The sequence below is a fragment of the Barbatula barbatula genome, assembly GCF_947034865.1.
Source record: "Barbatula barbatula genome assembly, chromosome: 1".
NCBI classification, from domain to species: domain Eukaryota; kingdom Metazoa; phylum Chordata; class Actinopteri; order Cypriniformes; family Nemacheilidae; genus Barbatula; species Barbatula barbatula.
In genome coordinates, this window is record NC_136766.1 from 32,772,701 (window position 1) to 32,892,650 (window position 119,950).

General features: G+C 38.2%; 5 protein-coding genes across 8 annotated transcripts in view; 3 read left to right on the forward strand and 2 right to left on the reverse strand.

Moving 5' to 3' along the window:
- Positions 1-1,692, forward strand: part of LOC306902282 (E3 ubiquitin-protein ligase TRIM39-like) — a 45,883-nt gene extending 44,191 nt beyond the window's left edge. For all 4 annotated transcript variants that reach the window (XM_079470715.1, XM_079470714.1, XM_079470717.1 and 1 more), the window contains 3 exons: positions 713-851; positions 958-984; positions 1,097-1,692. In XM_079470715.1, the coding sequence (XP_079326841.1) occupies positions 713-851; positions 958-984; positions 1,097-1,644 (714 nt within the window). In that variant the 3' untranslated portion in view covers positions 1,645-1,692. The remainder of the gene's footprint in view (positions 1-712; positions 852-957; positions 985-1,096) is intronic.
- Positions 1,693-7,759: 6,067 nt separating this feature from the next.
- Positions 7,760-10,999, forward strand: LOC306900389 (E3 ubiquitin-protein ligase TRIM39-like). The gene is made up of 8 exons (XM_079467314.1): positions 7,760-7,905; positions 8,284-8,406; positions 8,521-9,074; positions 9,162-9,257; positions 9,325-9,558; positions 9,722-9,860; positions 9,967-9,993; positions 10,107-10,999. The coding sequence occupies exons 2-8, from the start codon at positions 8,337-8,339 to the stop codon at positions 10,652-10,654; spliced, it is 1,668 nt and encodes a 555-aa protein (XP_079323440.1). The 5' UTR covers positions 7,760-7,905; positions 8,284-8,336; the 3' UTR covers positions 10,655-10,999.
- Positions 11,000-11,844: 845 nt separating this feature from the next.
- On the reverse strand, positions 11,845-75,575 carry igf1rb (insulin-like growth factor 1b receptor). Its single transcript, XM_079461854.1, has 21 exons — positions 74,497-75,575; positions 70,403-70,963; positions 29,790-30,093; positions 29,428-29,564; positions 29,192-29,336; positions 28,103-28,311; positions 27,893-28,019; positions 27,454-27,698; positions 26,188-26,355; positions 25,817-26,021; positions 22,614-22,894; positions 22,399-22,532; positions 22,142-22,307; positions 21,811-21,910; positions 21,591-21,661; positions 20,589-20,818; positions 20,398-20,505; positions 20,066-20,225; positions 19,637-19,766; positions 17,848-17,982; positions 11,845-14,337 (listed from the first exon to the last, which is right to left on the reverse strand). The coding sequence occupies exons 1-21, from the start codon at positions 74,618-74,620 to the stop codon at positions 13,893-13,895; spliced, it is 4,185 nt and encodes a 1,394-aa protein (XP_079317980.1). The 5' UTR covers positions 74,621-75,575; the 3' UTR covers positions 11,845-13,892.
- Positions 75,576-84,905: 9,330 nt separating this feature from the next.
- Positions 84,906-107,276, forward strand: anpepa (alanyl (membrane) aminopeptidase a). Its single transcript, XM_079469647.1, has 40 exons — positions 84,906-85,022; positions 87,620-88,346; positions 88,972-89,114; positions 89,688-89,827; positions 89,918-90,044; positions 90,158-90,312; positions 90,420-90,533; positions 91,638-91,781; positions 92,020-92,085; positions 92,182-92,247; positions 92,326-92,501; positions 92,581-92,657; positions 93,287-93,420; positions 93,504-93,559; positions 93,631-93,778; positions 93,862-93,953; positions 94,039-94,149; positions 95,103-95,270; positions 95,353-95,493; positions 95,573-95,654; positions 95,772-95,921; positions 97,481-98,094; positions 99,411-99,553; positions 99,891-100,030; positions 100,798-100,924; positions 101,753-101,907; positions 101,980-102,093; positions 102,370-102,513; positions 102,860-102,925; positions 103,024-103,089; positions 103,203-103,378; positions 103,459-103,666; positions 104,054-104,109; positions 104,206-104,353; positions 104,458-104,549; positions 104,629-104,739; positions 105,062-105,229; positions 105,345-105,485; positions 105,567-105,648; positions 106,533-107,276. The coding sequence occupies exons 2-40, from the start codon at positions 87,757-87,759 to the stop codon at positions 106,683-106,685; spliced, it is 5,784 nt and encodes a 1,927-aa protein (XP_079325773.1). The 5' UTR covers positions 84,906-85,022; positions 87,620-87,756; the 3' UTR covers positions 106,686-107,276.
- Positions 107,277-110,637: 3,361 nt separating this feature from the next.
- On the reverse strand, positions 110,638-111,610 carry mespaa (mesoderm posterior aa; the record flags this gene model as incomplete). The annotated part of the gene is made up of 2 exons (XM_079469659.1): positions 110,638-110,724; positions 111,026-111,610. The coding sequence occupies 2 exons, from the start codon at positions 111,608-111,610 to the stop codon at positions 110,638-110,640; spliced, it is 672 nt and encodes a 223-aa protein (XP_079325785.1).
- Positions 111,611-119,950: the final 8,340 nt, after the last annotated feature.

The window sequence follows — 119,950 nt, forward strand, 5'->3', positions numbered from 1 at the left end:
TGAACTGGGGGAAGAATGTTTCTCTGATGTCCGTATAGTTTGGACACGAGGTTAAGAAGTGCAGCTCTGTTTCCACTTGTCTCTGTGTGCAGTGTGGACACAGTCGCTCTTCTCTTGGAGTCCATGTCTGTCTGTGTCGGCCCGTCTCCACAGTGAGCTTGTGTTCACTGAGTCTGTACATGGTCAACACTTTTCTTAGTTTAGGGTCTGAGACGCTTTTGAGGTATTCTGGCGCTTTATATTCTCTGTTTAATGACCGATAGCATTCAAGTTTACTTTGCTGAGCTGTTGCTTCTGTCCAGTGTTTGAGATATTTTTCTTTTTGTGTTTTTATTATTTGGTTAATTCTGGCTGGAGTTTGGGGTTTAGAGTTAGTTCTGAGATCAGTTGGATGAGACAACTGTTCTCTGGGTTCAGCTCCTGATGGCGTAAGGCTTTATGATGGAGTGTTTCTGTATCGCTGTTCTTAAGGTGGTTATAGAATTTAATCGCTCTTTTTTTGTATTTTAATTATTAGAGGATATAGTCCTAATTCTGCTCTGCATGCGTTGTGCACTCTCTGTCTCTCTCTCTCTCTCTCTCTCTCTGTCTCTCTCTCTCTGTCTCTCTGTCTCTCTCTCTCTCTCTCTCTCTCTCTATCTCTCTCTCTCTCTGTCTCTCTCTCTGTCTCTCTCTCCTCGTGCTGAAGGATTTCTTCTCTCTCCTGCTGTAGATTGACTCATCCCTGTTCACACCTCCACACACCAAGAACTGGTCTGAGATCAGTATGAAGACTGATGTGAGTGTGGAGACTCTGAGGAGAGCTCTGACTCAACTGCAGGAGACTCTAGATGACAAACTCACTCACACTGGTGCGTCATCTGCTATAGAAACAGTTATAAATCCTTATTATCTGTCATTTGTTAAAGGTTTCTTAGTTAATTTATTCATGATGTTTATTGTTATTTGTGTTGACAGTGTTGAGGAGGATGCAGCAGTTTGCAGGTACAATCTGTGACTTCACTGTTCTCAATAATACTTTACACACACATACTCACCTCTACAATTATAAACACATCAACATCTTTATATTGATTCATATTCTCTGATCTCTCAGTGGATGTGACTCTGGATCCTGATACAGCTTATCCAAAACTCATCCTGTCAGAAGATGGAAAACAAGTGAGACTTGGAGACATTAGATATAAACTCCCAGATAATCCAGAGAGATTTAATCTGTGTGTCTGTGTTCTGGGTAAAGAGGGATTCTCTTCAGGGAGATTTTATTTTGAGGTTCAGGTGAAGGGAAAAACTAAATGGTATTTAGGAGTGGCCAGAGAATCTATTAACAGGAAAGGAGAGATCACAGCGAATCCTCAGAATGGATTCTGGACTGTGTTTCTGAGAGATGGGAAGAATTATAAAGCCTGTGCTGATCCCTCTGTCTCTCTGTCTCTGAGAGTGAGTACACAGAAGGTGGGGGTGTTTGTGGATTATGAGGAGGGTCTGGTCTGTTTTTATGATGTGGAGAACAGATCTCTTATCTACTCTTTCACTGGCCAAACTTTCACTGAGAAACTCTTTCCTTTCTTCAGTCCAGATCTTAATGATGAAGGTAAAAATTCAGCCCCAATGATCATCTCACCTGTTCATTACAACAAATGACTTTACTAGAATAAATATGAATTAAAAGTATTATTTCTCCAAATCTGATATACTGTGTGATTCATATTTTCACACTAATGTTCAGTGGTCATCAATATAAACAACTGAATATAATATCCATTTCTAGAATGGTCTCTAGTTGTCTTTCAGCTTGTAAACTCTTGTGCCAGATTTAAATTCTCTGTTTCACAGCTTTATTGTTATATATAGGCCCTGATCTTCCTATAGTTACTGTCTCTTCAGATTTGTACAAAAGAAAATATTAAAGGTTGAACAGACTTGAACCACCAAACGTTCTCAATCCTGATTCTCCATCCCATTCTGCATTATTTGTATATTAAACACATCAAACTCTTGAACTCGTCTCAACTGTTTTACTAAACATCCCAAAGTTTTTCTATCGGCATAAACAAGTGAAATAAAAACACGGAATAACACAAAACCTTCCTTAAATGTACATTGGCACCAGATGGAGATCATGAACACGTCCTGTGTTCTCCTCTCAGATCTTCTGTACTCATGGAGTAAACTGTAATGTCCTGATTTCACAAATGAATGTCATGAGATGATGTGGAGCAGAATGATCATCATCAGCAGCAGCAGGATGAGAGTGAACTGTGAGGACACATCACCTCCTGAACCCTTGATGTTCACTCTGAACCTTCAGTCCTGACAATATCTCGCTCAGACAATAGATCTGTCATCCAGAAATCAACCATCACTTGAATGATGTTAGAGATCTGAAATCAGAAATGATCAGAGAGGAGCATCATGTTGGTGTCTTGTGTGATCTTGGACGAACTTTGAAAAACAAAGGACATTTTGTACATTTCTGTTTTGATATCTGGATGACTGTAGAAAACGGTTGGCAGCGATATATAAAGTAAAATCTCACACAAAATCTGCTGATCTGAACCAATTCAAACATTCCTCATTTCCATCTTTATACGGCTTCATGTTATTTCAATGACATTCAAATACTTCTAATAATTGTCCTAATAATCCTATTAATAGTATTAATTGTTCATCATTTGTTTTGAAAAAGAAAGATGCCGATGATGGAATCTGGAAACATGAAGAGAGAGGAGATCAACAAACACTAAAAACACGAATCCAACTTTCATTTCACTTCTTCTGTAGTCAGAATATTGACGTTCCCTCCAGCCAACTAACTTACAAGATGAACAAAATAACAACAATCCAGCACATTTGGAGAACTGTACTTTTATATTTTAATCTCACAAATAAATAATAAACAAATCTCAGCGAGATCTGACAGGAAAGAAAGCAGCTATTTGTAAAAAGTGTGCAGAATTTGTTCACTCCAACATTGTGGTTTGTACGTTTGTGAGGTTTCCTCAGATACAGACGCCGCTAATATTGTCCTTCTCATGAAAAGATCAGATGTACTTTATATACATGTACATAAAAAAAGAGTGAGGTAGATAAAGTTAAGGAAAACAAAAAGTCCCCAAAGTTGTGAAAAAAGCACAAAATAAGTCAAATGTTGCATTTAATCGGGTGAGATTACAGTGATTCTAAACATATCACAAAAAATAAAATAAATAATGGAAATAAAGTCAGGATGAGGGAAAGAAAATGGTTTTCCTCAAAAGATTTCTTCCCAAAACTGGCGCTCGTAGTCAAATCTGTCTGTTAAATGTATGAAATAAGTGATCTATGTTACAAACACAAGTTCTGCACAGAGACACTGAATCATATCTGTGTATCAGACTCTGTTTGGAAGAAAATAAACACAGAGTTTGTAACATCTGAAAACAGTGACAGGATCAGTCAAATGAAACGCATGACATGAGTTTATATTTAAGAAATGAAAGCTTGTGTAAATATGACAGAGGAATGAACGGTGAGACTGGAAAACGCTGCGAGCTTTGAGGAGTTTGACCTGAGAATATCTGTTACTCATGAATGTGATGACAGACACAGTGTCGAGATGTTAAGAGACTCACGTTTGCCATCATTCTGGATGCTGGACATAGAAAAGCATCTCCATCAACAGATACCAACATCAATGACATAAAAACACAAACATGAGGACTCGCAGGTTTTCTGACAACAGTATGAACTGTAGAAAACTCTTATTATAAACAGAAGGCAATAAACATCTTTACACGGCAGAACTGAATTTCTGTACCTCACTCTCTTTTCTTCTTTAGCAGAACTATAAGCATCATGAAATGGACCGTAGTGGAAAGATGCAAAAGATTACACCTGAAGAACCTCCTTATATATTTATATAATATGTATAAACCACAAAAGAAAAATAAGAGTAAAATAGCAGCTTAGCAGATTTTTTCAGCACAGACATACAGATGATCATCTGAAGTTTAAAAAGGTACAAAAGTGACAGTGGATGTAGACGCTCTGAGGTCCAACATCCAGCTGAAATATCAGATGAGAGACGTCTGGTTTACACAAACACTCATCACCTCCACAATCCCACAAGTTACCACTAAAACACGTGAGAAACTTTGTTTTTAACCGAATCTCTTCTAAATATCTGTTGCAACATTTTGGGTACCATGTTGATTTTGCATTGTTTCATGACGCCTTTTGTTTGAATCCGAACCAAATAGTTTCTTCAAGAACGCTAAAAAGGTCTGAAAGATATTCAGCAGTGTTAAAAACATGGAGTGTCAGAGTCAGTTTAGAAGTTGATGCCTCTCAAAATCTCAAAAGTCGAGTGAGATTGTGTTGAAGAAACTATCTGTATAGAATTTGGCAACAAAGGAAAACACGCCGGTAGGTTTGAGAATTTGTGTGAGGTGACTTTGCAAACGTACATAACTTGTGTTGGCATCCCAAGGAAAAGGAACTCGCACAAGTTTCTCTCATCTGTTTTATAAACTGTATCATATCTACACACGTCTTTGGAAACTCAAAGACAAGACCGAGTGCTTTTGTGTCGATACAAAGATATGCAGATTGTGTAATGTCACTGTACCACTACTGACTTGATAGACCTTCAAACCGCTTTAGAAGAATAGAAAAATAACAAAACAATGAAAACAGTCAGTCTATCAGGTTTATGGTTTCAGTGATTCAGTCCATCTGCAGAAATAACAAACCAGTTTATGTCAATAAATTCAATAGAAATACACAAAAAAGCAAAGAAATCCAAACTTTGCATTTTGAGGTGATTGAAAAGGGATTGATCAGACTCTTGTATCGTTTTTTCTTTGTGTGTCTCTTTATTATTTATAAATATATTTCTCCTGAAACCACACAGTGGCTTGACAGTCAAAGAAACGTGTCCAAGTGTCAGTCCAACAAACGTGACCTAAAGGAAACGGACCGCCGATCAGCAGGCCGACGACTGGGGCAAGGCACGCTCGTTCTTACGGTCGGTTATACTGTAACCTACTGTCCACCACTTAATACAGATCTGACAACAAACAAAATCACAGAGATTTGCATTGTCCGAGAAGATATGACTGTTAATATTGAGCGTAAAAAATTACCAATAATAAACAAAACAGACGAAATGGAACAATGGACAAGTTAAAGATAAAACACAAAGAAACACGAGAATAACAAAAGCAACATCTTAAAAACAGGTCTGTGGAGTAAACGGTGCTTTAGATACACTTCAGCAAGCTTCAATTCCACTACAGCGCAGCTGGTCATGTTTGTCCTCCTCATGCATTTCATATATGACAGGGCTGTTGAATACGATGAGAACAAAAGATCTGTGTATGTCCTCTCTCTCTGATAACTTTTTACAGGCTCAAGTAAGGCTTGAGATGACATAAGAAATGAGAAAAAAAACCAACAAGAGCATTTCAGGACAAATACATGTCTTGAGATAAAACATGTGAACAATGTCTTGTGGTGTGGCAACTGCGGGATAGAAAGCCTAAGCGGAATAATTGACTCCGGTCAGTTAAATTCTTATAATGCACCCCGAGGTGTGTCGGCCATGACACGAAGCAGAGGCATTAAAGGTGCATTATATGCTAAGAATATAACGGGCCCGTCGTCAATTATTTCTCACTTGGCCCATCCATAGTAAATCAACCAATCACATAATTCATCTGTTGCATCCTTTGACAAATGAAATAAGTGATATTCTCTTCTTTTTCTTTATTATGAGCCACAAAAGAACTTCACTATGAATGCTGGTTTCTATCGATGTCTCACCTATTTGTGCTTTTTTATTCGTTGATTTCATTCTGATGATTTCATGTTTTTGTGTAATCATATTTTGCATGTTATTCACCATGTTATGTCAGCCTCTGTAGAGCTTTGAAGGTGGGCTGGAGGGAGTCACAACCTCAGCGCTAGACGCCTCTACTGTAGATGTTCCTGACTGCTCTTTTAATTGATACATTTTCAAAGATAATATGCTTATATTCCACTTTACATTCCTAGTGGAAAAAATCCCTTTCAGAGCTTTGGGTCTTTTATCTGATCAGAGAATACATACATTTGTAGAATAAATAGCTAAAAAACCTTCACAAAATTTGCACAAAGTTTCAAATGACGTTGAAAATGTCTGGACATTCAATCCTTTAGTCTTTGAAACAAAACACATTTACATGGTATGATTAAAATAATGTCCAAAATAAGAACATGATTCAGCAGCGCCATCTCGTGTTTAAGAGAGTAACTGCATGCTATCAAATTTAATGCAGACATGCTGAATTAAACCATTTCAAGAAGTCAAAGGTGTGTTACATTTCTATGAGCCCGTTCATGATGAAACACATTTTATGCATTTATTACAAATCTGATAATATATATAGATGAATAAATAAAACATTACTTTATAAAGTAATAAAATAGACGATGTTTAATAGTTCGTGTTTAATTCAGGCATGTTCCTTTCCAGTCATTACAACAAATCTTCCCTTTATATTTTCAGGGTCATAAAGAAGATAAAAGTTGTGTTTAACATGCTGAATACGAAAATCACAGACATTTTTTGACATAATTTGTACTTACAAAATAGTTTTATCACACATTTATACATTTCGGTTTTATTATAAGTATGCAGAAATAAACTGGCAAAACAAGAGTTAAACATAACAGTTATTAAATATCTGACGTCCAACACTTTAGAAGTGAATTTCTTTTTGTTTATTTGCAATATATATATATATATATCTTATCATAGATATAAACTCAAAATGTACTTATTAAGCTTAATAACACTAAAACATTGGTGCTACATGAAAATAAATATGACCAAAGAATTGTACAGGAACTATTAAAAGGTTGTGCGAAAGAAAAATGTGTTACACTGTGTAGTTAAGAAGATTAATAAATGATTTCTATGTTTTATTGGTGTTAAGGTCGACGGCGGCACAGGGGTCTTATAATATTTAATGTCCACTATATTATGATTATCTCATATACTGCACCGTAACTTTAATAACCGCATTAACTCATCCACTGCACTCTAACTTCAACAACTGCATTAACTCACCTATTGCATTGCAACTTTAATAGCTAATGTCAATCATTTATGCTTTACACTTAAGTCACTTGCACTATTGTTTAGTCTAAATGATTATCTGTTCATAGCCACCTGTACATTAATGTTCATAGTGTTAATGCTCGTACTCTATAGCCATCTGTATATATTGTTCATAAGAACATACCTACTGTAAAATATTTTCATAGTCCATACCAACTGTATAATATTTTCCCAATAATGTATTCTGTTATAGTTATTCTAGATCAACTGTCATAGAAAACAATATATGCGAGTTGTAGAAGTGTGACGCAGCACTGCATGTCTGGTTTGTGACTCTCTTTAGTCTTAGTGATATATCTTAGTGAACTATTGCTGGTTACAGTTTTTACCTTCAGTATATTTGTATTTGTGTTACACTGTGTCTTCAGTGTAGTGTCACTTTGCCCAGAACAAGTTTTCTCTTGCCTCTTATCAATAAGCTTCTTGAAGTAAAAGTTGATTTAGTTTTTCTATGAAGTTCTTTTGGCTATTTTTCATATGTCTCTGTTTTTGAAAACCAAAAGCTGTGAAATGTTGTGTCATCATGGAAGCTGAATATAAGATTAACACAAACTAAACACAAACAAAAAACAGGAACATTTACATTTACAACAGCTCCAATCAAGTGAAAATGTGGGAGGAGCTATGACATCACAGGTGAGCGAGATCTTCCAGTGAAAATGAAACTAAACTGATGAACAACAATCTGCTTTATTTCTTCAAAAACAAGATATCTGAGACTTTCAAAGACGCTCATGATCACATCTGATACTCACTCACAGGTAACACCATGAAGATATATGAGAGATTTCTCTGAACAAGTTTGTAATGTGTTTTGCTTCAGTGGGCTGTGTGTCTTACTAGAGCACATTAGACAAAACCAGATGAATACACACGTTTAATGAGTTAAATGACTTAAACTAGTTAGATATGAACTGAAATATTAACAGAATTTTATTAAACAAACTGATTCATTGTAAAGTTTAGTTTGTGTTGGTATTGTATCACACGACTGAAGACTTAAAGAAACAGGAAGTGTGTGAACTACAGACAGAATGAAAAACACAATAAACAAGAAGAGAAATACATGTGAACGTTAAATGTGTTTATGAATGAAACATACTGAACGTGTGTTTTATGTTCTGAAATATACAATATAGTTTAAGCTTTGAGAAGAGACAGAATCTTTAAATATTTAAAGAGAAGACGTGTGATGGCAGAAACTTCACCAACATCATCAAAACCAAGACAAACCAGGAGAGAGAGTATGGAGGAACCTCCATGTAAGTCAACAACACAAAATGAATAAATGTGTAAATTATTTAATGTGTAAAATCCTATCAATGTATTTACATAAATGTTTAATCTGTCAGTGATGAATGTTGATGATTTCTCAGCTCTGTCATCGTCCAGTGTTTCTCTGACGGAGGAGCTTCAGTGTTCTGTGTGTCTGGAGGTGTTCAGTGATCCAGTCAGCACTCCATGTGGACACAACTTCTGCAGGAGCTGTCTGAAACAGTGCTGGGACAACAGTCGCATCTACTCGTGTCCAATGTGTAAAGAAACATTCAGTAAAAGACCAGACCTCAAGATCAACACAACACTCAGACAGGTTGTGCTGCACTACAACGAAAAGTTCAGTGTGAGAAGATCTGAAGTTCTCTGTGACATCTGTGATGAGAGAAAGCTGAAAGCCCTGAAGTCCTGCCTGATGTGTCAGACATCTTACTGCGAAACTCATCTGGAGCCTCATCATAGAGTCCCAAACTTCAAGAAACACAAACTGATGGATCCTGTGGAGAATATAAAGGACTATATATGTCAGAAACATGAGAGACCTCTGGAGTTCTTCTGTAGAGATGATCAGACATGTGTGTGTGTGTTCTGTACTGATGGAGACCACAAGAATCACAACACTGTTCCTCTAGAAGAGATGAGTGAAGAGAAGATGGTTTGAGTCAATAACAACATTAAAACATGATTTAATAACCTGTTTACCTGTGATCAAATGTGTCTGTGTGTTGCTGTCTGCCTATAGACTCAACTGAAGAAGACACAGACAGACGTTCAGCAGATGATCCAGGAGAGAATCAAGAAGATTCAAGACATCAAACACTCAGCACAACTCAGAAAAGTAAGTTGAAGAGAAGAAGTGTTTGTCTTATAAATAAAGATGATGAATGAAAACATGATTGTTTCAGAGAAGCACAGATGAGGAGAAAGCAGCTAGTGTTGAGGTCTTCAGCGCTCTGATCAGATCCATTGAGAGATGTCAGACTGAGCTGCTGGAGATGATGGACGAGCAGCAGAAAGCAGCAGAGAAACAGGATGAAGATCTCATGAAAGATCTGGAGCAGGAGATCACTGAGCTGAAGAGGAGAGACAGTGAGCTGGAGCAGCTCTCACACACTGACCATCATCTCCACCTCCTACAGGTCAGTCTCTCTCTCTCTCTCTCTCTCTCTCTCTCTCTCTGTCTCTCTGTCTCTCTCTCTGTCTCTCTCTCTCTCTCTCTCTCTCTCTCTCACTCTCTCTCTCTCTCTCTCTCTCTCTCTCTCTCCTCGTGCTGAGTGATTTCTTCTCTCTCTCCTGCTGTAGATCGACTCATCCCTGTACAGACCTCCACACACCAAGAACTGGTCTGAGATCAGTATGAAGACTGATGTGAGTGAGGAGACTCTGAGGAGAGCTCTGACTCAACTGCAGGAGACTCTAGATGACAAACTCACTCAAACTGGTGCGTCATCTGCTATAGAAACAGTTATAAATCCTTATTATCTGTCATTGGTTAAAGGTTTCTTAGTTGATTTATTCATGATGTTTATTGTTATTTGTGTTGACAGTGTTGAGGAGGATGCAGCAGTTTGCAGGTACAATGTGTGATCTTCACTGTTCTCAATAATACTTTACACACACATACTCACCTCTACAATTATAAATACATCAACATCTTTATATTGATTCATATTCTCTGATCTCTCAGTGGATGTGACTCTGGATCCTGATACAGCTCATCCAAGACTCATCCTGTCAGAAGATGGAAAACAAGTGAGACATGGAGATATTAGACATAAACTCCCAGATCATCCAGAGAGATTTGATCAGTGTGTCAATGTTCTGGGTAAAGAGGGATTCTCTTCAGGGAGATTTTATTTTGAGGTTCAGGTGAAGGGAAACACTGACTGGGATTTAGGAGTGGCCGGAGAATCTATTGACAGGAAAGGAGGGATCACATTGACTCCTCAGAATGGATTCTGGACTGTGATTCTGAGAGATGGGAAGAATTATATAGCCTGTGCTGGTCCCTTTGTCTCTCTGTCTCTGAGAGTGAGTCCACAGAAGGTGGGGGTGTTTGTGGATTATGAGGAGGGTCTGGTCTGTTTTTATGATGTGGAGAACAGATCTATTATCTACTCTTTCACTGGCCAAACTTTCACTGAGAAACTCTTTCCTTTCTTCAGTCCAGGTCTTAATGATGAAGGTAAAAATTCAGCCCCACTGATCATCTCACCTGTTCATTACAACAAATGACTTTACTAGAATAAATATGAATTAAAACTATTATTCCTTAAAATCTGATTCATATTTTCACACTAATGTTCAGTGGTCATCAATATAAACAACTGAATATAATATCCATTTCTAGAATGGTCTCTAGTTGTCTTTCAGCTTGTAAACTCTTGTGCCAGATTTAAATTCTCTGTTTCACAGCTTTATTTTGATATATAAGCCCTGATCTTCCTATAGTTACTGTCTCTTCAGATTTGTACAAAAGAAAACATTAAAGGTTGAACAGACTTGAACCACCAAACGTTCTCAGTCCTGATTCTCCATCCCATTCTGCATTATTTGTATATTAAACACGTCAAACTCTTGAACTCGTCTCAACGTTTTTACTAAACATCCCAACGTTTTTCTATCGGCATAAACAGGTGAAATAAAAACACGGAATAACACAAAACCTTCCTTAAATGTGCATTGGCACAAGATGGAGATCATGAACACGTCCTGTGTTCTCCTCTCAGATCTTCTGTACTCATGGAGTAAACTGTAATGTCCTGATTTCACAAATGAATGTCATGAGATGATGTGGAGCAGAATGATCATCATCATCAGCAGCAGGATGAGAGTGAACTGTGAGGACACATCACCTCCTGAACCCTTGATGTTCACTCTGAACCTTCAGTCCTGACAATATCTCGCTCAGACAATAGATCTGTCATCCAGAAATCAACCATCACTTGAATAATGTTAGAAATCAGAAATGATCAGAGAGGAGCATCATGTTGTGTCTTGTGTGATCTTGGACGATCTTTGAAAAACAAAGGATATTTTGTACATTTCTGTTTTGATATCTGGATGACTGTAGAAAACGGTTGGCAGCGATATATAAAGTCAAATCTCACACAAAATCTGCTGATCTGAACCAATTCAAACATTCCTCATTTCCATCTTTATACGGCTTCATGTTATTTCAATGACATTCAAATAGTTCTAATAATTGTCTAATAATCCTATTAATTGTATTAATTGTTCATCATTTATATTGAAAAATAAAGATGGCAATGATGGAATCTGGAAACATGAAGAGAGAGGAGATCAACAAACACTAAAAACACGAATCCAACTTTCATTTCACTTCTTCTGTAGTCAGAATATTGACGTTCCCTCCAGCGGACCAACTTGCAAGATGAGCAAAATAACAACAATCCAGCACATTTGGAGAACTGTACTTTTATATTTTAATCTCACAAATAAATAAGAAACAAATCTAAGCGAGATCTGATAGGAAAGAAAGCAGCTATTTGTAAGAAGTGTGCAGAATTTGTTCACTCCAAGATTGTGGTTTGTACGTTTGTGAGGTTTCCTCAGATACAGACGCCGCTAATATTGTCCTTCTCATGAAAAGATCAGATGTACTTTATATACATGTACATAAAAAAAGAGTGAGGTAGATAAAGTTAATGAAAACAAAAAGTCCCCAAAGTTGTGAAAAAAGCACAAAATAAGTCAAATGTTGCATTTAATCGGGTGAGATTACAGTGATTCTAAACATATCACAAAAAATAAAATAAATAATGGAAATAAAGTCAGGATGAGGGAAAGAAAATGGTTTTCCTTAAAAGATTTCTTCCCAAAACTGGCGCTCGTAGTCAAATCTGTCTGTTAAATGTATTAAATAAGTGATCTATGTTACAAACACAAGTTCTGCATAGAGACACTGAATCATATCTGTGTATCAGACTCTGTTTGGAAGAAAATAAACACAGAGTTTGTAACATCTGAAAACAGTGACAGGATCAGTCAAATGAAACGCATGACATGAGTTTATATTTAAGAAATGAAAGCTTGTGTAAATATGACAGAGGAATGAACGGTGAGACTGGAAAACGCTGCGAGCTTTGAGGAGTTTGACCTGAGAATATCTGTTACTCATGAATGTGATGACAGACACAGTGTCGAGATGTTAAGAGACTCACGTTTGCCATCATTCTGGATGCTGGACATAGAAAAGCATCTCCATCAACAGATACCAACATCAATGACATAAAAACACAAACATGAGGACTCGCAGGTTTTCTGACAACAGTATGAACTGTAGAAAACTCTTATTATAAACAGAAGGCAATAAACATCTTTACACGGCAGAACTGAATTTCTGTACCTCACTCTCTTTTCTTCTTTAGCAGAACTATAAGCATCATGAAATGGACCGTAGTGGAAAGATGCAAAAGATTACACCTGAAGAACCTCCTTATATATTTATATAATATGTATAAACCACAAAAGAAAAATAAGAGTAAAATAGCAGCTTAGCAGATTTTTTCAGCACAGACATACAGATGATCATCTGAAGTGTAAAAAGGTACAAAAGTCTGATTTACACAAACACGCATCACCTCCACAATCCCACAAGTTACCACTAAAACACGTGAGAAACTTTGTTTTTAGCCGAATCTCTTCTAAATATCTGTTGCAACATTTTGGGTACCATGTTGATTTTGCATTGTTTCACGACGCCTTTTGTTTGAATCCGATCCAAATAGTTTCTTCAAGAACACTAAAAAGGTCTGAAAGATATTCAGCAGTGTTAAAAACATGGAGCGTCAGAGTCAGTTTAGAAGTTGATGCCTCTCAAAATCTCAAAAGTCGAGTGAGAATGTGTTGAAGAAACTATCTGTATAGAATTTGGCAACAAAGGAAAACACGCCGGTAGGTTTGAGAATTTGTGTGAGGTGACTTTGCAAACGTACATAACTTGTGTTGGCATCCCAAGGAAAAGGAACTCGCACAAGTTTCTCTCATCTGTTTTATAAACTGTATCATATCTACACACATCTTTGGAAACTCAAAGACAAGACCGAGTGCTTTTGTGTCGATACAAAGATATGCAGATTGTGTAATGTCACTGTACCACTACTGACTTGATAGACCTTCAAACCGCTTTAGAAGTATAGAAAAATAACAAAATGAAAACAGTCAGTCTATCAGGTTTATGGTTTCAGTGATTCAGTCCATCTGCAGAAATAACAAACCAGTTTATGTCAATCAATTCAATAGAAATACACAAAAAAGCAAAGAAATCCAAACTTTGCATGTTGAGGTGATTGAAAAGGGATTGATCAGACTCTTGTATCGTTTTTTCTTTGTGTCTCTCTTTATTATTTTTAAATATATTTCTCCCGAAACCACACAGTGGCTTGACAGTCAAAGAAACGTGTCCAAGTGTCAGTCCAACAAACGTGACCTAAAGGAAACGGACCGCCGATCAGCAGGCCGACGACTGGGGCAAGGCACGCTCGTTCTTACGGCCTCCGTTCATGTGAGTGTAAGACTCAGTCTCGTCACTCGGGCTCCCGAGAACCACAGAGGGTCCGTTCGCCACGGGCGGGTGTTTGTCCGTGGAGCAGGGGGAGGAATGGGGAGATGACGGGCCGGCCGAGCCCTGGGGTCCGGGGGTACACTGATGAGGAGAGGACAGGGAGGAGGAGAGGGGTTGGAGGCTGGAGGACGGCTCCAGAGGAACATTCTCCATGGCTTTCACATTCTCCAGGTCCAGCTCTTCGGTGTCGGGCGGTTTGTTCTCCTCGCTGTGGAAGAAGCTGGTCTCTTTGAAGGCCTGATCCAGGTCGTCCTTGATGCTGCTGATGATCTCCAGGAAGGATGGACGCATTTTGGGGTTGTACTGCCAACACATGCGCATTAACTCAAACCTGAGAATATACAAACATGAAAGACAGAGTGAGTAGAGTAGAGATAGAGACGGCTGTTCATTTTTTATTTGACAGAATTCACTTAAAATGTTTTTATATATCACTTTTTTACAATGTTGCTATGTTTTAAAGCAGCTTTACATGAAATGAAAACAGAATTCAGGAAAAATTATAACTCACTGTATAGAATAGAATACATACATAGAATATATTTGTTACCTTTATATAGAACACATAATATACACATATATATATATACACATATACATACACATGTATGTATATATACACATGTATGTATGTATGTATGAATTCAACATAAATAAATAAATAACATAATTAAACATTTGAAGTTGCGAAGTTTTCACTGTTATGAAAAACCAGCACGCTTGTCGACCCCATAGTGTTAAAAAGCTTAAAAATTATTTGAGTTGTTTTGACATTGTGTGTTCTCATAATAACATATTGTACAAGTGGATAAAGGCTTCTGTAAATGAAATACATACTATATATTATCACAGTCCTTCTAAAACCTTGAATGTCCAAATTCGCTGTTTTTCAGGATATGGATGAAATACTGTGTTGTTTATGTTGACAAGAACTTTTTAATTCGTTCTATTGGCTGTTCTAAAGGTTGACCAATAATAATGATGATGGAAGACATCCGTACGAAATATAGAGATACGAGGTTTCAGAAGGAAATAAGCCCCCATTTACTTTCCATAGTCATTTTTATTCACACTATTGAAAGTCAATGATGGCTTATTTTGAGATGAACTACTCCTTTAACTACAGTAAAATCAGAGAATCTCAGAGGGAAGCTAAACTAGACTAAACTAAACCGAAAGGAAGAATGTGAGCAAAACCAGAGAAATTCAACTTGATATTTAAAAAATAAAGAAAATCTAGGAATCCAAAGTAACAAATTCTAATAAGTTTAGATGAACATGTTTATTTAAAATTCAGTTTAAATAGATCAGATTGTCTGTTCAACTACAAAGAATTTAACACTTGATCTGGTTTTTGACGTTTTTTTTATTGTTTTCTGGAAGAGCAAAAATAAAGAACTTATTGTTTCCTTTGCGTGAACATTTCAATTGTTTAAGTAAAAATCAATGTAGGTCAATATTGCTCTTTATTATTGTGTATGGTACTGGTGCATAACATTTTTTAAATATTTATAGTGCTTTGGCAACAAAGTGTAGAAACTATTCCTGAACTAGCTTTTTATATAAAATTATAATAGACTTTATTTGATTATTTGATAAATATACATGGATGTTGTGTTGATATGGAAAAAACGATCTATCCATCCATCCATCCATCCATCCATCCATCCATCCATCCATCCATCCATATTTAATACATACAATGGGGCAAAAAAGTATTTAGTCAGCCACCAATTGTGCAAGTCCTTCCCCTTAAAAAGATGAGAGAGGCCTGTAATTTTTATCAAAGGTACACTTTGTCTGATTTTTAAAGAATTTATTTGCAAATTATGGTGGGAAATAAGCATTTGGTTAATAACAAATGTTCATCTCAATACTTTGTTAATCCCCTTTGTTGGCAATGACAGAGGTCAAAGGTTTTCTGTAAGTCTCCAAGGATTCAATACACAATTGCTGGTAGTTTGGCCCATTCCTCCATGCAGATCTCCTCTAGAGCAGTGATGTTTTGGGGGCTGTCGCTGGGCAACACGGATTTTCAACTCCCTCCAAAGATTTGCTATGGGGTTGAGATCTGGAGTCTGACTAGGCCACTCCTTCTTACGAAGCCACTCCTTCGTTGCCCGAGCGGTGTGTTTGGGATCGTTGTCATGCTGAAAGACCCAGCCACGTTTCATCTTCAATACCCTTGCTGATGGAAGGAGGTTTTTACTCAATCTCACGATACGTGGCCCCATTCATTCTTTCCTTTACACGGATCAGTCGTCCTGGTCCCTTTGCAGAAAAACAGCCCCAAAGCATGATGTTTCCACCCCCATACTTCACAGTAGGTATGGTGTTCATCTCAGCATTCTTTCGCCTCCAAACACGACAAGTTGAGTTTTTACCAAGAAGTTATTTTGGTTTCATCTGACCATATGACCTTCTCCCAATCCTCTTCTGGATCATCCAAAGGCTTTCTAGCAAACTTCAGACAGGCCCGGACAGGTTTTGGCTTAAGCAGGGGGACACGTCTGGCACTGCAGGATTTGAGTCTCCGGCGGCGTAAAGTGTTACTGATGGTAGCCTTGTTACTTTGGTCCCAGCTCTCTGCAGGTCATTCACTAGGTTTTTGCTCTTGTGATCATTTCGACCCCCACGAGGTGAGATCTTGTGTGGAGCCCCAGATCGAGGGAGATTATCAGTGATAATCATTTTCAAATAATTGCTCCCACAGTTGATATCTTCACACCAAGCTGAGTACCTATTGCAGATTCAGTCTTCCCAGCCTGGTGCAGGTCTACAATTTTGTTTCTGATGTCCTTTGACAGCTCTTTGGTCTTGGCCATAGTGTAATCTGACTGTTTGAGGTTGTGGACAGGTGTCTTTTATACAGATAACAAGTGGATGACAGAGGAGCCTCTTAGAGAAGAAGTTACAGGTCTGTGAGAGCCAGAAATCTTGCTTTTTTTGTAGGTGACTAAATACTTATTTTCCACCAAAATTTGCTGATAAATTCTTAAATAATCAGACAATGTGATTTTCTGGATTGTTTGATTTTATTTGGTCTGGGCAGAAAAGCCTCTTGTGAACGATCTAATAGTCGTTGGATATCCATTTTTTGTACCTAATCTTTTCTGATGCACAGCCCTGTACTTACATGATATAATATCACATGAACAGCATGTTTATAGCTCCTTAGACATACGACTGCCAGCTGCGAACATGCCAGCAAGTCCAAAAACAGACTCGTATCCAGATGCAACCTAACGCATTCCACGCCAAAGAAGACTCAACCCTGGAGGTTCCCACAGATCAATAAACTGCTTCATTTTAATTCAAGTTAGTCATCTAAGTTTCCATATCGAGAATTGTAATTGCTGTTATTATAATACATGGTGATACAATAGAAAATGTTGCCTTTAATCTATACTGATTATATTGTTTTAAGGATTATTTCAGGCCAAATAAAGATTCTCTTATAATTTACTACTCCTTTTGCCATCCCAGGTGTATGACTTTTTTTGCCGAACTCCGTTCTTTTTAAAACGTTGACCGTCTTATTGTCTTTATAATGAACTTGCATGGTCCCTTCTGCCAGAAGCTTTCAACCTGTGAGGTGCATCCTCATTTTGGGAGAAACAAGGGTGGTGCAAGCATACAGTCGAGTGAATCAGCTGGTAATGTGAACTTGAAAGTCTTCAGTCATCCACCAGAGGGGGCTATCATTCTTTCTAATGAATTGGATTACAGTGCTAGGAATCTAATGTGAATTATAAGAGAAGTTTACTTTTTTGATGTTTTTTAACAGATTTTGTGAGATTCACCCCACTGTGAACAAAAATACAGATAAAAAGAGACTTACAGCATATCAGGACAGTTGTCTGGTTTGTCCAGCAGTCCTCCCTCCATGACAAACCGCAGTACCTGCTCATTGGACATGCCTTGATAGGGCTGCTCCGCCAGGGTGGCTATTTCCCACAACACCACCCCAAAGGACCTGCCGGGAAACGATACAAAAAGATCGAAATAGATCCACAGCAACTGAAGTGTCAAACCACAGGCCGGCGATAAAAGTGACTTCATGTAACTCGTGTTGAGCTTGTTTTTCCAGTCACTGGTGATTTCTGAAAGGTACGTTTAATACGGTTTAAAGTTGACATGCTAAAAGTGGTTTCTTCAGAAATTGTACAAGAAAAGAGCTTCTTGTAATGCCTGTAATGTGTCGTTTTAAATACGTTTAAGTCATATGTTTCATCGGAAGCCTTGGAAGAAAGAGGGAAAGAAAGACAGATAGACAGGAAATGAAAGTAAAATGAAAAGAAATAAAGAAATAAAAATAAAAGTAAGTAAGAGTAAGCAAGTAAGAAAGAAAGAAAAAAAGGGAAGAGAGAGAAAAGGCTGAAAGAAAGAAAACGTCAAACAGAAAGACAGAAAGAAAGAAAGAAAGAAAGAAAGAAGAAAAAAAGACTAAACAAAAGAGCACTGACCAAAAAACAAAAGAAAGAAAAACAAAAGAAAGAAGGAAAGATAAAAACTGCATGAAAGAAAGAATAGTGAAGTTAGATGGATAGAAAGAAACAAACCGAGAAACAAAGACAGACAAACAGACAGAAAGAAGAAAGAAAGATAAACAACAAATTAACAAAAGAAAGAAAAACTAAAGAAAAAAGGAAAAAGAAAAACTGCATGGAAGAAAGAATAGTGAAGTTAGATAGACAGAAAGAAACAAACCGAGAAACAATGACAGAAAGAAACAAACCGAGAAACAATGACAAAAAGAAAGAAAGAAAGAAAGAAAGAAAGAAAGAAAAGAAAGAAAAGAAAGAAAAAAGATAAACAACAAATGAACAAAAGAAAGACAAAACATTTCCAATAGAAAGAAAAGCTTGAATGAATTAAAGAATAAAAAACAACTAGATGAAAGAAAGAAACAACAAATAAGAAAAGAAAACGTCTAGTAAAAGAATCACCAAGAGCCTTGTTTGAACTCTATTTTCCAGCCACAACATTCTGACATCAGACGGAAATCGTGACGGCACATTTGTCATTGTTGATGATACATTTCTCCCTCCATCCAATCTCTGTGTAAAGTTCACCCAACATTCCTTATTCTCAGGGCGTGTCCGTGACCCAGACACACAGCGGCACACATGAAAACCCTTCCCAACACCTGCAGGCAAACTCCAGGTCCTGAGGACATCGGATCTTTAACACAAGACTAACGGCCGAACCTCCCAGCAGACGCATGAAGACGCCGCAGCTGCTGCAGTTTCCCTACAAACACGCTCTAGACTCCCTGAGGCTTTCTTTGAACGTTTGTCAGCATTTGAGAGAAATGTTTCTAGCTCATATGAGGGCTGATGAGGCTTGATTCCCGGCTTCATTTAAAATATATGGAAAGACGTTGTGCCTCATTTCCCTCCGCATAAACGTGTGCACCATGTGATGGAAACTGCGTGTTGATGTGTGCAAGTGTGGTTTATATGTTTCTTTCAGCTGGACGTGACTCAGCGGTGGTCAATGGGCCGATCTTCGCTCTACTACAGACATCTAAGAGTGTCGTTCTACAGCTACGGAGACTTACAGTTTACTAGAAATGTGTCTCGGCGGATTTCAGATGTAAACACGCCGAAAAAAATATGAGTGCTTACCACACATCTGACATGGTGGTGAAGACTCCGTCTTTGAGGGACTCTGGAGACATCCATCGTACCGGCAGCAGTCCCTTTCCTCCTTTCCTGTAGTAATCGGTCTCATAAATGTCCCGTGTCATGCCAAAATCTACAAATTAAAGACAAATTTCTGTAGTTTGACTTGAGATTTAGCCAAGCAAAACTGTGCACATACACCATTGAATCATCAGCAATCCGTTAAACATTAAATAGTGTATATGCATCTATTAAATAATTTATTGACTTTTAAAAGGGATGTAGAAAACATATTTTCAAGGAGTTTTTGAAGCCAACTGTCCAACAAATACACAAAACACAATAACTCTGAAACACAATGTTGCGAATAAGATAAATAAATACGTTTGAATATGTAAACGCTTATACTGTTGTTTTCGTTTCATCACGTACCGCCAATTTTGACTGTAAAATCCTCGGCCACCATACAGTTCCTGGCTGCCAGGTCTCTGTGAACAAACTTATTGGAATTGAGGTACGACATGCCATCTGCGATCTCTCCTGCCATCTGAATCATCTTCGACAGCGGTGGTAGAGGCAGACTGGAGGGGCTCTGAGAGAAGAGAATGATAGAGTCAAACATATAATTTTATTTAATACTGTTAAGCGAATTTACAGCTTCAATTACAATGTGGTAGAAAAATACTCATTTTGTATGAAAACGATTTTCAAGAACAATCCATAACTATTCATTCAGGTTTCATGAGGCATTTGCCTGTATTCACCTCTGTGGAGCGTAGCGAACGTAGATAACTCTTCAGATCGCCACGTGGCATCAGCTCCATGATCACCAGGGTGGGCTGACCCTGCGAGACCACGCCCAGAAGACGAACCTACACCAATCGGAAGACACGGATGTAGCATAACCGACCAATTGACAACATATTTAAAGGACGTTGTGTGTTCTTGGACTAACCACATGGTGACAGTTGAACTCCTTCATGACGGACGCTTCATTGAGGAACTCGATCCGTTCGTTCATGCTTGCTGATTCGTTCACCGTTTTGATGGCCACCTTTGTTAACGGCTCGCCTTTGACGACGCCTTTGGCGATGCCCTCGTACACCATACCGAAAGAGCCTTGACCGAGCTCCCTGCACAGGGTGATTTTCTCTCGCTCAACTTCCCATTCATCGGGCACATACACTGCACACAAACATTGCAGAAAGTGGACAACTAAACACATATAAAGCAATTTAAACATGCTTATTACACGGCTCGTTGGAATGCTTGATTCTGATTGGCCAGTTCCGACATTTGCAAGTTCGTTATTCCCAGATAACAACCGCACAAAACTAATAACACACAGTAACCTGGATGCAGCAAGTCATTTTTACAGGTTTGTTTTGACACATTTAAATATAAAAGTGTCTTGTAATAACACACACACACACACATATATATATTACTACAATATGATGATATCGTAAATAATTCATAATAAATATACTAAACAATTCACCTTTTATAAATAATCATGATATACGCTGTTACAATACATTGCGATAACCATGAAAATTAAAACATTGGTTAGCGATGTTTTAATATCATGGTTATTGGTGTTTTATTACTATGATATGATGACATGGTAAACAAAAAAGTCACCTTATATATAAAGACACAAAATTCAAGAGATATCGCGATAATATTCACGGTTTAATAAAACCTTCTACATATACACAGAAAAAAATATAGGTATGTAACTGAAAGAGTTTGACACAGTATAACTTAAAAGTTAAAGAACACAACCCTCAAGAGACAACTTAACGTAATCGCACAATAAAATAAGATACATACAAATATCATACATGTTGACGCAGGTCAATTAGACCTTGAAAAGATTAATATCTTTGCAATACATTTAGAACTTTTGTATCACGATATATTGTAACACAGCTAGTATGGACTGAATACTCACTGTCTGCAGCACTGAAATATTCTGGATTAACCGAAGCATACAGGACCCCATTTCCAAGCCTGTCACTGTTTCTGTGGATTTCAAAACAATGATTTAACATTTCGCAAAAAACATTAACTTAGTTGTCTTCACTCTGGAGTACACAGTAACTAGCGAATAAATGATGAATTACGATAAATGATCAAACCAAACAGAGACAAGATGTGTTTGTAATCTGTACCGTTTCTTATTGAACAGGATAAAACCCACTCCAGCGAGGACAGCGAAAATCAAGACGATGGGAATGATCATGAAATAAAGAACTTGCTCATAACCCGATTCTTCAGTGCGCGAGAAGAGAAAAAACAAGTCAACATTAGCATTAGCATTAGCATAGTCGACAAATCTGTTTTTAAAGTCGCGTGTGCTGATATTGAAGTCAACATGAAATCTAAGATCTATTTTCATCACATCGGTCAGGTCACCGAAATCCGAAATGTGTTACTTCCTTTCATGTTGACATCAAGAACAACAGACGAGAACTGAAGTGAGATACAACGTGATAAACTTACGTTTAACCTGAAGCACAAAGAAAGCTATGGGTTCCGTCCAGGATCCGTTCCCGGCCAGTGAAGTGGCTCGCACCCTCGCCAAATAATTCCCAGCACCCAGGTTGGAGAGTTTAAATCCTTTGTGCACCCTATAGTGGTGGCGGGATACACACTCGTGCTTCTCCGGCTGCAAATCGACAAACGCACATTCATACGAAGCATTTTACATCTAGATACCACTACATAAAAATGATTGCCATTGCAAAGTCGCGGCTCACCTCCGTTCCCAAGCGGTACTGAATCTCGTAAAGCAAAATCAAGCCGTTGGGTTTGTGCGGCTCGGGCCATTTCAAGAACACAGAATCGTCCAGACCTTCCCAAGTCACGGAGCCAGGAATGTCGTCAGCTTTTTCTATAAATACAAAGATGATTTGTAATGGTACGTATGAAACGTAAAAAAGAATGAATTGTGAACTTTGCGTCCTGCTCGTACCTGCCGGTTGGGTGCGGGAGAAGACGAAGGTGCCGGCGCTGCAATGTCGAACCTCGTCGTTGCACGCGTGCAGGTCAATGCGGTAAATGGTAAAGGGCTGCAGGCCGACGATTTCTGTGTTCCTCTCCCTCACTTTCCTCTCGTGAAAGAGGAACTCACGTCTGGGTGGCGCGTCATCCGAGAAGTTTCCCAGCGTCAGGTTCCAGTTTCCCGAGGGCAAGGTGTGGGGAAGGGTTGAGTTGGCAACACCAAACAGATCTCGTCGTCGTCTGTCAGGAGGCCTGAAATATACAAGTTTTTATTTAAAAATATGACTGTTTGTAATTGTATATTAAACTAAATAATGTAAATTATTGTTAATAAAAGAGAATTAAATAAATATAGGCCCGCTCCAAAATTATATTTCTGAATTTACTATTTCTAGGTATGTGTTTAAGTAAAAATATTTCCCACATGAACTGAAACGGGACAAACGTGTTCAAAATATCAATGTAGGCAGATCTTGAATACAGCAAAGAAACGTTCATATTCATGTTTGAATAACACAGTACTTTTGTTTTTTATGTATTTGGGAACCGTTCAAAAACAAAGATGATGGAATACGCTTGATTTTCTTTCACAACTTTCATGCGTCTTTGCATTCTCTGTCTTTCACATTGCTTTTGGGTGATTTTATGTCATTCCTGACGTTTGTTTCTGTTGAAATTCAACAGCCGTTGGAATGGTAATGATGCAATTCACCCAGAAATGCTGATAAAAGTCAAAACTGGAGTGGTCGCAGCTATAATGTAAGACAACTATACAGATAATGTTTTAATTGCTCTGAAATGTAAAGGTTGAATTAAGATTAAAGTAGTAGAGAAACAATATCTCTAGGATCACTTTCAGGCTCTGCGACACACAAGCTTAGAATAAATGAAACATCATCCGATGCTGCGGATGCTAATAGTTATTGTTATCTTTATACTTATTGTTCTTGATGTGAGCAGGCCTTCACTCGGGTTCGTCCCAAAGTAATCAAAAATTCTGTCCTCAGATGATCTGACTGGGACTACATCACCCCCTGAATCCAAACAACGCGCACACACACACAGCTGGTGTCCATTTCTCTGCCTGCTAACACTCACACTCCGGAGCCGTTTGTCACTCAACTCCTTACAAGCTGCAAGTCCTTCCTCATCTCTTGCTGCAAACACACATCATACCAGCACAGATGGGTTGTGTTTGCTTGAAAGGACGTGGCCATAAACACTGCATACGCAACCCTCTTGTTATATACACACTAAATATGGCTTTCATTTTCTCATCTTTGGCAGATGCTTTTATCTAACGTAACTTACAGTCCAGTGCATGCACGCTATGTATAGAGCATCAAACCTGTGACATTTACTCACTGTCAACATGTGGGAATTTCTTTCTTCTTCAGAAAACTGAGAAGATATTGAGAAGAATTCCGGCAACCAGACAACATTGGTCTCCATTGACTTTCATTGTACGGACACGGAGACATTTCTCAAAATATCTTCTTGTAGAAAAGAATTATATACAGGTTTTGAACAACACGAGAGGGAATAAATTCATTTTTTTACGGTGAACTATCCCTCAGCGTTCCCCCTCTAAGCCAAATGTCAAATTCCTTGACTTTTCCCTGACTTTCACTGACTGAAAAGCTGACTTTCCATGACCTATAATGAATGAAACCCAGACTTTGAAGCGGTCGTAACCAAAGCTCTTGAAGTGTACATTTTCCTTAGTTAAGAGCTACAGGCGACTGCATTTGACTTAAGTGATTGCCAGGTGACAAGCGAGGAGGGAATAAAATGGCGCTGAAGCAATACGCAAAAGTGTGAAAAACCACGATAAAAAATACAGCATAGAAAAATTACATTTTGATAAATGGAAACATAAATATTAAGTGATAAACAAAATCACTTATATTCCATGACTTCAACAAAAAAATAGATAAAATTCCATGACGTTCCAATGTCTGGAATAGACTTATTAAAATTCCATGATATTCCAGAAATTCCATGACCAGTGGGAACCCTGATCCCTTTAAAGGAACACAAGGGATGCACTGCATCATGGGACATCAAGAGATTCTCACAGCTTGTGTACTGCACAATGTAGCGAGTACATCTGGACATCCCATTCACAAATAAAATGGTAGCACGCTAGCATGCTATTACGAATCTACCAGCTCTCCACACCGAAGACATTGTCTGTCTCTCTTCCCTCCGTGTTTTATTCACTCCCTCACCGTCCTCCAGCCCCCTCCGCGCATGAGCGGCGCTCATTGATCTCCGGCACTCTCCGGCTGGAGGGGAACTTCCCTTTATTCATTGGTATTCCAGATGGCATTACTGTGCGTTTCCTGGCAGCGGAGCAGTTGGAGCGAGAACATCCAGTGAATGGATATGATTTCCTCTTCCTCCTCTCCAAATCCTGAACTTCAAGGGAACGTGGGGCTCTTCCCTCAATATCTTGCTTTTCAATAAAAACAGGTTGTGCTGGCGCGGGTACAAAACATACTTTTCAGCCGCCTGACATATTTCTGGCACCACGGCTTTCTCAGAAAGCCGAGCAATGACAAAAATGCAGAGGGAACAACGCCAGACGGAGCTCATAACTCGCTGGATGGAGGATCGATGCCGTTTCACGATGTCCTCGAGCATTTGAATCCAGATGCATTCATGACCTGCGTCGAGTTCGCACAGGTATAATGCAACCCCCCCTGTGCTGTACTTGGCGCTCTCGGTGGGATGCATTTGATTCCTGCCCATTGATGGGGGATAATACGACACAGATGCTGGTCCTCATTTCAGCAGAGAACACTTAATGCGTTACACCTTTGAGATCAGAGAGAAACGAGGCTTAAGTAGTGGTTTACATTTGGTTTGCATGCTCTCCCTCGCTATTTGGATCCGGCCCCAAGAGCCAATACAACAAAATTACCAAGAGCAGCGGCCGAGGGAAACGATTACTGAAGAACGCCTTCCAAGACAACATCTCAGACACGAAACAAAGAGCCATTTAGACATTCATCTCAAGTGATTGCTAACGTGGATTTATTGACTGCATTGCATTGTGAAACCGAACAAGGGTGACACAATATTTACGGAGACCTTCCAAGCCTCAACTCTAAAAGGAATGAAATGGAAATGATGAAATGGGATTGTGTGATTATCAAAGTCTGTCGATACCTGGGAGTGAATATGGTATTATGTAGGTAGTTCTCAAAGATTTTGCGAAAGTAGATAAGTTCTTTGAGGATTCTCATTTCCTCCTCCGTTTTAGGGCACGGACAACAGGGTTCTTTGTCCCGGCCGTCTGTTTCGGAATTGGTGGGATTCATGTCCTCGGTATCTGTCAAACTTGCGGCTGAAATCCTCAGGGGTATCTTCAGTTCTGTTGAGAAATATAAACAAACCAGGCTTTTTTGACATAATTCCCCCATACAGTATAATGACAATATACTGCACACCGTGGAGCAATAATTGAATGTATTTCATCAATAAAGCAAATATATAAAGTATTACTGACAGAAAGACAGACAAATATATAAAGTCTAGACCTTTAGAGCAATAGTTGTGCAGGTAGAGCTCACGATCCTCCGCTTGCTGTTTCCAGCGCAGCAGGTAGTAAGTGTTGTTTCCATTGAAGGACGCAGGTGGAGACCACTGGACCACCAGCTTTGATGAGGAATTAGAGTAAGCTCGGACGTCTAAAGGCATCGAGGGGGCTGGAGGAGAAGATAGAAAGTGTGAATACTTCAATGTCAGATTCGTTCTTTGGCATTCAACACAAACGCTTGAGAGAAAGCTTTGGTCAGGGGCACAATGCTCATGGATCAACACAATTGAACCTGCAAACTTTGGATTACCTGTCCAGTCTTTAACCTCCAAGCACCCCACCCTTTATCTATTTTCTAATAAATATGTCAGAAAAATTAGTTTTTTAATTGAATAATGCTGGTAAACATATTGAGAAAGCAATGTAGCTGATATGACAAAAGTGCAATTACAGAAAATGACAATGAAATTGGTTAAACCACAGATAATATAAATTAACAAGATGGGCCACTGCCATTATAATGAATGGAGAGGAATGCAATGGCCACTCTAGCAAAGATAGCCCTGCCTTCCAGCGTAATGATCTAATCGTCGATCAATAAAGACAGACGATTCTCTGGGGCGGGGCTTATGTGAGGGCTTGCCAGCCTGTGCGCAGTAGCCCAAGCAGCCTCAAAATATGTAAGCGTAGCAAACCAAAGTTAGTTCAGTCTATATCTGGTCTAAATATGTTGTATATTTGTGATTTTTGCAGCGATTTTAGAAATATCTGCATTTCACCATTCCGGAAACTGTTGACTTGCTATGACGTAAAAACTGCCGAGTGGCAGCCGAGTGGCAAGACTTCCGTAAACGGACTTTGGTTAAACTTAAATGAACATTTATTGCGCATTACATGCTAAGTTAGCAGCATGTAGCTTTGCCTCAAAACAGACTTATGAAAGAAAAAAAAAGGTCTGAAGCATATAATAAAAAAGAATGCATATCATTGATGTAGGTGGATTCAAAAAGGTAAAAAATAACTTAATTAAGAATAAGTGCCCCTTAACTTTTGACAGGAAGTGTTCTTGACCAATTTTCAATTGTAAGACATCTTTATTCACCACCTAGCATAACATGCTTATGTTTATTCTTGTATTTATGACCATTAATAAAACTGTTGACTATTTTACCTTAAATGCTTAATATTGTAAAATGTAAGCCTTCTTTAAACTTAAAAAAAAAATTAGATGCTCATTAAGAATGGAGTAATTTGGCAAATCTATTACCTGATGCTTTAGTCCGGATGTACATCACATTGCTCTTCGCACTGAGATACTGTCTGTATTTATTTTCCACGCTTAATGTTATAGCTTTAACAAAGATGGCATACAGAGTCCAGGGCTTGAGTGAGGACAGTACGATTCCCGGATTCTGGGTTTCGTTCTCTGGTAAATCCACATCAATAATGTTCCAGCTGTCAGATCCGCCGCAGCCGTCCTGACCATCAAACTCTGTAATGTTTTGGAAAGGCCTGGTACACAAAAAAATCTCCTTCAACTTTAACGTCTGTGTAATTTTGAATGACAGGACAATAATTTACAACATTTAAATATGCAGGAACTGCTATGTATTAAGGGGAAAATAAGTGTGTGTTTTCAAAATATCTAACACAGCTAAATTTACCAAAGCATGCACTGCAAGACAGGAATAATCATTGAGACTCACTCTTCTTTGTAGTACACGACAAAACTGACGATGTCTTTGGAATCCGGCGCCCGATATCGCTCCCACGTTAACTTGATTTGATCACTTTTCATACTGTTAGACAAGAGCTTCAGAGTCTTACTTCCACCTATGAAAAACGTCACTTATAACATTAGGACTGCCAAAATGTGTGTATGAATGTTTAGATATGAGATCAAATGAAATATTCACAGCTTGCATGGTCTCCATTTTTGCTGAAGTCTTCTTCTGTAAACTTCTCCTTAATTCCTGTTTTGATCCACATTTTGCGGATCTCGGACACGCAGAGTTTGGGATTGAGGCGGAAGTGCAGTTTTCCGGCAGATATAGTGAGGTTGTGCTGGGACCAGTCCCACAGAGACTGAAGATGTTGATTATCCAACGCCACGAAGGCATACATGCTGTGGAACAGCAAAAAACATAATAGAAATCAAATAAAAATGCACATTCACATTGGGGGTGAACTTTTTTTGTAATTATTCTTTCATCTGTCAAATGTCAGGTCTAGATATTTTGTAAGCGAGTTAATATGCACGACTAGTAGTTTGCGTTACGACAGAAGACTACACATCTATACGGTTCACTTAAAGACGTAAGTTATCACTAAAATAAAAAACAAATTAAGAGAAAGCAATGACATGACAGCAAACCTGAATTTTTGGGTCTGATGTCAAAAGCATTTAGGGGTTTACGTTAAATATAACGCAAACGCTCTCTCACTGATTGGGAATTGAAGATTTGACATCTGTTTGGGACGCATGTTTAGTATGTTAACAGAACCGTTTCATAAATGTTAACTATGCTGATGGAGGGCTCGCTTGTTTAGATTTGTTTCTAAAAAGCATCTCAGTGCTGAATTTAGGGTTTCGTAGCAACATGAGATGTCGCAATCTGTCTTGAGAATGGGCTAACAATAAACAAACGGAGATGGAATAAAATTACGCAGTTTTTCTATGACGCATGTTCTGTTGATGTTGGTAGGATTTGTAAACACTTCTAACACGACTAACTCACACTTTTGATGAGTGTGTTCGACTTGCTTGCTTAACCTGACAATATGTCTTCAATTTTGAAAGGCATTTTGAAGAAAAACGCTCGACACATGCAGAATTTTGCTAACGTCACACCGCACATAAATGCATTTACGTGCGCTCTGGTTTCTTATTTAACCTGAATATGCGTGCACGTCTACATGTCCACTCATTTTTGTATAAGCCATCTATTTGTTCAAGTTTTAAAGCATACAGCCAAAAACAACCCAATGCCGAAGTCAAGTCTTACTCTTCCCAGAGTTCCTCTCCGTAGATGTTTCTCAGGCTCTTGAGGAAGTTCAGAGAGGTCAGGGCATGAGAGGAACGAATCTTTACATATCCCGTCACCGTCTTGATGAGGCCGAGGTACTTTTCCAACTCTGGGGCTATATTACCTGAAGAATAAAGAGAAGAGAGCGTCAGCAGGAAGAAGCGGAGGAAACCTATGGCTCCCGGGCTAATCGTGTCAGAAAAAAACAAACTCACGGCCACGCCTGATGTTGATATATAGGTTGCCTTTAATATAGGTGCAATCCTTCAAGAATTGAGCCGTGTCCACAGAGTCGATGACCTTTTCTTCACAGATCTTGTCGCACGGACCCTCACAGGCCTTGCAGTGCATGCTGTCAGACACACAGAAAGAATATTCAGATTGCGAGTTCAATACGCAAAGATGTGTCAAGTAACCTGCAATTTTATGTTTTAAAGAGAGATGTCGATAAAGAGGCAAAAGTAATGCCTTGCAGCTTTAAAATAAATGTAAAAACAGATCAAACCGCAGGCTAAAAGCATTCAAAACACAAACCTTATGTTTTTGTTTTTCCAACATAAAATGAACAGTTCAGTACCTCTGGTTCTCGTCACGCATGAAGCCGGGCGGGCAGTCAGCCATGCACTCTCCCCCATGGATTACGAATCCATCGTAATCGGGATGGTGGACCCCGGAGCACACTTCCATGGTGATGCAACGCCAGCCCTCGAACTTGAAGGTTTCGTGTGGGCAGTCTTCCACGCAGCGACCCTCGTGATAATAGTGCTGACAGGCGGCACACGCCCGGTCGTTGTCGACCTGGGTGCAGGTACCCAAACACTGGGGGTGACAGCACGCACCCGAGTCAGTGCAAGCCCGGTGACCGCAAACCTCTGGGCAAACTGGAGAAAAACACAGAAAGGAAACACTGATGTGTGAATTTTGTTGTTTTGTTTCCATTCAAATTTTTACAAAAAGCTTTTTAGCTCTTTGAGTGGATAAACGTGTTAAAAAAACTAGGGATGCATCGATATGTACATTTATTTCAGGTACATTTATAGTACATACACAAATGTGCTGTTCACACAAGCAATGGCATTCTGTTCATTTACTGGTAAGACAACGTTCACACAGCTGTCTCAACAGACTTTCAACAGAGTAAAATAGACCTATATGCTTGTTTTTCTTAAGAACACGCAAATCAAAATAAACAAGACAACGACTGTCAATATACGTTGCGTTTTGTCTATTTTATTTTTGTATTATACCGTTTTGCACAGGTTTGAATGCAGTTTTTATATATTTTTCTAATTTGTGTTTGTGAAATTAAATAAAAACTTTATTTTACAATTAAGTCAAATTACGTCATAATTAGCTTAACTTAAATGAACGAATATTCCAATATCCGAATACGAAATTATTGAAAAATGCACATCCCTAATTTAATCGACAGCATTTTAAAACGATTAATCGGTTTGTTTGAAATGTTCCCAGACCTACTCAAGACAGGAAGCATTCAGACAGCAATCTGATTCAAACAATATGCTTTTGTTCCTATAATTTACACATTCATAAATACTGTATCTATATACTGTACCTACAACAACAATGAAAACTAAACAATTATATGGGCATAAAAAAGGACTTTTAAGGAGAATTAAGATTATTTCTATACAAATAATTATTTCTTATTTTTATACAAAGTCATTAATAAATAAATAATTCTGATTTAATGCAACAAATCAATGCAACAAAGATTACAATTATATATACTTTATATATATATATATATATATATATATATATATATATATATATATATATATATAATAAAAACAATTATTACAGTAATAATAATGACATTCGTCCACATTACATTGTACAATGTTTATAGCTACAATAAATACAAAAAGAAAATACAAATAAAGCCTATATAAGCACATCATAAATATACCTATATCCTTTTTGCTTTTGTGACGAAAAATACACTTCTAGTTATTTATAAAGAGCTGAAAACCAAACACAAAGAAACATCACAGAAGAAAGTAAAACCTTTTCTCTCTCTTACTGTACATTTGTTTATGATGACCTGTGAGGTGTCTTTCAAGCTTGAGTGATGGAGAGTTTTGCTAAAAGCGATACAGACCAAAAAACAAACAGCGCTTACACTTCGCACAGTATTCATTTTGTGCCCATAAATATTACACAATCTCACACTAACAAAACAAATGACCTCATCAAGTAAAATGCATTCACTAGTTCAGAAAGACCACACAACATATTTTAAAGACCTCAGGGAAAACTGTCTTCAAAGCAGAGTTTTTATAGTTTTGTTTTATTTACATTTTCAATTAGCTTTTATTTATTTAGTTCAAGTTTTAGCAATTTTGGTTTGATTGTATCATTTTATAATTTATTTGTTTATTTTTATGTTACTATGTAAGATTAATAATTTTTGTATGTTAATGCTTATTATTATCAAACTTATTATTAAACTTATTTCAGTTTATTTTTGAGGCAACATTTCAAATGTTCTAGTTTAAATCTAGTAGTCAAAACTAGTTTAAAAGTTTAGGTTAATAATTTGCCAAAAATTACATTTTAGTAAACTAACTCATCTCAAAATAAAAAAAATGATACAGTAGATAGTTACAATGTTTTTAAAATATATTTTTTATAATATGTTAAAAATTTTAATTGTAGTGGACTGTAAACAGCTGTATAATCTATCATACAGTTGGGGATATGATAATCAATTTAAATGCATTTCTGTGCTGTTACAATATCAATAATAATATGAATACAAATTAGATTAAAATAAAATCAAACAATTATAAATGTAAATACTATTATATTACTATATTAAAAGTCAAAGTGATACAATAATTAAATTAAAATAGAATGATATATACAATTATTTTATCAATTGCAATACATAAAATGATTATATATTTAAAATAATATAAAATGCACTCTTCAAATGGTTAAAATAATCATGTTATATATTAATCTGAGGAGGATTTTTGAGATTTTTCCCCCTATGACCATCTCATATGGCACCACCAGGGCAGCCTTTGAGTCCAGTTCCGCTTTGCGAAATCCAGTCCGCACATTCCAACCAGCCGAGACTGTATAATTTGAGCAGAGTCCTCTGCTATCATTATAAATAAGAGCGCATTGTAACAGGGGAGAGGAAAAACTGATTCAGGTCAGAGCACCAGTAAGGAAAACACCAGCTTTAGCACAAGAATGCCCTAGATTAAGAACAGAGAAACCCGGCCTGCCCGATCTTTCCTTACGTGCTCATTATAAAGCCTGGAAAACAGCAAAACCACTGTGATGGATAGACTTCTCACATCTCAGTAAAGCCACTTGAAGAGTTTTTAATGTATCCGTTTCTACGACAGGTTTCGAGGGAGGGTCTTTGGGAATGCACGCGCTCGGATAATCTTACGCCGAGTTCAAGCAAAGCCAAAGAGAAAACGGGGATAAAAGCAGGAAGAACCACAACACCATCAAACAGTATCAAGTAAACAGCCGACGCTTGTAAAACGAGCAGTTGATAAGAGTTAACGGCTGATGTATGTGTTGGCTCAACCGTACAGGTTAAGAGAACGGGTTTAATCTGTATCTCAGAAAGTTATGCTCGGTCACAAACTTTGTTTAAAGAGCAACTTCTTAGCAAGTAAATTGGACACATGTTCTTTAAAAATGTTCCTTTAACTGCTAGGCTTCATTTATAGTTATCGCTTAGAATTTCAACTCCAAAAAATGTGTATCTAGTGAAGAGTTTACAACAATCCCCTTTTGTACACAGACAAATATTCTAGGGTCATCATGCTGGAATGTCAGTTAGTCTAAACACAGAAAGAGGAAACTCAACCCTCTTGACTTTGTCTTCGTTCAAAAGAAGAGGTAACAACTTACCTTCAATGACTACTTTGCATTAAATGTACATTAATAAAACAATGTATCAAATGTATTTATTTAAAATGAAAAGCCAACCTGATGTTAGGTGTCTGGGTGAAGTGCACAATATAATTACAGTACTTTTATGTCATTTTAAGATCGTTTTAGAATGTCAAAACTTTATTTCAGTGCTTTGGAGTTGTCTACATTGTTTACTTTGACGGTTGGGAAAGGAATTAATTTGGGAAATAAGCATTGTTTAACCAAATCAAAAAGACACCAACAAATCATGACTTGAGGCGTTTAGAGCTTATAGCTTTTCATAGTTTAGAGTAAGGCAGCCAAACGATTAATTGCGATTAATCGCATCCAAAATAAAAGTGTGTTTACATAATATATGTCCATTTATTGTGCATATTCATTTAGTATTTACATACATGTATATTTAAGACTAACTTAAGACTCACTGAAGACGCTCATAGAGACGGCGTCATGCTCTGGCGCAGACTCGCTGCTTATTTCACATCGTAGCCTTGTGCGATTTGCTAATCGCGATGTGATTCGATTTCGATTAATCGCACAGCTCGGACCTAAATGACCACATCCGCTTGAAGTAAATTTCTGATAGAGCTGCAAATGTATAAAGACTTTTCTAAATACAGACAAACGCAAAGTTCCCGTTTACAAGTAAAACAATATAAACCAATAAGAAAATCTGATCGTGTGACATCCTCCGATCAAATATCATTTAGAAGCAAGGCCAATAGCCTTTGTTTTTATAGTGAACTTCAAATCTATATGAAGCAGAGATGTTATGCGATGTGTTGATGTGCTGTCCACAGGCAGACGTTGAACCAGCCGGCTGCTCGATTTTCCATGCCAGCAACACATGGCTTCAACTACTCGCATGCTTTTGTAGCACACGTCGAAAACTTGAACATGCAACAAAATAAATCCAAGAAAAGTTAACGACGAATTCTGAAACGAACCAGAATGTGTGATAAAGGAACTGGAGTGAAAAACATAGCCCGATCGACTTCTTATTCAACCAGGAACTCATAAAACCTTTACATTTATTTAACAAGCAAAAGAGAAAAACAAACAAACTACACAGACAAGCTGCCATTAATGCCAGTGCATTCCATTCCAGACTCGATAAGACACGCTGGTACATGCACTGGACCGAAACCAGCCCCCTAAGAACTCCTAACCTGGTACTGACAATGTCATTTCATTTCCACAAGGACAATTGATAATGTTGACCGAACCGCTCAAAGATTTTGTTTTTATTACAAGCGCAATAATTAAAACTTTCATTTGGCAAGAGCCGCTCCACCCATAAGCGGCGTGTTCACCACAGAAATGCCGATGTGTGTCCAAGCAAAAACATCTTGCTATCCTGCCAAACCATATCCTTCATTGTTTCGTTGCATTTTGCTGACGACTCGCCAATCAGCACTGTTTTCAGAAATTCTTGGGGGTTTGTAACATTTGTTTTTAGTGTTTTGTACAGTTAACTCGTCTCTACCGGTACTATCTGAGCTCAGAGTTTTTGTGCAGAAGGTTCATGTAAGAACAACTCGAACATACTGTAATGGAGACGAAATAAAGGGACGTAAAGATATTTGATGACAACAAACTGTATAACAACAGGGGGTGTCCTCGAATAAGGATTTACATAGTCGAATCAGAATTGTCACGTCTTGCCTATAGGTGACCGATGGCCGTGTGTGTGCGCGCCCGTGTGTGCATGTGGGGACGACAGCAGGTGGTTAACCAGGGTACACCGCAACATTGATGCACCAAAAACAATCAAACATTAATATACAGAATTTGCTTAGAACAGAATATACCTTTAGAATAAAAATGAGCCAGATTCAAGTCACAATGTACAAAATAAATGTGTTTAGGCAAAAAATTGCAGGGGAACACAGGAGCTTGTATTCAAAACACAAGCCACAAATAGTCAAATGAATGAACATTTTCCTTAAACGTCACGTGATAAGGCTGTACAACTTACTAGACCAGATCTCTCCTCAAAACCTTTTTCAACACAACTCGATAATAATGTATCATTTTTTACGAACGGGAATACCATTGCCAATGAACTACAAATAAAGTTACTTTATTTACCACGTGTAAAGGAGGAATCCCACAAAGCATCTTACCATGTGAACAGTCAAAAAGACCCTTTCACCGTTTTTCCTGCACATTCTTTCTCCGTCCTCCTGACACACATGCTTGCTTTCAGTGCAGAGAATGACAAGTGCTGCGCCATCACCGTTCTTGCGATATGCTGTGATTTTGGTTATATAACATTTTGTACAATGTAGTGCAAAGTTCATTCTAAGTAACAAACCACGTGCATTTACTGACAAGTATATATATATATATATATATACTGTATATATATATGCCCAAACTTTCAGGAAGTGACAAATGTTTGGAAACGGTGTACACATTCATTTGCGAGCGGAATGTGTTGCTTCTCTTCACCGGTCTGACAGTACAGAAGATGGGGAGAGACGTGATTCTGTGCTGGATCATAGCCAGACCTCACGCTCATATGCGCGCCAGGGGTTTCGGTACCCAACCCTAAAAATGTCCCATTTCTTTACATCATAAATACGCCACTTTCCTACGCCACTGCCCATATAACCAAAATGGCATGATCCCCATTGCATACCACCTCTGCGAAAATTCGACTGAGATTGCTAGTCAATTCGGGGTCCTCCTATCAAAACATCGAATTTTAAACTATTAAGGGCAACCCCTTATAACAATACAAAAAAAAAGCTTGGATCTTGTCAATTCTTTAATCGTTCATGTTTTGGAAATGAATCTGTTATTTGAATTAAATGTTTTAATTGTTTAAAATAACATACTATAATCGCGAATCGCATCCAATTGTGAGCTCATCAAATCGTTACACCCCTTTTCTCTTTAATAAATGACTCCGTACCAACAGTGGGCAAAACACTTGAAATGATGTATTGCAGATGCCGAGCCCTGTTAGATTAGCCCAGCTCTCACAGAAGACCCCTCAGAGAGCTGCTCCGGCCCTTCCCTGCATTTACCATCACGGCGCCAACAGATCCAGGCACAGAACGGATGCCTCAGGCTTTTTTATTTTTAGTCAACATTGTCACCTCGGCCCTTCTTACTTATTAATTCAGGAAACACTCCAAGTTTATCTTGGGTCGTTTCATCACGGCTGATCTTGGCTGCCACAAAGCAGCACGTTTGAGAAAAACAGGTTGCATGCACTGGCACAGTGTGTTCCTTGACTCTCTATTAAAGTGGATGCGCATGATAGAGCAGCAAAACACAATGTTAAAAAAGAACAATGTGTAACATTCTCGCGGATTTATTATTTTCTATCCGGCGGGACATGGGGGAATGGGAACGTACGGCTCCCAAGTCTCGGGATTATTTCTCAATTATTAAATCTTAAAGAGATCTAATCTTATACCTCAAGGTCACATTTGGTGCTGAATGCAGCCGTGATGAAAATTTATGGAGGATTAAATGATTTTGCTCGTTCCTTAAGAAAATCGATTAAGGAGTTGTGTATGTGTGCGGTTATAAAGCATAAACCCCGGTGTTGGTGTGAACCAACTAAGAATACCAAAAGATGCGTCTCAGAGAAAGAAACATGCGTTATGTGAACATTTGGCTGCCACGCCACAAGTGTGTGATCTAATGCATATTACATGTACATTAATGCATTGGGCAGATGTTTTTACCCCAAGCTTCTTATAATGCACTCAATATCATATCTGCGTCATTTTAAATACATTCACAGGCAAATCTCTACAAAAACAGATCATCTGTCTCTTACATATGTGCAATGTAAGCGTAAAATATGATGTTTTTATGTAGTTTTAACTGTTTCTCCTAAGGCTATGAGGGTTCAGTCAGTGGAGGAAGGAGGATTGACATTGTGATATGATCACCACCTCTGCTAACATGTGCTCTTTACTAAAAGCTGCACCTGTTAAGAAAACAAAGCATAGTTTTTGTGCAATTACTGCATAGTTATTTGTTATTTACATTACATTCTTTTGTTCTGGATGTTTATAGAAAGAATATGGCATGCAGCTGTGTCACAGAAAGTTATCAGACATTTTAAATCTTCAAAGTAAAATCTATTAATCGACAGTAATAATCGCATTAAAATATCGAGGTGAATGATCTCCAATTTTTGTCATTATCTATTTAAATCCATCAGCTACAGTTGAATTTAGAAAGTGTAAGTTTCGACTAGATTTCGACCGCTCCTGTTCACGGAAAATAATAATTCTTCAGACATCAAACCCCACATGTGTTTTCAATTGCAGAAACAATCCATGATCATAACAACTTACACGACGTTGTAAATCACGTTGTGTTATTCGAAAAATCATGTGAAAGGAATCGTGATGTTCCTTTTATAAGCAGGATTAGCAAAACATAATTCCACTCATCACTCACAGGGACACATTCATCTCTACAAACACACAACAGCAGAAATAATGACATTAGGAAGGACCGGCGCTGCACGTCGCAACACAGCGGCCCAGGTTAACTTGATAGAGTTTCACCCGCAACAAGCTTGGACATGATCAAAACAAGATCTATCAGCATCTGCACAGCCAGTCTCACATTATAGAATCAACAGGACGCATTCAAAGAAGAACACATTCACTGTATTTTGGAGAAATGTTACGAAGAATGCAAAGGGTTCAGACTTCGGATTTACTTTTCCGTCTATTACATTCACAGCCCTTCAAGTTCCATGTTATGTACTACTAATGAACTAATCTGTCATAGCTGCTGGCAGTAGATTTATTGTGGAGACAATATGTACTCCTTTGTCAAAAACAGGAACATTTGAAACCACATCAATCTCAATAGACTCAAGCACACAAGCTATGACATAAAATAGTGATGTACCTTTAAGAGCTGAACCCGCTGACACTTTATTGTTGTTCTATATGATTTCATAGTGGTTAAATAAACCGTTCACCCAAAACGTAAAATTCTGTCATCATTTATTCACCCATGCCGTTCAATCTGCACATTGCGACAGAGACATTTTGAGAAATGTCTCGGAGGTTTTATCTTCATTCAAATGGAAGTCGTTGTTTGGTAACCGACCTTTTTCGAAATATCTTCTTTTGTACTGGAATATTTTGTAAACGAATAATCACTGCAATACACCATGCAAACAAAACCGTTAAAGAAATCATTAAAAAACATTTCACGTAAATAAAGTGCCTTTATCAACAAAACGAATAACCACTGCACACATCGTTCAACCATCAAACAAGAAACGAATATTTAAAAAACATTCACGACTCGTAAAATAAGGTGCCCGCCTTTATCAACAAGACGAATAATCACTGCACACATTGTGCAACAGACAAATAAAAAAACTAATATAAAACTCCACGTAAAGCTGTCTTTTTTTTAACAAAAGGGGGTATTGTTAAAAGGTCTAAAAGGTTTTATCCCCAATGTACATGCAATTGGTTTAGACTTTAACTCCCATTGTGGGGTAAAAACTTTGCACACGAACGCACACGCCTATACACACACACAAGAAAACCCATATCTCATATAACTCACCCGAAGAAGTCTCACCAGAGATTTTGGATGATCATCCTCATGTTTTGCCACATTTCCCAAAGGCACCATTTATCGATGGGTGTATTTGTGTGTCGATTTTTGGCGCGGGACCCATTTTGGCCGCCTAATTTTTGTGCTTGAAGGTGTGCGTGTAAATTTGAAGTGTTACCCCCAGGTGCTGCCACCTTCATCGGGCAAAGTTAACAGGTTACCTCAGTAACGTTTTCAGGTTCCCTGGTGGCATTGGGTTCTTTTGGAAGAACGTGGACGTTGGGTAAGTGATGTAAAAACACCGCGTTTTACCGGTAACACCGACGATCGCAACAAGCCTATTTGTCCTTCTCTGAGACTTGACAGGAATGCTTCATAAAGCTGAATATTAAGTGGAGAGCGGTGATCTGACGACATCATCAACAACAACAGCAATAAAGGGGTTGACCGAATCCGCCAGACGAAATGATGTGCAGGCAAAACAAATAAACAAACAGCTTTAAACATCAATCGATTAGGTTTCGGCTTCCAATGTTCTCGCCTGTCAAGTGTCGGTGACTAATACTGACATTTTCAATGTTCTTATTACGGCTCTCGGTCAAATCTGCCAAAACTAACTGCTGTTTTACCTGACAATATGAGCGTGTTTTAGACCTGTCTGGTCTCATATAAAAGGGCCCGTAAAACCATTTTATCCGGCTGGTGGATGGAGTGCTGAACAGTTATTACAAAGCAGACAGTTTGCTAGGTGACAGGCTACCATAACATTGCCCAACAATTTCCAGATTTGAGACCTAAATACATGAAGTGTTAAGGGGCCATTTTCCCCACGAGTCTTTCAAAAGAGTGGCTGTTTTTTGCTATGAGGGCCTTTTCATGAATTTAGTATCTAGCCTTTTTATATGGAGACTCACTGAGATCAATGTCTGTGTACAGTGCATTTTTATTTTGTATTTATAAACACATACAGACATATATGTATATAGTTAGGAAACATATTTATTTATACCAACCAATAACTTGAAATATATTTAAATGTTATTGAATGTTTATATTTTTCAGATATTCATGTATTTGTGTGTTTTTATAAATGGGGGGGGGGGAAATCGCATAAATTGTGATTCATATTGCGTTATATTGTGCTCATTTGCGATAATTTGATCAGCTCAATATATCTTGCGACTCTAGTACATTTTAAACAACACAAACTTGAGGTAAAGTTAAAAAAACCCAAACACATTAAACAGTCCAGGGCTGCAATCCATCTGCAATGTAGAAATAAATGAAAGGCAGCATCTGAATGACAGGAATAAGTAACTCTATTAAAAATGTATTCGTGTCGCAGGACTGCGGTTTAAATTTGGAAAGGTCGGTGCTTGTCTTTTTGCCTCAGATCGCTCGTGGGACTTTGAGGTCTTGCGATGTTGGGATGGCGTGACGCAGGACGCCCAGCTACAGCAGGCTGGCACGAAAAGCCCATCTTAGCTTGAACAGTACAGTACAGTACTTCACTGTCTGTTTCTATGCTTTACAAAGGCCAAAGGTACTGGCAGTATAGTCGATCCTGCGGTGGCAGGCCTTCAGTTACCCAGTCGAAACCTCTAGCGCTTTTATTTGCTAATATGTCTTCGCTGTCTCCCTCAGTTAGACTTCACAACTTGTTTTTAAGACGTTAAACATCTATTACACAAATGTCATTTAGTCCTAAGCATTATTGGGGTTGGCAGATATGAATTAACTTTTTCCTACAGGTATCTGAAAATCGGGGCTCCAATAATAACAAACAATCTTTTTGAACATCACAATTTGGTGGAAGACATAATGGAGGTCGGCATTGTTAGCGTTTTGCAATTATGCCAGCCACATAAACAGAAATATCAATGTGACAACTTCAACAGGAATGAGGCCAAATCTGACACTCGGCTGTAAGGCGATTTTTCTCACTAGTGCTTTAAGCCCACAGTCAGTTGACTCTGGGCCCCTCGGTAGGGCAAAACACAAAAACATGAAATCCCATCCAGTGATGCCATCAGTGAAAAATGAGAGCATAGGAACTGGGGGGTGTCAAGACCCTACAGCAATAAGCCATGAGGGGCTTCAGAGTCACAGCTGAGCCAAAATGCACAGTAACGTTGGGGGCGTCTAATAACGCAAAATACGCTTGATAGGACGGAAATCATTGATTCCAGGTTTATTTAAATGGTGAAATATAAATGGAGAGAAAAAACTAAACAATTATTAAAGTCCCTCTGAACCGGAAGTAGCAGTAATTTTTACTTCCGGATTTTAAAAGTGAAAAGGAATCTCAAAGGATAAAATTAGTGGCCGTGGCGCGCGTTTTTTACTGCAAGTTGATAGGATGAATAAAAACAGCTGTTGCATTTTAGCAGCAGACTGACAGTTGAAGGGGAGGAGTTAACGGATGCTCCACCCAAGCCGTCTGAATTACGCATGGATTGAGATGGATAGTCATTTCAGGATGGAAGTGCAATATCAGATTTAAATTGAAGATTATAAGGGTACGTGAATGAAAAAAGAAAACAACCCACATTGATAAGCTATTTACAATAAACGGTGCAATATTTCATGAAAAAATCTGAATTGTCATTTTTAATTTAACCTTTAAGGCACACAAAAAGTCAATGATCAAAACGTTCTTCTTGCTTATAATGATTCATAATTCAATGAAATGTCAGTGTGATGCCATCCCACAAACAGGTATGTGAAGTCACATGCAATTTCATGTTACAAACACAGATGGCGACAGAGGCAAAAGTTACTAACTGCACCGTTATTCAGCTAAAATTCTTAGAATACTGATATCTACGAAATTTTGAGGAAAAGTTGAATTCAATGATTTGAAACAAGGCTAGCGGGATTGCACCCTGTGGGGACTGATCTCTAAATAAACTATATCCATCTTTATACGTGCCGATTGCTACCTGAAACACTAGCTGATGTGGTCGTAACATTTGATAACTGTTGCACATAGCTAACACACTATTTCATGTCTATCAGTTCTTATTATAGCTTAAACCACGGGCACGTTTAACTATGACAACATTTGTAAACAGCCTATTGCTGCACTGGGTTCTTGTTTAAAATCATACATGCAAATTGCAATAAATGAGTGATTAATACCCAATATATATATATCACTAAATAAATGATGTACACGTACGGATGGATGTTTTGATTTATGCAAGACTGTCCACGAGCCACGGCGTACTCATAGCAAACTAATAGGAGTAACGGTAATTGTATTAACATTAACAAGAATTACTACTTGAAAAACTATATTGCTCATTGTTAGTTAATGCATTTAAATAAATACAATAATGTTGTAAAGTGTAACCGATACATCTCTACTGAGGAAAGGTAGTGACTAGCAGCCCCCGAGATCCAAAAACGATTCAGGGATCTGGTTTAAATCGACCGCTGTGTTTATAATTCTGGATGCTGATTCATGACCTAATGACCAACCCAAGGAACAATGCCAGTGGGCTAAACCGATCAAGCAAGTTTTTAGTCTTTCCACTTGGCCATACAAAGTACCATCGGAATCAGATGTACTAGATTAGCCTCTTATTCTCTATTTCCACTAGATCATGATTTCACAATCAGGTAGTGACCCACTTCACCAGCTTGCTTGCTCAGCATCAGCAATACGAGAGTACATATAAATGTGGGATAGCAGGTTTAAAACTTGTACCAGACAAGTGTCTTGATCCATGACAGCTTAGCCAGATAGAAAGACGGAACACAATCAAGTAGAACCTGGCACATTATTGGCTTGCTGATGGGTGTGTAATGGGACAAGCTGCCGAGGCTCAGAGGTGCCAGAATAACGGGGCATGGCAGATCTGTGAGGGGATTTCTATTCTAAACTATTTAGTTGTTTTGAAAATGGGCATACAAAAGGCTTAATGGAATTGGACATGCGAAGATCTCAGAATAATGAAATCAATTTAAATTAAATTTGCATGCCTTAGTTCAAATGTGCGTTAAGGCGATGGAAACAGTTTATTGTCATTATGATGATGTCGTGAATTTGAACATGTAAACGAATACAACACCGGTGTGTAGAATTCAGAAGTTAAACTTATATCCAACTGCAGCCACAGGCGAAATGTATTATGCCAAAAATGCCACGCGAATAAATATATGAAAAATATTTGACAATTTAGAGATTAACAAAACGAAAGAACAAAACTCAGCAGCATATTGTCACCGTTTTTCTAAGTTTGAGGTGCAGCGCTCCACAAATAAGTTAATGGAAAGAAGATGACAGAGCGCATCCTGTGAGTTTTCTTTATTTTGCAAATACAAAATGTTCTAGAGATGCACCGATATGTATATTTTGGCCGATAACGCTAACCGATAATTCTTTAACATATATAACCGATATATCGGCAGATATACAGTATCTAAATATGAATATAAAACTCCCTAAGACTGAAACAAGTGGAGAACTGCTTTTATTTGAAAACATTCACTGCAGAAAACGAGGTAACCATTAGTTCTCCTTTTTCCCCTGAAAATAATTGACCAAGCCTACATTACACCAGTTAACTGTACTTTCACATTCAAACTAGGGCTGGGCGATCTTCCCAAAAAAGCATATCACGATTCAAAACAAAGAATCTCGATCCCCGATCTGAATTGAAATACATGGTTGTGCATTCAGTTTTTTGCACAAAGCACTGGTGCTACAGAGGTTAGAACTTTTGTGGCGCAGGCCAAACAGTTGTACAGATAGCACAAGTATAAAACGTCTGTTATCATCTTTACACAACGCAAACTCACAGATCATCACATAAATAGACTGGTTAGCCACAAAGGACATTAATGTTTGTCCACATAAAAAAAATAGATACCTAGATAATAGGATATAGTGTGTTTGAACCTTACTGTAGTAAATATTAAAGTATACTCCTATTACTACAGTAGATCAATTTACAATAAGATTACCACAATTTGCTATATCAATAGAACACTACACTGCATTATTTTTTCATTCGAGCGTTTAGATTAACATGTTTTATTTTGACGGGTCATCGTGAAGACGCTCTAGACACAGCGGTCTAGATATAGAGTGGATTGAGGACACCTTCAAGATCGATCACGATTTAAGCCAAAACTAGTAACATTAAAAATGACCATTTATCGGATATGGCCGATAATTTATCGTGCATAGGGATGGGTACCGAAACCCGGTACTAAAAGAGCTCCGGGGCTAAATTATGAAACACCAGGGCATCGATAAGCTCTGCCCTTATTGGTTCTGCTTTTGGTACTGGAGAAACAAGCGGCATGTGTTTGAATGCTTTTGAAACTTGTGTCCGTCTCCGTTTCACGTTACCAAAACTAAATGTATGAGCCGTTTGAACATCACAAAAACACACGGCTTGTCTCTCTCAAGCAGAGTCATGCTCGTGCCTGGATTGCGGCTCCGCATTTCAAGTCTCCAAAACAGATGAGACATGCGCGCATCCTATATTTATTTGTGTGTGTCTATTTGATAACAATGAGAGCTTAATAATTCATCGCTATACTTACATAGATAGGACACATAAAAATCCGTCCATTAAAATACACATTTAAATCGTTGCGGGCGGATGATGAACCAACCCACTTCTTTTAATACTGCTGGTCGGCGATGAATACAATTTATTTTACATAGCAGAAAATAAAGCAGTGTTATTCTATTTATAAATTCTTTATTTATATATATCCAAAATAAAAACCGTTAAAAGTACCAGACCGACAAACAGTATCGATGAAAGAGAAGTAATACTGTTAAAATCTTAACGATACCCATCCCTGATCGTGCATCCCAACAATGTTCTGTTTTTAGTGCAAGTGTGTACACGAGTAAAAGTAGCTATTTGCAGTATCTAGTGACGTAGTCGTAGTCATATCCGTTTGACCATAATTCAGCACAGAGTTTTTTAAGTCGAGTCTGCCGTTATTACACGCATACACAATATTCCAGCATCTCAAACTTGACAGCCTGTTCATTAAACAAATGAAATGGGTATTTCCATTATAATTATTATACGTGGTTTTTAATTAAATATATGCAAGCAACAGGTCAGCACGAATGTTTTTTCATTACCGCGCTTGACAAGTCAACAGAAAGAACGGTATCTGAGGTTGGTGGTGGCGACGATAGCACAATGACGTTCTTGGATGTTGGCGTTTAGATGTTTTTGTTTGGCAAATGAACCCAACTGGCGTTTAAAGCCATAAATTATTCAAAGAAGATGGACGTTAAATGCAACCCATTTCAGTCAATGTGTGGTCAAATGAACCACAACGAATCAATCGTAGGTTTGGAAAATCATTTTGTATTACAAAAAGAAATAACGTTAAAAACTTCCTGTGAACAGTCACTTAACAGTGTGTCAGAATCTTAAAATGTTTATAATATAATCAGTTTATAACCAAAATATCCTCGATAGAAGAGTTATTTAGCTGGTAAAATGTAAAACGAGTGGAAAAACTTGCTTATACCACCACTAGTTGATGTGTATACATTTTCTGAGGCAGCCTATTTTTAGTTGTAAAACGGACTATGGCAGTCAATGGGGGGCAAAATCGGCATGTTTTTTAAAAATGTTAACATTTGCATGAATTAACCCCTAAACTAGGCTAAAGCACAGTCTCCTTAGATGTGTCAAAGAAATGCCCCCGGCAGGTGTAAACATGACACTTTAATTTCCCTCAGGACGGATTTGTTTTCGTCCACGCATGTCTCTGGGGTATTGGCTGTTTCGCGACAGACATCCCACAACTGCCGTCCATTCCTCATGACGTTCAAACTTTCCACTGTTGCTCTTACGTGCTAAAAGCATGCGGGCAAAACATTTTAAGCAAAAACAACTAACTTCCTAGAAAAGCTTTTCCCTTCTTACAGTCAGAAAAGCAAACTCTACAATCAGCGATTCCATATAAAGATAACATAAGCTATTTAACGTTGACTTCCAAGAAGTAATAAAAAACTCAGCAACTACTTGTTGAGACGTGACTCCAGAGGGTTTGCGGATGTCCTAGACAACAAATCCACTGTCGTTTCATTCATGTTTGATGCTAATACGTTCAGGAGCTCCTGAGGCCCTCAGGCTACACATTTAAAGGCACAGCTAGGCTTCATTACATCATCCCTTTGTTGATTTATTTCAAAGACGTGCTTGTGGGAAAAACAGAACACGTTACAATGCCAGAAAAGTAGGCGTACCGCTCTTAAATGACCAACCTTTCCCAGACAAAAGGCTCATAGAAGCAGCTCTCTATCAGTTTTGGATGATGTCCCAGTGAGGGGTGAACAGTATAGCACAAAGAAAATAGTTGCCGGGAGAAATCTAAGCTTGCTTCAGGAAAGGTCTGCTACTAAATTTCACCGACCCACATCGCGGACACAATGCTCTGCTATCTCTGTACTCATCTCACCTGTCTGTGGGAACTCACCTGTGCAAGCACATTTATTTAAGAAAGCTTGTTTTAAGTAAACGTGCCGGTGTTCTGAAATACGCTAGTGAAATTGCATGGTAGTGTTATTGCGTGTGTGTCAAATCACCTTGAAGAAAAATCTGCCTTATACTTCCCTTTGACTGGATAAAATAACACTCGGTTTATGCTGCATAAGCGTCATACATACGCACAATCGCGCGTTCTGATGTAAATAAGCCTCACATAGAGAAGAATGGTGGTAGGCGGAGTGATGCATAGGTGAAATATAAGTTATCTCACGCCATTACTCATATTTAAGTGTTTCTGAATACCACATAGATACAAACAGCCGAACTAAAGCGCCAAAATTGCATGGATTGTATTCCCATTTGCATTCCTGACAGTTGAAGAGTTAGCTTGGTCTGTTAGCTACGCTAAAGTTTGCGTGTCGTAATTTAACAAATAAAATACAGTAATGCGCCAATTCAGATTAAATGTTTTTTTAACAAAGCAGCTGATATTGCCATGGCAACAGAAAGTTGCTTTCACCCCGAAATGGTGGAAACCGCATGGCGCTGGTGTCGCAATTGAACGTTCTACTGAGTTTCGATTCTGTTGGTTTCTTATTATTGGTTAATATCTAGTTATTAAACTCGTTTTTGACAAAATAAGACTGATATTGACTTATGTTTTTGTAATGCATTTCATCATCTAGATACTGCCGTCTACCATAATAAAAGCATCATCAATTATCGCCACATAAAAATGCACTACCGGCACAGTCAGACTTTATACTACTGGTCCAGATACCGAACCAACTTTACGCCCTGCGGCAACCAAACATGTCTGTGTGAAAATTCTCTAATAATTTCTCACCCCTACAAAAAACATTGACTTCCTGTAACATTTTTATGTTGGAACTAGGGTTGTTCGGCGATTAATCGTGGTTAATGGCATCCAGAATAAAAGTTTGTGTTAAAAATAAAACAATTCTGCGCATTGTGAATATTTATAAACACATACATGTATATATTTGAGAAAAATATGTGGGAATATTTTTGTGCGAATTAATAAATGTTGATATTAGGGCTGCCAAATGAGTAATCATGATTTAACACATCCAGAATAAAAGTTTGTGTTTGCATAATATATATTTGTGTATTTATTCTGCACATTTATTTTGTATTTATTAACACAAAATATATATATATATATATACATAAGGAAATATTTAGATGCATTTTTTTATATTTACCAATCATTTAAATTGGATACAAAGTTTATTCAGTTTTGTATTTTAGAATATTTTAAATATATGGATAATTGCGTTTATAAATAAAAACGTATATGCACAGAACACAGACATATGTTATGTAAACACAAACTTTTATTGTGGATGCGATTAATCGTTTGACAGCTCTAGTTGATATATAATTAAATAATATATATTATATAATAAAAATGATATATATATATATATATATAATATATATGTATATGTTTACTAAATATATACATCATGTGTACGTGTATCTTTATAAATACAAAATAAATGTGCACAGTATATCTTATGTAAACACAAACCTTATATTCTGGATGCCATCAAACGTTGAACAGCCCTAGTAACTGGACTCTCACGTAAATGTATGACCACGAGTGAGGTCGATAAGCAATAAGAAGATTTTAATAAAAACATCAACGGATTTTGATGTAAGAGAAGATAGAGGTTTTTGCCCTGCGTACATTTTGTTGTGTGAGCTTTACGATACGCCTACCACATGCGTTAGGTCTGAGGTCACATGCTTGTACAACCGCCACCACAATCCAATGTCTAAAGTTTAAAATAAAAGTATACTATATTGTTTACTTCAGAGGACATTTATTAACCATTATGGATTCTTATGGATCACTTTTATGATGGATGCGCTGTTTAGATGATTGAAACCTTGGCGCACCCATTTAATAACACGACTGATACCGTATAATATTTACAATAAGTTTACAATTCATTGTGATTCAGACTTTGAAAATCCACATAGAGTCCTTTTTTGTCATTTACTGTGTTCTACATAAAACTATCCTAAATATTGTGAAGAAAATCCTGTGGAAATTGAACACTGATATCTTTAATATTGTCTAAGTAAGGCTTATCACAAATTCACCCCAGTACGAAACTCCGCCCCTTCTCTTGCTCTCTAACTCATCTAAGTCATTTCTCTGTTCTCAAAGTGTTCCGGCCATGTCTAAAAATCGCATAATGTGAAAGACAGACAAAGTTTAAAAACAGCGTCGTGTACAAAAGAACAGGTTTTAAGTTATTTAAGTCTGGCAGCGAGCTCAAGGCCTGAATGACTTCTGTGTCTGCCACTATCCCTGCTAACAAAAACTCTGCCAGACGTGACAGCGGGCGGCCGAACCAGGGCACTGCTGCGGCAATAATAAAGCAAGCACTAACAGAACCTGTCTCTTTCACACGGCTTAATACAGAGTGTGCTTCTCGTCTCTTTATCGCCAAAGGAAATTGGCAGAGCAGACATGACGCAGCAATGTGAGAGTGAGTTGTTAAGAAGAAAAAAAAAAGGTCAGCGCAACACACTGGACGTCTCTATTTCATTAACACGTTTAAATGACTCAACTCAGCCAAACGTTACACTTCTTCTGAGACTACAAGAAACTATTGAAATTTCATAAAAGTGCGTGTTGTGATGGTTTGCAATAATTGAATGATTTTAATAATTGAAGGTATTTAAAGTCAAAATGTTAAGTCGATGCAGATAGGTGGTATTTAAATGATTTAACTGATATTGAATATAGGAACAGTGCCGGTGCTGGTGTGAGTTTCGCAGTTGTTCAGGGCCTGATCTTTTCTGGGAACAGTGTTATAAAAGCCTTTTATAATTCTTTCTGGTCTCTCTACATCGGTCAACAATGACGCTCTGATAACAGCATGGGCCTTGTGTTACAACTCTCATTTCAGGCAGGACGAACGTGTAAAAAGGTACTAAAGAGGGCCGCTTGACAGTTTATAAGGCCCACAGGAACAGATGTGCCAGTGGGACACGAAAACAAGAAAGCCTGTTTAGATCTTAACTTCAGCTGAAAAAAAAGATGCTTTAAGGGAAGCGTAATTTCTGTACAAATTAAACGGAATAAAAAAACTGTAGGGCTATGAAATAATGTGATAAACTGCAAACCCGTTTAAATTGGGTTTACAAATAATTTCAACTAAGTATTTAACATAAATATTATGTTAAAACCAATTTTTGTAAAGTTTTAACTTATTTTTATTAGTCAGCCAAACTAAGCCAAAATGTGAAATGACTGTACTTATCACATTGCATAAAGCTTGTAATATCAAGCTAAATTCCAATATATTTGAAAATTGAAAAATATGTTATAACCATAACCGATAAACATGTTCAGCAATCTCACCAGTCTCTCTATCTGAACTGACCTAAAATTTAGACAATCCTTTACTTTATAAACCCCTAAAATGAAACCAAACCATTGCGATACGCACATTTCATATTTCTTGCAGCCCTGATTTCCTGTTCACATTGATGTTTTTCAGTGAGTTTTTATGCACAGCTATGCAGTCCCTACAGGATCTTGCAGAGGATTTGTGATTTATGCGGCCAAAAATGCTTGCATTTGCCTCGGCGTTATTCAACTCTTTTTCTTTTTAAAGTTAAAAATACTGCTTGAACTGGCAAGCGGTGTTCTTCTTTAAAACGAGCACCTGTAGAAACATTATTTTTTAATTTCCTACGATCAAAAGATATGCAGAAGATTCATACTGTCTGTCTGGAAACCTTGGAGCGGAGGCCATTTTGATTGACAGGTCGAGCAACCAAACACATTTCGTTTAATACCGCTTTAGGTTTATGGTTGTGGAAATGTCTCTGAGATAACAGACCGTTGTGCATATACAAACGTTTCAAAAGTTTACAACCACATTTATGAGTTTGTGCCTTCAGCGTTTAGTTGATCGTGATGAATGTTCATTGTCACCAGTATAAACGTGACAGCTTTCTTTACAGATCATCTGGCTTTGTGTTGTTTACTGGCGCATTGTTTAATATCATGACACACACGTCGGTGAGGCTGACTTGACTCAATGCCACTAGATGGAAAGCCTGCAACCTTTAGCCAAAGAAGCGTAACAGCTAATGCTAACCCCTTGACTTTCAACAGAACACGGGAATGAAGACCAGAGGTTAGTTTTTCTAATGGATGTCAACGGATGTTGTAACCCGTTATGCTTTCTTTATCTGTAAGTTTTACAGACCCTTGTATTTCACTTTAAAAAGAGAATCTCTGCTTGACTTTAAGAGGAGGTTTTGATGGACTGTGCGTTGTGATGCCGTCAATCGCAATTATGTGGAAAATCTGCGACATTTTCGATATTTTGCAAGTTGCCGCAGATTTTGCGTTGGTGCTTTAATTATGCATTAAATTCTGCGATCGCGAAATCCTGGAGGGACTGACTAAGGTGTTCAGGATGGAAGAGAGCCAACCAAAGATCCCTCACACCCGAGCTACAACATTGGCCCTTGCTTCAATGAAAGCCCTCAGGTTCTATTGCTTGGCAAAGTAACAGCACACCTTTCCTCAATGTTATGGCTGTAAACCAGCCGGGTCTATTGGTGGTATCTGAGCATGCTCAAACTTTTATGAGGGGTTCACTATGTGCATTGACACACAAACTCACATGCGGAAACTTTCATGCACTAGTATAAATATTTTAGCTGCTAATTATGGTGAGGGGGAAAAGACATCAGGCCACATTGAGTCTGTATGTGTTTTCACAAATCAAGGCTACCGGGAAGGCCGGGAGAACAGTACCAACACAAAAAGCTTTTTCAAAAGGTTGGAAAATGAGTCGAGCTCCAGGGTCTTTGTGGGAACTCTGTGCTGGAGCCGCACAGGTCATCCTGTGTGCTGAGAAACTAGGCCACGGTGTTTGTCACACCAGCAAGGTGAGGGGCCTCTGGGTAGACGAACGGAAGAGAAAAAGCAGAGCACCCGAATGACCCCGTCTTTCCACCCACTATCTGGCAAACGCACAGCTACACACTCCTAACAGATTCCACAGACCGACTTCGTACCTGCGAGAAGCCACGGAGAGAATGCAAGAGTCAACCGCAGAAAGAAGAGCTAGTATCAGGGGCATCCAGAGAACAGATTAGGGAGAGGAAGGTCGTAACGCATTAGAACGGGGTTTGCAATCTTTACAAGGACAGAAAGGCAGAGCAGATGCATGCTGGGAATGTCTGCCTGACTGACCTTAACTCTGAGAGAAGGCTGAGAACGCAGCTTTTGGGAAAAAACAAACTAACAGGGTTGGGATACTGTTGCATCCAGCAAATTTTGTTTTACACGTGACCCAGAATTAAATTTACTGTAAGGCACACCTGGCTTTCAAAGGTGGGTGCATCTTAGCAATGTGGGATGTATTGCGAAAATATAAAGATACAAAACAAAAATACAATATGTATTGCAGAGCTAGGGGTGTCACAATATTGGCAATAATGGTGATATAAAAACAAAGATATCATGTCATAATCGTATCATAATATCGTGGTTCAGCACCTTAAATTCCGCCTAAAAATTATAATGAGACCCCTAATCCTCTCTCTGCCTCCAAATAATTGTATAAACAATGTGATAAATTGACCGAATAAGAAATACATTTGATTTAAATAATTTATCAGAGTTTGATACAACGGTTCTAATCCCCCATTTACAACTATGAGAGTCAACGGGGGATGAAATCTGTTTGGTTTCACGCATTTTTCAAAATATCTTTCTTTGTGTTTAGTAGAACAAAGAAATTTGTACAGGTGTGTCTAATATTGGCATCAGATACTGAAAAACTATAATAAAAAGTTGTTTATAAAAGTCTATTAACAGTTTTAACTATCAGCGATATCAGTGGATTTTTAAAGTGGCTGTATCTCAGACAGTTTCTTAATATCTCATGTTAATAGCCAAAATGTGTCAAATTCGGTGACAATCCGTGTTATACAGTAAATTTCCGTTTTTTATGTCTGGATTTCGTGATTCCGTCCGTGTTTTCTGCATCGCGGAAATCATAGGGCCCTATTTATATGATGGGCATCAATTTTGATCATCTTTGGTTGCAATTTCTGAGTAAAACTGCTTTCGTAATGTAATGAAGCGCATACAAAAAACTTCAACAGGATTCGATTAGACTTGTTTTCCGGTTTCTTGATGCAACGCTCGGCCTAAACCCTATGCTTCCCTAAAGTCAAGCTAACACACAGTATGAACTGATGGTATCAAAACCTCAGCACACAGAGTACGAAACCGAGGCGTTAGCAGTAAGTCACAGATGTAAGTAGAAAGCAGAAATAAGCCCTGTTCTCCTAAAGTACTTCAAAGGGATCTTCACTTAAACCTAAGTGTTTCCCCGAGGCTTCCCGAGTGAGACCGAGACAGGGGTTTTAATAAAGAGCATGAGGGCTTCATGACGGTAATTACAGAATGGGCAAGAGCTATAAATCCCACTTAAAGGCCTGCGCAAGGTATAATCCAGGAGGGGAACAGGAAGAAACCGACGCCATGGGATATGAGGCAAGAAGCGTGGATCTTTACAGCCTTCCAAAGAGGGATTGACTGGAATGGCTTCGCTACACCAAACAATACATAACCAGTGTCTCTGATTTCAAGTGTAGATGTTCTTTAGTTCTATAAGGCAAAACAAAGATTTCCATTACAGATGGGACTGCACACCACAAGTGTTGGAACATGTGAAACAACTGCAGAAGAGGGAAATAAGAGGCGCTATAAATGAAGAGAACATGCCAGTCTTTAATGGCCAATATTCTAACGGGAAAAGCAGCCTTGCTCTCCGCAAGTGGTCAGGTGCTTTCTGCGAGAGTTACGTCTAGTGTCCGGCGAGGCACAGAAAGGGTTTCTGGGATTCTAATGAAGCACTTAAAGCCTGATAAAGTCATAAAAACCTTATAACCAATGGACATTTTGGCATCTAAAAGGGTCAACAAGTACAAACCTGAATCCTTGTTAATACCATCACTGCTCCTCAAACACCATTAAGTGATGCTGTATTCAGGAACATATATCTGAAATCATTGAATAAATATCAGTATCTTTTGGTTTACATGATAAATCCAGTTACACTAACACAAGCAAATTCTAGGAATTCCTCAACTGAGGTCCCGAAGGGGGGACACTTTATTCAGAACACAAAACAAAGCCTATTATACCACAGATCTAAATTGACTGAATTTGTGCCGTATCTCAGTAGCAAAAGGAACAACGTTCCAAAAAGTTTAGTCTTTATGACCATCGAGGACTTTCCAATCTGTAAGTAGATGAAGTCATTGCTAATGCTGTATCTTTTAATGGTCAGCTCAAACTAGAGGTTGTGGGCAAGAACATCAGTCAGGTTAATCTCAGTCTCCTCCATTCACCATGCATGCGGAGTTCCTGCAGTTCTGAGGTCACTGTGACCTCTCGCATTTACAGTGAATGACAGATGCAAGAGCAGCATTTTACTCACAAATATAAGGCTGAGGTCAGACTGAAGATATGGCCGGGCTGGGCGATGAGCATTCCTACCCTAACATCCAGGATTAATCCCCGTTTCGCCTTTGTGGAGGAGTCAATGAGGGTGTTATTATACAATGTTTGTCTACGAATCATAGAGGTCCTCAGATCAATACAGCCAAAGCTTTGGCAATCAACAGCAATTTCCACAACAAAGTAAACAGATGGTGCCAATAACACAACGTCTGGCTTTGTCATGAAGTCTAACCTTGAAGACCCACAGATAATTCTTAGTTTAGACCAAAAAAAAACATTGATTTTTGGACAAAGTGTATTCTGACCATTGAGTCGCCGCTGTTTATAGCTGCAGACATTAAGAGACCATTATAAATGTTCATTTAAACACCATTTCAAGATGTACCGTGGTCATTCTCGTCCAAATCAAACCTCAGGATTGAGGATTGAGTCATCTTTTGTTTGAGGTTTGAGGTGTGAAAAAAAGAGAACATCTTTTCTGTTACTTTCCCCCGATTCTCCGCTTTTCATTTTCTGCAAAATATTGGTAGAATATTGTTAGTAGTTCACAGAAATAAACCTTAACACAGGGAACTTCAACGTTTTTCAGAGCAAGGACCCCTTAGATTGAGAGATACGTGGAGCAGGGACCCCCCTTATACTAGATGTGTGAACAGAGTTATCTATATACTAACACACCCTATTGTCACAGCAATATTATGTAAAACGTTACAATGGTATTTGTATTGTAAACTTTTCTGTGTATTATTTTTAAGGTTAATTATAGATTTTTTAAGGGATTTGCAGCATCCTACATTATCATTTTAGTGTGAGATGGACAATTAAACATTTACTTGTCCCGAACCTTAGTTCTTATTAAGGCTTCACTGAGACGACTGACCCTGGTTAATGGCAAAAAGACCATTCTAGTGGAGGTAGAGGTTGTCTATGGATGCAGAAGATATCAGTGCAAATGTTATGCATTCTGTTGTAAAAGCAGGCCGTTTTATTAAGTGTAATTCTTTTTTACACAAATAATAGTAATTATTGTTCTAGGTATAACATCATGAAATCATGTTGGGTTGCCAAGTCTGCCATTTCCCCTTGAAATTTAGCTAATTTCAACTGTTGCCTCGGATTGTTTTTATACACAAGTTAAAGGTGGATAGACATTGCTTAAATGAAGTTATGTTGTGTGTTATGCATAACAGAGACTGTAAAAAATGTCTCTCCTATATAGGGATGGGCCGGTATGAGATTTTGACGGTATGATAACCTTGCACAAATCTATCACGGTTTCACGGTATTACTATAACATCTCTTAAATGTGTAATTTTTTTCAATAAAACAACTTTTCCACTGAACATAATACATTTTCTTTTGAAGAAACCTATACAACATTTTGGAACAGTAAACATGTCAGGTTAAATAATTTAAATGAATATTTGAGTTCTTCTAAATTAAATGTGTCATCACAATAATGCTCTGAAATCCGTTATTTCAGTGTTGATGCGCACACACACATATATAAACACACAGTAGGAGAGAAAGAGAGCGAGATTGCTAGTGTGTTGCATACATACAAACGGGGTCATTCTGTACATTACCTGCAGTTTGCGTTTTTAAATGTCGTTATTGTTAACAGATGTAACGTTACACAAATTACTTGAGCCTTAATAGTATAAACGTGAACGGGATATCAGCCAAATTGATTTATTAGACTCGTCCGCGCTCTGTGAAGTAACGTGAGGGAGGAAACTAGTTCATGTTTGGCTAGTTGATTAGCCATGTTATGTGTGTAACCGGTCCCACTCGCGCGGGCTTCTATGATGGCATTACAATGCCGAATGGGAGACGGCGCTCTAACAAGGAGGCTAAAGACCGCAGTCTCTAGCGTCTGTCGGTCGGGGAGTGAGGTTTAACACACTGCACAGCTCTTCACTAGCTGGCCTCCTTTACATTTGCTTGGGATAGAAAGCAGAATAGTATTATTTATTTTAATAGTGCTAGACACGCAAACTCTCTTTGATGGTTGCAAATGTTTATATAAAGACAGCATTGCCTTGAATTTAGCGAAGAGTGATGGGTGGTGGCCCGTAGATGGGCTATCATATTTGACATATTGCCTCCCCGAGCAGCCACTCTTTTTAAAAACATTTTTCAAGTTGGATGTCCTTCCTCCTCCAAGCCGCTGCCGTCTTGACCTTTTTCGGTACCCAAAAATTCCCACACGGCAGACTTAGTCTTTTTTGACGGGGGAAAAGATCCAAAGATTCACCTCCTTCGGCCATCCTCCATACACGTGACTCACTCCCTCTGACTGTGTGTACCAACCGGAGAGGGAGGGGTCATGTGACTCGTTACGTTCGCACACAACCTGAGGGATTCCTGCAACTTACTTTTCGTCTATGACGACGAGAAAAAGCTGCGCATACCGCAGAGACGGTATAGCGGACATTTTTAGTGGTTTTGAAACCGCAGGAATATTAAACCGCGGTAAACCGGTTATCGGCCCATGCCTACTCCTATACCTAGAATACGTACTGTATATAGACTTCTGATATTTGGTCTGGGTCATTGGGCTAGTTTAGGACTAGCTTTATTAGGGCATTAAGCTGATTCTGTTATGCATATCTGGCAACCCTAAATTGGTCGCTAAGTCACTATATTATTGGTAGTGGACGTTCACTCTGCATCACGAGTATCATGAGCTCCACTTTCTGGCTCTCGTGGGTAGTTTCAGCTAGAGGTCTTCTCGGGTCCAAAGATCTTTACCCGACCTGAAATGACCCGAATCACTTTTTACCCGAACCCGAGACAGACCCGATAACGTTTTTATTTTAAAGCCCCGAGACAGACCCGATAACGTTAGACCCGAGTCCGACCCATCGTATATATTTTTTAAACCCGACTAGACCTGAATGTAAACCGACGTGTATTAATGAAATTGATATGGCAATGAACACGTTGATCCTCTTGTTTTGCTCTGGCAAATTGCGCAAACTGAGGCTAAATGGGTTGTGCCAGTTTTAGCTGAATCAAATCTAAATAAGTGACGACATGGCAACCACTCGCGCGAACATTCTGTCTCAACAATGTGTTCCAAACCGCGTAGTTCTGAAATGTGCGCGTCTTTTAATATCTACTTCTGGTCGCCTGGTGGAAGTATGTTTTTCCTGAATACGATGGTAACTACATCGAGTGCAAATCCCTGCAGCGTTGGAAACTTCGGGATTTCAATTCTAAGGTGATTTCAGATCACCGCGACTTTCGGAAGATTTGCGTGGCTTTCAACCGATCGGCTGAGGGTTGGAGGAGAGTTGGTAACTACACGCACACACACAAGCGACGCGCTGTTATTGTACAGGATAGTTCGGGTCTTCTTCGGGTCAATTAAGCAAAACAATTTTTTACTTTATATTACCGAAGACACTAATAATATACCTGACCCGTGTCCGAAAGCTCCCGTGAATCTTTTAGACCCGAACCCGCTCGGGTCTCGGGCCGGACCTCGGGTTTTCGGATCTAAGTGGACCCGTAAAGACCTCTAGTTTCAGCATCATGTTGCTACTCGTTTGCATGGCGCTGAGCTCTGCGCAACTTTGTCACATTGCCAGCAGCCATTAACGATTTATTATTATTACTTAATTAAAATGTACGACTTCTGGTCACATTGACGTTGTAAACCACCCAGCATTAGCATCTCATAAAAATGCTTGTGTCAATGGGTCCTTGCATAAGGTTATAAAACATAGCCAAAGTGTAATAGAAGTAAATAGCAATCAGTTTTGAGGATTTTGTTTGTGTCATTAGTTGGACGCACTAGATACCACAGATACCACACCAAATCCTCTACAGATTTACAGGAAAATGCCTTCCCTAGTGCTTCAGACTGTGCAAAGAACTACCAATTGTTTACAGTTAAATTTTTATTTTCTTTCGAGGACAAATCTGAAAGATCCTCAGTGATGTTTGCTATACAGCCGCAGCTGGAAAAGAAATCTAGTTTACTGGAAGAGGGCATCTGTGCGCAAACTTCACCGCTCATCTGCTCGGTGTGGGAATGGCGTCACGATCCCCTAAAGGTCCTGGAGTTTGTTTACGTTTGCGGTAAGCAGTCCAGTAAAACACAGCATTTTTGTCACTCAATTGCCCGGTAGAAACCAGCCTTCCTGGCTTATTCACAAACCACCTCCACACCATCTGAGTGAGGGGACTTCCAGATACTCACACAAGGACATGTTCTTCACACATTCTTTACCTAAGACACTTTCACGTCAACATGAAACAGAATTCTACTTTTGTAACGTTATGATGTTTTTGAGCGAAACCTGATAGTCGACAGTCAAAACCGTCAAGACTGGACTTTTGTTGTTTCTGATACGCTATCGATTACGTCATAAAAAGACGAATTTTACGAAAGGTGGGAGGTGATGAAAAATAAGAGGGCTTTTTAACATCAGCACAAAGTCATCACTACATTTTGAGAAATATTCAAGAAGAATAAACGTCCCTGTAACCATATGTCTATGAAAAACACCAGGTGCCAAGTAATAAACAACAGGCGTGATTTGTTTGCCCGGACATGAAAAATCATACATTAGTTACGGTGTTCGATAACCAAATGTAAATGCAAACAGGCTTGCAAAAACGAAACTAGTCTCTCCAAGGTCAAGACAATGGAGAGAGCCCGAGACCTGATTTATGACGGTAAACAACATGCAGTGCTATGCCGAGCCCCGTGATATTCGGTCACGTCAGAGGGGGTTGGCAGCCCCTCGTGCCAGACCCCGGCATGAGATCTTTAGCACCTGCTCTGAAGCACCTGCGAGAGCTGTTGAGAGGGAGGGCGTTGTATGTCATGAGCTGTGTAAACTCAACTACAGCTGCACAGCCACTGTGTTCTTAAAGGAACAGTTCATCCAATATGAAAATTCTTTCATTATTACTTGTGCCAAACCGATACAAATGTCTTTTTCCTACTGAACACAATACAGATATTTTGAAGATTGTTTTCTAACCAAACAGTTCTGGGGCACCACCCTCTACTATAGAAGGAAAATAAACTACTTCGCCAGTAAATAGTGCCCCACACTGACAGGTTTCCCACATTCTTCCAAATATCTTTATCTGCGTTCAGCAGGATGAACAAATGAACACAAGCTCGGAACAACTTAAGGGAGTTTTTATTGCTCTAAAGGTAAAAACTTCAATGTGTTTACATTCTGTGTTTTATTGTTAATACAGGTCACTTCTAATCCAATGTTGACTTCAACAGTGGAATAAAAAATTAGCTGACTAGCCTTCATTGCTTGAATTGATTCCCCGAGGGCACAAGGTTAAAAGCGTCACGTTTCAAAGACGTAAAACGTACACAGAGATGAAAGGCGGGCTAGTGTGCAATCGTGAGCCCGGTAACTTTCCATCAACTGTGTCCACAACTCGAGTGAGTGAGCACATTAGGCAGGGTGAACAGAGAGGTGCTGAGCTATTAAACAAAGCCGCACATAAACACTCGAAACTGGTTTGGGTTGATGGTCAGGCTGGCATATATTCAAAGTATGCAAAACACACGTCACTGCATGCGAGCGACTACACAAGTGTTGCCAATGAATACAAATACGTACATAATCAGCCTAATAAATTACATTAACATAAACCTCTTGCATCTGTAGGTCGATAAACCAAACTTGCTCTCAGAATGGACAATCAATGAATGAATTGCTTTCAGTGACCGAAGGACTAGTAATACGGTGCGCGCCATGGCCAATTCATTTCTTAGGGAAGTGTTTTTAATAGGCATTAGGGTACACGGCGTGCTCAACTCCTCTATATATATCGTCATTATAGGATGATGAAACCGTAAAACAGCTAACACTTATCCTTAATTAATCTCTGACCTTATTGGAGCAAGATAGCAGGCACATCCGTCTTAAAGGCATGAGCGCAGGCTTTCACCTGTGGAATATCTCTGCTCAGACAGAGAACACCTCCTGCGCCCTCTCACCTACTTCACCAATTAATTACATAATTCCTTAATTGCCAGCTTGCACTTCTGTACACCTAACAGAGATTGTGGGCGGGCTGTCAACAAACAGATGCCCTACCAACCAATCGCAGTAAGTGCTTGAATTAAAACGGGCCAATATATATAAGATTGCACTAATCAAAAACAAATCAATCATTTTCTTCTGACCAAATAAAAAAAAATCAAGATTAACAATGTATTAGTTGATGTAATAATAAATTTAATAATTAACTAATTTCATACAAATCCCTATACATACTATATATACACAAATAATTTAACATATGCAAATGTTGCTTGAGCGTAAAAAAGAAAAATAGACACTTGTCATCAACATTTTGGTCATAAATATGAGTTACGTTTTGTGCTACCTTCATTGCATAAGATTACAGTCATTAAAAACAAGTTGATTTTCTTTTAAATTTTAATACTTTTTTTATAAATAATTCCATTATTTCCTTAATTATTAATTAATTTATTATTATTATTATTATTTACTTGTTCGTTATTTAATTCGATTTTTTTCTTATGGGACGTAAATATATCTAAGATAACAATAATTAAAAACAATATGATTTTATTTTCGTCCGATTTCGTGGATAAATTGTATTAATGTAATTAATAACATATTTAATAAATGTAAAAAAACTATCGCTTCCTGTCGCCATTTACATAAAGTAACGTTCTGTACTACTCGTGAGATGTAAAGGAAGTGAAAAATTGCTTATGGTTGCAGTTTTTGATATTCACAATATTCTGTAATCGTCAACAAAATTCTCTCAATATAAAGGAATATTCGATATAATGAGTGAACACAAAGCCCACCTTATATTTTGCTGCTTTATTTGTGTTCCGACTCTTAAATCTGATTGGATGAGCTGAAATGCCACGAAATAAAAAATACAGATTTGAAATACAGCTAAAGTAAGCACATTTCACTGCACAAAACTGGAATTCTGCGTTCCAGTTCGATTTTCTAACTGGATGAGCTGCATCTGAAGTTGTAAAATGCCACATAAACTAAAATGTAAATTCTATATCAATAAAAGTGTTTTAACTTAAGGCGGAAGTATAGTTTCCTTTTTAAGCGTATGTGAGGGACAGCGTACAGTGCGCTTGATGCAAATTTAATCATCAGAATAGTACACGCCGCTGGAATTTTGTTTCTCGGAGTAATAAGTTTAACCACAGGGTGGCTTCCGTGTCCTGGGAGCATCCATTCAAGGTATGAGAAGAAAACCGGAACCCTGTAGGCCCGGAAAGGTATTGCAACTCTCGCGTACACTTAAAAAAGAAGTATGCCACAGGCTCAACAAAATAAAAAACATGATTTTATTATTATTAATCTCCTTTTGAAAATTCTCTTCAAATGTTAAACAAGTTATTTATATTCTATGTTGCATGTATCAAAGTAAGCCAATACGCTACAGTCCTACACAGCATCCCAAAACCTGGGTATCGGTTTTAATGAATGGCCCGCTGTAAATCATCAATACATCAATGTCACAGCCAAACATGACCCCTTTTGGCACCACGCGGTACCAAGCTGACAGAAAACTAAAACTTGGACATACGTCAACCACAACATAGTACTCCAAGATTCAAGATGCCCGTATGACTAAAAAAAACTCTACCACCGAGCCACTGTGTTGAACAGGAAGCAGCATCACAGTGGTGTTTCATGAATGAGACGTGGGATGAATCAGCTTCTCTGTAAATCTACAGGAAACAACTAATTTCCCCTTCATGTGCTGCTGTCGCACGAGAGGAAGGAACAGACGGAGGCAATTGATATCCGTTCCTCCCTGTTCCTGCACTTGCTCACGTGGCGTGCCTCGCTAGATTGGCCTTATCAGCAATCCGGATAAAAGGTTGGAAAACAGACCACAAAAGATGCAGAGGATGTGAAAACCTCATTGTCAATTGGTTTAGTCTTGTGTTTTAAATTATTCGTACAAATTCCAGTGTTCAAAATCTCATGCGAGAGAGCGGCTTCTTTTATGAGTAACCGGTCTTTTAAAATGAAAACATGCCCATATTACTTTTTAAATGATTGTCAAAATATATCATTTGTGTTGAACAGAACTAATTATACGATCATTATTCTTACTGGTCAATGCTGTCCTAGAAATTGTCATTTTTTCCAAGTATCTTTATTTGTGTTCAACAGGACAATTTGGAACTTGAGGGTGAGTAAATGATGACAATTTTCATTTTTGGATGGAGTGTCTGCATTCACAGGGTTGTTTTTATTCACAGGGGCAGTGCAATTTAATAATCATAACTGTAAATTTGCCAGAATTAGCCAGAAAAAAGGCTATTTTTCATCCGTTGACCCTTGACAGAATGTTAAAGTGTCATCCTGAAAAAACTAAAGCAAAGCATATAGTAACATACTATGTACACACACAAAAATTATCTATGACAAATATTAAACCTGAAATGAAGAGAGATGGCGAGAGGATAAAAAAACACTAATGTTGACAATGCTGATTTGTAAATAACAATTCTTTACATAAATCTCAATTAAATCAAATATTTGACAGACTACATTTGACCTGATTACAGACCTGAGCCTTAAAAGACAGTCTAGAATCAATCAAAACACCAAGATACTTATACTCTGATACCCCTTGAAGTCATTCCCCGATACAAAAACCTCTAAAACTACACTTGAGATGTTTGTTTAAGAGAAAAACATACCCATTGTTTTAGAGACGTTTAACTGTAAACAGCATTGTTCTAACCAAGCTTTGATTTTAGCCAGGGATTTTGTAAGTTAATTTGCGACTTGTTACAGACTGTTACCATGTGTGTAAATAACTGTGTCGTCTGAATACTTTTGGTTGTGTTGGGACAAACAGAAGGAAGACCATTGATATACAACGTAAAGAGCCATGGACCCAAAATAGATCCTTGGGGAACACCAGTAGATATACTTAAGGGGTCTGATGTACAGTTCTGTACCCTAACTTGCTGTGTGCGACTGGAAAAATATGAATCGATCTGTCTTAAGAAGATTTAAGAATTCTATAATTTACAGCGTCAAAAGCCTTTCTGAGATCTAGAAACCCGCCCCAACAACCTCACCTTTATCTAACAGAGATTATCTTTGTCGGAGAAGAAACAGTTTGCCATCTTGGTTGAATAATTTGCTCTGAAACCAAATTGCATTGGATGTATAGTAACTTGAATTTAGTTTGAAGTTTCAAACTCATCATTTAATGGAAAATCAATAGAAATGATGGTCTGTCTGAAGAAATATGAAGTTAATGTGTGCCAGTGAATCAAAATTTTATTATTGCACATGTTATTATTTCAGTATCTCTGTTAAAAATGTATATTACAAATCAATCTGTTATTTTCAGTAATGATGCTGTGTATGTCTCAAGTTATTATGTTCCGAATGTAAATACTCCTGATTTACTCTCCTGACATAAATGAACAAAACCCAAATACCATGTTGCATCCGATCTGTAATACTCTTGATAACTCTTGGTTGATGATGGACATGGTATTTCAAGCCGTAACACTGGTATGGTTTAACGGTAATTAAAATATGACGTGCTGATACTAACCGTGGACGTTATGATCACGCTAAAACACTAAACCGGTAATCGTTACATCGCTAGTCAGATTTAAGCTTTAGCAGCCCCTACCCACAACAAAGGAACGATAACATCCTTCAGCCATTACCAATGCCCAAAGGTTAGATCATTCATTACATGTTTAGGCAACAGCCTGGAATCCTACTGGTTAAACAAACGGTGCCAAAATCACACAACCCCAGACTGCCCTTGCAATGCAACCCCTGTTGTCACCACAGCAACCCCACCCCTGCCCCTGTGATTTTCACACACATTCTTGTAGAATGATACAGCGAGGCAGTCGTCCCTGTGCCGACTGAGAGCAACGGTTTTCCCCTTTATCCTCAACGTACAGCGGTGACTAAGCCAGCTGGAATTCCTGCCTAATTATACGGCCACTTAAAGCGACAGATTCCTCTCTTCCTGCCTGTTCCGTCGATGCCACACACAGAGAGCCTGATAACGGATGTTTCAGCATGTCTTATAGGCTGCAGCACGTCTGCGCTAACTTTTTAACAAGGCCTTGACGGGTGAATCTCACAAAGGAACGCAGAGGCATATTTTACCCTTAAAGAACCTTATGAATGTATTATTAAGAGTAATAAATATTATTAACAATAAAAGCAACATAATGCATGTTAATATAGTTCATATAGTTAATAAACAATATTATATAATGTAATTTCATGATAAATTAATACTTGAATAAAACTACTAATTGTAATAACATTATTTATAATAATAATAACTATATTGCATTGTTACAATCATATCATATTGCATTATATTAACGCAATGCAGCAATTCAACTCAAAATCATCACATATTCCTACCTCTTATCATGAAATAATTTTCAACAAAAACTCGCAACCTCGATGATGGCCGGGACAAACGTCAAGATAGACTCACGGTCAGACGGTGTCTTCGACCTTAACTCACGGCATTGAGCAGCCCGTTGGAGACACAATACTACGGTGACAGAGTTCAACTCTTCTGTGAGGTTAATGAAGTATGTGGTAGAGCCAGTTCACAAAGAGGAATTCTCACTGTTGTGCTGCCTGGCCAGGCAGAAACCCGGTCTTTACATATGGGCAGATAAACGGTCGGTAATTAAAACAAGGCCCCCATTCTCCAGTGGATCCCCCAAGCGTTTCATTTGGAGGCTGGATGTTTCCGGCCGCGTCGAAGAGCGGATGAGATCACTCAAAGACAGCTCATTAAGCGATGAGTGCTTTGACTCCCGCGGCTCATTCTTCTTAGATAACACAGAACTGTCTCGTAACTTTTAAGCAAGCAATGTCAGTAGTATTATCATCAAACGCCCATGCTTTAAATCATAACAACTTATTGCTCCTTTACGGTGGTTATGAGACAAAATTGGGAAACATGGATCCAGACCAGCATTCCCTAGTCCAACCGTGCTAATGTCAGTATCTGTGATCAAATGACTAGTGGATAAATAGCGCTTATAGCGTCTTCACTTCTTCCTGACTTGTTTGGTGCGAGTGGAACGTGGCCTTATCTTCCACACGCATTCTCTCTTTCCCGATGAGCTCCATGTGTGTTCGTGAGCCCTCGGCCTCTCGTATTTGACTGTCACTTGCATTTTAAAAATCAAAGAAACGTTCGTAATACAGCAACACACTGTCGATTGACAAAACTTCAACATGCAAGCTTTGAATAAACATAACATCATTTACTATCTATACATTTTTTAAATAATGTCATATACAACGGCCAAGAGTAAGTGAAAGCGAGAATGGCGAAAAATACAAGAACGCTTCGAGCTCTCAGAGCTGACGTGACGTGAGAGCTTTTATTTTGACGGGTAGTCGGGAAGACGCTTGAGTTTTAGTGTAAGCTTGACGATAGCTTCACTCAAAAAGTAAAATGCTCAAAAAAGACACTTTCAGAGCAACTCTGGAGATGAAGTTCATGTGTGTATGTCCTCGTACAGTGCAGACGCAGCCAAATCCTCGACCATCAGTCGTGTAGTATGTCAATCTGTGCACCTCATTCACTTGCAGAACAGCCAGGATTCTGCGTCCGCATCTAGTTAAAGGGACTCAATGTGGTGTGCCATTGATTAATGTCACACACAAACAATCACAGAACCACGACAAACGCAATTCACACAAACACGCAGCTCTGTCTAACGCACCTATTCTCAGACATGGCACTGTTATTATTATTATTTTTTCAAGTAACTTGTCCGGGTCAAATTCTCTCACACTTGCCAATACAAACACTCACTTGTCCCAGACGAGCTGACAAGCGTTAATGTCGAGCCCTGCCGAGAACGAGTACATGAGCTTGGTATCGGGAGCATCGCTACTTTGTAGTTATCGTTCTTGGCGTGAACAGCCTTCATCTAAAAATAACCCAATCACTTAACATGCATAAAAAAGAGAAAGCACGACAACTTAGGAAATTAAAAACCGCCAAATACCTTGTGCTATTCAGAGCAAGGAAGATATCTCCCGTTTCTTTTAACTAACAAGACATTATAATCTGTTCGGCTAAAGCGCTTGACATTTCAGTGACATTTGCGTTTGGTCTCCACCCAACGGTGGTCAACAGAGAGATGAAAGAAAGCATTCACCTGTCACCTGTGAAATACTCCAAAATCTCACTACTTCACCAAGCAGTCCAACTCCTCTCTGCCGCCTCCCAAAATACTTCGCAACATACCAGACTGCCAAATTCCTTTTTCGTGCCTTCAAAGGATCAGCCTGTCTGGATAGTTTCTCACAATTAGCTAATACGTTTGCATCTACTGTACTTATAAATAAGCAAAACTACACAACAGAACGCTCTTGGCTCTACCAAAAACAACAAAACACGACAATGCGAGGTCCACACCGTAATAAACTAAACTCAGTATAGTATCAAATGCATTTTCATGGCATTCTTCTGCATGATACAATTACAAAATAGAAGACTTGTTTTGCTCCCAATGAAAACACCACCGTCAAACGGAGTCATGTTACCCTGACGCATCTGTTACAGCGATAAATAACCAGTCTGCTTGACATTTGCAGCTGAGGTCAGTGTTACAATCAAAATGCGCCTAACAGCGTATTGCAAAGGTTGTGTTTGGGTTTGCCAAGTGTTGTGATGTAACTCACAGATGAGCATCTTTTTCCAAAAAGGAACCGAGACAACAGATTAATGTAAATATGATTTTAGTTTTAAATTTAAACAGCATTTCCCCTTGCAGAATGCCAGGATGTTTTGGGTTATTGCCATGGCAGGCTGTGTGGTTGCTAAGATGTTTGGGGGGATTCATGCATTGCTATATGATTTCTAAGAAGTCCGCTCTCTATGACATCATGGTTACGAGATTACAAATCATTCCTAGTTGTTTTGTTTCATCGTTCGCAAGCTGAAAATTAAAAGTCGCGTCACTACAAAAGTAACACCAAGAGCCCCAATCTGATCATTCATATCCAAAAGTTCATTCACGTCTTAAAGGGGTAGTCCCCACAAAACAAACCTTCCGTCATCATTTACTCACCCTCTTGTCATTTTAAACCTGTATGACTTTAGTGTGACAAAAGAAGATATTTTGAAGAATGTTGGTACCCAAAACCATTGGTCCCCAATGACAAGAGGGTGAATAAATGATGACGGAAGTTTTGTTTTGGGGTGAACTATCCCCTAAATAAAAACTGGATAACAATTTACAATACGGTTTCATTTGTTAACGCTAGTTAACTTCATTAGTTAACATTACCGAAGATGAATGAACTCTATAGTAATGCAAGTTCCTGTTATTTTTAGGGATGCACCGATACCGATACCAGTACCAAGCTCATGTACTCGTACTCGTACTCGTAAAAAATCCCCGATACCAAAGACCGATACCTCACGTGCTGTAATTGACAGAACGTTCCAGTGCACACAGAGACACCTGCCGTAGCAGACACAATGTCATAGTGTGTTCACACCTGAATCTCGCTATTTGTGTGTAGTTGGACGCTTGAACATGTTGAGTTTACTCACTTCAATCGCGAGTGAAATTCACGTCATGGGAGGGGCTTCTGGCAGGCGGCTCCAGTCTTGTTGCGAAATGGCGGACATGGATTTTGTTGAGCAGGTCGCTGGGCATAATGTGCAATGGAAGGCTGAAGATAGACGTAGACTCGTTCGGCGCCGTGTCTGGGTCCAGAGGCGCAGTTCTGCAGAGGCGCAGTCCTTCATTGTTGTTTCAGATTTCTGCCTCCGCTCGCTATGTCATAATCACGTCACTACTACAGCAGGCGCCTGACTGATTAACGCGGCGCTAATTTTCGCCAAAGTTCAGATTTTTTAACTCGCACGAATAACGTGAACGCTCAATTCCCGCCGCCTCATTCGCGTGAATCGCACCGCAAGTAGGTCTATCGCGTCTTTGCATTGACTTAACATGTAAATCACGCTCGCTTAACGCTTCATTCGCACTTAGCAGTGTGGAAATATTTCAAAATCAATGATGACGACCCACGCACGGCAATCTGCATGTTTATGTCCTTGGTTTTTGCCCTTTGGAGGTTATTGGATGGACACTGTAAATTGTGGCTTTGAAAAGTTTTGATAAGAACATAAGATTGATTTATTTTTTCATAACATGAGTTGAAGTTGTTAAAAATAAAGATGCTGATATGTTCATTAGTCTCATTGTGTTGTTCTTAGAAAATTGCCACAAACAAAAAAATCTAGCATCGGTGTTGGTATCGGTATCGGCGAATACCAGGGAAAAAAGTATCAGTATCGTACTCGATCCTTAAAAAGTGGTATCGGTGCATCCCTAGTTATTTTCAATATTTGTTCAAACTTTTTAAAGATTAAAAGAAAGAAATAAGAAAACTCCATTGCTACTTGTTAGATCTTGTTGGCTAATATTAACTAATGTTAATGAATGGAACTCTATTGTAAAGCATATTGTAAATTATATTGTAAAGCAAACCTTGTATTACTCTGTTGAACACGAAATAAGATATTTTGCATCCTTAACATGAAAGCCAACAGGGGTCAATATTATTTGGTTACCAACATTCTTCAAAATATCTTCTTTTGTAGATAGAAACTCGTTCTGGTTCAGAAGGAGAGTGAATAAATGATATATATATATATATATATATATATATATATATACCAGGCTTAACCATACGAATGTTGTACATCTTTACCAGATATGTCAAGAAGTCTATTTGATGTGGGCTCTTTCCTGTTGTCGTGCACATGTCTGCAGTCAGCCCGATCTACTCTAAATGTAGCTGAAATGCAAAGTACAAGGCTGCTAAACAACAAATCCTGACTGGGTAATTAAAGAGTCGGGAAGAAAAAAAGCCCAGGCAGACTTGACTGGAAACCACCAGCAGCCCTTGAAGAAACATCTGTGTTAAAGGAAAACAAGGTAATTATATGGAAAGTGGGAGGAACTGCTGAAGTATTTTGCCGTCAGGCAGAGTAACTGTGTGCCACTGCAGCATCCTTCTGTCCAAAACGACCACAATAGTGGAAAACTACAACCAGATCTTCTCCTCATCTAGCGTTTGCACGCTCCACATCGAGCTATACTCGTTTTCACGTCACTGAAATAACTACAGGTCTTTAAAAAAAAATGTGCGTGCTTTTATTTCATCAACATTGTGTGGACACACCAGCCACCCGATTTTGAGACCAAGTAACATGAGGCTAAGCAAAAATTCCAAAAATACACAAACCCGCCCTGCCGCAAACTTGCGTTCTTCCCAATACTGAGGCTTTGGTTTGATATATTAGCAAGAATATGAAGGCTGTAGGGAAGGAATGGATAATGGATGACCCCTCTGCACTCAACTGATAACACCCAGACAACAGCTTCACATTGGCCGACTGCAGGATTAAGGTTATGACTGATAGACAAAACTGAAGCACTAGTTAGTAGTGGAAAGAATGTAAAATATTTTAGCTATGCGGGCTTGGGTTCAGTTTTCTCTATTAGATCAATTGTTGTGATAACAAAGCATTAGTTGGAAAATAATTAATTGTTTAATTCATATTTTAAGCTCAGAAACCGATAGGTTGTGTATCCACGGCAACAAACCTATCAGCATGCTAAGTAGTGATAGACCGATATATTGCCGTGGCCAATAAATCGGACAATACTTGGATGTTTTTAATGATCAACATTGGCAGATATATTTTTCTGTTTGGCTGCCAGCATTTTATTCATAAAAATGCCACTAAGATTTAAGGCAGGCATTTGCCCCTTAGTAATCTAATATGACCGCAGTAAAATGAGTCATGTAAGGTGGATGATATTCAAAAATTGTATGGTAAGTATCAATTATATGTTTAAATTGCTATATTTTATTCATATTAAGGCATGTTTAGCAGCCTTACAGTTAACATAACGTCATGTATGGACCTCTTCATGCGTTCAAGTCTGTTACTTACTAGACACAATAATTGTTCATTTAGTTTCACCAATTTTCTGTAGGTCTCTCATTTACTCATTTAATTGCAATTGTGTCATATCCACCTCTTATCGGCCAATTGGCCACAGTGCTTTCGTTACGGCCATTAAAAACCCATATCGGTTGACCACTAACGGCAAGTTCAAATATGGAGGAAAATATTGATAACATCATATTTCATTTGTTCTCACATGCCTCATGGTCGTATATGCGTTTCTTCACAAAACAAACAAGAACCAATGAGATTTAATGTTATCCACCTGCCACCATATTTGAAATGAGCACAATGAACGACGCAACGTTCCGTTCGCAAAATGAAAAAGGGCTCAAAATATTTGGCATCCTCCTTATATACCTTATCATACATATATCTTTCTCTTCAGGAGACATTTATTAACCCACTCATGTAATTTAGATGGCTTTTATATGGTGCTTCGCCATTTTAATCGCCATATGTGAAAATTAAAACGCCATTTTGAATATAAAATGATCCAAGTCATAAACATCTGGGATGGCATTAGAGTGAAGAAAAAATCTTATTCCGAGTACTGAGGTATCTTATGGAACCCAAAAAATTAGGAGTGGTTTCTAGTCAATCAATTTACGAGGTGGCAACTTTACAAATGTAGCGTTTCATTCTTACCTTTCTGACAATGGTTGGAGGTCCAGCATCTGTAATTAGAATTGTCGTTGAAGTTGGTCTTGATGCACTGAGGGTTGTCCTCCATGATTCCAGGGCAAACATCTCCACACTCCTTGGACGGTTTATTTTCAGTAATGAAATTGTTAAAATCAGCATCCATAATGAGAGACCAGTCGATAGAATCCAAATAGCAGAGCTCAGGGTTCTTCTCGATCTGTACGGAACCCCGCGTGATGTTTCGCAGGTTGTACAGGCCGATTTCCTTCAGGCTGGTCAACTCATATAGGACTAGAGCATTGTTGTAGAACAAGTCGCGGCCCTGGATGGCAACCAGGTTGGGGAAGAGAATGCTGAGAGTCTCCAGTCCAGCAACACGAAAGAGGAGAAGGTATTCCGTGATGACGGTCAGCTTGGGGAAACTGAGGGTGCGGAAGACCTCCTGGTTCTTATTGTTTTTATCAAGGATGAGAAGGATCTTCAGGTAGCCCTCAACCACCGTACAGTTCTCCAGCAGCTTAAAATTACTGATGTCATTTCCAATGTCGATGCCGGGACCACATACTGGATGGAGGAAAAACAGAAATAAACAGATGTCAGTCTTTGGAATAGGATTGTGACATCTAATGGTTAACAATCAGGAGTAAACATCCAGATGGATAATGAAATTAAATATTGACCCTGAACAGGTAAATGAATAGTTACATTGGTAACAAAGCTAAAATGAGCAAAGTGCAAGGGCTTCTCAATGAGGCTTTAATTGTTTATTCACCTTTAGGTCGTTCAAAACCTGTAAATGACTCTTTCTTCTGTGAAACACCCAAAAAGATATTTTGAGAAATGTCTCAGTGGTTTTGTGTTCAAACAACGGAAGTCAATGGGGTCCAATGGTGTTTGGTCTTCAATGGTCTTTAAAATGTCTTACCTTTAAGGTCGCAGATCGAAGAATGTATTAAATTATACTTAAACATTGCTCTACCCAATGCACATTATCAGAATTGTTTCAAATATTTAAGATCATAATGCCTTCAAATATTTTTCATGCAATGCGTTAGTTTTAAAACTTAAAATTGACTTAAAAAAATGATTTAAAATCACAAAACACAGAACTTTAACCAAATGGCGTAACAGAAAGACGTGTGAAAACTTTCGCCTCACTGCAGTTTTTCTTGTGCTAGTGACACATTAGCATGAGCGTCGACGAAGGTTTGTTTAACGACAGGCATGTCTAGGATGTCGTCTCTCTGTTCACTTCTTCTTATTAGGATGTTTGCTTTCCACAATGGGATTTGCCCACAGGCGAATTCCAACAATATATACATCAAGCTAAAAACATGGCAAAATGAATCTTGAAAAGGATAATGACAGGGCTGCTGAATTATACAGCCCAAATGAAACTTTCAAAGATAACATTTCCTAGAACTTCACAACCAAATCTTAAACAACACCCCCTCGGGAAGAAAAACGTCCTTGCTTGTGTTTATGATTAAGATCCATACTTCACACCTGGTAAATGATTTACATTGCAAAACAAAATTGAACTTATAAAAACCACAGCAGCATCCAGACTATTTGCAGACGTTTTCACACTGCCGAGTAAACAGCGCTATCTTTATTGCTTTGATGGCTCTCCAAATCTCGTGTTTACATTTGATAAACCAATTCCAGCCTGCCACCGCGCTCTAGTTCCGTAGGTAGCCGAGTCGAGGCATTCGTGAAATGAGGTCATAAACCGATGTCAATGATTAGAAATGAATTTCTAACGTAAGCGAGGTTAAACCACAACACTTCATATTCTATGAAGAGATGCTCTCAGATGGACATCGTTCCCATTGATCATTAGCACGTGTGTAACGAAACTAACCAGCATAAAGAGATGCTTTAGGAGGATCAACAAATAAACAAACAAACGGTTGGAGATAAGTAAAGCAGTTAACCCCAGGCGACATATGTAATCATTAACCGTCCTGTGCCAGGCGAGACAGGTTATACTTAGGATTTCCACTGCGCACCTCTATTGAAACCGCTGGGGTTAAGAGTCAAACCCGATGACACATACTTTCACAAACTCCTCACTCTTGCGATCAACAGACCGGCTCTGTGTTGCTCCCGTGGCTGTTTTTACATGTTCTATTTTAAAAACATGGACTTTTTTCTAGATGAATTGGATGAATCAGTGGGTCTTATTTGCAGTTTACTTGGAAACATGGAAATTTTGTGGTGGTCAAACATGAAGGGAGGCGATTTTTTGTGATTTTAAAGGGACGGAATAATGAATACGGAGTGTCTTGAATGTTTTCTTACGTATTAAAAATAATGATAATTCTACATACACACATACGGTAATGGCCAACAAAAATCACTTCAAATGCATTAAATTGTAGCCATTGTGTGCTTCAGTTTCTGAGAGCTTCTTGTTTTTTCATGCTTTCTTCGTTGTACACCATGTTGTGTTTTTTCCTAACGGTGAGCAGTAGTTAGAATCTCAAAGAAACTATGCAAACCATTTACAGGGATAATTCACCCAAAAATGAACATTTTGTCATATTTGACCCACCCTGAAGTTGTTCAAAAATGGTATAAAAATCTTTGTTCTGTTAAACACAAAAGAAGATATTTTAAAGACTGTGGAAAACTAAACCGAGTGGAGCACCGCAGAAGTTTATAGTGCCACAGATCTGTTTGGTTATCAGCATCCTTCAAAATCTCTTTCTACGTATTCAGCAGAACAACAAAATGTACGCTGGTTGGGAACAACGTGAGCAAATTATTCTCAAGTTTTGTTGAGTCACAAATAAGCATGTCAGTCATATTCCATAACTCGCAACAGTTTCCTTTACTGGAAACACAAACATGTTCAATAGACCTTACCGTAGCTCCATCCCTATACCCTTCCAGCAATCTTAATAACCATAACCACTCTAATCTACACTATACCATGATCGGAGATCATCTACGGCAATCTTCCGTGTCGCAGACAGATAAAGTTACTCAAACTGATGCGTACTAGGAAATGTTGGATCGATTCTTCGCGGACGATAAGCAAAGATCACGCGAAGCTCTAAAGAAACGCCTGTCTAAAGTACTTTTAAAGTTTGAAAACTATCTGTGTGAGCTAAATGTGATAGACGTGTTAAGGATAAGCCAACAGGATTGAGGATGTAGGTAAACAACTTACCTCACCGACTAGCACCCTGACGTCAACATGCCGTAGACTTTTTAAATACCCCGTTGGTCTATTAAACAATTCATTAAGACGCTGACGTCCAAATCTGATATGTCAACAACACGTGACGAAAGTTTGACCTAAATCTCATTCCTGCTCAAATGTAGACCTCCCCTATGGAGCAATCGCTGTTTGTTTGGTTTTATTTACAGTAAAACCACAGTAAGCCAACATTAAAGGGATACTTCACCCGGAAATGAAAATTCTGTCACGATTTACTCGCCTTCTGATTATTCCAAACCATCACAAATGTCGTCGTTTTGCTCAACACACAGGAAGATTTCCTTATAGAGTATAGACCTCGCCACCCGCTGACTCCCATAGTAGAGAAAATAAATACTACGGGAGTCAACGGGGACATTCTTCTAAATATCTTCCCGTGTGTTCAGCATAATAAAGAATTGTATTGGATGTAAAAATGACAGAGTTTTCATCTTTGGGTGAAGTATCACTTCAATCAGGGTGTAAATATACTTTAGGTAAGTATAGGTTCACCGTGATCTCTGTGGAAAACATGGTGTTTATCAATCTACCCCAAAAACATCCTTAAACCTCGTTTTCCTGTCAAGGTGGATTGTTGCAAACACACAAGCTGTGTGACTTCGTAAGCATTATTCATAGTATAATAGTGACCGAATGACCCAAGTTGACTTTGAAGTGTTCTTTGACTTTGCGTAGGTAACACACTCAGCCTCCAAAACCTGTGTGTGCGTGTTACTGTGCGTAAAAGCAGGAAAACATGCAATTAAATCGACAAAAACAGACCCGAAAACGGCCCTGGACCGGTTTCCCTGCGGCATACACGCATGATGCTTCCAGCATTGCGATACGAGAGCAAACACTCTTTCAATAATGTGATCGTTTTACTTACTTTCTCCATAGCACAGCGCCGAGAGGACCATCACCAGACCGCATAACAAGGTCCAGTGCGTCCGCTGTTTGCCGGACTTCATTCCTATACAAAAACAAGGCGAACGCTCCTTTAAAAAAGTCATTTAAGAAAGTGCGAGACGCCGTGAATGGTGCCCGAAGTCTCTCCGTTACAAAAACGTTTCATCGAAATCGGTTTATCCGGTTTGGGCTTTCTCGTGAACGACGAAAGGGGTGAAAAATAATCCTATAGGGGCCGGAAAGATCGAAACGTTAGCAAGTTATCTCATGTTCGCGTGTGTTGGGACACGTGAACGTCCAGACGCCGCGGCGGGCGATCCAGCAGCCTCGGTCCGCTCCGGCTTCACCATGAGGCGGATCCGTCCGCGCGGATTATCGTTCTATTTACCGTTATTATTGAGACCCTCCCCTCGGCTAAATACGCAGAGATAACCCGGGGAAACGCGTGGAGGCGTCCCAGTCCAAATTTCCATAATCCATCTCGTGCGGAGAAAAACGAAAAACACGTTGTAGGTCCCCTTGTTGTTGACTGGATTTGGCTTTAGCGGCGCTCCGGCGAAACGCGTCTAGATCTGCTGACTAAAACCCACAGGACGCGTGCGATCTTCGGGGATCCTTGTGGCTCTCATCCGGCGTGCGATAAGGGCCTAAAATCGGCGAAGAACCCCAGAAAGATGCCAAATAATATCATCCGTCCGTGCCTAAAAATGGTCTCTGTGTCTCCCTCCGCAGTCTGAGATTTTACAGCTTCGTTTCACCGCCAGAAGGCGGGATGGAGATCAGATGATGTATGAAGCGGCGCATCTGTGTTGATTTAGGAAATGTGAGGGATGTGGAGTAAATCCTGTAGTCTGAATCCGCGGAATTGACGTTGTAAACAAGACTCGAGCTCTCGCACACTCGCACACATAGTAGGTTAACGTTACGCTGGACGGGTGTACGCGGGAAAACGCGACCTGGATCACGCACACGGACGGGATTGGGAATCGGTGAAAACAACTTAAAGGGGTGGTTCACCCGAAACTCCCTCGCGATTCAGTCACCAGCATGCCATCCCGGAAGTATGGATGGGACATTTTCAGTCAAAATATACGTTCTCAGAAAATGTAGTTATCACCAATATACTGAACTTCATCCGTATTTGACTAAACCCCTGATGATAGAATCCAGACGTCTGTATGCAAGTTTAAATAATTCATGCACTGTACCGAAAATGCACAAAACATACTTTGCAGGATTTTTGTGAATTAATCATATATTTCCTACGGAGATTCCGACAAGCACCATTTAAAGTTATTAACACTCTTTCACAATCTTACGGGTGTGGTTTGGTTTCAATTTCACTAAAGGAGATCAAATGTTATTTATTTTCACTCGCAAATATATCGTTTCCCTTCAGAAGACATTTATGAACTCATTAGATAAATATTAACCCATTGGGACCGGTGGACATAACACGACGGCTATTTTGTATTGAAAGAAATCTTCGTTCGAATCCGGGCGAGTCAATTTTTAGAGGATTTTCTTTTATCAGGTGAACTATATCTTTAAGTGCTTCTGGCTGTCTCGGTACATTCAACTGCCTACCACAGGATTTCTGTAATAGCATAAACATGATATTTCTACAACAATTTCTTACACAATCTCATAGCTTAGGGTGATAGTTCACCCAAAATAAAAAAATCTGTTGTTCTCACCCTCATTGTCATTTCAACGCTTTATGACTTTTTTTCGTCCGCGGGACACAAAAGAAGATATTTTGAACAAAGTTGGTAAGCAAACAGCACCGGAACCCATTCAATTCTGTTGTAATGTATGGACACAATGCAATGAATGCGGTCCAGTTAACAACATTTTTCAGTCATTTATATCTTCTTTTGTGTTCTGCGGAAGGAAGAAAGTCATGCAGGTTTGAAATAACAAAAGGGTGAGTAAAGAGCTGCCTATCTAGACAGCATTTTTTAAGCAACATGCCCCAAGAAATGCAGTCGGGTTCACTAGGTCGGAGTCACAGTAATCACAGCTATTTTTACTTTATTGTCGTTGTGTATGTAAAAAAAACTGAGAGGTTCAGTTGAAGTCTCGCAGACTTCTGTTTCTGCAGAAAAGTCCTTGTGTTAACAGCATATGACATCATAGGTTTCTATTTAGAATGAACTCACATCATACCATTACCAAAATTATTTTCACTTTTCTAAATAGACTTTTTATATGTGTTTAGGTAAAACTATCTTTTTTTCATTCTGTGATCTGCTAACAATATTTTCCCAAAATACAAATATTGTTTGTATTTGCATTTACATTTACATTTAGTCATTTAGCAGATGCTTTTATCCAAAGCGACTTACAAAGAGCCCGGGGAGCAATAAGCGATATGTCAAACAAAGAGCAATTGCACAATAGGTGCTAATATTAGCATATTTTAGGAAAAAAATGTAACTGTAGACAGTTAAATACTAAAATACTGCAAACAAAACACGTTTATATTTACGTTTAAGCAATATAAAAGTAATTTACATGTATTTAGAAATCAAAATAAAGAATATTTTTATGTCATAACTCAGCTTGTATCACAGTTTCAATGTGTGCTGTCGGTCTTTCATATTGACGGCTTTATGTCACTCCTGAGGTTTAATGTTTTATTTTTTTATATTTTGACAGGACAATTCATGGTAAAAACAATACTAAACAACAGTAAAAAAGGGATTTGTTACTATACAGAAGTTATTGTCTAAATGTCTTGTTCTGTTTAAGTATATAACCCATGAGACATTTAAATAAACAAATTGTCTTTAAACTTCCAACGTGATTATTTTACTAATCATTTGACTTCCTTGCATTTGTTCCTTTGAAGGGATTTCTGTCTGTGGTTTACATCATCTGATGTCTTTCTGTTCCATGCTATTAAGTCATAGCTCAAACTACAACTGCTTCAGGTCTATTTAAATCTATATTAACTCTCTAACTGCTGTAAAAAACATTTAACACCGACACGTATGTGAACCCAGAGGAGTAAAGAGCACTAATAATACATCATAAATCCCATAAAGCTGTTTTCTTAGAGACACTTCAAATACGAAGTATGATCCCTGCTGAGCAAATGACACGTCATCTACTCGTACTGTACTGTAGGTTAGTCCAAATAACAGGCCATACCCTACATGTCTCGACATCACGGGGCATAGTTTTGTTCTAGCTGTTTTTAAATCAGTTTAATATTGTTTATGGCACATTGGGCATTTTTTTCGCACGTCCTGATTCATCAAGCACTCCTACATTAAAGGGGAGGTAACATGCTATTTCATGCATTCTGACTTCTTAACACCGCTAAACGGGCTAGCTTCTCAAGCTTAGCGCGGTCGACTTGTCAAAAAACTAGTTGATCGTATGACGTAGTATTTCTGAGCTCGATCCACTCCGCCGGGCTTTGTACAGGTTTCGGAAAAGTTCTTTTCAAACATGGATTCTTGTTTCGTAATGAGGGTTCTTAGTCCCTTATAGAGAATGTGAAGCTGACGTCATGCTCTATGTCGCAGTGGCGCCGTCATCTCTGGAGGATAATACTCCACTGCTATTATTGTTTTCATATATACCTTTACTTGTTTTGTTTGATAAATGGAGAAATTGAAAATGTGAAAGAACATTGGCTTTTCCTGATCGACTCTGCGTAACGCTATTGCAGTTGTTAACACAGAAAGACAGACCTACCATAGTGATATTTCCCAATCGAAACAAGTAAAACAAAACACTGCATTGAACGCACCAGGAGCCATCCTCCCAAGATGGCGGCAATCGCCGTGTACGTGCATGATTAAAGTGAATCAACATGCAGGGATAATGCGATGATGTATTGTGTGCTCGTGCTGTAGTTCCGCCCCCAGGAGCATGTCTTTTCCGTAAATAAACGCACAGCTGTATCTGTCTTTTATAAATCTGATCAAAGTAAATATTCTTCGAAGAAACAAAGTATGCAATACTACTGTATAGGTTCTCAAGATTAATATGAGATTGTCAGAAACTGCGTGTGTCATCTCATCTTTAAACACTTAACTTCAATTTCCTCAATCAAATCATGAAAATGTCTTCTCATGATTTTCCTGTCCAAACAAACTCATAAATCTTGACGTCACACGTTTCATAATGTCAAAGATTATAAACAATGCAAACCTGATACAGTGATGCAAATACAAATAATAACGTTCATGATTTATACTGTATATGTATTCTGTTACTTATAAAATGTATAAGAAATCGAATTATCTCTCACAAACACTCTCAGGGTCTTAAAGGGATAGTTCACCCAAAATAAACAATTCTGTTAGCATTTAATCCCCTCATCCAAACCTGTAAAAATGTATTATGTATGACACAAAGAAAGATATTTGTAAGAATGTCAGTAACCAATTCTCATCCCCCATTTACTGCCAAGGTAGGGAAAATAAATACTATTAGAGTCAATAGGGGAAGAGATCTGTTCGGTTACTGACATTCTTGCAGATATCTTCCCTTGTGTTGAGCAGAACAAAGACATGTATACAGATTTGGAACAATCTAAGGACGATTAAATGATGACAGAGAGTTTGGGTAAACTATCTCTTTAACCGCAGCAGTCACAGTATATATATATTTTGTGTTCTGCAGAAGAATGAGTCATACACACAGTTTGAATGACACGAGGGTAAATAAATGATGACAAATGTTTTGTTTTTCTGTAAACTATGCCTTTAAGAACTGGTGGAAGCCCCTATTCAGACCCAGCAGGACATGCGGGTAAATCCACAATACACTGGGCAATTCGAAACAAACAGGAGATACACTCAGATTGTTTGGACGTTGGTGGTCCTGTTCTCTAATGAAACAAGCGAAGCTTGTCTGCCGAAGTATAATCTGTGACAGTCTTGATCATTACCACAATTACAGAGCTCTTCTGGCCCAACGTGGACGGCACAAAAGAACCGCGCCAAGACGGCACAAATAGGGTAACCCGATTCTGGCGCAGACATCTGTGGCTCTCTCACATTCGCACAGTTATTATTAAACAATAAACCGTACAGCCATGACCACCCGGCCCTACAAGTGCAGTGAGTCAAGCCTACAAAAAGCACAAACTGTACCAACATGCCCTTCCGATATCCCCCGCCCCTTCCACCCACTGAATGTTTTGACTGTCCTCTCGGATTTGCCCACCTACCTCGAGCGCCTCTTGTTGGTTTCATTCTCTCACTGCACTCAAGTGGAAATAAACGTGTTTACCAGCAGCAGGTCACACATGCTGATGAATGGCTGGTTGTTTTTCAGGAGGAATGGCATTCGGGGTTAGATGGGAAAGGTGAAATCAAAATACATCCTTATCAAAGAGGAAGCGGGCTGAAAGGATGTCAGCTGACCTGTATAGAAGCGCATAATGAAATGCTTATGACAAATCTTTTTTATGTGTTTCCAAGAGATCAAATTGATAATCAGTAAACTGGTAAGATTTGTTTAGAACCACTGAAACATTTCTCAAAATATCTTCTTTTGTGTTCCACAGAAGAAAGGAGTCATATACGGGTTTTGAATGACATGAGGATAAATAAATGATGTTATTTTTGTCTTAGCTTCCCCTTTAAAGGTTAGGAGAGACCGGGATGGGTTGTCACATGGGGTTGTCTCAAGAGCTCTGTCTCAGTTACTGCGATGTTTGAGGTAAAAGTCCACAGGGATTCGCAATATGATGAAGGTATGTTTTAATAGCACGGTTAAATTCTGTTATCGGGACATTTGTTCATAAATGTCAGGCCGGGGCAAGTCACACGTGTTAATAGATATAATGTGTTGATAGTATGTCCGCTACATTTTAACTGCTTAATGTTTTGTGTGTGTTTGTTGCAAATGTTTTTAATTAAAAAAAATCATCATTTATACTCATTCTTTTGTTATTTTAAACCTGTATGAGTAACAGAAAAAAAAGATATTATGAAGAAAGTTGGTAACCAAACAATAGCGGTACCCATACATTTCAATTGTAAAACCAATGCAAGAGCAATGATTTCAGCCGGTGTTCTTCTGTTCTGCACAGAAAAGAAAGACATACGGTTTTGAAATAATGATAAGTAAAATAATATAAAAACTTTATGAAGAACATTGGAAACCGAACAGCACTGGCGCCATTCACTTCTATTGTATTGACCCAAAACCAATACAACAACATTTTTCAAACTATCTTCTTTTGTGTTCTGCGGAAGAAAGAAAGTCATACAGATTTGAAATGACAAGAAGGTGAGTAAATGATGAATGAATCTACATTTTTGGGGGAACTATCACTTCATGGCTTCCTTTTGTGTACCTCTACAAGTACAGAACATAGAACGGAGAACCTTTTGGGGTAAAGGTAAATGTTTTGTTCCCCTTATTTTTGGGTGAACTGACACTTTAAATAACACCATAAATGTTCAACTGCTTTATTTTCAATGTAAAACAGCTGTGCCAAATCTCAAAGAAACACTTTGTTCTCATTAACAGAGCCATGACTAAATCTTACGGTCCATTTAAAAGTCTGACCAGCAGATGGAGCCATCGCACCAAGCTAGGCTCTTCTGTTCCTCAATGTGAATATTAATAATCAGTTGACCTTTTCCCCACAGTCAGATGACAGGAGCCCTGTGGATTTGTTTGACTCATCGCTCTAAACTGAGATAATGTAGAAACGGGCTGGATTACAACAGACCCGGTACTGTAAAACTCACCCAGAGCTCAAGCGGAGGCTGGCCAAAGATCTATCATCCACCACTCACAGCACAGGCTGTGTGCAAGGAGCTAAATGAACTGGAAAGCACAGCGTGTACTGAAATTAAAGGGGTTGGAATTTTTAACTATAGAATACATTTCAATTTAGTTTTATGAGTTTTAAATCACCCTCAGTCTGGTATGGGAGCCGAAATATATTTGACGCATTTAACGCCACGTGTCTGCATCCTGAACTCTCAGTTCGCTATTTGTATATTTAAAATGTTCATTGAATATTCATGTTGATATAAGTTTGAATAAAACTTAAAATATATACGTAAAATGATCTTTCTCATTTTAAACTCATCATTTGTTTTGTTGTGTAGAACACCAAAGAATGTATTTTAAATTGATTTCTAAAACAAATGGATATAATATAGATAAAAGTAGTGGTGTCTTCCATCTTCTTAAACTTTTTATAATTGTATATGATAAAAAATCTTTTAAACAGATCTTATTTATCAAAAATCTCAGGAAGCTTGTACAGTTATTGGATGTTGCAAGCGGTCAGTGTCACAATTTAGTGCTCATATTAAACAACATTTGACCACCAGATACACAGCTGTACTGTCACTTCACACATTAAACAGCAACTATATCACATTTTTATATTCTTAACATGAAAGTAATATCGATGGGGTTATGAATCCGAGAAAATGCTTCCCCCGCAGTTCAACCAAATGTTATAGCTTTGGATAAAATATGACATTTCGCAGCACATATTAATGCATCCAGCATGTGCAAATACCGTGAATGGATACATTTACATTTGCAGGACTATAAGTCTTCATTTGAGCAATGACAGTAGAAGGAAAAGTTTGTTCGCAATGACAAAAACACACATCCTTTCGCACACTGTACTGCACCCTCGATGAACCCTGCGATCCTCATTCCACCACATTACATCCATGTTTTAAAGCAAAAAAGAGTAATGCTTATCAATTGTAGCCAATCTTATTTATTCGGCACACACAACCCAAAACCTCAAAAGAGAGAGAGCAAAACAATGTGAATTTGAATTAGGACCAGATGTTCACGCTCTGATTTAGACGGATCTGTAGGTTCACGGTTTTGACACGTAAGAACCCTCCTCTCGTGGGCCTCCAAAATCCCTCTCTGACCTACCACGACCTCTGCCAAAAAACACTTCTGGGATGCTTGAAGCCATATCTCACTAAAGTCATTTGGTAAGAGGTTACATAATAAAGATTACAGAACAAGTGCCAACTTTGTGTAACTGACTATTTAAACAGAGAACGGTTCGAAAGAGAAAACAAGAGTTGAGTAAGGTACACTGAGGTCCAAATGACCATCTTGCATTCATTTTCGCACAGGAAATGACATTCATGTGTTTTGAGGCAAAGGTATTTGAATTTAACCACCGTGAACCAGAGGCAAAAAATCTTCTACATTTCCTCACGGTGGTAAAATTCCTTTTGTGCCGAACAGGCTTAAGCAATACTGCCCACGTAGGTCAAATTCAGCACATGTCTTGTGTAATATTTTTCATTTTTAGACATAAAACATAAGACACCAACTAAGGGCAGTTTATATGGTGAGACGACCGATGTGTGAATCTGTGAATATTTAGAAATGTGAACAATTGTTAATGCCTTGTAATGCAATAAAGGTCCAATGTGTAATATTTTGGAGGGTCTATTGACAGAAATGCTATATAATATATAAAACTACGTCTTCAGAGGTGCATCAAGACCTTACATAATGAAGCGTTACATTTCTATTACCGTAGAATGAGCTATTTCTATCTGCATATACACCGCGGGTCCCCTTGCATGGAATTCACCATTTTGTTTCTACAGTAGCCCTAAACGGACAAACTGCTCAACAGAGCACATTTCGTAAATACGTTATCTCTTAAGGGCAAGAAGCAAAACGTGACGACATCTTTGTCAGCCATCGTAGTGCTTCGAAAGCGAAGGGTGGAGTAAGCCGTTCCAATTTGCAACCAATTTCATAAACTGGACCTTTAACTAAATCATTTAATAATTTAATAATTAATAATTTAACAACATTTGCAAGTACACACAACCTATAATTACAATTCCTTGAAAAGAATCAATAAATGTACCTCGGACAAACAGAATCGTCCCAGGAGAGTTTCACATCTCAATTCCATCAGCAGTTTAAAAACAAAGCTTTTATTGGGAGCTGCTTCTGTACTCACACAACCTCAACCAGCCTTTTTTGGTCCTGAAATGTTAACAAAACTGGTTCAAATCATCTTCCGAAATAGTGATGTAATTCATAGCTACTCATATGATGAGCTATTCACTAGTGTTTCTCATCGGAATAGAGAGAAATGGGGTCTTTTTTGTGCCCGTCTCTATTAACTCCTTTATTTATTGACCACACACTCAATACAAAAGGACACATTTAAATGTAAGCCTTACATAGAACGACATCAGACGGCGAAGAAAATGTCACATGGAACCATAGCAGCCTACAAGAAAGATTTCACGTCGGAATGTTAATTGAAACAAAACCTTTAAATGTGGCGAGGCGGTAGCGGGTATAAAAGTTAGCAATGGAATGAAAAGAAAGTCTGGAAATTCGGCACCAGCTGACAAAACCAAGACAGACAGTAGACCTAAAGTTTTTTCCCATTTTGTTGGATCGATTTTGTTGGATCGAAATAACATTTACTTCATTAATACATTTAATTAATATTATTTTAATAAAGAGTATATTATTATCTTTATTTATATTAGTTAATATGCTTCATTATATTGAATAACACAATTTTGTTTTGAAACTGACTCTTAAAAGCACTTGCTTCCAATCCATGGAATTGTTTTTATTCAATATATCGCAGTATATTTTCCTTTATATTCCATGTATTGTTTCCTAAGGGTGGTGTTTGGGCATTTTAGTGATCATGTTTTAAAATGTGGCCGTGCAACGGTGTTTCATGCGTTCTTGCTTATTTACAATGTTAAACGTGTTGTCTTCTCATGCATGGCCAACTTGGCCGTAGTATTTCTGTGCTCGACACACTCCCCAAGAGTTTGTACTGGTTTCGCAAAGTTGATTTTGAACATGAACAATTTCTTAGTCCCTTACTGGACAATTCTCCCGGAAAAGCACACGGCACGTCAACCAAGGAGAGCGGGAGAAGGAGCATGCGCACACGTCACTTTAATGTGTGCAGGAGAGAGAGAGAACTACGTTCGCAAAGTTCAGCTGCGTTGTCTGTCCGTTTACTGCATACTGCACTTACACGAGAGAAACTATCTGAGTTATGGCCGCTTTAAAAGAGAGAAGACTCTAAAACCATAGATAACTTATTGACAACACTTTAATGCTCAGAAGAAAAACACTGATAAGATCAGGTTGTTGTTTTTGGTCACAAATTCTTACCGTGTTTCTACAATACACAAATATGGCTCTATACCTATCAACAACTCTTTCGTTTGTGTCTTTTGCCTCTTTTAGGGAGACTTTATTGAGAGTTATCTTAGAAGTGAAACATGTGGGACAAAATTCCTTTTATTTTCTCTACACCTCCCTGACAAAGAGTTACAGAGATTTTGGCTCGTGCCTGGGTGGGCGTGTGTGAGAGAACCTGAGCAGCCTTTGAATCGCCCCTCCTCCCAATGGAAAGACAGACAGAAAGAGAGAGACACAGAGAGAGAGAGAGAGAGAGAGAGAGAGAGAGTTTCTCATCAGGTTAAGCATCTACACATCTACTCATCTGCTTCCGTGAGCTCCTATGGATACCTGGTAAATGCTGAGCATGTGTTACCTTTATTTGTTTAAAATGTGTTCAGATATTTAACAAGATAAAGAAATTGGTGCCAGATTTCTGCTTGGACTTTTGGAATGATTTAGCATACGGTCAACTGATGAGGTCCGTCAAAGCTTTCTATTTTAGAGGATTGGACAACATTGCGTCTGTTTCGTATTTTAGGGTAAGAGCGAATTTGTTCGTGTATGTTTTCGTACCTCGAATGACTTCCAGGTGGAGACTCCATCAGTTCCAGGTTATCTGCTAAAATATAATCAAAATGTAAAGCTCTCGGATCGTGTAAGACATCTGTAAAAGCACGAATAACATTTTGTAGTCATAGGTGAGAGTGCTTATGTAAGAACGGCACAGTACGGCAAGCCTGTTGGTCAAGCATGAATTTGCTTCTTCAGGGCGCTCGTATTGTATCTGGTGGACCGTCTTGGTCATGATGTTTCAAATTTAACTGGTAAATATGTTTCTGAGGATGAATTGCTGGGACTAAACAATACATGGTTATATCAGGTTTATCTATATTGGCATTTTAAAACTAGTGGCGCGTAATGAAATATTTTCTTTGTTTTTATAATGCTTGTAATGACTTGTTTTCACTGCTCCCTTACGAGTCCACTTCAGTTCTTTTTTTACAGCCAAAACGTCTGCTACCTGAACTTTCACACATCTACTTAAAGACACAAAGATCTTTCTTTTTTCAAAACACTGAATCATACTTCAGTTTACTTGAGAACCGGTCTTATGGTAAGATTAGAGAATTTCTCAAAGACTGGAACACAAGTAAATCCCAAACACCTTAAATGGCCAACTGTAAGCTTCTCTGACATTTCTCCTGCACCGTCGGGTTCCTAGCAGATTCTATCTTCTGTGCCTGTTGTTAAAGTGATAGTTCACCCAAAAATGTCAATCCTGTCATTATTGACACATATTATTTCAAACCCGTAGCGCTTTCTTTCTTCTGCTGAACACAAAAAAAAACATCGTTCCCCGTTGACTTGCATTGCTTTTGTGTCAATACAATTGAAGTCAATGGGGTTCAAAGTTTTTTGTTGACATTCTTCAAACTATCGTTTGTGTTTTGCAGAAGAAAAAAGTGACACAGGTTTAAAATGACAAAAAGAGCGAGTAAATTATAACAGAAGTTTTAGGTGAACTATTCCTTTATAGATACCATCCCAGTGGCGGCTATGAAGAGTATACACTGCAAAGTTTTATTCTACAGAATTTTCACATATTTTGAAATGCAATATTTTTTTTACAGAAATAGACTAAACATCTACGAGTTGAAAAACATTAAATTTTACTTTACTTTTTTTGCTCCCCAGCTGCTATCATATTACCGCATCTTTTTTTTACAGTGTTAGTTTAGTACTTTTTGTGAGAGTGCTACAATTATACATAGGCCTAACCATTGTAAACTATTTAGAAGAAACAAAATGATTTGTGTTTCTAAAATTCTCAATATGACACCCAGAGCCATACTGTATTATACGACACAGCCGACTTATCTTCAAAGGCCTAATAACAGATACATGTTACATGCATAGCAGTTTTTACAGTCAGCCCTATGTGTTCAATTGTGTGCATGTGTTTAGTTGTTTGCACTCCCATGATAACAGGAATGATGTAAGTGACACCAGCTGCACATGCAAACAAAGAGGAAGCATCTGCAAAAGAAAAGCAGTGTGCGGCACAAGTAATAGTTATAAAGCTCATTGTAAAAAAATGGTTTTGCACGTGTATTGTCAAAAGACGGACTTTTGAAATCTAGTCAATAACTTAAAATTACAAAAAGAGACAACTACAAAAAATTACGAATAAATTATTAATTTATTTCTGGCACCCTCGAAATTTAGATTTTTTAAACAAGATTATATTTTTTAGAGTTTATTTTTTTAAATACGGTCATAAACAGTACATTTACAGAATAAACAGCACATTTACAATAAAAAGGGGGAAACAATTTAATATGTATGTCCTTTATCCTGTAAGTTTACAAGAAAAACAAATGATGTTATGTTTTTTTACGTCATTATTATTGCCGTGCTTGATTTCCACTCAATAATCTGAACACAAATCCATACATCTGACATGTATGCAAAATGAGCCGAAAATGAGTTTCACTGCAAATAAAACCAAAATGTATTCAGTGTATATGGTTACTATTCACGGTTTTGCTACAGTCCCATAGTTTAACAATAGCGTTTGTAGTAAAACTGTGGTTATAAAATGTTTTATCAACTCAGAAAATATGCTTTCTATACTTTTACAGTGAAATGTAACTAATGGAATCATACAATAGAACTTTTAATCATGAAATGTTTAATTTAGGCATTTTTGGATGGCACATAGATCCCATTCACTTTCAACAACCATATTGTATAATGTTCAAATATCTTAAGTAAAGTCAACACATAATTTTTTACAGTGTTGGTTTATCTTAACACATGAAATCTTGAATGAATATTTTGCCTTTTATTTGCTTTATTATGGTTTTAGGAAGTAAGGAATTGTTAATGTTTGGAGGGACAAAATCCCGCATAAAAACAGTAATAAAATGATGCATTGCTTCTTCTAGGAATTGACCATGTCAGAGAAGATGGAAGCCGTATGTTTGTTTTTGTTAAAAGCAAAGTCATGCTAGCATCACATCAACAGCAAAGAGAAGACTGAACAATCCCACAAAACCCTTCACGTCCCAAATCACAGCCGGCCATGGCGAAAGGATATTTCATCAGCAAAAATCTGGCCACTGCAGCCATGGTATTGGCTGCAATAGCCTTGGTGACAATCATTGCATTATCCATCGTTTACAATCGAGAAAAGTCGAAAAACGCAGTAAAGTCAATGAATGTTACCACAACGATGGTACCTCCCACTCCGAAGACTTCAAATGAACTGTGGGATAAATACAGACTGCCTGATACATTGGCTCCACAGCAGTACAATGTGACACTTTGGCCCCGTTTGGTAATGGACGCCAACGGGATGTATGTTTTTACTGGGAACTCTAGTGTGATGTTTACATGTCTGGAAAAGACAGATTTGATATTAATTCACTCCAACAAACTGAACCTGTCTCTATTCAATGGGCACCATGCAAAGCTAATGGGACTGGATGGTGTATCAGCTCCAGCCATTAAGACAACATGGTTTCAGACAGAAATGGATTATTTGGTGATCCAGCTGCATGGTCATTTGAAGCCTGGGAAGTCATACTGGCTCTATACGGAGTTCAGAGGAGAGCTTGCCGATGACCTGGAAGGTTTCTACCGAAGTGAATATATGGAAGACGGCAGAAAAAAGTAAGAAGTTGACCTTGGAAGCAGGGTACTGCGTAGATAGCGGTCACAGAATATGCTAAACTTAAGTCACTCTGTGAATTTGACTGCACATACAGCTATATCAAGCCATATCTCAACAACTGAATCCAAACATTTAGCTGCAATCCGTAACGTGTGCTCTCTATCGCCATCTTTGTTAGAAATGCGGGTTACTTAACGTATTTATCTTTATATGTATTGATAGATAGTTTTGAAAACCATTGTACGTACTTCCTCAATGCTAAGGATTTTTGTTTATTTTTCAGAGCTTTTAATGAAAAAGTTACGGATTTCAGATGTCACCATCACTTTTCTTACCATAGTTACTAAAAAATCCAACTTATGTCCGTAATAGAAACTTCTCTTGTTTGAGTAATTACTTCTATTAAAAATTATTATTAATTATTATTTTGATATTGTTTTATTTATTTATTCATGTATGTATTTATTTATCAAATACAATATTTTGTATTATAATTCATTGATTCATTAATTTATTTATTTAGGTTAAGTGTTAAAAAATACAACCTCTTTGTAAAATGTTGTAAGGTATAGTATAGTATAGTATATAAATGACTTCATATTAAATTGCTCTCCTGTTTTTTAGAATCATTGCCATTACTCAGATGCAAGCCACCTACGCTAGAAAAGCTTTCCCGTGTTTCGACGAACCTGCCATGAAGGCTGTGTTTCATATTACTCTCATCCATGACCCTGGAACTACTGCACTGTCCAACGGCCAGGAAATCAGTAAGACAAACCTCATATCTATGATCACTGATTTATATAATCAGGCCCGAACATGCTACAGCAAAGTTTTCATATGAGGGCCATGGCTGAATTGAATTCTCAAAGACTTCTTTTTTAAAGAGTTTGCATTTTTCCGCAGAGCTTGCAGTTTTTCATGTAGCTTCTTAGTCATAGTTGTCTGTTGGTTAAATGTCATGTAGCAAATCCTATTTTTAAGGCCAAAGCATCTGTCTTCATGATGTAGACTTCACTTTAACTTAGCTTGTTCTGTCATCAACAAATTTGAATCATATGAACATGAACAAACCAGGCCAACTTTATGCAGTGTGTCATGTGTTGTGTTGCTTTTGCTTGGCCAAGTCGTCCAAAAGTATCCATTTTAAAAATCTTGTATCTTCTAAACATGTTGTATGTATGCCATTTTGGACATACTGTTTTATGGCTAATTCAAATGAATGTACTATATCATTTGTACATTTCAATACGCTGTGCTTTGTACCACGGAGTAGTTTGTACTGCGGTTTCGAATGTTGTTTAGTTTTCAATACTTTTCTCTTGTTTTTGGATCTGAAGAGACAGAAAATCTGAATATCGATGGAATTACAGTAACCAGGACGACATTTGAACCCACGAAAAAGATGTCAACGTATCTCGTTGCTTTCATCGTCAGTGATTTTGCATACATCAACATCAAAGACAAAAAGGGTGTTTTGGTAGTACCTCCGCACAAACATACTGGTAACATTTAAAATGCATACGAAAATGATTAGCCTTTCGTAACATTTTTGTTTGCGCTGTCAAAGGTTAGAATATGGGCGCGGAGAAAGGCTATTGAAGAGGGACAAGGAAATTACTCGCTTAGCATCACGCAGCCAATACTGGAGTTCTTTGAGAAGTATTACAACACCAGCTATCCACTTTCCAAATCGGGTATGGTTCTGTTCATTCATTTGGGTGATAAGTTGTGAACTTATCACATAAAAGTAGTGTAAAATGACAGTCGCATATAAGAACATACAAACATGTTTCCACTTCGCTACTAGACCAGATTGCTTTGCCTGACTTTAAATCTGGAGCCATGGAGAACTGGGGTCTTGTCACGTACAGAGAGACGGCCCTTCTCTATGATGCCCACACGTCTGCCAATGGAAACAAACAGAGGATTACGACTGTGGTTTCTCATGAACTGGCTCACATGGTACGTCACGGCCCAGTTGAGCCGACTTGAATGGCTGAAACATGTGTTATGCAAGATGCATCTCATCTCTGTTTTTTAAATGTTTGTCATGTGATGTATGTCTTCAGTGGTTTGGAAATCTTGTGACGCTGAAATGGTGGAACGACCTCTGGTTGAACGAAGGGTTCGCGTCTTACGTGGAGTATCTGGGCGCCGATCACGCAGAGCCCACCTGGAACATTGTGAGATTTGTGTCCATGTTCCATCTTTTGAAAGATTTTTATGCATGATGACATTTAATGTCCCATTCAAAGGATATTGCAACTTGTAAGCAACCGCTGATTTTAAAACACGATAAAGCTGTAAAAGTCACTAGCGGGTTATTACTGGCATGTTTTAAGTCAAAGAATAAATAGTTTTGTTAACCATAGAAGTTATTTTAGGTATTTACCCAAAAACCCATTCCAAAAACCCATTGACCTTGGTGCGATGGAACCGCTAAAATGCTAACTCACTTCAGGGTTTTCATACAAAAATATGCAAATCTCTGCTGTTATATCTGCAGTACGCTATTCAATTAAAACAATGTGACTTTGACACGCCTCCAAAACATTTCTGCTTGTTCAACGTTTGGGAGTGGGACTTCTTTTGTCCGTTTCATTTGTCTGAACTAAAGAAAATAGGCGTTATTTGGGAAATCTGATCAATATTTGGATATTTGGAAATTACATAAATTTACATCATTAAATACATTTTCAGTAATTTATGATAAGAGTTTTTTCTGCTCTACATTTGTCACTGTTATAAGGTAGGAGGCGCTGATATACAGTAAATGTCCTGAAAACGTACAACATTAATAGATCCAAAAACAAACAAATGCTCTGTCTGTGTTTTGATCATCGTTCTTAAATCCGATCAGGAGGAAGTCTTTGACGAAAACACATTTTTACAAACTTTTATGTTCAGAATGTTGTAGTATTGAAACCAACCCACATTCATGATGAATAAAAAAGAAAGGTTTCCATTGTTTGTTGGAAAACTGAGGCTAAATATTCTGTAGGGCGTATGAAAATTGTTGTTATAAATTATAAATAAATCTAGCGCTGATGGCAACTGTAGAAAAATCTGGCAAACAAAGCGATAAGATAACACACCACAGTATTGCATGTTTCAGTGTAACTTAATGTTTGTCCATGGAAAAAAATCAGGCTCCTTATACTTAAAAAAAGATTTTAACCATTGTGGCACTTTATGATAACAGTCAAATCCATCTTGTTCTTGGCCAGATTCAAACGACAGTTTTCTTCATCAACCAAGCCTGTAACTCATGATTTTCTCCTTCCTAGAAAGACCAGATCATTCTTTACGACCTGCAAGCAGCATTTGGTGTGGATAGCCTGACAACCTCCCATCCCCTCTCCCGGAAAGAGGAAGAGGTCAACACGCCCTCAGAAATCAGCGAAATGTTCAACACCATATCCTACAGCAAGGTACAATAGTCTTATTGTGCATGATGGTTGCCGCTGTAGACCAATTACAAGTCACATTTTTTGAAAACGTGTAGTGCTTGCCCATCAAAAAGCTCCTACCACAAAGCTTAGCAGGTTTTGCAGTTTCTGTGCTTGTTGCTATTTGGATTCTAGAGCAGTCCCAGAGAAGTCACGAAGCTGTCGAGTCCTTTCTGTCCAGTCAAAGATATATCATCTGTACATATGTTTCGCATTACAGGGAGCGGCGGTTCTACGAATGCTCTCCGAGTTCCTGACAGAAACTGTGTTTGCCAAGGGACTTAGTGTAAGTCTCCTTTTTATCGCAGGTCTCAACAAATCCAAGTGTTCACTCTTTATATTCTGATCCGATTAAACAGTTTGCATCGCTCCTTTCCTAAAGAATTACCTCAAGGAGTTTGCGTTTGGAAGCTCTGTGTATTCCGATCTTTGGGACCATCTTCAAAAGGTCTGTTGTTGCAATTTACAGTATGCATGGTTTATGCTAGAACTGTGCATTTATGCATGCATGTAATATTACAACCAGGCAGCTGACCAAACTTCAGGTGTGAAACTACCACGGAATGTTCATGACATCATGAATCGCTGGATACTACAGATGGGTTTCCCCGTCATCACCATTGATACCCGGAACGGCAACGTCAGCCAAAAACACTTCCTGCTGGACTCAAATGCAGTGGTGGAACGCAAATCTGAATTCAAGTATGTTCTGAAACATCAGTGTTTGGGACAAAAAAAACCAACTATGTTATTAGTCTAATTGCATATTGTCAAATCTCAGTTACGAATGGTTTGTGCCAATCAAATGGATGAAAAACGGCCAAGTGCAGGATCAGCTGTGGCTTCTACAGAAATCAGGTATATTAAACCCTCTAAGGTGTCTTCAAACTTCCTCCAGATGTTTTTACAGGTTTAAGATGCTCAAGGTCAACCAATAAAATCTTAGGTCTTTCACTTCCTTCAGTTATGGGCCCCGTGCTCCACCGCAAGGGCATCCGGCCAGTATGTAGTAGGAAAAAATATTAGTCTTTATACCACAGGGGGTTGTACTTGGGATTTTGGAAAAATACATTTGGGTTTTAGAACAACTGGGGAGTAAAGCTTGCAAAACTGTTTTAGCTTGAGAAAACCCTGTTCAACATGTTTTCTTGGTGGTAAATTAATCTTAAAAAAGTCACTTTTAAATCACAGTTTTTTTCACAATGTAATAAATTCATTATATTTATCAGTTAAAAGTTATGAGTTTTGTATACTTCTTCAGGACAAGGCGACAAACCCTCAACCTATCAATCCCATTTTGCAAAGTTTGTGCTACGAATTGTCTTGAATTGCTAAACACATTAGCAACTGAGATGCTAAACGCTGTGGCATCTGTGCAAGTCCTGACATAGCAAAGCTAATCTAAACCGCAGTACTGTAACTTATAAAAATCAGTTCTCTTTTGACAAAGAGGTTTGCTGTTATAAACATTCTTTATGCATCTAAAGCCATACACAAACCCATGAAAGCCAGCAAAGGGGAGTGGGTGCTGGCTAACCTTCATGCGTCCGGATACTTCAGAGTGAACTATGACCTTGAGAACTGGGAGCGCCTTCTTAGCCAGCTGGAGTCAAACCACCAGGTACTATCAGTAAACCATTTAATGAAGAGTCATGGAACTACAAAACACACATAAACAAATGTATCTCATTGGTTTTTACATAGATCATACCAGTGGTGAACAGAGCTCAACTTCTGGACGATGCATTTAATGTAGCAAGGTGAGATGTTTTGTTACTAAACACAGTAAGTGCTTGTTTGCGTCTGTGACATTTAGTGTTTTTTTTCTCAGAGCATCTATAATAAACATAACACTCGCCCTGAGGACAACAAAATATCTCTTGCACGAGCGGGAATACATTCCATGGGCGGCGGCTTTGAGGAATCTGAACTACATTTCCCAACTGTTTGACCGTAGTGAGGTTTATGGCGCCATGCAGGTCGGTCAAATCTCAACTTGATCTTAACATTGTAATGTAAAACAGTGATAATATACAGTGCTGTTGTATGCATGTATTTTTAGGCATATGTCAAGAAACAAGTCAAACCACTATTTAAGCATTTCGGGACTCTCACTTCGAACTGGACGACGGTGCCTTCCGGCCACACAGACCAGTAAAGTTGTTTTCTGAGTCACGTGCTTTATTGAATTGATGTTCCAAGTTGTGGTTGATAATAGATGGAATTGTTTCATCTTCAGGTTCATGCAGATCATTGCGTTGTCTCTAGCCTGCAGTACTGGTGTGGAGGGTTGTAGAGATCTCACAAAGAGTTGGTTTAGAAGGTGGATGCAGAACCCTCGTACCAACATGTAAGTGCATGTTAGAGGACAATAAAATTGTTTTGTCTCAAGATGCACAACAGTAATGTTTTTTCTGAAGCATTTCTTAAACGCGATTTAATTATGCAAATTTAACTAAGGCCTGTTTAAGATAAACCTCTTCTGTCAAACCGGGACTAAAATTACTAACTGAAAATAAATAAAACTACATCTAGAACGGAAGTGCATGGTTAATTATGTCGATGGGGGCTTAATAATACGTCCGTCTGAGTGGCCGAAGCGTCCGTTCCGGCACCAAACGATAGCGGTCCACCGGGAAAAGGCAACGCCAGATGGCAAGTCCGCCCAAGATGCAAATCATGGGATATGAACACATTTGCCAAATAAATTATGACGTAGCGAGCATTACTCCCACAAGATGTTTCCGTTGATGATGTATTTCTGGTTAACAGATCTTTTTTTTTACTGTTGGTTACTAGGTAACTAATGCCACAGTGATCCGCTCTGCAGCTGTCTTTAAAGTTTTTTGGTTTAATGGAGAAAATACTCAGCAATGGTTTGAAATTATAAATTTGCACATGGTTGGTCTTAAAGCACATTGAAAACACCACATAACCATGTAAACAACATAAAAAATAAAATAAAATTTACAATAAAACTGTAAACAAAACTTATTCAAGTGTATTTCTATAGCTTTTTTATATGCCACTTATGATGAAATTTTGCATTAAAAATACAAGAAATCATGGACAATATTAAATATTCAGAAAAGATAGTATTAAAAATACAATATGTATATGTTAATATATAGTCTCATAGTGAATGCTAAACCGGTCTATCCTATATCCTATCTATATAAACATGCCAAGTGTCAAAAGAAAACCAGATCCCAGACTCCTGCTGACTCTGGAATTTCTGAATAAACACATTCCAATTCTTGTTTTCAGAAACCAGCAAGTAAAAGCCTCTTCTGTACCCAACAGCATTCATCCCAACCTGAGATCCACGGTGTACTGTAGCGCCATCGAAGCGGGGGGCGTTGAGGAGTGGGACTTCGGCTGGAAGATGTTCCAGAATGCCACAGTCGCAGCAGAAGCTGTGAAACTGAGATCTGCTCTGGCCTGCACCAAAGTGCCCTGGTTACTCAACAGGTTGCCTTAAGAGAGCATACACACATTTATTAATTAACAGCTTAAGATATCAATCACAAAGGTTATTGTTTTGTGTTTAAAGGTATCTGGAATACACGCTCAACCCCGAAAAGATTCGCAAGCAAGATGCAACTTCCACCATCGGGTACATTTCCAGTAACGTTATCGGTCAACCGTTAGCATGGGACTTTGTCAGAGCAAACTGGGACTATATCTTCAAAGTGTGAGTATGCCAAAATACAGTATGGAAATATTCGTAGAGAAAACTGTATGGAAACTATACGTTATCTTTTACTTGGCAGGTACGGCGCTGGATCTTTCGCCTTCTCCAGACTGATTAGTGACATCACTTACAGATTCTGCACATCATTTGAGCTCAGCCAGGTACGTGAACATCTTTGAACCCGTGACCAAAAATCTATTACATGTGTAAATAGTCCAACATTTCTTGAACTGACCTACACCCGACTTCAGTCTTAAATGTCATCTTCTGTTCTTCAGCTGAAACGTTTCCAAAAGGACAATGCTGAGACTGGGTTCGGCTCAGGAACTCAATCGCTGCAGCAGGCTATCGAAAAGACAACGGCCAACATTAAATGGCTAGCGGACAACAAGGAACCAGTGCATCGGTGGTTTATCTCAGAATCTGAGTAAGCGTCACATCTGTGCGACGTGAGCTTGTTCAGTGCGATTTCCGCTCTGTGCACTTGAATTCAAAGGGACAGTCAAAACGGTCCTTATTTACTTTCTCTTATATTGTTTGAGTTCATAACATTTTTTCTGGAAAATCTTCGTGTGTATTACGACAAGATTTCATCCTGAACTTGAGGATGACAATTGATGTTAATAACAATATTTTTCACCCAAGGCAATTGGAAAGACATGTATCACAAGGCCAAACCTTTTGGAGGAACCAGCAATCAAGTGCCTTTCTCAAGAAAGACATAGTTGCTTGTGATTTGTCCCTTCTGGGTTTTGATTTTGAATGTTCAACCTCTTTGATTCCAGCCCACTAGGCCACATCTGTCACGGTTTGGTTAGGGAGAAGAACCCAATTGCAGGCAGCGACGATGAGGTTTAACAAAGACTTAAATAAAAGACAAATTACAAATAAGACACTAGAAAGCACATGGCAAGTCAGAATCAAAACAAAGCCATGTTTTTCTCACACAAAACCTAAGGCTTTGCCATGACTCCGCTGCAAGACCAAGAATAAACATGACATGATAGCGGAATCATGACAACATCAACCTGACACAAGAAAAGAGGAACTTACTTTCAAACACTAGAGCAAAACTGTCTAAGGGCTGGAAACTATTTCATAACTGTTCTGTATAAATGTATGTAAAATTGTTGTCTTATCATGATGTCGTTACTATGACTGAACATTTCATTTGGTTACATGTCACTGTTACAAAATACAGGACAATTGATACAATGAAAAATACATTTTTTGATACATGTATTTTTACACCTGTTTATGTTAAATAAATAAAGAGTATACATTTTGGTCGAGGTTGGTATATTTTTACAGGTAGATTTTTTTGTTGAAGAGGATTCACATCATGATGACATTTTGAAAGTCAACGCCCCGAATCTTCATTTACCCACCCTCTTGTCACATCAATCGTGCATGGACTATGAAAAATATATATTTGGAAGAAAGTTGACAACCGAATAACAGTGGTACCAATTTACTTTTATTTTATGGACACTAATGCTGTTGTTCTATTACCAAAACGCATGAAACATTTCTGCAGAAGAAAGAAAGCCAAACGGGTGTGAATTGACAAGAGGATGTGTAAATAATGACAGAATTTTCATTTTTGGACGAACTATTACTTTAAGCACACATTCCGTTTGCTCTCCTTGTAATCTCATTTATGTCACAGAGATATGTTTCCGATATTAAAGAATTTTTTTCTTGGTAGTCCTATGATCATAGAAAGAAAATAAAGAATGCAATGAGTGAAGACATATTTTACATTGTTTGGTGAAAGAAATGAAACCATGATGACATGTAGAGCTTGGGTGAGTCTTTTTTTTCACAGAGGTGGCGGTGTTACAACAACAGCATGATTCATCAAACTCAACACTATTTAATCGCACACTTTATGACTGTTTGGAGAGACTTGTTCTTATCTTGGCTCTGACAGACGGTCACTCACTAACTTCTGTATTGTTCTTCCTGAAGTCAAACATCTCCATAGATTCATTTTCACCCAGGAGTCATGGGGAAAGGATTTTTCATGAGTAGGAGGCTAGGGTTGGTCTTTCTTGTGTTAGGAATCAGCGCTGTGGTGTCTATTCTTGCTTTGTCGTTGATCTACTCTCAAGAGAAGCACAAAAATAAGGAAAACTCCAATGTGGTGTCGACGGCAGCGCCCTCCAGAAAGTCGCCACCATCGAACAAACCGTGGGACAAATACAGACTGCCTGATACGCTGTCTCCGCAGTTCTACAATGTGACCCTGTGGCCTCGGTTGGTGATGGACGAGCGAGGCATGTATTTCTTCACTGGGACCTCTGGAGTGGCATTCACCTGCCTCAAGGAGACAGACCTGATCCTGATTCATTCCAGTGAACTGAACTACACACTGACCCCGCAGACACACCACGCAACGCTGACTGGTTTAAGAGGGACGTCCGCTCCAGCTATCCTTAAAACCTGGCTTCAGACGGAGACCCAGTTTATGGTCATTCATCTGAAGGATAAACTTCAAGTTGGGAAATCCTATTGGCTCTACACAGAATTCCGAGGAGAGCTGTCGGATGACCTGGGAGGATTTTACAGAAGTGAATATGTTGAAAATGGTCTCAAAAAGTAAGATGATGTCATTATTTTGAAATAACAAGCATCTGAGTGAGATTAACTTTTAGTCATTTAAAACGGATAAAGATTAATGGTTTTAATATAATTGGCTTCAAAGTGTGGAGGGCAGTTAACTTCCAGTGAGGAAATATAAGAGCCACAAACATTGGTGAAGCGCTTAAGTCAAAGAGAAATTCTTCCACGGATAGTTCTTTCACACATAATTATTTTTGCATAATATTGCATGGTGGTCTATTAAAATCAACATTAATGTATCGCCAAAATCCAATGAAAATCTCAAAATGCACATGTCATTTAGAGGGATAGTTCACCCAAAGATCAACATTTTGGTTGCACTTTATTTTACAGTACGTGTACCCAGTGGCGTAACTTTGTTTTGAAAAGTGGTCCTCAATGAATATTAAGCACGGAAAATCCGGGAAAAAGTTCCAGACCCGAACCCACGACGACATGAAGTACACTTACTTTACGCTCTAAGACAATGAAACGTTTGCTAATATTTTGTCTTTTCCAGTATTGACTATTTGCATTGTAAATAGACACTCCGTATTTTTATTTCTTTCAATAAGTAGTGGGAACAAAATTTACTTTGGCATAAAACTGGTGGGGATATGTTCCACCTGTCCAACCCGCAAGTACGCCTATGCGTGTTCCTATAGTGTTCATACAGTTTACTTACCTAAGAAAGTACTGGATAGTATAAAGTATATAATTTAAAAACCTAGACTAAACAGGAAAACTAGACCAAACTTGAAAACGGAAAAAGACAACATTTGACAAAGACTAACACTGACTAGACTCACTGTGACCAAAAAGTTTCCAGGACAAAGGCATAGAACACACACAACGAATTGTCACCACTGGACTAGAAAATCATGACCAAGGAGGCAGATTCATGACAATAAGGTAGGGTATACTTTAAGTTTAGGTTTAGTAAATAGTTATTACCGAGTTTTAATTATTATTATTACCCATATTTAATGTAATAAGTACACAGTATGTACATTGGAAACAGGACTGTGAAATAAAGTGCTACCATAACTTTTTACTCACCCACATGACGTTCTACGTGTTTAAAGACATCCCTGAAAATCTCGAAAAGTACGTCGGAACAATGAAAGTAAAGATGGCCGCCACCTCCGGTTGACGTGAAATTCGGCGCATGAATGCATAAGTTATGTTATTTTATATATTAAATTGACCCACTCATTCCTTTCGCAACGATTCGCTCATTTGAAATAAAAGGAAAAAAAACTTTTATTTTGAATCCACTGGGTCTTTAACAGAGATCATTTTAATGTCAACAGAGTTCTTGCTACAACACAAATGCAGCCCACAGATGCCAGGAAAGCTTTACCCTGCTTTGATGAGCCATCAATGAAGGCTGTCTTCCATGTAACTCTCCTCCACCCTCCTGAAACCGTCGCCCTGTCTAACGGCATGGAGCTGGGTCTGTGCTCTTGCCTTCAAAACAGTGACCCTGCACAATGCAGCAAAATGCTATATTTTTATTTCATTTTTACACCAACGTAATGGAAATGTCTCCACATGTTTACACAGGGTGTGAAGTATATGAAATGTTGATCACTTATTATAAATGAATTATTATACTAGTAAGGGATTAGATCTCTTAAATCGTTAGATTGTTGTGGCATATTTTAAGGATTTTAAATATTTAAATATTTAGCGTTATATTTAGCTGTTTTGCTTGGTTGTTGTTGCTCATGAAGGCATACATACTTGTTTTCGACACATTATTCATTTTCTCTGCGCTTTTCCTTTTTCAGGCACAAAAAGCATCACCATAAATAATCAAGAAGTTTTACGAACCATATTTGAGCCAACTGCAAAAATGTCGACATATCTGTTGGCTTTTGTTGTTAGCGAATTTACAAACATACAGTCATCCCCAGAGGCGGATATTTTGGTAAGCAGCCATGATTCTTCTTCCTTTAAACCCCTATGTTTTTATCTGTTGAAGGGGTGAAAGGGTCCTGTTTTTACTGTGTGAATTCTCAAGGAAGTTCATATTTTCAAGTCATTTTCTTTATTAAAATATTGAAGCTTTCACACTTTTTTTCACACAGTTCACGCACCTTTTCTTCTTACCCAATAACTATAATTATAGCAATATTTTAGTTTATATCATAGAATTCAAAAAGTTATACTAAACCACAACCATTTTGTCCTTTACAAAATGTTAAACGCACATTGGATAAATGCGTCTGCTAAATGAATCCATGTAAATGTAAACTGTAAAGACAGGGTTAAAACCAACAAGAGCACTGTTAGAGAAAACTATGTATACATAAAATGTATAGCTTTTGAGTCCCTGTGTCTTACAAAGGTAACAACTTAAAGAGATAGTTCACCCGAAATGAAAATTCTGTCATCATTTATTCTCCCTCAAGTGAGTACTTTGTTCTGCTGAACATAAAGGAAGATGTTTGGAAGAATGTCTGGAACTGAACAGATCTAATCCCCCATTTACTGTCATAGTAGGGAAAATAAACACTATGGGAGTCAACGGGAGGTGAGATTGGGTTAGGGACATTCCTCCAAATATCTTCCCTTGTTTGTTTGCAGATCAAAGAAACATATAAAGGTTTGGAACAACTTGAGGGTTAGGGGTTCATTTTTGGGTGAACTGTCCCTTTAAAAAAATTTTTTGATCAAAGCTATGTGTTTCTCTAGATCAGAATCTGGGCACGGAGAGAAGCCATTGAAACCGGACAGGGAGATTACGCCCTTAAACTGACGTTCCCAATATTAAAGTTTTTTGAAAAGTATTACAACACCACATACCCCTTATCGAAATCAGGTGAGAGTTAAAGTCAGCCGTATTGCAAATATTGTTTCATATAACATTTCAGACACCCCGGATTTAGGATATTTCCCACTCCGAACCAGGAAGTAACATCTTGATTAAGTAAAATTTTAAGTATTTAAAAACACAACTACATTGACCAAGTCCTTGTATTTTTATATATATCGCATCTGTCCTTCTGAAACCTTGTATCTCCATATTCTGTAAATTAAATTATTTGTCATTAATCATTATTATGAGTCACCTGTCACTGGGTTTTGCTAAAATCTTGACAATATACATTATTGAAAGGTGCTTGTTCATTTTGACGACACAATATTTAATCGTTGAACAAGAATTCAGATTCTTCAAAAACAGCGACTTTGGATATCCAAGTTTTCGGACAGACAGCGACGAAGAACAGCAATTCCTTATGTATTATTCAATACAATGTAATGCAATACATTAACAGTGTAATATGATGTGTAACAATTCCCACAATTAACTAGTTGTTATTAGCAAGCCTATTATTTCACTTTGGCTGTTTATTAGTATTTATAAAGCACATATAATGCATGACCATACTCCTACCAAATACCTTATCCTGACAACTACCTTACTAACTATTAATAAGCAACAAATTAAGAGTTTATTGGGGGAAAGGTTGTAGTTCATGGTTTGTTAATAGTGAGAAATGTCCCCTATACTGAAGTGTGACCTATTTTTCTTTGCTTACGGGCTAGAGAATCATACAAAGTCAAAAATCATACATTCTTAGAAAAAGAAGTTTAATCCCTTAACCTAACACGGTAGTGACAGCACATTGTAATTTTCACCCCGTAGACCAAATCGCACTGCCTGATTTCAGTGCTGGTGCCATGGAAAACTGGGGTCTGGTCACCTACAGAGAAACATCCCTCCTCTACAATCCCAAAGTGTCCTCGAGTGCCAACAAACAGTGGGTGGCAACTGTCATCTCACATGAGCTCGCGCACATGGTACGTAGCGTTGTGTTGTGTTATTTCCTGTCACATGTCATTTTCTCTCACGATGACTTGTTATCGTTATAGTGGTTTGGAAACCTCGTGACTATGAGATGGTGGAACAACCTGTGGCTCAATGAAGGATTTGCCACATACGTTTCATATCTTGGAGCTGATTATGCCGAGCCTACCTGGAATATTGTAAGGCTCATAAGGCGTCAGTAAATACAACACACAGCTACTTTTAAACGGTCATAACTTAGCCCTCGGAATGATGTAATCATGGGGGCGGGGTGGGTCTTGGACACACTGTAAAGAACAAGTAGTAAGATTTACAAATAATTTCATTTGCACTTAAATTGAACTTAAAAAAACGAGTAAAATGTACTTAAAAACTGAGTGCAAAACGTATTTATATAAAATAAAAAATGCGTATGTAAATTCTATAGTTGTTTTTCACTGTCTTGCTCTCTTCAGAAAGATATGATGGTGCCGCATGTGCTTCAGGGGGTTTTTGAAGTCGATGCTCTGGTTTCCTCCCACCCTCTGTCATCACGAGAGGACGAAATCGCCACACCGGATCATATCAATGAACTGTTTGATACGATCACCTATAGCAAGGTTTTACAGTTATTACCTTTAGCTTCTTCATCGACATAACATAAAGTGATGCTGTTAAAGGAATAGTTCACCCACAGATGACAATCCTTTCATAGCTTACTGCGGAGACATTTCCACGCCTCTAAACATGACGTGCCACAAAACGAAACGTGATTGGTTGGTTGCTTTACCTGTCAGTCATATGGCCTCTTGTGCGGGCCTTGGCCAAAGAAAGCGGCGAAAGCCGCGAGACTAGGGATGAGTAACTTAAATGCGAATTTTCATTTTTGGGCAAACTACTACTTTAAGATGCGCCGTATCACAATTGCGATACCTTCCATTTTACGATAAGTCTTTGTTGTTCCAGGGTGCTATGGTACTGAGAATGTTGTCCGAGTTTCTGTCAGAGCCCGTCTTTGCTAAAGGACTTTCAGTACGTCTGACGGGTTTTTAAGTTTGAGATTTTACTATGAATTCATGAGGCTTTTGTAAGTGTTTTTGACATATAAACACCCAAACATTCTCTCACAGAACTATCTGCAGCAGTATGCGTACGACACCACGGTGTACACAGACCTTTGGCAAAATTTGCAGGAAGTAAGTTGCGACAACAATACAATTCTGTGACATTTTTCTTTATTGTATTGTTAAGAACAGTTTTGCTTTGGTTTATGGTTGTCTATTACAAAGCATATTTTGATCTATTTTAGGTGGTGGACGCAGACTCAAATGTACATCTCCCAGCATCGATAAATGAAATAATGAATCGCTGGATTCTTCAGATGGGTTACCCCGTAGTGACTGTTAACACTCACACTGGAGGAATCTCTCAACAGCACTTCCTGATAGACTCTGAAGCCAAAGTGGACAGTCCTTCTGAATACAAGTAAGTTTACAATCAAGTTAGCGTCGTAAAAACAGCCCTGCTTGCGTCATCACAAGTAGACGTTTTTTGCAATGTCGCAGTTACGAATGGTTTGTGGCCATTACGTGGATGAAGAAAGGAGTTAACATGGGACAGCACTGGTTGCTTTCAAAAACAGCAACACACGAGCCCATGAGAACCAATACGGAGTGGGTATTGGCCAATGTGAATGTCACAGGATATTTCAGAGTTAACTATGATCGGCAGAACTGGGAGCGTCTCCTCGCGCAACTGAGTTTAGATCATAAAGTGAGTATGTCAACTGAACAACAAACTAGTATATTCACTATTTTCAAGGTATTGCACGTGCAATCCGTAACATTTGGCTCTATGTCGCCATCTCTGTTTGAAACATGAAATTGCAGGTTTTTTTACGTACTGATCACTAAGCGACTCAGATGACATGGAAATGTATTTTATTGAACTGTACCCGACAGCTAAAAGTTATACATTAGTCGTACTTGGTGGTTAACTGATATTTTCTATTCTTAATAAAAAGGTTGCATATTATAACTTTAAATAAATAAGAACCACCACCTTAGCCAACAAAATAAAATAAAACGTGTTCATCAAATAACTTTTGTAATATATAAAAATATGTTCAGTTATATTCATGCAATTTATATCTTTGTATAGGCTATTCCAGTTCTAAACAGGGGTCAAATTATCGATGATGCATTTAATTTGGCGAGGTAAACTAAACTCACTGTTGCATTACGCAACACTACACAAGTGAATATATGGATTATTTTGCTTTGATGATAAATAATGGTCTAATACTCCATAAGGGCAAACGTAATCCACACAACTCTTGCCTTGAGCATGACTATGTATCTGTCAGAGGAGAGGGAATACATACCGTGGGAATCCGCCATAAACAATCTACGTTATTTCTTCTTCATGTTTGAGCGATCAGAAGTCTACGGACCACTGACGGTATTGTTATCTCAAATCAAACACATACTTTGAAACTGTGGAGTACCAGATGTGTCTGACGCGATAAATTGATTAAATGTAACGATTTCGTCGAAACGTTTTAGATGTACCTGCGAGGGAAAGTTCAACCTCTTTTCGATCACTTCAGAGGTATCACATCAAACTGGACTCAGATACCCTCAGGACACATGGACCGGTACATAATTGATTATTTTTCTCTCATTAATTAAACGTTTGATGATTTATTGACAATTATTTGTGACTTCCGGGTGTAGATACAATCAAGTGAATGCGATCTCGCTTGCCTGCAAAACAGGGGTGGATGGATGCTCAGAGCTCACCAGAGCGTGGTACAGACGGTGGATGGAGAACCCTGACAGTAACCCGTATGCCAAACGTTTCTGCAAACTGAATTCAATTCGAGCCACTTTGGTTAAGTTTATGACTGTATGAATCATATGAGGAACACAAAAGAATTACGTTGAGAAATGTCTCAAACAATGGAAGTCAATGGGGGTCGGTGTTGTTTGGTTACCATAGTTCTTCAAAATATATTCGTATGTGTTCTGCAGAAGAAAGAAACTCAGGTTTGGAATAACACGAGGCCGTGTAAACAATGAAAGATGTTTCATTTTTGGGTTAATTATCCCTTTAAATTAAAAAGAAGTTCTGCGATCTCGTCCATGTGTGGATGTTGTTTTTATCCAGAATCCACCCAGATCTGAAGATGACCGTGTACTGTAATGGAATCGCTTCAGGGGGAGTCGAGGAATGGGATTTTGGATGGAAAATGTTTAAGAACGCCAGCATTGCAGCAGAGGCGATGAAACTTTTATTTGCTCTGTCATGCACTAAAGAGCCCTGGCTGTTGAACAGGTGATCCATATATACACATTCTACAGCACACGTCATGTTTAATAATTAAATAATCATTTAATCCGACTGATTGAGTTTATAGTCTGATCAGATTCCATTCTTTCTGTTTTTAAAGGTTCCTGGAATACACGCGTAATTCAAGTGCGATCAGGAAGCAAGATGCTAGTTTCGTCATTTCCTATGTTGCAGGCAATGTAATAGGACAACCTTTAGTTTGGGACTTTTTAAGAGCCAACTGGGAACATGTATTTAAAAAGTAAGTAGTGAATATGCTTTTTCTTTGTGAGAAATGTTTGACTTAACGTACTAGTATAAAAACCGTTTGCATGATCTCTAGTTTTGGTGGTGGATCGTTCTTATTTGAAAGTCTGATCCAGGACATCGCAAAGAGGTTTTCTACTGAATTTGAACTTCAACAGGTTCGGGCAAATTTTATCCTAACAATTCACAGTCTGTTATAATAGTTAAAGCTGCGCTCCATAACTTTTTATCTTCCTGACTTCACAACAGCAGGCTTATAATCATTTCTAATGAACCATACATTTATACGTCGAAATTTCGTGGGAAATGCGATTGACGTCTTTTCACTTTTTTGTCACATAAGAGCAAGGTTTGTGAAGGCAGGCAAAAGTCATGGATCGCAAGCGTTTCAGACACTTGACAGAATTTAAGACACTTGACGGAATATTTTAGCGTGAAGTGCTTTGGTCTTTAGGATATGGTACGTCTGCAAGTAAAGCATTAAACGTTCCACATTTCATCATTTAAGCAACAAATCTGACTATTATGAAAGTCCGGAGACATTATCTGGTACAGAAATAAATACTCAAAGACTTTATATTATATTGACTCAGGATTCTTTTTCAGTCACTTTGATTGGACGGCAAAAAGTGATGCAAACCAGCTAAGCGTTTTTTTCCTTCAACTTTTGGCAGTCGGAAAAAAACGCAGAGCATCGGTCCTTAGCCTGCATGGGCAAAAAAATGGCAGCTCCTAGCATATTTTTTAAAAGCGTAACGCTTATGTTGGCAGCAGGACAAAAACACCCTGGTGGACACGGTGGGCCTTATATTTTCTGTGATGTTTAGTAGCAAAACACAGCAAAAACATGCACATCAACTTAAAATCTATGAAGAGCATATGTGCTCAAAACACCAGTCCATTAAAGCATTTGATATTTTTGGAGCTTTGTCGTGCCGATGTTGCATATATTTTCCTGCGATGTTCAGACATTTTCTGTTGCAAATATAGAAAAATGTTCATATGTCATCTCTCTCTTCATTTATCTCTTTGACAATTATAGTTAGAGCGGTTTAAAGAGGACTATGCAGCGAAGCGATTCGGCTCTGGCACACAAGTGATGGACCAGGCCATTGAGACCACAAAAGCCAACATTAAATGGGTTTCTGAAAACCAAAAACAAGTGATGGATTGGATGATTAAACAATCGGCCTGAAAGCGTTTTCATTGGGAATATCTACAATAATCTAACAAGGAGCATTTGTTATATATAAACCTCTTCGGATGATGACCCTGGTTGATACGAATGTCCTTTTATCTACAAATGTCTTTTAAATTGAATTATTACACGGCTCGTAGGAATGCTTGATTCTGATTGGCCAGCCGCGACATTTGCAGTTTCGTTATTCCCAGATGGCAACCTCTCAAAACGCACAGTAACCCAGTTTTTTTTTACAATTTCTCTTTTAAAACATATATGACATCATATTTAAAAGATGATTAAACCAAATAGCCTGAATATTTGAAATGGAATTATTTAAATTTAAGGGAAATGTCACATTCGACCAATCAGAATCAGTTATTCCAGGGCACTGAATTTAAATATGTGTTAGTAAGTAAGATGAATAAATGCGCTTGAAGTATGGCTTATTGTTATTTTATGTAATGCATTTCATCTTTTAGAAATACGATAAAAAGTTTACAATTCCGTTCTTCAAATAACATGAATATTCAACAGTTTACATTCACATTCAAAGATTATTTGTAGTTTCACGCATTGGGTTATTAAATACAATCATTAATAGAAGTATTGTTTTCTGCATACTGTGTATAATCCAATGACAAAGCAAACGTATAACCGGACATACTGCACATCTTGAGGGTGGTCACATGGGTTTGGACAGGGGTTAATTCCTGGCATTAGGGGTTTCAAGAGGAAGTAGACAAGACAGCACAAATGGGAGGAAAGGAGGAGGAGGAAGTGATCTGTTAATAAGGGCTCTATACCAGCAGCTGCAGAGTTCTCACCTTCCTCTTCACGACTCTCCTGACATATACAGTAATGGACACAGACAACAGCTGTGACTGACAGCTGGACCGACACCATTATCTGAACAAAGTCACAGCAAAGATTTATTTTTGTTTTATTAAAAAAATATTCTATCCTTGAACTTATTGTTTGAAACATCCCATTTTTACGTTTAAGCTCTTGTGTCGTTCAAACTCCCTACATTGCTTTCTTTGTTTTAATTTACCAAAACATTGGTTGTTTGCAATGAAGATGGACTGTCACTGCCTTTTTAAGCTTCTCAAGCAAAAGGATATTAAATATCAATTCAGCTTTTCCACTCAAATTCATTTTTAACCATTTAATAACAGCATGAACTACATCTGGCATCAAATTGTTCAAAGTTTTTCTCGAAATGTTCATTGACTTTATATGAACTTGTGTCTATTTTAGGGCTACACAAGAGTCTGTTCTTGGGTTCTTAAAGGGTGTTCACCCAAAACTAAACATTCTGATATCACTGCTATGTTGTTCAAACTCTGTTTATGACTCTAGAAGATATTTGGTAGAAATTTGCTTTTGTGTCCATATGACGCAAGTCAATGGAGGTCAATGTTGTCTGGTTACCAACATTCTTCACAATGTGTTCTTCAGAAGAAAGTAAGTCAGACAGGTTTGGAATGACACGTGGGAATAAATGATGAAAGAATTTTAATTTTGGGTTGAACTATCCCTCGAGTTTCAGACTCCTGCATTTCAGAGGAAGAGTCCTGTGGGGTTTAACAATTGTTGACACACACGGGGTATTAAAGGCCATCGGCTGTGAGTATTGGTTTACTGTCCTGCCCACATTAATGCTGCTCTACTGGCGGTTTCCTTAAAAGTGTGAATGAGTGCGTGTTAGGACCATCACCCAGCTGTCTCTCATTAGGATGTTGGCTGAGAACTCAAGAAACAACTTTTCTTCTTGTTTGAAGGACTTAAAGCCAAACAAAAATGTTATTCTTATAAAATTATTTTAATCTTTAAAATCATTTCATGAATAACACGCTCATGAGTTGTCCAAAACATTGATGCCTTTGTTCTGATGAACACAAAGAAAGATGTTGGGAAGATTGCTTGTAACCAAACTGTTCTTGGTGACCACGGATATATCTTCTTTTGTGTTCAACTGAACCAAAAGAATACAATAATGTTTCCTACTATGTTAGTCAATGGTGTCCTAGAACGGTTTATTTTCTATATTCTTCCAAATATCTTCTTTTGTGTTCAACCGAACCAAAAATATACAATAATGTTTCCTACTATGATAGTCAATGGTGCCCTAGAACAGTTTATTTTCTATATTCTTCCAAATATCTTCTTTTGCGTTCAACAGAACCAAAAATATACAATAATGTTTCCTACTATGATAGTCAATGGTGCCCTAGAACGGTTTATTTTCTATATTCTTCCAAATATCTTCTTTTGTGTTCAACCGAACCAAAAATATACAATAATGTTTCCTACTATGATAGTCAATGGTGCCCTAGAACAGTTTATTTTCTATATTCTTCCAAATATCTTCTTTTGCGTTCAACAGAACCAAAAATATACAATAATGTTTCCTACTATGATAGTCAATGGTGCCCTAGAACAGTTTATTTTCTATATTCTTCCAAATATCTTCTTTTGTGTTCAACAGAACCAAAAGAATACAATAATGTTTCCTACTATGATAGTCAATGGTGCCCTAGAACAGTTTATTTTCTATATTCTTCCAAATATCTTCTTTTGTGTTCAACAGAACCAAAAATATACAATAATGTTTCCTACTATGATAGTCAATGGTGCCCTAGAACGGTTTATTTTCTATATTCTTCCAAATATCTTCTTTTGTGTTCAACAGAACCAAAAGAATACAATAATGTTTCCTACTATGATAGTCAATGGTGCCCTAAAACAGTTTATTTTCTATATTCTTCCAAATATCTTCTTTTGTGTTCAACAGAACCAAAAATATACAATAATGTTTCCTACTATGATAGTCAATGGTGCCCTAGAACAGTTTATTTTCTATATTCTTCCAAATATCTTCTTTTGCGTTCAACAGAACCAAAAGAATACAATAATTTTTCCTACTATTATAGTCAATGGTGCCCTAGAACGGTTTGCTTTTCTAAATTCTTCCAAATATCTTCTTTTGCGTTCAACAGAACCAAAAATATACAATAATGTTTCCTACTATGATAGTCAATGGTGCCCTAGAACGGTTTATTTTCTATATTCTTCCAAATATCTTCTTTTGTGTTCAACAGAACCAAAAGAATACAATAATGTTTCCTACTATGATAGTCAATGGTGCCCTAGAACAGTTTATTTTCTATATTCTTCCAAATATCTTCTTTTGTGTTCAACAGAACCAAAAATATACAATAATGTTTCCTACTATGATAGTCAATGGTGCCCTAGAACGGTTTGCTTTTCTAAATTCTTCCAAATATCTTCTTTTGTGTTCAACAGAACCAAAAATATACAATAATGTTTCCTACTATGATAGTCAATGGTGCCCTAGAACGGTTTATTTTCTATATTCTTCCAAATATCTTCTTTTGTGTTCAACAGAACCAAAAATATACAATAATGTTTCCTACTATGATAGTCAATGGTGCCCTAGAACAGTTTATTTTCTATATTCTTCCAAATATCTTCTTTTGTGTTCAACAGAACCAAAAATATACAATAATGTTTCCTACTATGATAGTCAATGGTGCCCTAGAACGGTTTGCTTTTCTAAATTCTTCCAAATATCTTCTTTTGTGTTCAACAGAACCAAAAAATACAATCTTTTTTCTTACTTTGAAAGTCAATGGTGGCCTTGAACGGTTTGCTTTTCCAAATTCTTCAAAATATCTTCTTTTGTCTTCAACAGAACAAAAACAATCATACAATATTTTCCCTCCAAACGTTTACAGTGGTGCTTCAGAACTGTCATTTATCAAGTAAGAACGACAGCAGATATGTCAGGTTTTCAAGGCTTTATTCGCCAGACAATTCATAAATAGATAGATATTTTTAAAACATAGAAAAATATAAATAGCTGTATAAACATATTTACAAAAAAAATAAAAGTGAGGTCCATTTTCCAAGAAATCAGTCTTTGCATACAAATTTGTTTCTATCAACACTGTCCAGGGAAGAAACTGTGTAGCTGGTGCATCCCAAAGTCTTGAGCTTGGAATGTAAGGAAATGGCCTTCATCTGCATTCTGTGGAACGAAACAAAACAAAGATTAATATCAACGAATAGCATGTCAATTTTAATAGTTTTCACCTTCTAAATAATTATTACTGAAATTATTATCCAATTCAAATTTTGCTATTAATGTCAGCTTTTCCTTTTTACACATAAAACCACTTTGTCATGGGGAAAAATAAATAATTTTCAAATAGTCTGTTACGACTTTTACGTTTTCCATGTTTGTTTATGTACCAGCAATATTGTGACCTTTGTATAATATAAAGTATGTAAATCAAGTATAAATAGTCAAAGATGTAACATTTACATACCTGATAACAAGGCTGAAACTGTTGAGCTGGTAAAGTCTGAGCGACTGAAGACTCTCCACTAAAGTTATCAAACGGCGAAGCTTCAATATCAATCTGTTCTGAAGAAACCTGATTCGCCTCCTCTTCCCCAATCCCAAGCTGCTCAGACAGACACGAGATGTACTGAATAGCCAGTCTCAGCGTCTCGATCTTAGTCAAGGTCTTTCCGGCCGGAGCCACAGACGGAGGCAAGTAGTTCCTCAGGTGGTGAAGCGCTTTGGTCTGATCCCTCATCCTAAACTTCTCCCGGTCGCTTGCAGTTTGCCGTTTCACCCCAGGGAATTTCGACCTGGGCCGTCCGGTTCTCTTTGGTGGCTGGGACTTCTTCTCCTGTGTGGTGTTGTGCGGGTAGATCTGTGGTCGTCCAGCTCCGCATGAGTACGCCGGAGGAGAGAAGCCAGAGGAATCGATGGAAGAGGTTGGAGACAGACTGGCGCTATAGTAGCCGGCGTCCGACACGAGGTTGCTCTGGTCCAGAAGACTCTGGCAGTCGAACAGGATGGCAGTGCCGTCTTGGATCTGAAGAGATGAGCTGGAGATATCCATGGCTGGAGGGTTGAGGGTTGTGGTCGCTGGTGGACCGGGGCTCTTGTATATATCCTCCATGAGGTGCGAGTTGGCACCTCAGAGGATTCCAGTCAGTACTTGAGAGGAGAAGTGACGCTGGATGCAGGGGGTCTGTGGGAAAGAGCAGCTACTCCAGACTCAGGTGTGAGGTGTGAGATCCAGAAGAGACAGCCTGATCAAACAATCACTGGCAGTTTTTATTTTTACAGTCTAAAATATAGATCAAACGAAAAATTGCTTTGTTGAAGAATGTAGGAAAGCAGACCGTTCTGGGGTACTTTTGACTATCATTGTCCTCTTTCCTACCATGGTAGGCGATGGTGGATGGCCAAGAACTGTCTGGTTACAAGCATTCATCCAAAATCCTCCGTGTTCACCAGAACGAAGAAATGTATACAGATTTGAAACAACTCGAGGGACAGAATTGTATTTTTGGGTGAATTCTTTAATGCTTCCCGATGCTATAATAGCTAAGGATGAATTTTTTTTTATCTCTGCTCATAAGCATTTTTCTCTTGGATAGTCAAGAGTCTCTGTTGCTTTCAAGGTCAATGCTAATTTCCAGAACATACTCAAGTTAGTTCATCGGTACATCTGACCTCTATCAAAGTAGAATCACGTCACAGTCTTTCATTCACATTAACACGATTAACACCACCTGCATCACGTTCTTAGCTAGACATGAAGTTATGACATCAGGGGTCTGAATGGGACGCCTTCGAAGGGTCCCTGTGGTGCCGATCAAGAGATGGTGGTGGACCACATCACCAACTGCAGTTCCCACAAGCAGAAGTGTGACATTTTACTCCTGCACTTCTCCACGATTAACCATTTCAAAACTCTTGAGCTAAAACTTTTTGCCTGAAATAAAAGCTCTGGGCAATGCATGGATGTAATCACATGTTATGTATTAGTTTATTTGAATGTTAATATTGAACGCCAACAGTTGTGTAGTTTCTCAATTATGTTGTAGGTGTGATGTCACACCTCAGGAATGTTTATGTGTGTTGGTTCAAAATCTTCTCACGGACTTCACCAGGGTAACACTTCTTTCTTGTATAAGCTCTTTCTTTAATATGGACATATACCACGACCGCAGAAAAATGAAGAGACCATTTCAAAATTATTGTCAGTTGTTCTGAATTTCTGAAGGTAAAACATTTCGTTTATTCTTTGAATTGTTAACAATATTTCTACCAGATTTCAAATTAAAATGTCGTTTCCATTTGCATTTATTTGCAGAAAAACTGGTGAAAATAACAAAAAAGTCTATTTTCAGACCTCAAGTGCTGCAAAGAAGTTCATAGTCACTTTAAAGCAATTCAACACGTTTCTTCACGTGTTTAGTTCAAAAACTATGGTTTTATAACAGTTTCCATGTGTCTTTCACATTACTGTCGGATGACTTTATGTCCCTCCCGAAGTTTGATTTGGTTGAAATTCAACAGATACCGGACTGGAATGGCCACAATACATCTAGAAATGCTTATTAAATGAACATTTGCAACGGTCTCTTTTTTCCCATTTCATTCCAGAGAATAAGAACTAACCCATCTGAAATCAGAAAAAGAATCCCGAATGCAAGGGTGACAAGTGTGTCTTCATTTGGGGATTTCCTCTAATTGAGCTTAACACTCATGTGATGATGAGTCGATTAACACGTGATTGTTACACATTCGCACGTTTTAATTGTGTATTTGCCCTGAAGGATGAAAGGGATGAATGTGTGTATTACAGATTGAGATTTGCACATCAAATGTCTCTTGAAAGCCGGTAAAATAAACTTTGGGGCCTAATTCCACAACATACTATAATTCACACGCAACTGTTCTATGCATTTGAAATGCGGCCGTCACACGTTAGAGCTTCGATCTCAAAGGATCTGAAAACTGAGTTTGTGGCTAGACTTAGCGGCGCGAGCGAGCATTTCACATCGAGTTGAAGTTCATTAGCATCCATAAGCTTCACTTGTCACCGGCAGAATACACACATAAGTCAACTAGAATGACATATCGACTTTCATATGACAAAGTGTTGTAACATTGTGGACAGACAAAGAAAAAGTACAAATGGTTATTCAATAGTCACATTACAACATTTGCACTACACGACTGTCACAATATCAGGCGTGACTAAAATAATTCATGATTGCGAAATCTTTCGAAATAATAATAATGACTATATCATGATATTCATCTTTAACTCTTTATTTTGTATTTTCTCTTTTTGGGGGCTAGTAAATCACACTCAAAATATAAGGAAGAGCGTTTGTAACCATTATTAGGCTAAATATGAAATAAGATCAATACCGGGGCTGTATTATTGCAGATATTATCATATGTATAGTTTCAACAATAGTCACGGTTATTATTTACCGGTGTATGGTGACCACCCTGATGTGCACCATACAACACATGAACAAGGTTCTGCTTTAAAGAAAATTGAGACCAACATCTCATACTACATCTCATACCCATACCAATCTGAAAAATAAAATAGGCGCTTTGAACTCTTAATGCTTTTTAATGTATACTGTACAAAAAACACTGTGCTATGGTAGCAGCTTGAACAAGAAGTTCAAGAGCACACATTTTAGATTTACAGAACTACATTTTAATAACACCGTTTCAAATCAACAGAAGGTTAACATATTACGTGTAGACAACGATGGAATATAATTTGTGTTTAGTTTTAGTACTTTTTGTCCACTGCAGTATGCAAAGGCCTGCACGAATGACTGATACAACCACAATACTTAAAATGATTAAAAATAGTGATATTTTAATTTGTTATTAATTCAAGAGCACTTAGAACAAAGAAACGATTGAAATGAATCACAAACGCATTAAAAGTTGAATTAAAACATGGGTGTGATAATAAAGGACTGGGAGTTTGATGTTTGGAAATGATGTTTGCGGTTGTTCGGTGAACGTACGAGCAGTTACACAGTAATAATATTATCGATATAATCATTATCATGTCATGTTATATAGAACATATGATTGAACGGTTTCCTGATGAATCCTGTCATCCTGTGTAATACATTCACTTCGGACCGTCTGTGTAGATCTTAGTTTTAGGGAAAACAATGCTATTTATAGCAGATGCATATATGGTGATTGTTTAGGCATTAAATCTCCCAGAGATGAACTAAAACATAAAATGTCATTGTTTTGGGTGAATGCTAAAGATGACCGATAGAGGGCGCTCAGATTCCTTTTGCAAACACTGGAATGGGGGAACCACAAACCTTCTAGCACCCATGACATAAATACATAAATAAATCCTGCATGAAATGTTTAAGTTCATAAATAGACATTGGTTAATAAGGTACAGCATTTCGGCGCTGGTCAAAATATTAAGATGAAAATAGTGAGTTTAAATGTATTTCCTTAAACAGATATTTCCGGACATTTAAGGAGTAATGTAATCTCTTCTTCTTGTTGTTGTCTTTTCTAAATGACATAAAGCACAACCCCAAGGTTTTGTCCGTCTAACAAGAAACATTATGGCATTATTATATGATACAATTGGTCCACTGTCAATTCAAGGGATCTTTGTTCTGGACAAAAACAAAAAAACGCACGAATGACTTTATGAGAAAATGTTTTACTGAATATCTTTACCCTAAAAGCCAAAATAAACATAACATCCTGCAAAAATGTGTTAAAGACTCAATCACTAAACTAAGAACAATGTATCTAACACTCCCTATACCTGAAAGAAACACACTTCAAAATAATGAACAATATTTACCACTCTAAAGATTTACTTTGCTATAGATGATAATGCATGTACATTTTGAACAATTGTATTTATTCCCAACCTCTTTTTCTAGGGACGACATAACATTTGGATTGATATTGCAAAACAAGGGTGATGAGCTCTGTACTAATACAATTGTATGTCGAGCTAAACTCTCATCCACAAATGTAGAATTGTGAAATCATCTCCCAAATTTGTTTTTTTTAATGGATTTAAACTGTATATTAAATCTTTAAAAATGTTGAAAGGTCCTAAAGCACAAAAAATATATGATACCCTAAAATACTTCCCAACTGAGGATAATAGCTGAACAATGACTGAATTCTCCCCTTATGTCATGTTTTTATTTGTATTTATTTATTTGTATTTATTTTTGTTACTAAGACTACATATATATCCATATATTCCTGTTTGTATTAAGAGCTACTCCCTCAGGCTATATCTTTTCTGTATCCTATTCTGAAGAAACGAATGCTATGCAGCCATGTTTGTTTGTAAATCTTGTTATTCTAAATAAAAAATAAAAAATAAATAAAAAACGTTTTAACGGGGTTCCTCCCAGAATGCAACCCGTTTTTACGAATACGGAAAATTCCTTCAAAGAACCCCTATTTTTTAGAGTGCAGTGCACCTATAGTAAATACCAATATTTATGGATATGGATTAAAAGAGTTTTATAGCTCTTTTAAAGTTGGCTTTCCCAAAATTCGGTAAAGAACAACAAACGAGAAGCTTCATATTTAATAAAATGTTATTTATTATAAATACATATTAAAATAGTTTTGTATTTACAAAGGGACTTAAATTATTACAATATAAGGAATAACTTGCATGTATTGCTTCATAAAAAGAGAAACTGTAAATCCACATCACAATACAGTAGCATGTGTCAGTGTAGATGTGTGTTTGTGTCAGCTCCAGTAAGCCTGAGGAACAAGCTGATAACCAAAGTTTCTGCCGTAAACCTGAAATAGAGGATAGAAAAGTTCAACAATTATACTTTCTTTATTCTTAACTTAAAGAAACAATTCACCCAAATCAATACATGATGGAAATTCTGAAATTATCCGATCACCCTCAAACCTGTGTGACTTTCTTTCTTCTGCAGAACACAAAAGAAGACCTTTTTGGAGAATGTTGGTAACCAGACAACATCGACCCCCATTGACTTCCATTGTATGAACGCGAAACCATTGAGACATTTCTCAGAATATTTTCTTTTGTGTTCCACAGAAACAACATGAGGGTAAACAAATGACTTCATTTTCTTTCTCTTAACTATTTGATCATAATTTCTTATACATTTATGAATTATGAACTGCACTTATGAAGTATGTGTAACATACCTGATAGGTCTGCGTTGTTTGGACGCTTTGTTGGGATTGAAAGAAGTTTTCTATATTTGCTGAGAAGTTTTGCTCTGCGTAAGCGTTGTATTGCTCCACATTCATCTCAACACATTGTCCTGCGTGACCAGAGCCGTCACCTCCCTCATACTGTCCGTCACGGTGACCCTGTCCCCTCTCGCTCCATTGTCCGGCCTTGGAGCTGCACTGAAAGAATCCAAAAATCTCCGGAGAACATGAGCTTTGTTTCCTATGGGTCAGCTCTTCTTCGTTGAGACCCAGCTGAGCGGACAGAAAGGAGATATAGCTGATAGTGAGTCGCAGCGTCTCGATCTTGGTCAGCGTCTGGCCTGCAGGAGCCACCGACGGAGGCAGGTAGGTCCTGAGATGATGAAGAGCTTTGGTCAGATCCCTCATCCTCAACTTCTCTTTCTCGCTGGCATTCTGCCGTTGCTCGCTTGGGTTCTTCAGCCGCGGTCGGCGTTTCCTCTTGATCGCACCTTGGAGGACCGCTGGCGAGTTGTCGGATTTGGAGCATGCGAGCCGGTGGGTTGGGGTGAAGCTCCGGTCCACGGATGGATCCGGCGAGACCGTCTCTGGTGAGGAAACGCTGTAGAACTCCGAGTCTGAGCTGGGACAGCTCCACCGGTTGCTGCCTGATCTGTCCATGTCGTATCTGAATGTGGGTGGACTGAGGGTCGAAGGTTTTTATGCCGGACTCAGAGGTGTGAGGCGACACCTCTGCAGGCTTATGTCAGCCATCGCTGTCTCTCGGACCCCAGGACTCGGCTCTGGATCTGTCTGGGAAAGGCTCAGAGAAGCCACAGGATCGGAGGTGTGAATTTTGACTCCTCTTCAAAACAACATCAGAGTTTGGACTACAACTGACCAAACAATGTGTTCTGTTGGATCTGCTTTGTACGAGAACATTTTAGGGCTGAATTAAAAGAAAAAACTGAGAAATGCATTTATAACGTGGCATTCTGACATTTTAAAAATAATAATAATAAACTTTTCTAAAATAAATCTGACAGTAATAAGGAGTATAAAGTGAACTGAAATTGGTTTAGTTTTGTAAAGGTTTTTCTTTCTTCTCTTTTTTATTTTCATGTACATTTAAATAATTTTTTAGCTTTTTTCCTGTGTGCTTTTATTGTTTATAGGTTGATTTGTATGTGAATTTTTTGTTATTTTAGGTTTAGTTTATTTGTTCATTTTTTAATTGAAATAATTTGTGCCTCAACATAAACATATTTCAGTTCCTAATTTTCATTCAGTTGAAGTATTTAAATTCATATTTAGCTCAATCGTTTATAGATGTACTTCCATATCTTTGTTTATTTTTCAAATTACGGAGTGCAGCTTTATGTTTATTTAATTTCGTATTTTACACGGAAATGACTTGAAATTCCATAATTTACTGCAGTGTCTGTATGGTGGTTGTATTTCAAAGAGCCAAGCGACCTAATGATGTTTAATGACGCTTAATAAACTGCATTAGCAGATTACACTTCAGGTGTGACATTCACACACACCGGTGACTGCCGCTGCCGTTCTGGGCTTCAGTGTGTCTCATTTAGAGGCTAAAAGTGAGAGTAAGTTCACGAAAAACAGCTTGAATGATTGATCACAAAATAGATATTGTGTTACATTATAAAATGGACATTTTAAACATTGCTGGCGGTTTCCCAGACAGCCCTAGACTAAAAGAAATGTTAGAGACTTGTTTTGACATATCTTAAAATGCCATATGTTGTCTCAACTGTCTGGGTTTGGGCGTGCTAGTAAAAACGACTTAAAAGTCCTTATTTAACTAAGTCCAGTCGGTTCAATCTAATTCCTGTCTGGGTAACTACCCTTAAATGAACTAAGTTTAAGGTGACTTGACTAAGATGTAGTAAACGCTTGAACATGATTCTCTTGACTTAAATAAAGTTGTCTATGCAAAAATATAACTGTGCAAATTCGTTTCTGTCACTACAAAACTATGATTATTTTATAAAAATAAATCAAATGTTTTGGAAACGGGTGACTTAAGAAAAACAAGGTGCATACATGACTAGATGTGAACTTAACTTACAAAAAACTAAATATGCTATAAAAATACAATGTTTCTGTTATTTCTAATATTTTTTTCACACCCATAGTTACATTTGTGTTTTGTGTAACACATGTATTGTGTACATTTGTTATTTGTGAAAAGGATGAGTATGTTATCCTATAAAATAAACTTTTGTGTTTGACAACTCGGTTTCGGCGGCAACATCGTAAACAAGCGTTATGTGGCTCAAGCTAAACTTCCTGTAGTCCTCCGCAAAGAATCAATAACCGTTGAGTAGTTTCATTTCGTACAGTATATACAAATCAATATGAATATAAATTGTTATATTATAATGAAACAGGCACTTGCGTCCGATGAAACAATGTAGCGTGTTTTTTCCTTAAAAAAAGATTCTCGGTGTTTAATGTGTTTCGTGATCAGGTTGGATGTTAACATTTAAAAAACACGTTTGATGCAAAACAAACCTTATCCCCATGCGGTGGAGGGGTCTTGTTTCATCCTGACAGAACACAAGAGATCATTTATAATAATGGTTGTGACTTACCACTATTCAAAGTTATTACGTACCTAGTTTGCCATTCATGATCCTCTGTTGAACTCTGTGACCGATGCTCTGTGACCTCCAGCTTCTGTCTGTAAGTGTAATAGAGTGTTGTGTTAAATTTGGCACCTCTGTAATGCAAAGATTTGACTGAAGTCGGCACCTGTGTGTGTGTGTGTCTTTCTTCGCTGAACTGTCTTCATCTCTCACTCATCTCAAACAACAGAATGATAACCTAAAGCACATCTTTACATTTGTATTTGATGTGATGCATGTTACTGTTGGAACTTATTTGGGCTCATTGTGTGTCTGCAAGTGGGAAGAGTAGAAGTTTTATCGCGCCCTTGCTCGACCCGTCTACGTGATGACGTTCACACTTTTGGTGTGAAACGTAACAAGTAACTTAATCACAAAGTAGATAAAACCAAGAATGAACATTGTGAAATGAACGAAGGCGTCGCTTCAAAACAAATTCACTGCGTGTGTCATGGCAATAAATAAATGCATTTACAGAACTGTACTTGAAATGATGTCATGTATAAATGAATAACAGTGGCTTCCTTTTTGATCAGTTTGTAGATTCACTGTTTTACTTTTTAAAGACA

Excerpts from the sequence above, each read along its gene's own strand:
- LOC306900389 (XM_079467314.1), top strand. The coding sequence starts at position 8,337 with ATGGCAGAAACTTCACCAACATCATCAAAACCAAGACAAACCAGGAGA. Across the intron at positions 9,075-9,161 it reads AGATGAGTGAAGAGAAGATG|ACTCAACTGAAGAAGACACA; the intron begins GTTTGAGTCAAT and ends GTCTGCCTATAG. Across the intron at positions 9,559-9,721 it reads ATCATCTCCACCTCCTACAG|ATCGACTCATCCCTGTACAG; the intron begins GTCAGTCTCTCT and ends CTCCTGCTGTAG.
- igf1rb (XM_079461854.1), bottom strand. The coding sequence starts at position 74,620 with ATGACTTTTTTAAAGGAGCGTTCGCCTTGTTTTTGTATAGGAATGAAG. Across the intron at positions 22,308-22,398 it reads AGTACCGCTTGGGAACGGAG|CCGGAGAAGCACGAGTGTGT; the intron begins GTGAGCCGCGAC and ends GTCGATTTGCAG. Across the intron at positions 20,226-20,397 it reads GTTCGCTACGCTCCACAGAG|AGCCCCTCCAGTCTGCCTCT; the intron begins GTGAATACAGGC and ends CTCTTCTCTCAG.
- anpepa (XM_079469647.1), top strand. The coding sequence starts at position 87,757 with ATGGCGAAAGGATATTTCATCAGCAAAAATCTGGCCACTGCAGCCATG. Across the intron at positions 103,090-103,202 it reads TTTGGCAAAATTTGCAGGAA|GTGGTGGACGCAGACTCAAA; the intron begins GTAAGTTGCGAC and ends GATCTATTTTAG. Across the intron at positions 104,110-104,205 it reads GATGCATTTAATTTGGCGAG|GGCAAACGTAATCCACACAA; the intron begins GTAAACTAAACT and ends ATACTCCATAAG.